The sequence below is a fragment of the Mercurialis annua genome, linkage group LG7, assembly GCF_937616625.2.
Source record: "Mercurialis annua linkage group LG7, ddMerAnnu1.2, whole genome shotgun sequence".
NCBI lineage: Eukaryota > Viridiplantae > Streptophyta > Magnoliopsida > Malpighiales > Euphorbiaceae > Mercurialis > Mercurialis annua.
This window is the reverse complement of record NC_065576.1, coordinates 48,050,085-48,187,702: the sequence shown is the minus strand read 5'-3', so window position 1 is coordinate 48,187,702 and position 137,618 is coordinate 48,050,085. Positions and strand designations below refer to the sequence as shown.

The 137,618-nt window shown below is 32.3% G+C and overlaps 21 protein-coding genes, 1 long non-coding RNA gene, 1 other non-coding gene and 1 pseudogene across 37 annotated transcripts in view; 9 read left to right on the top strand and 15 right to left on the bottom strand.

Annotated features, from left to right (window-relative positions):
- Positions 1–380: 380 nt before the first annotated feature.
- On the top strand, positions 381–2,952 carry LOC126655443 (uncharacterized). Of its 3 annotated transcripts, XM_050349636.2 has the most exons (8): positions 701–713; positions 808–881; positions 1,081–1,172; positions 1,579–1,687; positions 2,058–2,117; positions 2,212–2,325; positions 2,584–2,627; positions 2,780–2,952. In XM_050349636.2, exons 3-8 carry the CDS (start codon positions 1,108–1,110, stop codon positions 2,787–2,789), a joined length of 402 nt encoding a protein of 133 aa, XP_050205593.1. In that variant the 5' UTR covers positions 701–713; positions 808–881; positions 1,081–1,107; the 3' UTR covers positions 2,790–2,952. The 3 variants fall into 3 exon arrangements, 2 of the variants coding, with proteins under 2 accessions (XP_055959682.1, XP_050205593.1); XM_056103707.1 differs by lacking the exon at positions 1,081–1,172 and having other exon boundaries at positions 412–713; XR_008789503.1 differs by lacking the exons at positions 2,584–2,627; positions 2,780–2,952 and having other exon boundaries at positions 381–713; positions 1,444–2,117; positions 2,212–2,251.
- A 1,854-nt stretch (positions 2,953–4,806) lies between these two features.
- Positions 4,807–6,653, bottom strand: LOC126655440 (stemmadenine O-acetyltransferase-like). The gene has a single exon (XM_050349633.2). The coding sequence runs from the start codon at positions 6,155–6,157 to the stop codon at positions 4,847–4,849; it is 1,311 nt and encodes a 436-aa protein (XP_050205590.1). The 5' UTR covers positions 6,158–6,653; the 3' UTR covers positions 4,807–4,846.
- Positions 6,654–7,362: 709 nt separating this feature from the next.
- Positions 7,363–11,568, bottom strand: LOC126655438 (cyclin-dependent kinase G-2). 6 transcript variants are annotated; one of them, XR_007633025.2, is made up of 7 exons: positions 9,332–11,564; positions 8,762–8,897; positions 8,505–8,593; positions 8,206–8,317; positions 7,997–8,103; positions 7,634–7,905; positions 7,363–7,424 (listed from the first exon to the last, which is right to left on the bottom strand). XR_007633025.2 is itself a non-coding variant. In XM_050349626.2 (6 exons), the coding sequence occupies exons 1-6, from the start codon at positions 11,071–11,073 to the stop codon at positions 7,803–7,805; spliced, it is 2,289 nt and encodes a 762-aa protein (XP_050205583.1). In that variant the 5' UTR covers positions 11,074–11,564; the 3' UTR covers positions 7,526–7,802. The 6 variants fall into 6 exon arrangements, 5 of the variants coding, with proteins under 5 accessions (XP_050205583.1, XP_050205586.1, XP_055959818.1 ...); XM_050349626.2 differs by lacking the exon at positions 7,363–7,424 and having other exon boundaries at positions 7,526–7,905; XM_050349629.2 differs by lacking the exons at positions 7,363–7,424; positions 7,634–7,905; positions 8,762–8,897 and adding an exon at positions 8,405–8,425 and having other exon boundaries at positions 7,996–8,103; positions 9,332–11,568.
- A 1,538-nt stretch (positions 11,569–13,106) lies between these two features.
- Positions 13,107–16,145, bottom strand: LOC126655441 (uncharacterized protein At3g61260). The gene is made up of 3 exons (XM_050349634.2): positions 14,556–16,145; positions 14,395–14,476; positions 13,107–13,551 (listed from the first exon to the last, which is right to left on the bottom strand). The coding sequence occupies exons 1-3, from the start codon at positions 15,344–15,346 to the stop codon at positions 13,342–13,344; spliced, it is 1,083 nt and encodes a 360-aa protein (XP_050205591.1). The 5' UTR covers positions 15,347–16,145; the 3' UTR covers positions 13,107–13,341.
- A 3,223-nt stretch (positions 16,146–19,368) lies between these two features.
- Positions 19,369–24,117, top strand: LOC126655439 (uncharacterized). The gene is made up of 11 exons (XM_050349632.2): positions 19,369–19,656; positions 20,214–20,296; positions 20,386–20,521; positions 20,736–21,229; positions 21,320–21,367; positions 21,618–21,792; positions 22,083–22,195; positions 22,280–22,376; positions 22,577–22,796; positions 22,904–23,057; positions 23,343–24,117. Exons 1-11 carry the CDS (start codon positions 19,452–19,454, stop codon positions 23,739–23,741), a joined length of 2,124 nt encoding a protein of 707 aa, XP_050205589.1. The 5' UTR covers positions 19,369–19,451; the 3' UTR covers positions 23,742–24,117.
- Positions 24,118–24,236: 119 nt separating this feature from the next.
- LOC126655442 (uncharacterized) lies at positions 24,237–26,666 on the bottom strand. Its single transcript, XM_050349635.2, has 5 exons — positions 26,211–26,666; positions 25,212–25,368; positions 24,918–24,968; positions 24,707–24,799; positions 24,237–24,597 (listed from the first exon to the last, which is right to left on the bottom strand). Exons 1-5 carry the CDS (start codon positions 26,360–26,362, stop codon positions 24,517–24,519), a joined length of 534 nt encoding a protein of 177 aa, XP_050205592.1. The 5' UTR covers positions 26,363–26,666; the 3' UTR covers positions 24,237–24,516.
- A 1,548-nt stretch (positions 26,667–28,214) lies between these two features.
- On the bottom strand, positions 28,215–35,566 carry LOC126655436 (ATP-dependent DNA helicase Q-like 5). 3 transcript variants are annotated; one of them, XM_050349624.2, is made up of 19 exons: positions 34,459–35,566; positions 34,214–34,323; positions 33,889–34,101; positions 33,708–33,786; positions 33,265–33,318; positions 33,084–33,158; positions 32,938–32,991; positions 32,711–32,755; positions 32,530–32,624; positions 32,331–32,454; positions 32,115–32,213; positions 31,773–31,828; positions 31,589–31,691; positions 30,879–31,007; positions 30,417–30,586; positions 30,212–30,236; positions 30,016–30,131; positions 29,362–29,701; positions 28,215–28,631 (listed from the first exon to the last, which is right to left on the bottom strand). In XM_050349624.2, the coding sequence occupies exons 1-18, from the start codon at positions 35,530–35,532 to the stop codon at positions 29,614–29,616; spliced, it is 2,709 nt and encodes a 902-aa protein (XP_050205581.1). In that variant the 5' UTR covers positions 35,533–35,566; the 3' UTR covers positions 28,215–28,631; positions 29,362–29,613. The 3 variants fall into 3 exon arrangements, with proteins under 3 accessions (XP_050205581.1, XP_050205580.1, XP_050205582.1); XM_050349623.2 differs by having other exon boundaries at positions 29,387–29,701; XM_050349625.2 differs by lacking the exon at positions 28,215–28,631 and adding an exon at positions 29,863–29,929 and having other exon boundaries at positions 29,612–29,701.
- Positions 35,567–36,312: 746 nt separating this feature from the next.
- LOC126655232 (uncharacterized) lies at positions 36,313–42,797 on the bottom strand. Its single transcript, XM_050349301.2, has 6 exons — positions 41,883–42,797; positions 41,666–41,774; positions 41,392–41,512; positions 40,524–41,276; positions 37,751–39,596; positions 36,313–37,149 (listed from the first exon to the last, which is right to left on the bottom strand). The coding sequence occupies exons 1-6, from the start codon at positions 42,076–42,078 to the stop codon at positions 36,725–36,727; spliced, it is 3,450 nt and encodes a 1,149-aa protein (XP_050205258.1). The 5' UTR covers positions 42,079–42,797; the 3' UTR covers positions 36,313–36,724.
- A 16,152-nt stretch (positions 42,798–58,949) lies between these two features.
- LOC126654535 (protein Iojap-related, mitochondrial) lies at positions 58,950–61,491 on the top strand. Its single transcript, XM_050348430.2, has 4 exons — positions 58,950–59,256; positions 59,352–59,439; positions 60,304–60,401; positions 61,292–61,491. The coding sequence occupies exons 1-4, from the start codon at positions 58,978–58,980 to the stop codon at positions 61,361–61,363; spliced, it is 537 nt and encodes a 178-aa protein (XP_050204387.1). The 5' UTR covers positions 58,950–58,977; the 3' UTR covers positions 61,364–61,491.
- An 89-nt stretch (positions 61,492–61,580) lies between these two features.
- On the top strand, positions 61,581–62,554 carry LOC126654534 (putative F-box protein At1g67623). The gene has a single exon (XM_050348429.2). It carries the CDS (start codon positions 61,687–61,689, stop codon positions 62,479–62,481), a length of 795 nt encoding a protein of 264 aa, XP_050204386.1. The 5' UTR covers positions 61,581–61,686; the 3' UTR covers positions 62,482–62,554.
- Positions 62,555–63,496: 942 nt separating this feature from the next.
- LOC126656376 (3-oxoacyl-[acyl-carrier-protein] reductase 4) lies at positions 63,497–66,872 on the top strand. The gene is made up of 11 exons (XM_050350933.2): positions 63,497–63,846; positions 63,926–64,068; positions 64,179–64,232; positions 64,814–64,894; positions 64,989–65,034; positions 65,109–65,203; positions 65,289–65,321; positions 65,773–65,907; positions 65,990–66,083; positions 66,281–66,363; positions 66,648–66,872. Exons 1-11 carry the CDS (start codon positions 63,669–63,671, stop codon positions 66,678–66,680), a joined length of 975 nt encoding a protein of 324 aa, XP_050206890.1. The 5' UTR covers positions 63,497–63,668; the 3' UTR covers positions 66,681–66,872.
- Positions 66,873–67,327: 455 nt separating this feature from the next.
- On the top strand, positions 67,328–69,038 carry LOC126656377 (TLC domain-containing protein At5g14285). Its single transcript, XM_050350935.2, has one exon. The coding sequence runs from the start codon at positions 68,004–68,006 to the stop codon at positions 68,748–68,750; it is 747 nt and encodes a 248-aa protein (XP_050206892.1). The 5' UTR covers positions 67,328–68,003; the 3' UTR covers positions 68,751–69,038.
- Positions 69,039–69,167: 129 nt separating this feature from the next.
- On the bottom strand, positions 69,168–75,610 carry LOC126656912 (uncharacterized). 2 transcript variants are annotated; one of them, XM_050351535.2, is made up of 17 exons: positions 75,371–75,610; positions 75,202–75,277; positions 74,745–74,876; positions 74,229–74,589; positions 74,049–74,144; positions 73,616–73,695; positions 73,062–73,137; positions 72,819–72,992; positions 71,845–71,949; positions 71,657–71,752; positions 71,473–71,565; positions 71,280–71,318; positions 71,136–71,177; positions 70,630–70,760; positions 70,107–70,233; positions 69,840–70,000; positions 69,168–69,456 (listed from the first exon to the last, which is right to left on the bottom strand). In XM_050351535.2, exons 1-16 carry the CDS (start codon positions 75,450–75,452, stop codon positions 69,842–69,844), a joined length of 1,869 nt encoding a protein of 622 aa, XP_050207492.1. In that variant the 5' UTR covers positions 75,453–75,610; the 3' UTR covers positions 69,168–69,456; positions 69,840–69,841. The 2 variants fall into 2 exon arrangements, with proteins under 2 accessions (XP_050207492.1, XP_050207491.1); XM_050351534.2 differs by lacking the exon at positions 69,168–69,456 and having other exon boundaries at positions 69,590–70,000.
- A 4,372-nt stretch (positions 75,611–79,982) lies between these two features.
- On the bottom strand, positions 79,983–83,153 carry LOC130014863 (lysine histidine transporter 2-like; annotated as a pseudogene).
- Positions 83,154–84,001: 848 nt separating this feature from the next.
- Positions 84,002–87,362, bottom strand: LOC126656913 (lysine histidine transporter 2-like). The gene is made up of 7 exons (XM_050351537.2): positions 87,129–87,362; positions 86,619–87,002; positions 84,942–85,335; positions 84,723–84,828; positions 84,561–84,652; positions 84,376–84,444; positions 84,002–84,296 (listed from the first exon to the last, which is right to left on the bottom strand). Exons 1-7 carry the CDS (start codon positions 87,299–87,301, stop codon positions 84,198–84,200), a joined length of 1,317 nt encoding a protein of 438 aa, XP_050207494.1. The 5' UTR covers positions 87,302–87,362; the 3' UTR covers positions 84,002–84,197.
- Positions 87,363–89,563: 2,201 nt separating this feature from the next.
- LOC126656014 (ankyrin repeat-containing protein ITN1-like) lies at positions 89,564–92,938 on the bottom strand. Its single transcript, XM_050350451.2, has 2 exons — positions 91,789–92,938; positions 89,564–90,962 (listed from the first exon to the last, which is right to left on the bottom strand). The coding sequence occupies exons 1-2, from the start codon at positions 92,458–92,460 to the stop codon at positions 89,739–89,741; spliced, it is 1,896 nt and encodes a 631-aa protein (XP_050206408.1). The 5' UTR covers positions 92,461–92,938; the 3' UTR covers positions 89,564–89,738.
- A 3,084-nt stretch (positions 92,939–96,022) lies between these two features.
- LOC126657375 (pentatricopeptide repeat-containing protein At3g04130, mitochondrial) lies at positions 96,023–100,393 on the bottom strand. Of its 2 annotated transcripts, XR_007633311.2 has the most exons (3): positions 98,659–100,393; positions 98,127–98,486; positions 96,023–96,339 (listed from the first exon to the last, which is right to left on the bottom strand). XR_007633311.2 is itself a non-coding variant. In XM_050352049.2 (2 exons), exon 1 carries the CDS (start codon positions 100,253–100,255, stop codon positions 98,681–98,683), a length of 1,575 nt encoding a protein of 524 aa, XP_050208006.1. In that variant the 5' UTR covers positions 100,256–100,393; the 3' UTR covers positions 97,972–98,486; positions 98,659–98,680. The 2 variants fall into 2 exon arrangements, 1 of the variants encoding a protein (XP_050208006.1); XM_050352049.2 differs by lacking the exon at positions 96,023–96,339 and having other exon boundaries at positions 97,972–98,486.
- A 1,921-nt stretch (positions 100,394–102,314) lies between these two features.
- On the bottom strand, positions 102,315–106,108 carry LOC126656556 (glyceraldehyde-3-phosphate dehydrogenase, cytosolic-like). Its single transcript, XM_050351146.2, has 10 exons — positions 106,026–106,108; positions 105,907–105,939; positions 105,718–105,818; positions 105,092–105,207; positions 104,909–105,008; positions 103,788–103,934; positions 103,633–103,693; positions 103,426–103,523; positions 102,828–103,054; positions 102,315–102,641 (listed from the first exon to the last, which is right to left on the bottom strand). The coding sequence occupies exons 1-10, from the start codon at positions 106,027–106,029 to the stop codon at positions 102,503–102,505; spliced, it is 1,026 nt and encodes a 341-aa protein (XP_050207103.1). The 5' UTR covers positions 106,030–106,108; the 3' UTR covers positions 102,315–102,502.
- A 2,915-nt stretch (positions 106,109–109,023) lies between these two features.
- TRNAV-AAC (transfer RNA valine (anticodon AAC)) lies at positions 109,024–109,097 on the bottom strand. Its single transcript has one exon. It is a non-coding gene; the product is annotated as a tRNA-Val (tRNA).
- Positions 109,098–109,922: 825 nt separating this feature from the next.
- LOC126655608 (uncharacterized) lies at positions 109,923–110,856 on the top strand. The gene is made up of 3 exons (XM_050349845.2): positions 109,923–110,046; positions 110,327–110,415; positions 110,559–110,856. The coding sequence occupies exons 1-3, from the start codon at positions 110,017–110,019 to the stop codon at positions 110,719–110,721; spliced, it is 282 nt and encodes a 93-aa protein (XP_050205802.1). The 5' UTR covers positions 109,923–110,016; the 3' UTR covers positions 110,722–110,856.
- Positions 110,857–111,387: 531 nt separating this feature from the next.
- Positions 111,388–118,411, bottom strand: LOC126655606 (putative ABC transporter C family member 15). 3 transcript variants are annotated; one of them, XM_050349844.2, is made up of 10 exons: positions 117,302–118,295; positions 115,611–117,040; positions 115,432–115,518; positions 114,577–115,179; positions 114,116–114,280; positions 113,527–113,821; positions 112,896–113,416; positions 112,760–112,823; positions 112,005–112,244; positions 111,388–111,754 (listed from the first exon to the last, which is right to left on the bottom strand). In XM_050349844.2, the coding sequence occupies exons 1-10, from the start codon at positions 118,167–118,169 to the stop codon at positions 111,657–111,659; spliced, it is 4,371 nt and encodes a 1,456-aa protein (XP_050205801.1). In that variant the 5' UTR covers positions 118,170–118,295; the 3' UTR covers positions 111,388–111,656. The 3 variants fall into 3 exon arrangements, with proteins under 3 accessions (XP_050205801.1, XP_050205800.1, XP_050205799.1); XM_050349843.2 differs by lacking the exon at positions 111,388–111,754 and adding an exon at positions 118,312–118,411 and having other exon boundaries at positions 111,767–112,244; positions 117,302–118,198; XM_050349842.2 differs by lacking the exon at positions 111,388–111,754 and having other exon boundaries at positions 111,767–112,244; positions 117,302–118,296.
- Positions 118,412–127,236: 8,825 nt separating this feature from the next.
- Positions 127,237–128,064, top strand: LOC126656486 (uncharacterized). The gene is made up of 3 exons (XR_007633249.1): positions 127,237–127,527; positions 127,752–127,807; positions 127,892–128,064. It is a non-coding gene; the product is annotated as an uncharacterized LOC126656486 (long non-coding RNA).
- A 3,459-nt stretch (positions 128,065–131,523) lies between these two features.
- Positions 131,524–133,504, top strand: LOC126654684 (mitotic spindle checkpoint protein MAD2). The gene is made up of 7 exons (XM_050348619.2): positions 131,524–131,822; positions 131,923–131,938; positions 132,041–132,171; positions 132,307–132,427; positions 132,519–132,622; positions 133,079–133,200; positions 133,289–133,504. The coding sequence occupies exons 1-7, from the start codon at positions 131,750–131,752 to the stop codon at positions 133,343–133,345; spliced, it is 624 nt and encodes a 207-aa protein (XP_050204576.1). The 5' UTR covers positions 131,524–131,749; the 3' UTR covers positions 133,346–133,504.
- A 1,455-nt stretch (positions 133,505–134,959) lies between these two features.
- Positions 134,960–137,618, bottom strand: part of LOC126655969 (trihelix transcription factor GT-1-like) — a 5,007-nt gene continuing 2,348 nt past the window's right edge. For both annotated transcript variants that reach the window (XM_050350390.2, XM_050350391.2), the window contains 3 exons: positions 136,240–136,371; positions 135,626–135,850; positions 134,960–135,343 (listed from right to left, as the gene is read on the bottom strand). In XM_050350390.2, coding sequence (XP_050206347.1) covers positions 135,141–135,343; positions 135,626–135,850; positions 136,240–136,371 — 560 coding nt within the window. In that variant the 3' untranslated portion in view covers positions 134,960–135,140. The remainder of the gene's footprint in view (positions 135,344–135,625; positions 135,851–136,239; positions 136,372–137,618) is intronic.

Here is a 137,618-nt window from a genome sequence, read left to right as displayed (position 1 = left end):
CACTTTCAATACTATTGCAATAGTATATATAAGGCAACAGAAATGTTACAGTTAAAAACCGTTGCAAAGAAATTAACAAAATTCAGAAATTTACAACATAAGGCAACAGATATGGAAAACTGTTGCATTAGCTTAAGAAACTGCAACAGTTTGACTGAATCTAACAACACTTTTAAAATGTTGTCTTTTATTACCTAAAACCAAATTATATTTTTAACAATATTATAAGTCCTAATAAACAATAAACTACTCAATATTACAATAAAGTTTTTAAAACAGTAAATAACTTAGATTGAAGGCCCCTGGAGCCTTCAATCAAGATAAAATAAATATAATAAATCAAAATACACAAATATTTATACCAATGGACTTATAATATAATTATGTAAATATCAGAGATTGGTACAAATCAAAATACACAAACATTTTATCTCCGTTACGAGACAAATGGATATGTCTTTTTATTTGTTATGTAAATACCAATGGACTTTTTGATAAGAATTTGATAAAAGTAATTGAAGGCCTAAAATACCAGAGATTGGTGCAAAACTAATCACACGGTAATTAGCTTAAATTGAAGGCCTCTGAAGCCCATCACTTTATCAAGTTTGAGAATAAGCTAATTACTGATATGTTTTTCAATTTCATTTTCAGAGCTTTGAAAGTTTCTCTCAAATTTAATTTTCATAATCTCTCTTCTCCATCGATTAAAGGTAATCGCCATCTCTCTTCACCTTGATTATTTTCAATTTCTTTTTCATTTCTCTCATTTCCGTTGCTCTCTTCGCGTTTTTGTATTTATATTAGGGTTTACTGCCATCTCTTCAATTCCTAGGGTTTACTGAAAATTTAAAGGTCTCTTCGATGTCTTCACATGCTAAGTAAGTATAATTTCAATTATATTTTGTATATATGTTGGGATTTATTGTTTGTTCTGTTTGTAAAATGTTAGGTTTTATTTTTGTGTTGATCTTGTTTATATTTTGCATATATGTTAGGGCTGATTATATTTTGTTTATCTTCGTTATCACCTCATTGTGTTTTGTTTCTCACTTGTGTACTTTAAAAAATGTTAATCAGGTGTCGTTTTTTCTTGGAACTGTACCTATGTTTTCTGCTTGGATTTACCCTGAGTTCTTGGAGTATAACAAATATGTTGCTGCTTCTAAGGCGTAAGTTTTACATTATCACATGTTTTTTCATTGTTAATTGAATTATTAGGTTATGCTGCTTATTTTTGTATTGTTTTGATTAATCTGGTAATAGGCATTCTGATATTGGTTTAAGTAAATTGGGAAACAACACCGTTAATTATGGTCATAAGTGTACTTAGTTAATATTTTTGCCCATTGCTTCTGGTAGAGTCCCCACTCGTGTTGTACGAAATCTATTTTCTTTCTTTTTGCAATTCTATTTACTTAAATTGGAATTTTTGCTCTTCAGATGAGCAAATTGCTTTGTTGGGTGCTATTCACTCACTGTTTGAAGGTTTAATGTCTACCTTTGTGTTCCTTTGGACAACTACTTTGAGCTTGAGCTTACATGATGAGGAAATTCCTCATGGTTTTATATTTGCAGCATTTATGATGGCGTCAATGTTGGGAAGCTCCTTTGCACCTCGGTTGATGGCTCAGTCTTCAACTCGGGTGGAAAGCAACAAATGCAGATGATGGTGGTGACACAAGAGGTGAGCTGAAACTAGCCTTTTTGTGCATTTTTAATGTCTATTAACCCTGTTAATTAGCAAAATTATGCTAAATTAGCTACTTTCTATTTCTATCAGTATGGTACTGAAACTGTCTTCTTGGTATCTACACCAATGACCAAATTCCCAGCAGCCATGGCTTCTTTTTAGATTAAAGGTTCATTGTATAGCGATCGTACATGTATATAGACACTGCAGAACTGAAATCTTAATTCTGGTGTTTAATTGCTGAGATTGGGTATCTTTATATGCTACTATGTTCTGTTTATAGTGTGCGTTTGAGTCAACTGTAAATTACTATGCATAAAGACCATATAGTTTCTTTGATATCTTACTGAACTGGTGATCTCAGAAGCATTCTAAACGTTGCTATGTTTGCAAGTCAGGAAAAACGTGCTACCATTTCCTAAAGGTTAGCTGCTTCTTTATCATAAGCACAATTATTAATGTACTTGTTATCCATTGCCACATTAAAAGAGATTTTTGTCATTGTTCACTTTATTCAGGAGAGAGGTGTCTCAGATGCCAATTTCTCCTCCAGCATATACCTTGCTTACTTGATATATGCACCCCTCTATATTGCTGGGTCAATTACAAGCTTCAATGCCTATGCCCCGCAGGTTTGTGGTTTTTATGTGCATTATGTTTTTGTGGCTAAAGTTTGTTCTGCAATAATTTATATTAGAACATAGGATCAAATTTATTTATTTGATTAGATTTGAGATAGGAAACTAAATGAGACTTTCTGGTTAGTCTTCTGGAGTTGAAATTGCGGTTATATCTAGTGTTGACCATTGATTTCCTTAGTTTTACTGCCAAATATGTCAAGTCATTTGTGCTGCATATATGGAAATTTATCAAACTTTTACTTCTTGCAGTTAGAAAGGCCTCAGAAGAATTACAAAGTACAAAATATTACTTGGTATGGGCTACGTTGGATGTTTAGCTATTTTTTGATGGAACTTCTGACCCATCTTTTTCATTTTTGCCCCTCCTAATTTGGTATTTTATTTTTTTATCTTAATTGTGATTTTTTTTGCATATTCTGAATATATTTGTTTATGTGATTTGTAGGATTTCATGAAGATATTTGAGGAAAATGATTTCGCAGCAGAAAAGGCGCTCAATGTTTAGTAGTATAATCGTTATTTTTGATGAATATTTTGGTGAACATTTTCTATTTGTGATGTAATGGAGAATAGAAAATTTTTCGATTTTAAATTTTATGAATATTTTCCGTTTTCTAATGTTGGTGAATGTTTTATGTTGATCTCATTTTAGTGAATGTTTTTTGTTTCTAATTTAGCGAATAATTTTAATTTCCGCTTTTAATTTATGTTCCTCAAATATAAATTGTTGCGTTTTCTATATAAACCGTTGTTCAAAGTGTTGCCTAAAGTACTATTCAAATCGTTGCCTTACTAAAACAACTGTTGCCTAAAGTACTATCCAAATTGTTGTCTTATAAAAATAAATGTTGCCTAAAGTGCTATACAAATCGTTGCCTTATAAAAATAAATGTTGCCTAAAGTACTATATAAATCGTTGCCTTATAAAAATAAATGTTGCCTAAAATGTATTACAAAATTGTTACAATAGATGTTTAAAACCGTTGCCTTTGTTATTAATTGCAGCAATTTTATTTCTGTTACAACTGTATAAAACAACTGTTGCAATAGCTAAAAATACCTATTGCAGCGGCCGCAAATGTAGCCGATTGAAAAGCGTTGCAATAGACCTAAGGCAACAGTTTTTGTACATACAGCAACATTTGTCCGGTGTTGCTGAAAGTGACTTATGTGGTAGTGTATGTTTAGATTTTTTATAAAAATACATATTTTCAATTAAAAATTTACAAAAATACGCTCTCATTTTTTTTACAAAACTACATATTTTGTGGTAGATTATTGTAGATTATTAGTAGATAGCATTTTTTTTAAAAAAAAATATATATATATTTTTGTAACAACAAAAAACTAGAGCGTATTTTTTAAAAAAATTCAAAAAAGAATGTACCGGGTAATTTCATCAACATGTTTTTTGTCACCGAGATCACAAACAACAATGTCATCATCATCAAAATAAAGATAAAAACTGATATAAATCTGAAATATCCTTGTTAATGGAAGAAAAGTTTTCTCTCTACCTAAAAGTTAAAGAAAGTACAACATTTTTTCCTAATATCAATCAAGTTATTTTAGTGGGCTCAAAGTTTGTCCCTCTATCACAGTCATAGTATTTACAATATAGTATTTTTATTATTGTTGTTGTTGTTAGGCCAAATGTACTGATTGGACTCTGATATTTGATTCGGTTTAAAATTTGGACTTCAATAAACTTTTTTTAAGGTGGAAGTCTTTAACGTTATCATATATTCTTCTATTTGGACCCTCCGAATTTAAAATGCCACGTTGTATGTTAGTGATTGTCCACCTCATCCCCCGCCCCTCCATGAAGAATCACCCCTATGATGCTTGACATCCAGATCAATTTGATTTTTACGAGGAAAAGAATCAATTACGGAAGTTTAAATTAACGTTTGACAACAAATAAGGTTAATATATGATTAAGTCTACTAATCAGGTTTGTATATTTGACAACATCGCCTTGTCATATAAGAAAATGATTAAATCTGAACTTCTGCGTCTTTTATCGATTGCAACCAAATTTTCATAGTACTTTTTTTAGGAGTTAGACAATATTTTTAAAATTTGGTTGTACTTAATAAAAAATATAAAAGTTTGGATTTAAAAAATAAAATTCAAAATTTTAAAAACAATTGCAAAAAAAAAATTCAAATTGGACAAAATTAAAAAAATTAAAAAAATTCGTTCATAGTTGATGAAAAAGCAAACATTTCAATTTGGATGCATGGGTTTATAAGTCAAAATGTACATCTTCATTATAATTATTCATTGTTCAGTATTTCATCAAATATGTTTATAGGTTTGTAGTTTACATTGTAAATTCTTCTAAAATTTATCATTATTTATGACACAAATAATGTTTGAAATCCATGGACAGTAGTAATCAAATAAAATTCATATACAATAATCATTTGCCAAATATCTTATGGCCTTATTCTTGTACAATAGGAAACATTAACAAAAATGAAAATGTAATCAAAGTCAATATAATGGATCAATAATTGTATAGCAACACACTTGGATTAACACAAGCAAAATCAAGAAGCTCCTTATCATTCTCAAAAACATTCATTTCCTCTTCTTCCAAAGTCACATAAGCCTCAATCCCATCTCCTCCTTTTGTATCCATCAAAATCATAACATTCTTCACACCACAACTAGCAGGACTCACCCATCCTGCTTTTCCCCATCCGAAATCCGCATCGTAAAGCGGAAACCGGCAAAAGCTACTACACAAGTACACATCCTGAACTTTTCCGTGGCCGGATCTAAATCCTGTCGAAGCTTCCAAAACAAACGAGGAGAGATCTTTTGCGCTCAATTTCTCGCCGCACGAATTCCAATATTCGTTCTTTGCTTTCTTGATCTCACTCGCCAACTGAGCTAACCCTGTTAAGGATTCCCCTTCCGTTGATACCGGAAATGTTCCGCTGAAATTTCCTGACGAGCATTCTGACAAAGGCGGAGATACGCGCTTACGGAGATTCGCTGCATTATGCATAACAGTTGCTTTCAAGAATCCTGATTTCGACATTGCTGCAGATATTGCTGATTTATATAGAACCGCAGTCACTACTTCGACTCGCGTAGGATCTGCAACTTCTTCCTTCGCAACAATCGCCTTCAGGTTGTCTATCTTCGGTCCGTCAAAAACAAATCTTCTCGAAACACATTTTACCTTCTCAGGTTGATAAGTTTCCAAAACAGGTAAATCGACAGGCGGATACAAAAACCCTAAATTGAACTCAGGACACAATTTCTGCCCCGAGTTACGCGCCATTGCCGCCCAATCGTTGATAAAATAACACATACCAGCGATATCCAAGATCTTGTGAGATATACAGATAGCCAACGCCAATCCGCCGCAATCAAAGAAAGTAGCCTGAACAATCAACAAACTACTCAAAATTGGATCTTTAAACTGCAAATCATCAGGAAACAACAGTTTCAGAATTTCATCATCAGGATGCCTCAGAAACTCATCAGATAAATCACTTTTCATTCTAGCTTCAAGAAACACAACCCCTTCGTCGTTACGGTCTATTGTGAAATCGTCTTTGATTCTTCCTGCTAGTGGATGATAAACAGATAAAGTTGCAGACAGAGATTCTTTAAGAACAGTAGACTTACTGACGATAATTTCATCGTCACCGCTCGTATTCCAACGTTCGGGGTAGAAGAAGATCAATGGAACATAAATGTGAGAGCTAATCTGATCAAAGAAACAAAGTTTATGAACATTTGGATGATTTGGCGACGAACAAGATGGTTTAATGATCTCACTGGATAGTATTTCAGGTTTCATGATTGAAATAAATTAATTGGTATATGATTAATACAGAAGAATTGATCTTTATAGTGATATTAGTTGAAAAAGGAATCTTAATTCTGAGAATTGGAATCATTTTCATCGAACAAAAGACACAACTAAGGACGAAGAAATAAACAAATCGGCTACAGATGTTTGATCTTTGTTTTTAATTTTCTGACATTATTGGTTTTTACTAAAAAATGATAAATAAATAAAAAAAAAGTCAGACAATATGTCCACATCTTTATTTATTTATTTGATGTTAATTTTAAATTTGTAATCCATGTTCACTTGCATAAAGTATGTCAATTTGCAGCATCTCATCATATATAAAACACTTTAAACAATGTTATCAAGTAAGTGGAGCAAGTAAATCAACTCAGTTAAAATAAATTACTTCTGCATACTCCCATGGGCATAATAATGTTATTGGTATGGAAAAGAAAAAATAAGTAACGTTTTATTTTTTTGAAATAAAAAACATCTTTATTTTGTAATAATGCCAAAAGCTTATACCATCTTAGAACAAAAAATATCCACAAAGTAATACTTCTTCCCTTCCAAAATAATAATGTTATATTTAAGGCTTGTTTGTATTTATATTATATACTCTCCATATATCTATCGAAAAGCTAATCACTCAAAAAAAATATTATTTTCCCTATATATTATTGACTAATTAAAATAATTAAATTTAAAATTATTAATTTAGTTAAAAAAAAAGTAAAACTTAGCTAAATATTGTGAAGAAAAAAAATTAAACAAAAGAAAATTTGACCCTCAACTTACCCAACCAAAGCCTTAATTAATGACTCTTTTAAAATGCAACACTCTTAAATTTAAAAAAAAAATTGATGACTCTTTATAATTTAAATTTAAAATAAAAAGTGCAAAATCCTTTGTGGAAAGTCGAACTTTACTCTCAATTTCATATCTCATCAATAAATCTTAATTTTTAAAATAATTTAAATTGCTTCTCTTAAAAATATCTAATATTTTTTTATTGCCAACATAAAAAAAAAATTAACAAAGAACTAATTATCATCTAAAATTTATATAAAAAAAAAGTAAAATTAAAGAGTTACAAATCAGATAGGCCATTAAATTAAAAACAAAAATTTACTCTACATTTTTAAGATGCTTTTACTAAAAAAATCTTTATTATAACGACAATAATCGGCGATGCTCTAATATGTTTAATATACCTTGTTAAGATTAAATGATTCTCTCTAGACATGTATAATTTGCTCCCTTGATACCACTGCAAAATAAATAAAACTACAGCTATAAAAAAAAAGTGATCATATTTTAAAATGGACATAAATATCCTATAATTATGGTACTTAATGAGTAATAAAAGTATAAGAAGCAACACAAAACCAGAAGTGATTATAGCAGGTGACAGTCCTCACTGTGTAATAAAAATGCTTACAATTAAACAAAATATTATGTTACATAATTAAGTTTCACCTGAAACTGATCTTTCAAGATGAAAGGCAATTGATATCTCCCACTGCGGCGAATATTTTCTCCACCCAGGCGGTGGCTGTTAAAAAGATATGAATGATTGTATTGCACTTCAGTTCACTCAGCGACAGTAATTTGGAAACCGCAACATGAAATCAATAGACAAGACCTTTTAGCCAAATAAACCGCCGCCGGTCCCCAATTCCGCTTGTTTCAGCTCTTTTCTGCGCTGCTCCTCTAAAGGATCTGGACTCTTCATCATTCTCCGCAGACGCCTAAGTATCGCATTTAAAATGAATCCATTTTAGTATAAATTGAATAACTGACAATTCTAAGCTAATTTATCTCTAAGAGGTCAAGTTATACCTGTCTTGAGCATGCTGAGCAGGGAAAGTAGGCATAAAATCTTTAGACTTGGGAAGCGGAACTTCACGAAACCACTCATGATTAAGGGCAGCTTCAGCATTTATTCGCTGCAAGAATAAATAGTATGAACCTTGATGAGTCCCCTCATACAAACCTACTAATCCAATATCAAATGATTTCAAAAGAGCTAAATTTATTTATTCTATTACCTTCTCAGGGTCATAGGTTAAAAGTTTCTTCAACAAATCAAATCCAGAATCAGAAAGAACCGGCGAGCCAGTGAAAGAAGTTGCTGGGAATTTCTTACGCAGTAGGTTATACCTGAAACGAACAGGTCAAGCTGTTTAGTGGAAACATGAAATCAATTCGTAACTGAAAGTGTCACCAATGGAGGCCAGATAGCCAGACCAGAATCACCCAGCTGGAAGCCTGGGAAAACAGCAGCGAGAGAATAAGAAAAACCGACAAATTTGTTTATTGGAAGACATAAGAAACACTAGATACTTACTGGTGCTTAACAAAGTTGACCTTAACACCAGGCAATTTAGAGAAACCAGGCCAGATTGTCTCATTTGGTGTACCGAGTACTCGAAAAATCTGCATTTCAGAAAATGGAATAAAATATTAAAAAAAAAGTTAAAATAATGAACAAAACCAACCATATAGTAGCAACATATGGCTATCAATCAAAAGCAGCTATAAATCAACAAAGCAGGTTTAGTTGGCATACTTCTCACCTATCACTACAGCCAAGTATAGAATTACCTTATCAAGTTGGTCAAATTCTGTTTTCCCATTAAAAAGAGATTCCTTTGACAATAGTTCAGCCATAATACAACCTAGTGACCACATGTCAATTGCAGTTGAATACTGTTTAGCTCCCAAAAGTAGTTCAGGCGCCCTGTAATTTTTATTAAAATAATCAAACATTTGATTCTGACTGGCAGATGCATATATATCAAAATTATGCTACCGTCTATACAGTATAATACGATCAGGAATACTCAAAGACTGGGCCAAACAAATCAAACATCTAGGTTCTAGCTGAAAAAATAATATCCTCGTTAAATTTCTGCTTGAAAAACTATAGAAGAAACAACTATATGACAAAAAAACTTGCTTGATTATCACATGCCTAGAGCTAGCCAATCAAAATTTTCCACCCTACAATTAGTAAAGAACTCATGCAGAATTATTAGCTAACCAACAACAAAAATAGATACTTACATTTCATTTGACATCACAGTCCAGTCAAAATAATTAAAAAATTGTGTATAAACAATAAATTTAACTATTAAAAAAAATTGAAAGAGCAAGTGTGCAGTTGCAGCTTACCTGTACCAAAGAGTAACAACCAATTGAGTATATGGTTTCAACGGACTCCCATATTGACGAGCCAACCCGAAGTCACAGATCTTCAGCTCACCTCGATTATTCAAAAGCAAATTTGATGTCTTTAGATCTCGATGTAAGACCCAGTTATCATGCAAATACTTGACACCCTCCAATAACTGGAGCATTAAGCATTTAACTTCACTCTGACTAAATGGCTGCTTCATAGACTCCATTAGGCCTTTAAGATCATGTTCCATGTATTCCATGGCCATAAAAATGCTATCAAGATTACTCCCTACAACAACTTCTTTTACATCAACAACTGAAGGGTGATGAAATGAAAGAAGAATGTTTATTTCCCTAAGAGATGTCAGTGGAAAACCTTCTCGTTCTTTCTCCATTTTGACCTTCTTCAATGCTACAACTTCTCCAGTCTTTTTATCTCTTGCTCTATATACAACACCATAAGTGCCTTCATCTATTTTATTTAATCTCTCAAACTCGTCTACACTTCTACATCCCTGAAGCATGTTAATGCTTCTTTGAGGTGGACCTGCAGGTTCTGCTGTTCCCTGAGAATCATTCCTGTTCTCGGAATCTGTATCAGAATGGCTATTGCAAGCATTATTCTCATCATCAATTTCCATATAGTCATCCATGTCAGTATCATTACCAGGATAACCATCCCCACTTGACGACCTAGTATGAGCGCCTTGCTCATCAGATTCAACTGATTTCCCTTTAGCTCCTTCTGAACCTTCCCTTCTAAGCTCGCCAACATCAGGAGTCGATGATCTATTCTGTACTCTTAAATCCAAGGACTCCATATGAGACATCTTTTTCCTTCTTTTAGGCCTTTCCTGATCATCTACAATTTCACCTTCATCAACAGGAGAATTGTTACCACCTGCCCATCTGGAAGATGATATATTCCGTGTTGGTACATAATCATCATCTTCTGTCGGCTCAGTTTCACGGCCATTACCAAATTGTTGCTCCTCTAAAGGCAAGGCATCCAACTCGTGAAGAGGCTCGGATACAGTCAACCTAACAGCCCCTTCAGCCATGGTACCCTTTACCAGTGGAGATGAATGTAACTTCTGGCTATTGGTACTCTTAATGGGAGAAATCTCCAGTGCCCCATCCGGAACAACATTGGGGGATTTGCGGTATGCCTTAGGGAGAGGTGGTGGTGGAGGGAGAGCAGTAACCGACGGAGAAACCCTACTTTTGGAAAAATAAGTCGCTTCTTTATCATCTCTATCCCAAACTATAGGGGAGAACTTTCTCTTCTTCTCAGCAGGAGTCTGAATCCTATTCCCTATTACTTTGGAAACCCCATTATCTCTACCTTTATCTTTATCTTTGACCTGCAATTCAGACTCATTGCCATCATCAGACCCACTTTCACTAGACAATTCACCCGGCTCCCTATCTATATCAGCTACAGTAGTAAACTCACATCTCCTAGGTTCACTGCGCACACCACCGCCACTACCACTGCTACCACTACCCCCTGAATCAGTCCTGCTAGAAGAGGACCGATACCCACCATTAACAACTACTTCTCTCTCTTTAATATCCTTCTGTCTAACCTTACTTCTATCTCTTACATCACGAACTAGAACCCGCTCATTTTCGCCATTACCATTCCCAATAGTTTCATATTCCTCTTTAGAAAAAGCCATGTCCCTCTTCGAAAATTCATTATCACGATAACCTCCATGTCTCCCAGCCGCCATAATATAGAAACAAATTCTATTTATTAATCGAGTCGAATCAAAAACCTTTAATTCCCCCAATAAACCCTAATTTCAAATTAATTCACCAAAATTCCCAAATTTAGATCTAAGAAGAAAAGGGTTGAGTAATCAAATACAAACCCTTGTAATCTATCGACCTTATTGCATCATAATTAAGCTCGTAATTTTAGATTACGAGTTATTAAGAGAGATAGTGAAACCCTAGGAAATTGAAGAGGAATAAAATGGGGAGAAAAGGAAACCCTAGAAATTGAATTACTAAGAGGGATAAATACAAATCATAAGTTATTTGAAGAGGAGTTAGGGTTTGCCTACCGGTGCTGAAATAGGAAAACGACGGACGGCGGGCGGGCGAGCTGAGCGGTGGTTCTGGCGAGCGAGAGAATCTGAAACCTCTTCTTCGATTGAAAAGAGAGAGGAGCGTGAAAAGGAGTCAATACGTCACCGCTATCTACCGTTTAATGGCGACTCCACTTTGCTAAATTATGGGCCTTCTTCTTTTTTTATTATTTTTTTCATTTTTTTGTATGTACTAGTAAAATCAATTGATTTATAGTTTTAGAAATTTAATATTATTTAAATTTGTAAGCACACATATTTATAATTTAGTTTATTAAAAATAATAAAGAAATATAATCAACTCGCATTATACAATCAATGATACTATAAAGTATAAAAGATAATAGCTAAGGTTCAATTCGGTCCTTAAACTTATGACCGACCAATTTAAATGGCCGAACCTATGACTTTTGTCGATTTAGTTTAGTGAAAATATGTTTTCAATCGGTTCGGTTTTTTGTGAATTAAAAACTTGGTTTTCGGTTAACGGTTCGATTTGAGATTTGAATTCTTAAAATAACCAAACTGAACAAAATCGAATAAACCGAAAATTTGATTTTTTTTTTAGTATTTGTACTTTTTTACTTTTTATAATTATGTTCTTTTATTTTTTCTATTTTAACTAAATCGACCGAATTATCGACCTATTCTGTTCGGTTTTGAATTTGTTTAATTTTTTTGGTCGATTCAGTTTTGAGCATTCAGCCGATCCGTTAATTTGGTTTTAGAGATTTTAGTTTACTTTTTACCGAAACCGACATTATAGGCAATTTAATTTAAAATACAAATATTAGAAAAATAATTGTATCTAGACAATGTGAGTTAATTTGTAAGTCACTCTTATCCTTCTTTAATTTATAAAATATGTCACTATATAGAAAACTATTAAATTCTTATAATTCAGATAGTTAAAATGTACTATAATTTTTTTTGTTCTAGATTTAATTCTATTTTGGCCAAATGTCGTAAAAAGGCCAAACCTTTCATAAAAGTTTCACAAAAGTCCCGACCTTTCAATTTTGTCGATTTTGGCCAAAAACAAATTATTTGGTTTCAATTGTGGCCAACTCTCAATTTGATTTCAATTTGTCTATGTGACGCCTATGTGGCGCCTATGTGGCATGTCAAATATTGAAAGGTCAGGACTTTTGTGAAACCAAATAATTCATTTTTGGCCAAAATCAACAAAATTGAAAGGTCAAGACTTTTGTGAAACTAAATAATCAGTTTTTGGCCAAAATCGATAAAATTGAAAGGTCATGACTTTTGTGAAACTTTTGTGAAAGGTTTGGCCTTTTTACAACATTTGGCCTTCTATTTTTTATACTTCTTACTTTTTCATATTTCCTTAAAAGTTTTATAAAGAAAATTTATCTTATATTTCAGTAAAATCAAAAATAAACCGAACCGGACTAATTTTACCATTCTTCTTAAATTCAATTTTTATTTCATTCAAAAACCATTCCATTTTGGAAAAATTCACTTCAGAACCGAAAACCAATTACACATTGCTGACTATGGTGTAAAAATTACCCAAAGTTTTTGTTTAATTGGTCACCTTAGCATTTGAAGCTACAAAAATAGCATTTTGTATATAAAAACTTTGCAAAAGTATTAACAACAAGTTTACACCAACAAAGAAAAGGGTTTTGCATGTTATATATTAACTTCACTGCTCATAATTTACTCCATTAATCATATAAATATCAGATCAAGCCAGGATCATTCAATATGACAACTTATTCTGCACTTGTGAAGAATTCAAGAATATAACTTATCAAAACAATCCACAAGCTCGCAGATCGATCAAAATGAAGAAAATAATAAAAGAAAACAGAATAAGAATGGTTACTGATATATAGTATTGCTGCTATTGCATATAGATTTATAATGCATTAGCAATGCATACTACCAGCATAAGGAAGGTAATTTAAAGGAGAACGAAGAGGGCAAATGTCCGGTCCTCCGTATATAATCTGCCCTTTCGGCTGTTCTTACAGCTTGCTCATTCAGTTTGGCCTCTGCATTTGCTCGCTTCTCTTCAGCTATTCTCTTTGTTGAAGCGAGTTTGCTTGCCAGCTTTTCCTGGGCTCGAGCTTTCGTTCTCTCAGCCTTTACCTATATATGAATGCAATGCAAGTAATAAGAAAGTAGATTTCATCTTGTGAAAAATATTGTTTTTCCGTTTCAACATTTCCCGTTTTACTAATCCCGTGCAATATAGATGGATGGAAGCATAGATAGAGTGTAAATTTAGTATGCAGACTAAGCAAGGACTTTACTGAACTATAGTAGAGGTGAACTACTACTTTCATCTCATTGTAAAATAATAAAGTTGAAACTTTTGTTAATTCATTGTCTAGATCTTCGAAGCACTTGCTTTTTTTCAAGTACTAATGTACGATGCACTGATATACGGAAACTTCTTCTACAAAATTATGTTATAAACAAAAAGTTTCAGTTTTGAAAGTGTTATCGGAAGCGGAAATGAAATGTCAAAACATAAGATTTGATAAGTTTCAATGCAACATAGGTACTGACATTTTATATCCCAAGGGCATAGAAACATTCAGATGCTTCATTTACTAATTACTATCGTTACATACCTATAAGATTCTTAAGCTGCCAAGAGATGAGATTTTCTACGGTATGACAGGACAAACTTTCAGGTTAGTATTTTCTGGTTTTCGAAATCAAGGCTTAATGAATTATGTTTGCAATGATCAACAACATGTACTACTTTTTCTAACTTTTGGAGACCAAGATGTTCAAGAAAGTGTCAACAATGCTAAAGACATGCTGGTTTAGCAAGCATTATTATGAGAAAGCATTGCAACATATCTGGACCCTACTTTACGCAACAAATTGAAGAAAGCATTTGAGAAAAGGCAAGAGATCCAAACTAAAGTAAAGTATGTCACTTGTCAATCATTAACCATCAATCTAGATAGATATTTATACCTCAATTTTCTTCATTTCCATTTCTGCTTTCCTCTTTTCATGATTTTCCCAGGCCTGTATCTTCACATCTTCTCGCTTATACCTACAAATTCAGTGAATTTCCGATCTTAGCTTATCTGAAATGCAATCATATCACAAAAGAGTGAGTCTGTATATATCACCTTGCGGTATATTTGGCTCGCTCCGCTTCATCCCAAGCTATGGCTCTTGTTTCCAAGGAATTCACATTTCTTTCTTCATCTAGATTCTTATTCTCAGGAATCCTGCAGGAACTATTTGGGTCTTCTCCTCCGCGCCCTCTCACTGCAGAATTCAATTCACCTCTGCTTTCGGTAGTAAAGCCCGCATCAGGACACTGCAGCTCATGCTGAAACCTGACGGGAGTGGACGATCCTGAAGAAATCGGGCTCCTTTGAACTGGAGTTCCAGCTCTAATAGGAGTAGCTGTTCTTGAAGGCTCTTGGCTAGCAATAGGAGTCATCTCAGTCCCCATATCCCTAACACATATCGATCTAACAGCAGATGCAGCCGCACAATTTTTCACGGCCGGCTTATTGATTCTCCAAATCGACTCATCACAATCCATATTTTTGGTTTCCATCAAAGCAGGACATCCATTTTGTTCCACAGTGCCGTCAACGTCATCATCTCCACTCGAGTAGTCTTGTTCTTGCTGCGGAACAGGAGCTATCAATCTCCTATCATCAGCATTCGAGTTTCTTGGCTTGGATTGGTTTTTATCTCCTCCTCTTGAAAACCCGACAAGCCATTTTTGCGCATCATCCCATTTAGACGGCGTTGGCTTGCCTAATGCCGTTCTATGATGATGAGAAGGAGTAGTTCGGTTCGCTCCATTAACACCTTTATGAAACTCAAAACTCACTCCATTGCTAGTTGAAATCTCCTGAATTGGTCCATGATTATAACACCCTTTATCCTCTATAGATCTCATTCTCCTAAAAAAAAAGCTCAACTTCTCCTACTATGTGACCACTAAACTTAGAACCCACAACTTAACTTTTTGTGTCAGCAATGAAATGCCAATCCCAAGTGAAGAAAATGGTCCAAATTTCTTGAAAATTAACCCTATACAGCCCTATACTTCAGATCTCATCTATGTACAGTAACAAAACATCTATCTAGAAAAAAAGAAGTAGTGGACCAAACTCATTCCTCTAACCAAAAATTCACCCACTGTTACTGCACTATGATGCTTAGAAATTAGACCAAAAGATTGCCAAACTAACTAACTAAGCCAGTTAAATCTTCTATGGGGCATTATAACAAACACATAATACTCATTACAAAATTTGTCAACTTTCTTGGTTTTTATGTATCAAATTGCCCAAACAGGAACTTTTTATAATATCTCTATCTAAAACAATTACTTCATAATAATAATACAATGGACCCAATTCATGTGGAACACATAAAAACCATCAAGAAAAACAAGAAAATAATTAAAACCACCAACAATGGCTGAAGCTAATTAAAAAGCTGAAACCCTGAAAATATAAAAGTTTGGTTTTCAAAACTAAAAGAACATTGAAGCCAGAGAATAATACCTTAAAAACCATAAAAATATTTTGACACTATCTAACAAGGTGCAGCAAGGCAGTAACCATAGATGGAAAAGTTTAGATCCATTGTGCATTAAAAAACTAAAAGAATATAAAACAAAAACATTATATTATTATACTAGAGTTAAAAAATCATACACAAAAGTTAACAATATTCTTATATTAGTGCATTGAAACTTGTGTTTCTGCAAAGTTTCACTTGATAATAATATCACTTCCTTTTGTATTTTTTTTACGATTTAAGCACATTATTCAAAACGGGACATCCTGTATTTCGGTTCTTTTGAACTTTTCATCTTATGATCTAGTGTCGTTTTAGGTGTTTTTCCGTAAAAACAATATTGTTTAAGCGGTTTTGAATGAATAAAACGGCATTGAAGAAGGTACTTGAGCTATAAAATGCTAAAAAAATAAAAGGTTGAAACTTTTTATGCCAAAACTTACATAATGTTTTTAAATAATGAATAAAGACAATATAGTAGGAGTAAGAAAAAACCGGTCCGCTGAATTAACGGACCAAACCAATGATTTTCGGTCGGTTTGGTTTGGTTAAAAAAATTAGATTTGGCTGGTTCGGTTTCGACATAAAAAATTTAAGTTTTCGGTTATTGGTTTGATTAGAAATTTAAATTATCCAAATCAACCGAACCGAGTGAATTAACCAAAAATCTGAATGTTTTTAAATTTTTCAAGTATTATTTCATATTTTTGTCGATTTTAACAGAACCGGCCAAATTACTCGACTTATTTGGTCAGTTCGGTTTTGCAAAAAAATCCTCTCTTTTTGATCTTTCGGTTAAAAAATTCTGTCGATCAATTCGATTCTCGGTTATAATTTTTTATCCGGTCGATTCAGTTTTAACTATTCGGTTGAAGGGGATTTTCACCTAGAGGCGGGTGACATTTGAGGAGAGTTAATTTATTTTTAAAATACGGTTGTTTTATTCCTTTAACGGTAACTAGAAAGAAGGGTAGTACGTTGGATGGCAGACACGTGGAGAGTGTAGATTTGATTAGGGGTGTCAGTTGATAGGGTTTCTGACGTTCTCACGTGACAATTATGGGGCAATGTAGGGCACAATGTTTGCGTTTAATGAGATGATGGTGACCGTTTTAGTCTAATTTGTGGGATACTCTTTAACTGTTTTGACCAGTTTTGGGTCAGGCGAATCAACGGGGAGGATCTATCTATTTAGATTAAATGTACGTAATGGTCCCTCAAGTTAGATTCGAGTTTCAATTTGGATTTTTTTATCTTTTTTTTTCTCAAAAGGGACTTGTTTGATCTATAAGTTCAACGCAAAATATCCCTAAATCTTTTAAAGGGACCGAAATATAACGAAACACACTTATTTGATATATTTAAAAAATAATAGTATAAATACCAGAAAGGATATTACAAAAAATTCATACACTATATATATAATTTTTAAAAGATATTATCCTTTATTGAATCTAAAAAATATATGAAATAAATATATCATATTCAGTTATACCCTTTTAATTATATCAATGTCTTTTTACATTCAATAAGCTAAAAAAATACTTTAATCTTATGCTATATTTGTCCTCTTTATAATTTATGTTTCTTTCCAGTTTGAACAAATTGATACATAAACAAAATAAATGTTTATTCTCCTTTTCATTTATTTTTTCTTATTTTAATTAAATAATGGAACTCTGATTTATTTTATTATCCCATTTATTTTCCTTTTTCTAACTATAGTACACCTTTAAAAATGAAAGAATTTTTGAAAATGGAAATTGAAATTCCACCTTAAATATGTGACTATAGAGATATGATTACTAAGCCAAAGACCCATATAAAATAAAGCTATATCATATCCACTATAAAATCCATTTGTCCTCTTAAAATTTAGGAAAACAATTTTCAATTAACTTTAAAATTCATTTGTATTTCAACAGGAACAAAAACCATAAATCAAGAATGAATTTACAAAATTTGAAATGCAGTTGGAGAGTCCTAGCCGTTAGATTAGAATTCAATTATTATTATACTTTTTTCCTAATATAATCCAAATGAATCATATGAATATGATGGTGAATTGTGGCCCACAACTTAGAGAACATGATTAATTTTTTGGACCAATTTGATGAAAAATATCACATGGGGTTGGATTGGAACTTGGATGCATTGGCCACGATGATCCAGATTTCTGACAATGTTGATTTTTGTAAAGGATAAATGTTAAAAATGTTTGATATTTTTTGCATAATCATGCTGTTTGCTCAATCCAAGTTATTGTTTAGAACTAGAAAGAGATAAAGTAATACTTTTAGATCACCATGTCTATACACACTATATGATTAGGGAATAATTGCATGATTTACATTTTACAATATTTATGGTGAATTTAATTTAAATAAATTTTTAAATGAATATAATATTTATATTCAATAAAAAAATATAGTAATTCTATTTTTTAAAATTTTAAGAATTATATCCAAATGAAATATTAAATAAATTTATTTAAATATAAAATAAATTTTAGGGTAAAATAAACTAAATAAAAAATCAACTATTTTTTTTATTATAATAAGTGATGACATGATGAATTTTATGACCACTAATAATTAATTTACCTTTATTTATCACTGGGGTAGTTGATCTCACGGTCTTCATACAATATTATATCATTTGAATTATAATTTATTTATCTTTTCATATTCCTAACATTTTGGTATTTCCAAAAAAAATATTCATGTAGTTTAATATACAAACATATTATTTTCAAATTTTAAGCTCAAATCTTTCAATCATGAATTTTATGATAAAATCTAATATTTTTAAAATTTTAAATTTTAATTTTAATTTTTTTTTTCAAAATTTTAAATTCAAACCTTTCTACTATAATATATACAATATGTTAAAAATCTATTAAAATTTGAAAAACTGAGGATACAAAAAATTACTTTATAGATGAAGACATCATGGGTCTAACTTGTATTTTTTCTACAATGTACAAAATGCAATTTTTGTGTCGAGGGCTTAAAACACAAAATTGGTCATTGAAACTCAAGGTCCAATGGCCAATTTTTATTTTATTTTTCTTCTTCGACTTAAATAATAATTTAGCCTTTTTTTATTTTTGAACAATTAATATATAAAATAGTTTTAAAATTGGTGGTTATAATTAACTAACTTTATTTTTATAATTTTTTTCTTCAATTTGTAAATTAATTGCCCTTCCCAATTGACAAAATTTGTCTCTTTAATTTGTAAGCTAATTGCAAAAGTGGAATTAATCGATTATAATCACTAATTTCAAAACTAATATATCCACAAAGTTAATTTACATACTAATTATCTATTACATACAAATTGAAAGGCAAATTACTACTTAAGTCCTTCTTCTTCTTTCTTTGTTAAGGGGGTTATTTTAATGAATTGAATGTCTAAACTCAAAACACAGTTACAAAATTATACAAGCCTGAAGCTTTTCTATCTACTTTTTTATGGGTATTTCAGGGTTTATCAAAGGGTTTAGTATCCTCAACAAAGCTAAACCCAGAAAAATATTACACCCATACAATAATTACATTCAAAGCAGAAATTTTTCACATTTCCAAAACTTCAATTCTGATAATTCTGTACTCCCAGTTTTAATTGTTGGTGCTGGACCTGTTGGTTTAACTCTTTCAATACTTCTCACCAAACTCGGTATGGATCATCAGAAATTTAGTACATTGTTAGTTATCATTTGTTTTAGACTTGTAGTTCCAGGTGTTTGATGTTTGGTCTCTGAGAACAAAGTTTATCTCTTTACTTATGATTCGGGTATTAGCATATTAAATAGCAATCTAATTCTAAGGTTTAAAACGTTACATATCAAATTCTAACTTTTTGCGTAGCCCAAATCCCTTTTTTGGCAATTTTTGATCATACATGTATGCCACTTATGGGAAAAGTAGCTGAAAAGGGCATTTGGGCTACAAAATGTAAAAATGTGATAGGCTAGTATTTGATATCTAATGTTTTGAACATTAGAATCAGATCGCTGCAAACTTCGTACGTTGGGATTTAATATGCCAATATTCCGAACTATTTCCCAGAGTAACGATTAGGATGCAATTCAAGAAAAATTAATGATTATGTAACTGTGTCTCTTTACTGCTTTGATTTTTCTTTCTTGCTATTTTGTTTTGTGATGAAATTTATGTTGAGTAAAATTTTAGTTGGAACTATCGTTTAAGAAATGTGCGTAATGAAACATATAGGGGTAGAATGTGCCATTTTGGAGAAGAACAAGGTGTTTTCGAACCACCCACAAGCACACTTTATAAACAACCGGTCTATGGAGGTTGGTTTTCTCGCGTGGTATTAGCAAATGAATGGTTTTTGTGGCTTATTAGATTCAATACATTCGCTGTAATGTTTTGAATTTGGTAGATATTTCGCAAGCTGGATGGTCTGGCAGAGGAGATTGAAAGGTCACAACCACCTGTAGATTTATGGAGGAAGTTCATATATTGTACTTCATTAACTGGTCCAATTATTGGTTCAGTGGATCATATGCAGCCTCAAGGTTGGTTTAATTTTCAGAATGACACTATTGCCATGTAGAATACAGTTTGATCTTAGTGGTCTAACTCCATGTTCTAGATCATAAAATAAAGTATGTGCAGTATTCGGTGTGTCCTCAAATTATAGGAGTAATGAGGATAACAAGTCTTCTTCCATTAGATTTCGTGAATGTTTTTGAGTGTGTGGATAAATTTGTTTCTTCTTTCAATGGGCAGATTTTGAAAAAGTTGTCAGCCCAGTATCTGTTGCTCACTTCTCGCAGTATAAATTAAATAGGCTGTTACTCAAGAAGCTGCAAGAGCTGAACTTCTGTGTTTTTAAACCTGAAAGCCCAAAAAGCCATGAAAATGGCCCTCTCAGGAGAAGAGAATTATTAATGGGGCACGAATTTGTATCATTCAGTGCCAATGATCACTGTGTTACAGCAACTGCTTCTCATACTGTGGAAGGGAAGTACATAGAGAGAGATATCTGCTGCCGTATTCTTGTTGGTACTGACGGTGCTGGAAGTATTGTACGGAAGCTTGCAGGTATAGAACTGAGAGGTGAAAAAGACTTGCAAAAGCTTATTAGCATTCATTTTTTTAGCAGAGACCTTGGAAAATACTTGCTCAGTGAAAGACCTGGAATGTTGTTCTTTATTTTCAACACTGAAGCTATTGGAGTCCTTGTTGCTCATGATCTCAAGGAAGGAGAATTCATAATGCAGGTAATGTTGATAATACATTTGCATTCATCTCATGCTGCTCTGATGAGTGATGAGCATTATGAACTAACAGTACTAAGTATTGTTTCATAGGTGCCCTTCTATCCACCTCAGCAGGATGTCAAGGATTTTAGTAAAGAGGTATTATTCTTCATTGGGGATAGGCTTTCCGGATTGAGATAATCTACATCAAGCTTCCCCATATAGTTGCCATAGTTTGATTAAGCATGAAGGAGAGATTAGGTTTACAATAAAAACCACTTAGCTTTACGATGCTCTATATCTAAAAACATGGTCGGAAGTTAATGTGTAATGATATTATTTAGTGTGCAGATAGGAATTCTTGTCCTTGGTGAGTAATATTTTCTTCGAAGGGCTCAACTTCTTGTAGATATGCAGGGATTTAATTCTCAAATTGGCTGGTCGAGAGCTTTCAGACATTAATATGATTGAAGTAAAGCCATGGGTGATGCATGCTGAAGTTGCAGAAAAGTTTGTGAGCTGTAACGGTCGAATTGTACTTGCTGGTGATGCTGCTCATCGATTCCCTCCAGCTGGTGGCTTTGGTTAGTAACCTTATATTATACAGTTGAATCTATACAAAAATTCATGTTTCTTTTGAAGGCTGTAGCTTGTACAAATTTAATTCTACGAAATTAGGTTACAAATTATACAAAGTCATCAGCACTCCTCGGAATAGTTTGTTTTGTATTTCTCTTCTTCGATTCTTGCAACATTAAGTTGTAATAATTTCTGTGATGCATGTCTTGGCAAGACTGAGGGTCACTAAATATGAATTACATTTTGGCGTTTGGTAGAATTACTTGATTGACCTGAGTTATTTTGTTTTTTGCAGGAATGAATACTGGCATTCAGGATGTTCACAATCTTGCCTGGAAAATAGCTTCTTCTATGAGGGGCATTGCACCATCTTCAATAGTTCATACATATGAAATGGAACGTAAGCCGGTATTGCTTTTGTCTTTCCATCTCCACTCCTGGTAAATTTATTTTGAGTAATAAGGATCCATGACCCTCTGCATACTTTTTCAGATTGCTGTATTTAATACAGCTCTCAGCGTCAAAAACTTCAAAGCAGCCATATCAGTTCCTGCTGCCCTGGGTCTTGATCCATCCGTAGCACACTCAGGTAACCAGCATTTTCTGTTCATTTTCTTCTTTAATTTTTGAAATCATTTCAGAAAAAAATTGGTGAAAAAATAGAAATAGTTTATAATTTTCCTAATGGTAGCCATGGTTTCTTACATTTCTTAGCTTTCCTCTCCCTCTGTAGCAAAATGAAATTGGTAGTCCTTCCTCACATTAATTTTTTGCACCCTGTCTTCTCAGTTCATCAAGCTATTACTGATGGGATTGGTTCCATTTTACCATCTGGAGTACAGAAGGCAATGTTGGATGGGATTTTCATGATAGGCCGTGCACAGGTTTCAGAAGCTCTTTTAAATGAAAAGAACCCAATTGGGCATTCAAGGCTTGAACGAGTGAGGCGCATCTTTGAAGAAGGAAAGAGCCTTCAGCTCCAGTTTCCTGCTGAGGATCTTGGTTTCAGGTATTACACGCTAACCCTCTTCATTATGTGATCTTGTTCAAGTTTCAAAGGAGAACATGGAACTTTGGCTATTTTAAGGAATTTCATTTACTATTCTCTCATTTTAGGTACCTAACTGGAGCACTGGTTCCTGATAGTGATAGCAAGGAAGATGTTCCAAAACCACCCACTGGCCGTAGAAGGGACTATATTCCTTCTGCAGATCCAGGTTCAAGACTGCCCCATATGGATGTGCGGATATTATCAAACTTACCTTATGAGGTATGCAAATGTTATTCACAAGCTGTATTTTACACAATTGTTATAGGAGATTATCTTAGCTAAACATTTTTCTTATAAAGTTCTTCCATCCTTATATTTCGTCGATGGATGCATCAAATGGTAGTTCTCAAATGTGATTGCTTTCTGTTCTGACTTATTTTCTCAGCGAGCGTAAAGCCTCAGATCATCATTTTACAGTGCCAAGTTTCAACTTTCATATTCACATGCACATGTGGTTAATTTTGCCTTTTCATCAATATAACCATGCTGTAGTTGTCTCTCCAGGCGACTATTTCTACACTTGATCTTCTATCGGGGGACAAAGTTGAGTTCCTTCTCATTGTAGCACCACATGATAAGTCATACCAACTTGCCCATGCAGCATTCAAGGTTACTGAGGAATTTAAAGTTTCTACAAAAGTTTGTGTATTATGGCCTGCTGATAAATCTGAAGCATTATCCAGTGAGAAGGCATTGGCACCTTGGAAGAACTACATCGACGTTATGGAAGTTAAGAAATCGTCAAATCTGCCATCATGGTGGAGTATATGTAAGATGACTGACAAAGGAGCAATCTTAGTCAGGCCTGACGGGCACATTGCTTGGCGTGCAAAATCAAATGTCAACGATGATCCAGTTTCAGAGATGAGGAGAGTTTTTTCTGCTATATTGGGGGTCAAATAACCGAAATATGACATCATTTCTACAGTACAACAGTGTTAGTTACATGGAGAATTCATTGCAAATTAACATCACTATAGAAGATTCTTTGATACCACTGAAGAACAGTACTATAGAAGGCTATCGAAAGTATTTGTGGCGTAAATTATTGTGCCTTGTTGTTCATAACATTCATTGTAAATTGGAAATGGACATGTACAAAGCACTCTTGAACATTTTGTCTGTTGCTATTGTCTACTTCCATCAACTGGGCATAACACATGCCAAGTGATGGTTATAGCACATGTATGGTCGAACACGAGTCACATTATTGTAGGTTAAATGCTTAATCCTTCGCGATTGAAAGATGGAAAATAGTGTGAATTTTAGAATCTTTTAATCATTGTATAGTTATTATAAAAAAAAAATCCAATATCTACATATTTTATAGGTTTGTTGTACGGATGACATGGCACAACGGATGTATACGAAAGATTTTTCACACCATAAGAAGATAAGTTAGCCTAATTCCTGTAATTTTCATTGCATTTTCCTAGAATTGTATGCTTGTCGGGGTTTGGTATATGCAACAGACATGAACATTACAGCATATACTGCAATCAACCAGATTACATGTCTAAAATATTACCAATAGAATGAACATATGGTAAGTTCACTTGAAGAATATGCCAAGTTATAGAAGAACAAACTCGGCATTCAAACTTCAAGTCTTTCTTTTTGTGTGAGCAGAACTTTCACTATCAAATGCGCTGCAAGACGGGTGTGACTTTCTTATGCATCAACTTTGACTGCTCGCCGTTCTAGCGACAAAATGGCCAATAATAGCTGTTGTAATTCCCAGCAAACCACCGGCAATAACCTAAAATAAAGAGTAAATTAGATCGTGGAATGATGTAACTATAACAATTTGATATTGCATTCATATAAAAGGTGATTCAAAAACAAAATGGGGAAATAAATGTAGAGACCTGAGTAGGGGTGTGACCAAGAAGTTCTCTCAGAGGTAATCTCTCAGCCAGAGGATGCTCAGCAGGTAGCTCATATACAATTTGATTCAACACCTAAATAGTGCCATTTTAATATATGAAACCAGGTGAACAAGTCAATGTCACCTATCGTAGAGAGAAACAAAGGAAAAAAGTTGTAGGAGCAGGACAAAGAGTAGGCGAAACGTCAAACCTCTGCTTGCCGTCCAGCTTGTAGTCTTACACCAGTCGCGTCATACATCACCTGCCCACAAAATTCTCCACATAAAAAGATAGTTCTAACATATATATTTACTGCTTAGTTACTATACATCTATATTGCATGGAAACAATGGAAGTTGAAATGCCAAAGCGGGAAACGACAAAATGATATCTTTTACTATGTTATATATATAAGTTTCAGACTTTCAAAAGTACTTCCAGAAATAAAACGCGGAAATTTTCCGTGCAACATGGATGTAAATTTAGAGTCATGAAAGTTTCTTACAACACAAGCTAAGATCAATGCAGTGGCAAATAATGATCCGCCAAAGCCTTCTTGGAACCCGACTGATATGGCAAGTGCAGTAACAGTGGCGGAATGAGAAGATGGCATTCCACCGGATCCGATAAGTTGCTTGAAATCCCATCGCTTTTCCTTATACCTGCCAATCTAGGGAAGGTTAAGACATTATACAGTAATAAAACTAATAAAAAAAATCAGTAATCGGAAACATTTCTTCACGAATATTAAGAAAGATATCAAAGCAAACTGGAGGCAAAGGCTTCTTCACTAGACCAAAGCCATTGAACAAAAGCAAACAATTAAGTTGGTATCTATATAGCCCAGAAATGGAAAATGCCGATACAGGAAACAACCACATTTTTTTACGATAGGTTATAACATATAGATATAAAGTTTTGAAGTTTTAGAAGCATTTCTGAAAACGGAAATAAAACTCAAGAAGTTTCCGTGTAGCATTGAGTTGCATCCATAACATCAATAGGTTCTCATGAAAGGTTGCTTTACCAAGAGTTTACTGAGATTCTACATTGTGATTCAGATTATGATCAAAGTTGCTGGAAACAAGTGCTTAAAGACTGAAAAGTTGGGCCAATGACTTAACATCTAGGTAGCACGGACATTTCATTCAATCAACGTTTCTTGTTTCAGAAACGTGTCGGGAACTCGGCATTTTGGACACAACTTCATTTTTAACATAGGAAACCTTAAAATAACACCATTTCTCCGTATCCTAGTCCGTGCTACCTAACTTAACATTAGTGTATGTGTATCATCTCATTATATAGTTTAGCGGTCAAGAAGACACCCCTGAATGATAAAAAAAGCATAATTCCAGGAATCTCAAATCACCACCAGAATTAAATCAATTTATTTAATCAAGAAACCCAGATCCCAAAAGATCCTACATTTCTTAAAAATGCAAGAAATGATTGAAATTTTCAATAAAAATGGAAATAAAAGAAGAAAAGTGCATTGAATTACCAAGAAGTGAAGAGTTTGATGGATTGGGCAAGAGCAAAGGCAACAAGAGCAGCAACCAGAGGATAATTGGTGAAAATGAACGACCCAGATGAAGAAACCGGGTCATTCAAAGACGATGAAGACGACCCAGATTCTGTATCAACATCCCCCATCTCTGTAATTCAATACCCAATACCAAAATGAAGATTATTCTTCCAATTTTTCCTTTTCACAAAAGAAATTCAAGAAAATCTTGTAGAAAATTAAAGAATGGATTAAGGATTGGTTTAAATAGAGGAAGAATGTTGTTGTTATTTAAGGAATAATTGGTTTGATTAATTTTGTTGATTTGTAGTATTTGGAATTGGAAATGTTTTGAGCTAACGGTCTTTGCTATACTTTCTCTTGCACTCAAACAAATGAATGTGCCTTCTATTTCTTTAAAATGATGTCTCGAATATACCCCTCAACCCATTCTCAGGATTCGGATCTCTCAACTCTTCTCAATAATATTACATAAGTGCTCGGCAGTAAACCGTTAAAGTCAGTGGTTTAAATTTTTCCGCAAATGCATTCCTTTTCAATTATCAAAAGAAAAATTAATTTTGAATTTTAGTTCTTAATTTACCATCAGATACCGACAATCGTCTTCTAAAATAACATTGAATTTTGGCTTATCTCCTTAAAAAACCCTCACCTTTTACCCCCAATTCGTTTGTACCCTCACGTTGCAAAACCACCAAATATACCCAAATTACGACCTTTCACTTTCAATTGCACCCTCAAGCATTAAATTGATCTCTTTTCACTTGAAAAAATAGGTTTATTTTTATTTTAAATAAAATATTATGTCCTATTTTAAAATATATGCTAAAATATAAAGTATTGATTTGAACATTTTTTAAGTGAAAAGAGGTCAATTTAATGCTTGAGGGTGCAATTGAAAGTGAAAGGTCGTAATTTGGGTATATTTGGTGGTTTTACAACGTAAGACTGCAAATGAATTGAGGGTAAAAGGTGGGGGGATTTTAAGGGGATAAGTCTTGAATTTTTGATACAGACGCTAAAAGTATATTAGAAACTTTTATTTTCTGGTGTCCATATTGACCAAAATATGTTTGTTTTAAATTGTCAAAAATTACAAATTAGCATGTTAAAATTAAAACTTAATATTATAATGATAATTATAAAAAACAATAAATTTTGTGACTTAATTTAGGGTTAATTCCATTAAAAATCACGAACTTTCATTTTAATCACGACTTTTAAAAGCTGCCATATAAATGACCTTTTATTTTTTTTTCAAATCTATCACCGATTTTTTTCGGCGTATTTTTTACCTTCCATTTTTTTTCAAATCTGCCGGATTCCGGTTGCCACATCAGCAAAAATATAATGAAAATTAATTTGGTGATAGATTTGAAAAAAATAAAAGTTTATGGTTTTATGTAACAACTTTTAAAAATCGCGATTAAAATAAAACTTCGTGTAAAGATCATGATTTTTTTATAAAATTAATCCTTTAATTTACAATCAATTCTTATAATAATGCTATTTATTTTTCTTTTTCTCATAATAGTCTAATTCTCTAATTGTTGGCGTAAGCTGATTTGCCTAGCAGAGGCTAAAAATGCCACAAACCAAATGAACTTGAAGGTAAGAATTGGTCAATCGTCCCTTTAATCCATTTTCCAAAACAGTTTATTCACTTTTGCTCCTTCACCAAAGATAGTGTCCAATTTTTAAAATGTTTTGGACACTTAACATTTCAGACATAAAACTTCTCTTTTTATATAGAAAATCTTAAAACAATACCTTCTAAATGGCTCTTAAAAAGCTGTGAGACCGAGCACTTTTAACATCCCATTTGGCATATATATTCTGAAAATAACTTTTTAAGATGAGTTTCATTTCATAGTTTTTTTTTCTTCTAATTTTCTTTTATATTATTGTATAAAATTTAATGTACAAACTTTCTTTTTTAAAACAAAAGGAAAAGCTGTGCTAAATACCCATAATAAAGAATAAAATTTTAAGGTTTGACTAGCTATTTTTCCATTTGATATTGAGAAATAAAAGAATCTCTCATAAGTTTCAAGTTTTTTCACAAGTCACGACATCACCTTGCGTACGGTACAGAGCAATTAAACAAGTTGAATTCAGTCTCTATTGAGTTATTTTTGACCTAATTTTATAAGATATGATTTACTAAATAAAAGAAACCTAAGCATAATCCAGATTCCTTCAGCTTCACGTCATTATCAACTTACCCAACCAATAAACTAATCATACCACTAATACGACAATAAATACACTAATCTTACTATCGAAAACCTTAATTGCTTGATTTTTCAATCAAGAACTTGATGTTTCAAAAATCATTAACCTGTCGGTCTTTGCAGCTTCCTCCATGATCACTTGAAAATCCAAATGAGCATAACTCTGCAATTATATGTAACGAATTTCATTAAAATTCATTCAACAAATGTTCATTTCACCAATCCAATATGACACAAAACAACAAAAATGTCTAAGTTGGTGGTTTTGGACAAATAAACACACAACTTCGTAAAATTAGATTATTTTACCCCAAAATTTCTAAAAATGACCCAACATATATTAACAATATCCATTTTTTGGCAAGTTTTGAGTAAAATGACACATCTTGGCCAAATTGTGGGTTTATTTGTCCAAAACCACCAATTTGAACATTTTTTATATCATGCGCCAAATTAAAAGGGTAAAAATGAAACAGCAAAGGGTCAACGCGCCCCCTAAACTTGTGACACGGGGTCATCTAACCCAATTTATACTTTTTTGAGCAACTAACCCCAAAACTCTTCAATTTTGGGTCAAATAACCCATAATTATATTTTTAAAATGTGTAAAATATAAATCGGAGGCGAAGGATGCAAAAAAGTAATTAGATATTTCTCTAATTGTTGCGATATAATTATTTTAAATCTATTTTTTAAAATAAAAATATAAATTATGGGGTTATTTGACCCAAAAATGAAGAGTTTTGGGGTTAGTTGCTAAAAAAAGTATAAATTGGGTTAGATGACCCTATGTCACAAGTTCAGGGGGCGCGTTTACCCTTTGTTCAAAAATGAAATGTTGTTGAATATTCATGAAACCTCACAAAACAAAAATAGGACTTATAGCAACCCACCTGCAATAATTTAAAGCATGCTTACTTGATTTATTCTCCTTCTGTAAATTGCAATTCTAATCACCAATTCACCGTCAATAAAGCTCTGCATGGAAACAAATTAAGTTCTGCTTCTCATAATCTAAAAGAAATCTGCTCAGCAAGAGCAAGAGCAATGCCTTTGATTAACCAATGAGAGTTCCAATTATGACACGCCCTTCAATTATTATGCCTCCTATAGTTTTATACGACAGCATATCGAGAATTCAAACGTTAGGTTGCTTCTTTTCCAGCAGATTTCATTAATTCCATCTGTGCAGCTTCTATAAGGACTTGGAAGTCTACCTCACTATACCTTCCCCTGCAATGATACAAATCAGAAAAGATTCAGCTCAACGATACGGTGAGTTAGGAGTCATCAGCTCAAAGTATTATGTTGCTAATAAACAAATCCAAAGGACTATAATGCTACATTTATAACACGGAAAAAAGGACTAACTAAGCCGGGATTGCTAACTATACCAATTGAATACTAATAGAAGAAAAATATTGTCTTTTATGTATAATTTCCCGGTTCTAATGTGTCTTCCTGAGATAAATGACATCAAACATCACAGGATTAAGTGAAATTATCGAGATGACAGAGAAGAATAGGTAGTTAAATTTCCAAAATACCAGAAATGAGTTTTTGACCAAGTTGCAGATGGATAGGCTGGGCTAGGAATGCCATGCATTATCCTTGCTATGGATCTGGGGGTAAATTTAACATGTGAGTTGCTCTGCAGAAAAACCTGTATACCAAAAAAACAAAGGCTTTCAACACACTCTGAGTTTATTTTAGTAATATGAATCAATTTGAGCAAATTCATACCTTTATATCTGCTCGCAAATATGGGCTGCAAAAAGTTTAATTTTATAAGCAGTGTTATGATACAAAAATACTCCAATAATAGGAAAAATCATATTATATGAATAAACAAGGCTAAATGTTTGATTTTAATCTTAGTATATAAGAACCCTGCTATTCATTTCTGATTTGCTCTTGGTTGGTGTAGGCAAAAAGGGTCTTAGCTTACCTACTTTGACGCATCTTATTTGAGATATCACATCCACTATCATCTTTGAAGTAATCCAAAATCTTTCTCTGCAAACAAGGTGTATGGTCGGCATCACTGCAACCTTGCATCTTGTCACACTTGTTTATAGAAAAAACTGCAGCATTGTACATTGCATCTAACTTTCTGACCTGATTTTATAAAACCAACTATAAATTATTTATAGATTAAGAAGAAACAGAACACTTCCCACTCAACATTAAAAAAAAAAAAAGGACAGTGTCTAATTTTTTATTAACTCAGACAGTGATGAAATGATCTAATGGCTATTATTGAAAGATGATTTGAAAACTAGTGACTCTGTTTCTGGTGGCCATAATGAGTTTTAAGTTCATCACCAACTTACACTAGTATCAATTAATCGTGTTGTCAGCTTGTCACAGAGAAATATATTCCAAAGCCAAAAGCGTAAGAGCCAATTACCTTAAGACATTCAATCTCTGATAACCATCTTGTAAGATGGGATGAGAGAGAGCAAAAATCCCCAGGAACTTCCACAATTGAATAACAAAAAGCCGGATCCTTAGCCTCGTACGTTACTTCTCCCTTCAACTGAAAAAATCACAGGAACAAGTTAAAAGAAGAGTTTTATAGCTACCACTCTATACAAACAATAAATTTAGTTTTATCTGTAATAACCAATCTGAAGATTACAGTGGCATGTTAGGAATTTTTTTCTGAAAAGGTGATAATTTCAAATTAAAAATCCAAGAAAGGTAAAAAATTACAGGAATTGCTAAGGTGAATGCTCAGTTGCTCACTGTGGTGTAAATTCTGTTTGTTGACTTTGTTCCAATTAAAGAACACTATTTTCAGAAATTACCAGTAAAAGATAATGATATTCTACCAATAAAGGACACCGTGAGTATGATCATTTCAGTTTCAGACCATCGTCAGGATTGATTCATAAGATTTGACCTTAGAAGGCAATTTTCCAAGTACATCCAACTGTCAGACTTCTTGCAAAATTGACATCAGATTCAGGATAGTAGTCATTTTCTTCTCTCAGGTGACTAAAGCAATTCTACTAACTTTCTATTAGTAGATTGATGGTCAATTTCTGGTAGCTACATTACAGTATCATAGCACTGACAAGAGGAAATGAAAGCATGGGTTGCATTCATAACTAAAACCTTTAGATTCTGCAAGTGATTTGATAGTTCAGCAGTTGTAACCCCGATACTGTTCGCAACAGTAGGTATGTCGAACACATATTGCCCTTGCTTTGATTCAGACCTATAACATTATTAAAAAAAATTATCTTAGACTTGGAAATAATGTAATCTTACCATTTAGTCACAAATCATAACTACTTACTTCTTCAGAATTGCTGAAACAACTATATCCTTGTCAGCCAGCAGCCCTGGGGCAGTCTGCATTTACATATCTGATGGGTAAATAAATGAATACCATGAATGATAACAAACAAATAATTTTGCGAGTTAAAGACCACAATCTACTAGGACGACTTAGAATAAATCAATCATAAAAGACTGAAATATCTTGACACTATAGTAGACAGAGAACCCTTTGAAGCTAATAATTATCAGATTCAAGAGGCTTGTATGTTTTTAAATAGACTAATTATGCTGTCAAAGCACAATAAAGGAGTCGATTACATACCAAATGTGATAATTTCAAACTGCAATTTCAACCAACCTTATAGAAATTCAAAGTGCAAGTTACATTTAGCTCTGGCAGTAGACGCAAGTACTGCACTTCACCTAACTCCAACTGTGTTAAAAGTGTAACCATTACCTGCCAAAATAAAATAAATGTGGCTCTTTAACTAAAAAAAAAGCCAGAGAAATTCTTATATTAATTAAGGTGGCTACACCTCAAATTTATTAGAGTAGGCATGTACATGGTATGTACCTCTTCTTTCATATCAAATGTTCGAGATGCAGAATCTTTAATTATTGAACAAATAGTCCCACATGTGCAGTTGGTAAACACTGCAGTTAGAAACTTGCTTACAGTATATTCATCTATCCCATCACTAAGAATACAAAATCATAAATCAGCTCCAGATATTTATATTATAGAACCTGTAAACAAAAGAAAATTTCTGCACCTGTGCATAAGACTTCGAAGCTTGTAGTAAGTGGAATCATCAAAAAAGAGATGGCAGTAGGACAATTTTCCATTCCGTCCAGCACGTCCGGTCTCCTAAAAAGCAAGAGATTAATTTCATTGAGTGAAACATCATGCAGAACATATCTTCTAGCAAATACTGTGAAGGAACAGACTTTGACCTGAACATACTCTTCCAAGCTTTCTGGCAGACTATAATGAATTACCTAAAACATAATTCCAAAAATCACTGCTCTATAATGATGAATTCAGAGAAAGGCATACATATGGTAGTTGCAAAGATGCTCCTCAGAGGGCAGCTAAACATGTAGCCATTTAATCTCAATTAGGAAATGCTATAGTAATTGTAGAGAAACCACAAAAATGAGAGTACAGCTTATGTTCTTACAGCTCCAACATCTCTTTTGTCAAGCCCCATGCCAAATGCTACTGTTGCGACAACCTTTATTTACACATTCAAGTCAGAAATTATAGAAATGACAGTCACTACATCGAATTATGAGTAAATGTAAAGAAATGAACAAAACTTCTCACCACGCTAATCTTGTTAGAGCAGAATAATTCCTGTGTACGAGCACGTTCCCTAGAAGGAATAGCACTGTGGTAGCTCTAGATATATATAGAAACATAGTAAAATTACAAATTATCAGTTCTTTTTTGACAACAATGATATGAAGCAATTATAAAATATGCGATTTATGTTTATAGAACTAACCTTTGCACATATATTGTTATCACATAAATATCTGCTTACTATATCAGTTTCAAACTGCAAAAGGCGAACATGCAATGTTAAACATCACTGACTGCTATTAAATTTTCAATAGTTTTTAACAGAAAGGCCCATGCTAGTAAATTTACATTCGTGTGCAATTATTTGGAAATGTATCATGATACCCATATATAGTAGATACAAGTCTACTGCAAGTAAAATTTACGTTCTAGGCAATGCATTGTTATTAAAATAAACGCGTGCCAGGTGAGACAGCCCTTTTCATCTAATAAAGTTATAATCGAGTCAAAAACCTCAGCCATTTAATGAGATAACCTTGTTTGGATAAAGACTAAGACAATCTAATTTGATGCAGTAGGAATTACAAAATGACTTTGAACAAACCATTAGGAACGAACAAGAAATAAGTGTTTATAATAGATTACCTGAAATTTGCAATACACAATGATACTCTTGACCTCCTTAAACTGTGAAGACTTGATCAACATCAGCAAATCTTTCATTCTATTAAATATAGGACATTAGTCAATGACATGGTATAAGTTCACTTAAATTAATCAATCTAAAAAGAAAAATCAAAGCTTAGAAAGAACCATGTAAATATACCTATTTCCACTCAAAGAAACAGATAATTTTAGGTTATCCCTCAACTGAGAGTTTTGAACAAGATTGGAGGAAGGAATATCTAATGAAGACATGACAAAATTTAAAGTTGTGGTAGTGGCAGTTGCAGTCATTGCTAGAATGCATCCAACTTTGAGACTAGAACAAAGTAAAGATGCCCTGAGCCGCATGTATGAGGGCCGGAAATTATGAGACCTATTGACATGTTAACCATTCGAATAAGTTAGTGCATGACCAGATGACTGAAATGAATACAAGAGGATTAGCTAAATAAACAAAACGAAAAGATACAACATAAAAGGCTAACCATTCTGAAATACAATGAGCTTCATCTACAACAAGAAGTGATACACAAGTGGCAGAAAGAAACGACAAGAATTCAGTATTTAAAAACCTCTCCGGTGAAACAAAAAGCACCTGATAAGCAATAAAAACAGCATATCATAACAAAACACCTGATAAGCAATAAAAAACAATGCATTAACATACAATATAAATGTATTAAGCAATTGGCAATTCAGAAACATGCCATGATGCCTTACAAAAACTCACCTTTATGGTGCCTTCTTGGACTAACCTGAGGGTCTCAGCAGCCTCTTCGGCAGTCTGACTACTGCACAAAAGACCACCACGTATGGCGCTAGGCAGATGTTTAAACTGATCAATCATTAAAGCTACTAATGGACTCACAACCAACGTAATCCCCTCCAAAATAACAGCCGGTATCTGATAACAAAGAGATTTACCAGCACCCGTCGGTAAAACCAACATGGTAGACTTCCCATCAAGTACCATTCTAATAGCTTCCAATTGCCCCTCTCTAAACGAATCATAACCATACATCACATTCAACAATTTCACCAAATTCTCATCCGAACCCTCATTTCTCACAGCAGAAACCGACTCATCAACCGCCTTATCGCCCTCCTTCACCGCCTCCTGTTCTCCACGTATAATTCTCGAGACCAATTCGCCCTCCTCATCATCACCGCCGCCATTTTTATCATTCCTTTTTTTATAACTTTTTCTTCTATAAGATGACCTAGTTGTGGTTCTCTTCTTGTTCATAAACTTACGGTTATTAAAATTTCGATTGATGTTAAGTTTGACGAAATTACCTTCACTGCCGTTACTGCATTTCCGCAGCTTTGCCGGCGGCGGTAACGGCGCGCTACCTCCGATTAAATTGAGATGATGCTTCTTCTTTAAGAGACTGCTGGCTTTAACTTCTTGATTAACACAATCGGAAGACGATGAACGGCCAGGATTGTTTTCGATTGGCTCGAAATTGAGAGACGATTTTTTTAATTTTGTGAACGAGGCTGATTTTGAGAAGTAACCGGCGGGTAGGGTTTCAATGGAAAGCGGAGAAGAACTATGGTTTTGAACGAAACGGTGACGGATTTGGAACGGGAAGGTGGAGACCGGTGAAATGTATGGTTCGGGTTCCGGTTCTGGTACAGGTTCCGGTTTAGGAGGTGGTTTTTTTGAAGTGGAGTTGGATTTGAGTTTGGTTTTGGATTTGTGAGAAGAAGGTAAAGGTCGTGGTGGAGGTGGCGGTGGAGGAGAAGGCGGAGGTGGAGTGGCGGAGATGTGAGAACCGTCGGAGTCGGTGTCGGAATCCATTTTGGAGGGAAAATTATAAATTCGACTAAACCCTACTACATATATGATCGACATTTTCCCGCCAAGATGTTAGAAAGAATGTCTGATATGCCCTTGTTTAGATTTTTATGTGGGGCTGGGCCAAGCCCGTTCATGCTTAGACAAGCCAGGGAGGATCAGATTAAATATAAATTTACCACTTGAAAATTATATGTAATGAGAAAATGATATCAATTTGCCCCCTTAATTTATTAATTTTTATTGTTTAATATAAATTTTTAGATATTAGCCCCTTATTATTATTTTTAAAATTAATGCATCTATAGAGCGTTTGGTTCAAATGAATATAATTGTGTATGAATTATTCAAAAATTCATTTAGTAACTCTATATTTTAAGTTTTATAGAATCGATCATGTTAATGTCAAATTAATTACCAAATTAATTCTACACTAAAATTGAACAATACAAAGGGTTATTCTAATTGATAAAATTTAAATAGTTCAAAGGACTAATTAACAAAAAAGTTAATTTTGATGTTAATTATCCATCATGTACAAGTTGGAATCAAATTAATATTTATATCGTTGGTGAATGGTTATAATTTAGTTCTCTCGTATCTTTTTCCTATGAAATGACTTGTCTAGTCAGAGTTTAAATATTTTTTTGAAATAAGTAATCCTCAAATTTTAATTTTTTAATATAGTAGTAATCTTAAATTATTTTTATATATTTTAGCAAGTTATGGTACAATAACAAAATATATTTTTAATCTTGAAATTCTAGAAGACATAATATGAAGTTAAAGCAAAAATGGAAATTTTAATAATACTAATAAATAAGAATGATTTGATTTGATTCACACTCTCTCTAACCAAGGACTTGAATCAAAGTTGAGGAATACCTAACAAGAATGTGGCAAAATGGAGCAGGAACAAACACAAACTCTCCACTGCCTTTTCACTAATATCAACCTACTAAACAAATTTCAAAAAGTAAAAAAACTTTACAATTATGTCACCAACATATTGGTGGTGATTCTTACAAATAAATTTGTAACCAGCCCTTCAAACACATCAAAACAATAAAAGTATCTAATAACATACATTCACTCAGTTAATTTCTTCTCCATGTGGGCTGGTAGTGAGTAGCAAAGTTCCGTGGAGGACCATGTCAGCGCCCGGGGGCGGATATGAATAGTAAAAAAACACTTGTCACATTATTGTGCAATTACACTTGGATTCCAGCTTTGGAGGCTTTGTACAGTCCATGTTATTAGGAAGGCCGACGTTTCGTACCATTGCTCCATTGACATTTTCGTCATTCTCGGTTTTCTTAGATGGCGACTTTATACCCAACTCCATATGTTTCTGTTTCACTTTCGGGGATTTTGATGGTGTACGTTTTCCAGCAGTTCTGCTTCGTGAATCCTTTCTATCAGCCGTGGACTTCCCGAGAATCGTAACAGTTGGTCTAGAACCTTCTAGAGGTCCCGAGTCTTGTTTCTCAATGGCTATCGTTGCAGCCTTGTAGGCCAGATCGTGGACAATGGAGCTACAAAATAGTATTGTATCGGTTGCTTCTTCCAGGGTTAAGCTTCTTGCCTTGCTTCCTCTATGAATCATTATAGTTGAATCATCTGTCACAAGCAAAGAATTTGTCAGAGAATCAAACTGGATTTCCCACGTTAAAATTGGAGTTAGCATAAGATTTGCTACACCCACATGGCAACTGCAAAACATCATTCTATAGATACTAGTACAAGAGACTAACATGTGATTGCAGAATCTATCTTTGAAAGTGCAAAAATAGTCATATGCGATACTAGGCGCCTAAGTTTGGTGTTTCGAACACGACACTTCAATATTAACATAGGAAACATTAACTTAACACTGTTTCTCCGTGTTCATGTCCACGTGTCTCGTTTTCGTGTATCCATATCCGTGCTACATAGCAATGGGTATGCTAAAACCAAACCAAACCAAAAAACATCAATTCAGTTTTTCGGTTCGGTTTTTGGAGTAAAAAACATCAATTTAATTTTACTGCAAACCGAACTGACTGGTGATTCAGTTCAGTTTAAAAAAATTAAAATTTTGGTGCAGTTCAGGTCGATTTGAACAAAATGCACTCCTGTAAATATATGCAGAATAATCACATTCACCAGCGATTTGTGTTCAAGTCAATTTAGCTACACATAACATGGATAAATTTGGTTGAAAATGCAATAATAAACATACCCGATATGCCATGCCCATGATCCGAGATGTTATTCTCCAGGATAGATGCAGAGTCATCCTTGTCTGATGGTAGAGGGACTGAGATGTCCTGAATTTCTTTTACTGTTCTTTTTAAATTTTCAGAGACATCGTCGTTTTCTGAGCCAGGACTGCTTTGACCATAGTTCTCGGTCTCTATTTCTGATATTGAGGCTAAAGAACTATGTGTGGGAATCCCCGCGTTGTTTAGTCCATCAAGACTAGTGTTCAACATGGTATGGTCGATTTCTACATGAGGATCTGGAGGAATAATCGATGTTTCTATGTCTGAACTGCTTATATTGTTTGGCAAATCATCTTCCTCTTCTTCATGATTTCGGAATGAAGATACAAAATTTCCTTCTAATTGGATATTATCTGCCTGGCACAATTCATCTGATGTAGAAGCATCCGTTATTCTATAATTCTCAATCTCTTTATGAGAACCTTCCTCGGCTACTATTTCGTCAATTTCTGTGTTTTCTGAAGGCACCAAATTTCCACGAGAAGCTGCAGTCTCTGCTTCTATTCGATCATGTGTAATATCACCAACAAAAGCCTCACTGTTCTCGTCATGAGTACTTGTTGCAAGACCTAAAGCATGATAAGCTGGGTTCGAAGTTCCAGAAAAAGATGACCCAGCACTTTGAGGTCTGTCATATTTGTAGTTTTCCATCTCAGATTTCTTGCCACTTAACTGCCGCAGAACACGAGTTTCTACTTGCTTAGCTGAACCGAAATCAATAGAAGATGAAGCAGAATTACTGCCATGTCCAATGGAGCTTCTCAAACTGTTTACACTCTCTTTAGTGTAAGAGAAATCATCACATGAAATGGTAGAGGCAATAAAAGTCCTGGCCTGGACAACAGGACCTTTGCTACTGCTTGACCTCTTAAGCAGTACAGATATGCCAGCACCTTCCGAGACATCCATTTTAAGTCTTCTGTGGTCATTAGGTTGCGTCAATTCATGAGCACCAGAGTTACTATCAGATCGTCTATGGCTATTGATCCTCTGCTCATCTCCCTCCACCAGTGACCTAGCAAGAGAACTTTCTTGGGAGGAACTCTGGCTTTGCTCTTGATTTGAAGTTCGCCCATGCTTGGCATTTTGTTCTTGTCGGGTAATTCTTTCCTCTAACTCATCAAAAACGTGTGACAGGGAGCCGTGCACGGCCAGCTGTGTTGGAGGCTCATCAAATGATTTGCATTCTTCAGAAATACTAGCAGACAACATGTGGAAGTTCTCTGTAGCTACTAAAGATGTTTCTGAATTCGTGACAGCCATGAGATTGTCTTGTCTACAGCAATCTGGACAAAGATCTAAGTCATTTTTCACCATTTCAATGAAGCGATATCTGCTTCCACATTCAGTGCAAATTTTTGTGTTCTCGTGACTATCGACTTCTGAAAAATCAGCTGTGTGTAAATTCTCAGATTCATAACTGACTTCCATTTCAATCCCCTGGTGCCTAAACTCTTCAGAGTCATTACCAACCCGAAAGTGAAGTGGACCGTCATCAGTCTCATGCCTAACATCCCTATTTAAAGCATCCACCTTATCAAAGGAAAACACTTCTTCCTGAGCATTAAAATATGTTGCTTTCCTACTATCAATAGCCACATCTTCCTGGTGGTGATCACTCCCTTCAGTATCATGCGCAAAATTGATACCTTGATCAGAACTTGTGTTGCTACTTGTGGTAACTGACGAATTCCTGGATATCAAAGGACGATGTACGGAATTCCCTTTTCCAACATAGAATGTTGAACTGGGCACACTAGATAAGAGTGGTCTGAACATGTTCTGAGGACTCTTCCGATGATCCTAATTATAATCAAGCAAAAGGATCAATATACTAACACTTCATAACTGTAAATTAACAGGCAAAGAAAGTACAGAAAATCTTAATTTCTCTATCTAAATGGGACCTCAAAAGTATGACTGTTTTGAGTTTCTGATAAACTGCATAACCTCTCTAAACTCCAGATAAAATTTCAATAGGACAAAAAAAAAGGACAGCTTAATTATTCTGATTCTTTCTTATTATAATGAATCCATTTCTTATTTATTTTTCCTCAGTTACAAAGAGGCTGATTTTGTTCAATATTCAAAAAAAAGTTCCACCCTTTTCTTTTCTTTAAAAAAAGGTGGAGATTTTTCGAATAATCTCAGATAGGGAGAGCTTGAACTTACAAAGGCCTCACAGTCTCGCATTTTCTTTAAAATTAGAGTTGGCTTTCTTATGACTTAACTTTTAAATTCTTAATAGTAGGAGTTGCTTACAAGGAACACTAGTTTACACATTTTGGTTTTAGATTTAAGTAATAGGATGACAAAGGCGGAATCCATTTGATGTTGCTTTAGATTTTGGCAACATTGCTTATAAGGGAAAGGTTGTGAAAATAAGCTTGAGTATGGAATCATTGCTACACAAGCTATCTAAATTTTTGTGCAGTTACTCTAGTACTGAAGAAACTACCATAAGATTTCAGTATTAATATCATGCTAGAGAAGCTAATTGCTACTAATCCTAAGAACATATTTTGTGACGTTAATGTCGAGCAACATAAAACAGGATAATGAACAGCTTAAATTATCATTTCTAGGAAACACAACTTAAGTTGCAGTTAACCACCAAACCAAAGGCACATTTTTAAAACTTTTATACTAGTTAGACATTTCAAAAAGAAGATGTCTTCTAAAGTTCAATCATAAAGGACACGGTTCAACTAAAATGGAGCAAAAAAATACCATTTGACGAAGTGCAGAGTCAAAGGATCTCTTTGGAGCAGAACTTGGTGATGATATTCTCGTTGACTTCTTAGAAATTGCCATAGTTCTATTATTTGTAAATGTACTTGTCTTCCTTGCAGCTAAACGATCTAAGCTGCCCACATGAATGGATTGCATCGAGTCCACATCATCATCACCAGATGAGGCAACAGATCCACGACTATGTGAGCTAACCCGATCTCGATCTTGGCTATGCGATGAACTAACACTTCTAGTAGCAGTTGGAGACATTGATTGCCTACCAAATTTTGAAGCTGACTCCTTGCCATTTCTGGATGCTGGTGAGGAACCCCTTACGTATGACGCCGGTCGATCTGCCAGGGAAGTGCGAAGATTAGGTGGTACTTCAGAAGGAAAACCAGGGATATTTGATTGCCACGCGCTTATCTTTGGCGATGCAGAGTTCCCTCGGCTTGTTCTTACAGGGGAAACTCCCCTTGTTCCTACAGGGGAAACCCCCCTTGTTCCAGAGCCAGTGCTTGTCCTTCTAGGAGTTGGAGTCGAAGACCTTGTAGCAGGTGTTGATGCTTTACTCGGTGGAGGGGAAGGTCTGCGTGATGGAGTGACAGGCCGTTGACTATGAGTTGGGCTAGAATGAGGTCCCAATGACTGCCTTCCCCTGGATTGAAGAGAACTGTTACCAGACCGAGGTGATGGACTTAAGCGATTTGGACTTGCACTGCCTCTACTGCTCCTATAACTCTTCTCCATCTGCATATGCATTTACTCTCATAAGCAGTTAAATTGAGAAGATAAAACTTTTTTCTATAGAACATTTAGTAAAATTCCATTAAACATAATTGCAATCTGTTCTACAATGACCTACCGTAGATGATCTTGATATGGTAATAGGCTGGCTCCTAGTTCTACCCCTGGATGGGACATTAACTGGTGGCGGTTCATCATCCAACGAAGGAAAAAGAGGAGTCTCGGGAGGAGTTAATAACCTTAAAAATCAATAGCACCGGGAAATTCATCATCAGCAAGAATTATGAAAAGCATGTATAAAACCAAAAATGCTTGATGCAAGTATAAATTCATCATCAGCAATAATAAATTGAAAGTTCAGAAAGTATTAGAATAAGAAAATCACAACCCACCAATCATAGTCATTCTTCTCCCCATCGGCATTAAGCATTTCACTACTCTCTCCCCTCGCAGGAACTGAAATTCCAAGCTTGAAATCCGAAAAGTGTCTCAACTTCGACGCTGTACACAATAGTTTCCAAGTCAAGAAACCAAAAACAAAGCAACACCATCAGCCAAAAGAAACAGACATATATAGATTATTGGTCAGACTCAGTAACAGAAGCTTACAAAATGTATCTTCAAAATCATCAGAAGATTGCAGCAAAAAATCCTCCCTTTCTCTAGACTGCATTTCATTGAACAAAGCCAAATCATCATCCTTCCCCTTAAAAACCAAACCGCCTTCGAGACTCCGACCCCGCTTATGATTATCCCCTCTAGGATCCCTCCCCGGAGAATATCTCAATGCTGGAGAAGGAGGCATATCTCCACTACAAACTAAAACTTCCCAATCAATACTTTTCACTTCTTAACCTAAAATCACCCATTTCACAAACCAAATTTCTCAACTTTTTGGGGGAAAAAACAGAAAAACCTAACCTTGAACTCAAAATTTCAGCTTCACTAACTAAATTAACTTCCAAAAAGACTCAAACTTTACAGTAATTCAACCAACATGGTAACCAAAATTAATCACTTCTCACAACAATCTCCACAAACCCTAATGATCCCATGGTACCAAAAACCATGAAATTTCACAACTTTTCAACCTCCACCCCATACCCACAAATTCATACTCAAAATTTCAACTTCCACCAACCATAAAAACTGAAATTACTACCCACCAATTCAAGCTCAGTTAAACTAAACCAGCTTGACTTGAAGTCAAATTAGCTTCAAAACAAGTTGAAAACTTGTTGAAATTAATATAAGATCTTAAATTAAACAAAAGAAACAAACTTTAAATGGTAATTACAATGCCAAGAATGTTTAGTAGTAAAGTTGGATCTAATGGGTGGTTTTAGTATGCAGATCGGAGCAGAATATTAATTACAAAAACTAGGAAAAATTAAAAAAGTTTCTAGCTTTCTCTCTCCTCCGAGAAAATGAGAGAAAATTATACTAGAAAATTTTGTAGTGTATTATACTAATAACTAACCTCTCACTATGCTCTCTTTTTTTTTTCTATTCTGTGTTGTTTTTGGTGCTGGATTTTGCTTGTTTCCTCCTTTAACAAGCTTTCATTTATTTATTTATTTCTAATTTTTTGCTTTTTCTTTTTCTTTTTCTCTTAGATTTTTTTTCCTTATTATAGTTTGTACTTTTTTGAAAAGATTAATTATATTAATAGCAGTTTAGTATAATATTTATAGTGTGATTAGATAAAATTAATTGATTTTGATGAAGCATAGAGAATATTTATTTTAAGTATTTTTAATATTTTTGTCCGAAGAGTTTAACTATAATAATAAGGCTTAACTGTCTAAAAAATCACAAATTTTAGTTTAATAGGAATTTTCAATTTTGAAAAATTTAGACATTAATTTTTTATTTTTTATAATTTTATACATTGAGCAATTTTTCTTCAAAAGAATTCTGATGTGAACACCGAGACAGTGGATATTTCGGTATACATATCGGCTTTTTTCTAACGGGAAATTACTCGGTATTTAAAATTGTAAAAAAATAATAGTTCATAATTTGTCAAAATTAAAATTTCGTATTATATTTTGAACACGCACTAACCAAGCCTAATAGTAATGGTAAGGGATTAGTAGATTCTAATATTATAGTTGTATTATATTCTGCTGACTAGATATAATTGGCTTATCCATTTCTTCTAAAATTTAGTCAATAGGGAATAAAATATAATTAATTAAAAATTTGATTATACAAAAGCTAAAACATAAATAAGGACTTATCATTAGTAATGTCCACTAATAGAAAGAAATAAGAAATGATGTCGTTTTAATTGGTAGGTGATAAAGAAAACTTAAAAGGTTACTTCTAACATAATGATAACATCTCTTTAAAATTAAGGTTTTGGTTTCCAAAGCATTAATAATATTATAAATAAAATATTAAATAAGATGGAACAAAAAGCAATTAAAACCACAAGAAGTGCATATTAATGTTTTTTTCACACTAAAATTATAGAAATAATACTATATTTTGTCTTATTTTATTCTATTTTAACAGTAAATTAGTGTGGCTCCATTCATTTTAGGGGTTTAACATTTGATAATAAATTTATTAATTTTTGCTTATGTTGTGCATGGTAGCACATAGCTTGAAAATGGTGAATCTTAGGTTATGGAGTCAATGTCAAAATTTATTGGAAGATAACACCCTCAATTTACAACATCAGTTTACTCTTTTAGAAAAATTATACAATACCCTTAACACATAAAAATATATAAATAAGTTTTCAAAATCATGTCATTCCATTTTAGAAGTTCTCTTTATATTCTATACACCTTTAAAAATTGTATAAATTTATAGTATTTATTTTTATCCTTATTAATAATTGTGGTATATTGTATTGTTGTGAGATTAGTACTCGCAGGAAAATAACATAAAATTATTTGAAAAATTAAGTTTATGTTAAAATATACTAAGACAAACACAAATTTACGTGATTTGTCAAAGACTACTCCACATGTGAAGGAATGAGTTTTTATTCACTAAAAAGATCAAAATTACAAAAGAACGGTATAGAGTTTTTCTACTATCTAAACCCAATATTCAAATAATGCTTTATTCGTACTAAGCTACCTCGACAATCTTAAATTCTACAAGCCATAAAACTTGTATATTTATAGAGTTAAATTAGGTTTAAAAAATAAGAAGTTAAGACTTCCTTTTACTATATAAAAATCAATAATATGTAGGCTTAAATGCACAAAAAATCACCAACGTTCGCGTGTTTTTGGTATTTGACACGAACTTTTACTTTTGGCATATAAATACACAAACTATCAATATTTTACGTATATGACCAAGTTTCCATTTTAGGTAAATGAAAACGGTGTCGTTTTAGGTCAAAAACGGTGCCCGTGCTATACATGAAAAAAATTGATAGTTCATGTATTTATATGCCAAAATTAAAAGTTTGTGTCAAATATCAAAAACACGCAAAAGTTAGTGATTTAATTTGGAGCACTTAAGCCTAATATGTATAATTAATAATTAACATATATTAGGACAAATTAAAATAATAAACTAATTAGAATTCTAAAAATAATAAGTAATTATATTTAAAATATTAATAATTTATTTGAATACTATTTTGGCACCGTTTGGATTGAGGGTTTTTAAAATCCATGGATTTTAGCAAAATCGATGGATTTTAAATCAATGGAATTTAAATCCATAGATTTTAAAATTCCATCGTTTGGATTGAATATAAAATCAATGGATTTTTAATATTATTTATGGAAAATAATAAATAGTATAACAATCCACCATCTATAAAAAATGGTGGATTTGGACTTTCCCACCTAGTAGGTGGGAAATCAAAACCCTCAAAAATGATGGATTGTAGAAAATGAGGGAATTTATAAATCCATGGATTCTATTAATTTTTTTTCTAGGCAAACGATAGATTTTGTCCAAATCCATGGATTGTTTAAAATCCATCGTTTAGAATCCATCAATCCAAACGGTGCCTTTAAGGTAAAGGACAACTTTTACATAAAATAGTACTCCATCCTCAATAAATATAAAATTTAGATATTTTTTTTATTTACATATGAATTAAGAAATGTCATTAATGTTATATACTTTTTATGATATTTTTATAATAATTCTAAGTATATTTTAATTAGTTAATTATAATTGGCTAAAATAAAAAAGTATCTTCAAAATATTATTCCATAATTGGTAATATCCATACAAATAAATTATAATATTATTGCCAAAAACTTAAATGAAATTATTTAAAATACAAGTAAAATATATTTTTATATATTTCACTACTAGAAATCTGGCCCTTTGCGACGGACATTTGCGACGGATTCAAAATCCGTCGCAATTTGAACACGTTTGCGACGGAATCAGCGACGGAAGACAAATCCGTCGCTGATTCCAATGAAAATGATGGCGGGAAAGCTCCCGCCACATTTGCGACGGAAAAGCCGTCGCAGATCCGTCGCTTTTGTGGCGGGACAACTCCCGCCATTTTAAATTCCTAATCTTTAGCGACGGATTAACAATATCCGTCGCTAAAATGCATTGTTGAATGAAACGGACCGTTTCATTCAACATATTTGCGACGGACGAAGGAGTCCGTCGCAAAACAGGTTAAGAAATTTGCGACGGACTCCTTTAGTCCGTCGCAAAACGTGCTGAATGAAACACACCGTTTCATTAAGCACGATTTGCGACGGACTAAAGGAGTCCGTCGCAAATTTCTTAACCTAATTAATAAACGTGCTTTTCTCCCTTCTTCTTCTATTTTGCTTTTTTCCAAAAACTGCTCCCTTCTCTCCCCGCCGGTGCTGCTCCCCGCCGTTCGCTGCTCCCCGCCGTTCGCTGCTCCCCGCCGTTCGCTGCTCCCCGCCGTTCGCTGCTCCCCGTTCACTGCCTGCCGTGCCGCTGTCCTTCTCCTCCTCTCCGCCGTTCGCCGTTCACTGCCGTGTGCCGCTCGCCGCCGTCCTTCTCCTCCTCTCCGCCGCCGTCCTCTGCCGATCACTGCTGCTCGCTTCCGTTCGTAGGTTAGTTTTTTTTTATTAAATCAGTTAATATATTTATTAATTTGATTATGTTAATTTAATTAGTATATATAGATTAATTACTTAATTTAGGTTAATTAATCTAATTTAATATATATAGATTAATTAATTAATTTAGGTTTAATTAGGTTAGTTTATGTTAAATTTGATTATGTTAGGTTTAATTAGGTTAGTTTATGTTAAATTTGATTATGTTAGTTTAAATTAGGTTAGTTTATGTTAAATTTATTATGTTAGTTTAAATTAAATTGTAGTATATTTTATATTTAATTTTCTGTTTTTAAATTATTTAATAATTAATTTATTTTTCTGTTTTTAAATTATTTAATAATTAGGCTAATTTAATGCAAATTATGTTGAATTCATTTTTAGTATTATCAAATTATTAAGTCACTCATTTGGCCAAGTATAATTGGATTAAATCAAATTGAGTAAAATTTAATAAAATTAGGTTAAATAATGTTTAAGTTAATATTAATTATAGGTTGATTATAAATTAAATTATATTAGAAATAAGTTGAATTGTTATAATAAAATATATTAATTTTAATAAAACTATGTTGTTTTTTAAAAAATTGTTTAATAAAGTTGCTTGTTAATATTTTTGTTATTGTTAGTTGACTAAATTAAGTTAATTTGACGATTATATTATAAGTTGTTTAATTGTTAACAATTTATTAGTTTGTTGTTTAATTTAATTAGTTAATTAGATTAGATAATAATTTAAGCTAATCAATTACTCTCTCAATTATTTGCGATAAGTTTAGTGGTTTTGTGTATTGTTATTTTCTTGCAGGACTTCCCTGAAAAATGGGTGATGCTCATTTTTAGGGGAAGTGCTGCCGATTTTTTATTAACTTTTTTTGTATTAACTTTTTTTATTAATACGTGTTTTTATTTACCATGATAGGTCTGACAGTCGCTGATAGCCCTTGATAGCCCGCGCACCGTGGTTCCGATTGATCCGGACGTTTCACCTTCTCTTTGCGGTTCTGCCCTTCAACAAGTAGGTTTTATCGCTCAATTAATTTGTTTTATTTTAGTTGGAATAGATTTTATTTACGATAATCAACCTTAATAAACCTCGATTTTATTCCCACCGAATAAAATCGTAAACCTAGCCGTAGAGTTCCCGTCCCGTGTGTTCAAGAGATTGAACGACACGGGATTGTACAGTTTGTACAGTTCGCAAAACTTGTGCTTCCGTAACTCGATCACGAAAAACCATATATGACTAGTAGCGGTAGAAAAATATTCGGTTGTTTTCCAGCGTTTGTTCTCCGGGTGGATGTTTAGTATATGTTTTGTAACGCTTATTCCTCAAGGAATATATAATTAGCGTTACAACGCATATAATAAATATCGCACTAAAGGAGAACGACGCCGGAAGGCTGCCGAATATTTTTCTCCGTTGCTAGGCATATATCGTGGCCGAGTTACGGGGCGCCTGTTTTGCGAATGGGATAGGGCCCTACCTTTTCAGCTGTCAATTACATTGACTTTGCTTATCTCGAGTGAAAACCCCACCTCTAATTATCCGCGCTACAGAAATGGAGACAGACCGCAGTTGGATGTACAAGAGCCACACAAACGGGCTGTTAACCACAGGGTATAAGGAGCATGTGAAGGAGTTTGTCCGGTTTGCATTACGGCATCCGGCTTGTATGAGTGGGGTACAGATAAAATGCCCCTGCCCTAAGAGAGGTTGTCGAAATACAAGCTATCGGGATGTCGATGAGGTGGAATTCCATCTATTGAAGAATGGGTTCGTGAAAGGTTACCAAGTATGGGTTTTTCATGGCGAGGGGAGCGTTTTGAACCCCCCTCCCCTTGCACAGTTACCAGAGCAAGATGTTGAGTTCGACTATGAAGATGAGGGGCCAGGTGAGTTCAGTTCCGCTCAAAGAATGATTCTTGATGCGGCCGGTCCAGAAATAACGTTTCCTGAAGATGAGCTCCCGAATGCTGAAGCTCAAAAATTTTATGATATGATGCGTGCGGCTGAAGAAGACATATGGCCTGGGAATAGCAGACATTCTCCATTTTCTGCATCTGCTAAAGTGATGGAGATCAAGTGTCGACATAAGGGTTCGGTAGCTTTAGTTGACGACGTATGCGGATTGATACAGGAGCTGCTCCCGGAGGACAACAAGATGCCAACGAATTTTGCTAAGATTAAGAAGCTGGTCAAAGGTTTGGGGTTGCCGGTTGAGGTTATTGATTGTTGTTTCTATAACTGTATGATTTATTGGGGGGAGGACGCGGATCTAACGCACTGCAAAGTTTGTAATTATGCGCGGTGGAAACCTGTGACCCAAGGAAAATCCACAAAAAGAAAGGCTAACGTGCCATATAGTAAAATGTTCTATTTTCCAATAACTCCGAGGCTACAGAGGTTGTACGCTTCGAAAGCCACTGCTCGGCATATGACCTGGCACGCAGACCACGAGATGGAGGGTGATAAGATGTGCCACCCGTCCGACTCTCCGGCTTGGAAACGTTTTAGTGAACTGCATTCTGAGTTTGCCGATGAAGGGAGAAATATCAGATTAGGCTTATGCTCCGATGGGTTTCAGCCATTTACCAATTTTGGGCAGCAGTATTCCTCGTGGCCGGTCATTTTGACGCCGTACAATCTCCCCCCAGGCATGTGCATGAAGGATGAGTTTATGTTTTTAACGGTTTTGGTACCAGGGCCTAGAAACCCGAAACACCTAATGGATATCTTCCTACAGCCGCTGATTGCAGAGTTGAACCAACTGTGGGAATGTGGAGTCCAGACATATGACGTTCATAAGCGAACTGAGGAGGAGATCGAGCGGCGTGTGCGGGCGGGGATCCAGGACGGACTGCGCCAGATTACCACTGAGGTGGAGGATCTCCGTGCGCAGCAGGCGAGAGCCAATGAGAGGATGGCCGAGATTATACAGGCTGAGATGGCGAAGATGATGCAGACTCTTCCTCCGCAGTATCGCCCACCTCCACCCCCAGGTCCTTCAGACGATGACGACACTCCGAATTTATAGTGTCATGTTTGCGTTTCTGACATTTTGTATTTTGTCACTTTATACATTTTCTATTTTTTTGCTTTATACATTTTGTTGCGTTATGTAAAATATAATATGTTTTTATATGAAAGCGTTCTTTTCCTGAAATTGAGTTTTATTAAGAATTGTAAATAGTAGATTTTACTGGTTATAATCGTCGTTAATAAAACAGGGAAACGGACGAGAAAACGGAAATTTTCCGCGCAAATTGTTTGTGATTTGCGACGGATTGGATCCGTCGCAGAGTTTGTAATTTGCGACGGACCCAAGCCGTCGCAAATGAATGAGATTTGCGACGGAATTGCTCCGTCGCAAATGAATGTGATTTGCGACGGATTTGATCCGTCGCAAATCCCTGTCGCAAAGTAAAATAAAGTTTGCGACGGCATATATTCCGTCGCAAACTTAATTATCCGTCGCCAAATTCGTCTCCCTTTTCATTTTTTGGGAGACGAAATTGGCGACGGTTTGTTGGATATGGCGACGGGTGTTCCGTCGCCATTTTTGCGACCCTTTGGTCGCTAAAAATTTAGCGACCAGACAATTTGCGACGGACATATTCCGTCGCAAATCCGTCGCAAAGTGCTATTTGCGACGGATTTGGCATAGTTTGCGACGGAATAGTCCGTCGCAAATTGCCTGCTGTACAGTAGTGTTTGCAGGACAAATGCGGTATTAAAAAATAAAATAATATATTTGACTTTAAATATTTTTAAAAGGTAATATGTGTAAACCATACCATAACAGGTAAATAACGCGGGATCTATCGGTCACTCTGTAATAGATTATCGCCATTTCTCCAAAATTGTCTCCCCTGTCATAATTTTTTAAAAAATTATTAAAAAGTATTGCTATTGTTTAATATAATTTTAAATTTTTGTTAACTAATTTATATTAGAAATAAGTTGAAGAGTTAATTTTGTATATATTAATTTTCTTTTATGATATCAACATTCATACCGAAGGAGAATTAGTTAAATAATTTATAAACTGGAGGCCAATGTTTTTTTCAAAGACATATATTTATTATGACATAACCTTATAGGGGATATTAACCAAACTAAAAAAAGCTTGATGTATCTTTTGACCCCTTAATTTGCATTCATTCACGAATTTAATTTTTTGTTTTTCAGTTTAACCTATTTTACACCTCTACTTTTGAATTTGTTTATATTTAACCTTTTAAATTGAGAGCGGGATATAAATACACTAATGTGGCAAAAATAAATACCAATTGCATTACCACATGGTCAAATGTGCCAAATTAAAAAGTAAAGATGTCATATGAATGGAATGGTACTAAAAATTTAAAATAATTATATAATAAGTGTTATATAATATATAAGGATATGGGTCATATATATTTATGACGTTCGAGTTCATAATCATTTATATTCGCATGGTTCAAAGAGGTTTATTGTCTTTAATAGTTTAAAATCGGCTCATTTAAGCTTTCATTCACAGTTAACACAGTCAGGGGCATATATATTTTAAAAAACGTCTATGGATTAAATGAGTCAATTTAAAAATATCTGGGGCATATATACATCTTTTTAAACTATAATGGAATCGAGGATCCTGTACCCAAATATTGAGGGTAAATATGAGCCCATTTTTTTGTCTTTTCTTTCTCTTGAAATTTTAGCCTTAATGTTTAAACTACTCTTCATGTCTAGCTCGCGTTTTTATATACATTTCTGTTTATTTTTTATTGTTTTTAAGGAGAGATTCTTAGGTAGATCACGTCATCCGTGAATTAAACCAATCCCGTTATAACATCTCATTAAAATGATGGCAAAATCGTAATATCATCATTCAAATCTGAACACATTTATTACATATTTATTACGATTTTGCCGTCATTTTAATGAGATGTTATAACATGATTGGGTTAGTTTACAAATGACGTGGTAGACTTGGTCTACCTAAAAATTTATTGTTTTTAAGACGTTATAATCATTTTGAAAATTGGAAAAATAAGAAATACTTACAAAAATTATTGGGCTATTCACTAGTGTTATTTTTGTGCATTCTCCATATCAATAATAACACGAGGCGGAGAAAGAAGCACATACATTCTCTCTTCTGTTTCTCTTCTCCAACTTAACCGGACTGTCCTTCACCTTTAACAACAGTATCAGATGTCCAAGAAAAGGTTAAAATCACCTCCCCACCATCCATTTTCTCTAATATTTTCTAAATAAATGTTGTTTTTATCATATATTAGTAGTTATAAATTTTTTTGTCTTGTTGGTTTTAACTATCTTTTATGGATTTCCTTCCTCTTCAATGTGATAATAATGCAAGATATTCTACTTCGATGTTTCGCGATTTTGAGACACTTGATGGTATTTCGTCTAAAAACTTATCAAAACATGTGTGTCGTTGAAACTTGAAATTTCTTGCATCTCTTTATAAAAAATTATTTATATTTAATCTTTATACTTCAAATGGTGTTTTCTTAAACTTCTTTTATCATTTTTTGTTGTAATTTTTATATTTTTTAATTGTGCCCTAGATTTATTTTAGATCTAGTTTGTGGTTTGAGTGACACATTATGTTGTCAAGTTGTTTTATTGTTTTAAAAAAATGCTATTTAACGCATTATTTTGTAATTTTCAAGGCAGTATTTCATTCGTTAAATTTCCTTTTAAAAGTGTATATTATAAAAAAAAAATTAAATATTTTTTTTTTTATTGTCACGTCACGCGAGTTAAAAATAAAAGTTATATAAAATTTAATCATATAATTAAAAGTGAGACTCTTGTAGTCGTATTTTTATCGATTAATGAAACCATATTTTTGGTAAAATTAAAAATAGCACGAGGCAGTTCAATGTATTTGACCTATTTTTACTTTTAACTTTTTGGCAAAAGTGCACGTGAGGCTCGTGTGTTTCCGTTTTGGTTAATATAAAGTAGAAAAATTACAGGATTAAATGATGATTGAGACAAATGTATGTATATTTGCCAAATTTGTCTACATGACACGTGGTATATGATCTGTGCAATCTGGGGGATCCAACGGTTAAACTCATCATATTTCCACTTTTAACATTTCCAAGGGTTTTTGACGGATTTGTGCCTTCAAAATCTAAAAAATTCCAATTTAATGCCTCTTTTTAAGATAATTCCGATTTAGTGCCTGTGTCCCACCAATCCGCGATTTTGAATCGCGGATTGCGTCGCAATCCGCGATTCAAAATCGCGGATTGCACTTAATTACTTCAAAGAGTAATTAAGATGCATTAATACACATTAAAGGCAATTGTCTTTGACCTTTCCCACGCAAGGAATTATTATGGGGATCCCAATTATTACTCAAATGAATGGGATTCCCAATTATGGCAAAAATATATTATTAAGATTATTATATTATATCTTAGTTATTAATTTGTAAATTTTATTAATTTATACATTATGGATAATATTTTTTCTTTCTAAATATAATTTGTAACTTTTTTTTTTTGCCAAATAATATGTAACTTGTTAACATAGTGTTTATGGTTTTTATTGTAAACATATTAATAGTTTATAGTATTTTATATATTAATAATAAAATGTATTTTATATATTTTAAACATGTAACTTGGAAATACAGTAATATAGTATTTTATATATTAATAATAAAAAAAATATAGACTAATAAATAAAATAATAACATAAAATTAATGATGCACGTATATAATAGTTGCTACTAATGTTAATTTGGTATATACCCTAATTCATATGGTTGATTAAGACTAATTTGGTATATAAAATAATTAATATATTTGCCATAATAGGGGATCCCATTCATTGGAGTAATGATTGGGATCCCCATAATAATTCCTTGCATGGGAATACATTTTCCCATGCAGGAATGTTAAAGGCAATCCGCAATATTAGATTGCGGATTGCCTTTGATCCATATTAATGCATCTTAATTACTCTCTGGAGTAATTAAGTGCAATCCGCGATCTTGAATCGCGGATTGCCATGCAATCCGCGATTCAAGATCGCGGATTGGTGGGACACAGGCACTAAACCGGAATTATTTTTAAAAGAGGCATTAAATTGGAATTTTTTAAGTTTATGAGGCACAAATCCGTCAAAAACCCCATTTCCAACACTCTTCGTTAGATTTTGTCTGATAATTTACAAATTTTGGAAGATCTTACTGGTCAAACTTCTACGCTGTACGACCCAACAAACACTGGATTCTCTCCTTTAATCTATTAACTCATTTCTTATTTTTTTTCGGGCTTAATCATTTTTAAAATTTAAAATTTAAAATTTATATTTTTTTATTAATTACTATCAAATTTTTTTAATTTTTTTAATTGTATCTATTTTGATAGCTTATTTGCAATTATAATCAAAAAAATTGAATTTTGTTTTTTAAAATTTAAATCTTTACATCTTTTATCAATTACGATCAAATTCTAAAAATTGTCTAATTTCTAAAAGGAGTTAATATAAATTTTGGTCGTAATTGATAAAAATTGAAAGGCTTGATAAAAATTCTTTTGGATATAATAATAAAAAACTTTCAAATTGGACGTAATTGTAAAAATTAAAATATTAGATCGCAATTGATAAAAAAAACAAAGATTTGTATTTAAAAGATGGTTAGTCCCTTTTTATTATATATGTTAATATTTTTATAATTAATTAACAAAAATTTAATACATATTAATCATTTATATATATTTTAAATACGACAAATATTTATGCGGCATAAAAGTCTACATAAATATATAAAAAAAGTTATTTATAATATTTTTATATTATAGTGTCATGTTTAATTGAAATTTATAGTTATATATACATCAAAACTATAATTTTGTAACAATAAAATATCTCATGTTGATAAATTTATATTATTATCAAAATAAAATGACATACTAGTAATGCAATCGACATATGAAAAATATTATGGCATACTAAGCGAGTATTAAATTACCGTATAGGAGGCAGATGGAGTGCCATCTGCACTCATAGCGGATCTTACATTGTGCTATGACAATTTTTCATATAATATGTATTTAATAAAATTAAAAAGATATAATATATTAAATAATTTATAAACTGGAGGCCAATGTTTTTTTCAAAGACATATATTTATTATGACATAACCTTATAGGGGATATTAACCAAACTAAAAAAAGCTTGATGTATCTTTTGACCCCTTAATTTGCATTCATTCACGAATTTAATTTTTTGTTTTTCAGTTTAACCTATTTTACACCTCTACTTTTGAATTTGTTTATATTTAACCTTTTAAATTGAGAGCGGGATATAAATACACTAATGTGGCAAAAATAAATACCAATTGCATTACCACATGGTCAAATGTGCCAAATTAAAAAGTAAAGATGTCATATGAATGGAATGGTACTAAAAATTTAAAATAATTATATAATAAGTGTTATATAATATATAAGGATATGGGTCATATATATTTATGACGTTCGAGTTCATAATCATTTATATTCGCATGGTTCAAAGAGGTTTATTGTCTTTAATAGTTTAAAATCGGCTCATTTAAGCTTTCATTCACAGTTAACACAGTCAGGGGCATATATATTTTAAAAAACGTCTATGGATTAAATGAGTCAATTTAAAAATATCTGGGGCATATATACATCTTTTTAAACTATAATGGAATCGAGGATCCTGTACCCAAATATTGAGGGTAAATATGAGCCCATTTTTTTGTCTTTTCTTTCTCTTGAAATTTTAGCCTTAATGTTTAAACTACTCTTCATGTCTAGCTCGCGTTTTTATATACATTTCTGTTTATTTTTTATTGTTTTTAAGGAGAGATTCTTAGGTAGATCACGTCATCCGTGAATTAAACCAATCCCGTTATAACATCTCATTAAAATGATGGCAAAATCGTAATATCATCATTCAAATCTGAACACATTTATTACATATTTATTACGATTTTGCCGTCATTTTAATGAGATGTTATAACATGATTGGGTTAGTTTACAAATGACGTGGTAGACTTGGTCTACCTAAAAATTTATTGTTTTTAAGACGTTATAATCATTTTGAAAATTGGAAAAATAAGAAATACTTACAAAAATTATTGGGCTATTCACTAGTGTTATTTTTGTGCATTCTCCATATCAATAATAACACGAGGCGGAGAAAGAAGCACATACATTCTCTCTTCTGTTTCTCTTCTCCAACTTAACCGGACTGTCCTTCACCTTTAACAACAGTATCAGATGCCCAAGAAAAGGTTAAAATCACCTCCCCACCATCCATTTTCTCTAATATTTTCTAAATAAATGTTGTTTTTATCATATATTAGTAGTTATAAATTTTTTTGTCTTGTTGGTTTTAACTATCTTTTATGGATTTCCTTCCTCTTCAATGTGATAATAATGCAAGATATTCTACTTCGATGTTTCGCGATTTTGAGACACTTGATGGTATTTCGTCTAAAAACTTATCAAAACATGTGTGTCGTTGAAACTTGAAATTTCTTGCATCTCTTTATAAAAAAATTATTTATATTTAATCTTTATACTTCAAATGGTGTTTTCTTAAACTTCTTTTATCATTTTTTGTTGTAATTTTTATATTTTTTAATTGTGCCCTAGATTTATTTTAGATCTAGTTTGTGGTTTGAGTGACACATTATGTTGTCAAGTTGTTTTATTGTTTTAAAAAAATGCTATTTAACGCATTATTTTGTAATTTTCAAGGCAGTATTTCATTCGTTAAATTTCCTTTTAAAAGTGTATATTATAAAAAAAAAATTAAATATATTTTTTTTTATTGTCACGTCACGCGAGTTAAAAATAAAAGTTATATAAAATTTAATCATATAATTAAAAGTGAGACTCTTGTAGTCGTATTTTTATCGATTAATAAAACCATATTTTTGGTAAAATTAAAAATAGCACGAGGCAGTTCAATGTATTTGACCTATTTTTACTTTTAACTTTTTGGCAAAAGTGCACGTGAGGCTCGTGTGTTTCCGTTTTGGTTAATATAAAGTAGAAAAATTACAGGATTAAATGATGATTGAGACAAATGTATGTATATTTGCCAAATTTGTCTACATGACACGTGGTATATGATCTGTGCAATCTGGGGGATCCAACGGTTAAACTCATCATATTTCCACTTTTAACATTTCCAACACTCTTCGTTAGATTTTGTCTGATAATTTACAAATTTTGGAAGATCTTACTGGTCAAACTTCTACGCTGTACGACCCAACAAACACTGGATTCTCTCCTTTAATCTATTAACTCATTTCTTATTTTTTTTCGGGCTTAATCATTTTTAAAATTTAAAATTTAAAATTTATATTTTTTTATTAATTACTATCAAATTTTTTTAATTTTTTTAATTGTATCTATTTTGATAGCTTATTTGCAATTATAATCAAAAAAATTGAATTTTGTTTTTTAAAATTTAAATCTTTACATCTTTTATCAATTACGATCAAATTCTAAAAATTGTCTAATTTCTAAAAGGAGTTAATATAAATTTTGGTCGTAATTGATAAAAATTGAAAGGCTTGATAAAAATTCTTTTGGATATAATAATAAAAAACTTTCAAATTGGACGTAATTGTAAAAATTAAAATATTAGATCGCAATTGATAAAAAAAACAAAGATTTGTATTTAAAAGATGGTTAGTCCCTTTTTATTATATATGTTAATATTTTTATAATTAATTAACAAAAATTTAATACATATTAATCATTTATATATATTTTAAATACGACAAATATTTATGCGGCATAAAAGTCTACATAAATATATAAAAAAAGTTATTTATAATATTTTTATATTATAGTGTCATGTTTAATTGAAATTTATAGTTATATATACATCAAAACTATAATTTTGTAACAATAAAATATCTCATGTTGATAAATTTATATTATTATCAAAATAAAATGACATACTAGTAATGCAATCGACATATGAAAAATATTATGGCATACTAAGCGAGTATTAAATTACCGTATAGGAGGCAGATGGAGTGCCATCTGCACTCATAGCGGATCTTACATTGTGCTATGACAATTTTTCATATAATATGTATTTAATAAAATTAAAAAGATATAATATATCATTTTATGGTTATTAAACATCTATGTGACAAATAAGTCAATCAATTTAAATAAAAATAAAATTTTATTAACAAATATAAAATATATATAAAATTGTAATTTATATTTTTAATTAGAAATTATAATTTACATATTTATATTATGAGAGAATAAGATTTTGAATATCATCAATGAAATTATGTACAATTCTGTTTTGTGAAAAGTTACTTCCATCAATTGTTTTTTTTTTTGAATGTCATGCATAAACAATGCCAATGAAAATACAATTATGGTATATGATTACTTATCCTACCATGAATAGGCCTAGCTATAAGGGCACAAATGTAGCTTTGAAGTTCTAGTGAATTGTCTAATTAGGTAGAATTTGAAGTTAATCTATTTTGATAACTACTAAATGATGATTAGTGGAAGTTTAGCATGATAATCAATAACTAATGATAACATTAGAATTTACTTACCAATAGTCTAAGTGGTAGTTAGCAATTTGTGGTGGATGGTGATTGTAAAACAATGACCACTTAGCTATATTCATAATTACATTGGTTATAGTGATTGATTTATGATTGAATTTTTTTGTTTCTTTTGAACAATGTTTATGATTTAGAGTTTAAACTTACATATAAAAATGGTGCCTAGTATTTTTCACGTGCACCTATGAATTTCATAGATGTTTCTAAATTAATCTTAAGGATGCAATACCTATTTTACAAAAGCTATTGTCCAATTCACCTATTTCACATGCTAAATTGTATTTCCAATTCTTCAATTGCCCAATTTTACAAATATTGAAAGGGTATTTTTTAATTATAAATATTGTAAATAATTATAAAATTAGTGAAATTATAATATTAAGCTTGAGGAATTTAATAAAATATTCTATAATTGTATAAAAAAATCATTTGTGAAGTTTATTTCAATAACATAGTTTACATATCTATACAATTGAGAGGATCAAATGAATATTCTAATGAGTTTTCAATGTAAATAATTTATTTTCAAATAAAATTTATTGTTATTTGATATTTTTATTAGTTTTTAACTTATATAAATTATTAATAATAAGCTAATCGATTAATATTATTTTAGATTAATTAAATTAAAATTAAAGTTTATATAATATAAAGTATTATAGTAATTTTGATTATGAATATATGACAAGTTAATGAATAATCAACAAGAAACCAATATTTCTCTTGCTTATACGTGTCTCTAATAATTATTTTTTTTTAAAAAATTATCTTATTTTTTATAAAATAACTTTTATTCCATTCACTTCACCATTGAATAAATTATTATTATTTGTAATTTTGTATCCAATAATCAAATTAATAAACTACACGAAAAAAGTATATAAAAATCCTTAAGTTAAACCAAAATCCCACTAATTTCAGAAACTTTTTAAAAAAAAAAAAAACAAATTAAGCTAACAGAACATAAACGACGTAGTTTAGAAACTCACCGTCGCAGCTAGCTATTGCTCAGCAATCAGTCTACAGCTTCTTCCATAACTAAAGATGTTCGCGGCGCTGCGATCCCGGTCTCTCAACATCTCTCAATCATGGAACCAATTAGGGTTTACCGGTTTCCGCCACGTGTCCTCTTCGTCAACAACCCCAAACAACACCGGCTTACTTGACCTAAACGAGGTAGAAAAAGTCCTCACCGACGTGAAAGCCGACGACGTGAAAGTAATACCGGTTGGAAAACAATGCGACTGGGCTGATTACATGGTGGTAGCTACCGGTCGGTCTACGTGGCACGTTAAAAACATAGCTCAAGCCCTAATTTACAAGGCAGGTTCAGTCAAGTTCTTAATTTTTTATATTTTTTAATGTTTTTTGAGAATTGTGAAGAAATTAAAATTTTGTGTGTGAATTGAATGTTATAGTCTAAGCAAAAACAGAAGGGAGCTGAGAGGATGATGCTTCCTAGCGTTCAAGGACAGGAGGGAGGAACATGGATTGTGATTGATTCTGGTTTGTTATGTTACTTTGTAAATTGATTACAGTTGTTTGTAGGGGTGTAACTGAGTCGAGCCAACTCGCGAGCTACTCGGGATTGACTCTATCGAAATATACGCAGAAATCAACTCAACTCATGTCGAGTTCGAGCTATTTGAGTTAATTATTGGGTCGAGTTTGAGCTCCAAAATACTTGACGCTATGAGCTCGCAATGAGCTAGCTTAATGAGTTTTAGTTAATTTACCTTTTTTATCCTTTATATTTATATTTATTTACAGTAATACCTTTATTTTGATATTAAAATTTAATTTTTAAATATTTATATAGATAATCGAGTCGAGTCGAGGTCGCGTCTCAATATTCTATCGAGATCGAGCTCGAACTCCTAAAATGAAGGTCGATCGATTTTGATTTGAGTTTCGAGCATCAGATTTTAGAGTCGAGTTGAGCTTGAGCTTGGCAGTGTGTTGACTCGGCTCGACTCGGTTACACCCCTAGTTATTTGCATATTACATCCCAATGTTCCTCTTTGTAGCGAGTTTATTTCATTCTTTTTTTTTTTTTTGCCGAAAGTTTATTTCATTCTTCAAAATGTCTAATCGCGTATTTCCGTTTTGTCACACCGTTGCTGTTTTCGTACATATTTTGTAGCTTTTTATTTGGTGAAAAACGACTATACACAATGCAAAAGCGTGAAAGGTTGGGAGATGTGAGGCAATGTTTCAAAGAATAGGATTAAATTGCTTTAAAAGTGAAACGTTGGGATTTAATATTCAAATGACCCTTTTTTTATTTCATAACTATGTTAAGTATCTTAAGTTTATTAAGATTGATGATAAAGTTTGGTTCTTTCGTTTTCTGTGTGTGTAATTTTTAAGGTAAGGTGATTGTTCATGCTCTTGATGAGAAGGCCAGAGCTTATTACAATCTTGAAAATCTTTGGATCTCTAATACCTCTAGAAAAGAAGTAGTTCAGGTACGATTATAAGTGTCCATCCAATCTTTTTTCTATATGTTAATTAGGTTAAATTTAGCTTCCTTATCCTTTAGATAATCGAGTTTTTTGCTCTTATTGTGCTGTTTGCTGAAAGATTGCATGTGCATTCGAGGATTAATTTTGTTATTTTACTGTTCACTTTCATGTTTAAATACACTCCGTAGTTTTTTGATTATGATCCACGGAAACTTACTCTGAGCAACGTGATTACATCCGGAGGCATTTTGTAACTAAACTTCTTGTAGAACTTGAAAACATTCGAGAGTGCTATTTCGCAGTATCCATTTTGAGGTTTAAGCATTCTGGTATAGTACATTGCTTCTTGAATGCTTATGGAGTGAAGCGGAGTGAGAAAGTTGTTTTGATTATCCCGTATTAGGAAGAACAGAATCTTCTAAGGTGCTATTTACATGTAGACACATTATCATCGCCTTGATTTAAGATGGAGTTATGTATGCTTGTGATAGAGTTGGCAGTCCGTGTTGAACTGTTTTGCTTGTTTAAATGACTCACTCTTTTAGCTAGAGAGTCTAATTCTACGTCTGATGTCGCTTATTGGGGCCCGGAATTCCGGAGTTCTTTGTACTCTGTTGCTTTTGCTTAACACAAAGTTCTACTTTGAAAAAAAAGACTTGCCCTTATGTCTCCAGAGCTTTGGATATTTTAATTTTGCAACAATTGGGTTTTTGACAAATTATTAATTAATGAACGTATGTGTTCTTTTATTATAAGGAGAATGGGTTTATTTCTGTCTTATGTTGGTGTCAAAATGATGTGGCAGGGACATAATTCTCGTTCCCTAAATTTAAACGTCCTGTGTCTTCGGGCGAACAAGGGAATTAACGTATCGTTTTCTCTTCTTTGTTCAGGATTTAGATCAAGCTTTTGTGAAGATTCGTCCAAAGAATAATTCTAAGCGACCACCAGAAAAACGCTCGTGAGCCTCCATGTTAGTTACATGAACAGCCCTATAAATTCATGCTGTTTTTGTTTTCACATCATGAAATTGTTTCTATCGTTTTGTATAAACTGTATAAATTGTTAGTGGGAATGTTTCTTCTTGATTTTAGTATTTATTACAAATGAAATTTCCTAATCCGAATTAGAAAAGCAATGCAAGATAATGCTGACCTTAAACCAAATGGGTAAAAGGATTAGAAAGAACTAAAATCCACATCCCTGTAGGAGAAGGATAAACCAGATTGCTAGTATAAATAGAGCCAAACCGTACTATCATAACTCATAAATAATCAATAATAAATCAATGGCTAATGTAAAGATCTCGAAACGCAGAATTCATTCTACTGCAAATCGGTTTAACAAATTTCCTACAGAAATTTTAACCGAAATTCTTGCAAAAGTGGCTTCTACATCAGCCATTGATCTCGTCAAAGCGAAAATAAGCTGCAACGAGTTTCTTCAAGCAGCATCAGACGATTACGTCTTCCAGAACCTCAACATTGAGTCTTTTCCCGTCATACCTTGGACAACAACAACAAATGGCGCCTCAAATTTACTAGAAAACTGCAAGAAGTGCGGAAATCCAGAATCGTTATTCCGGCAAGGAATTATCAAATATTTCAGCAATAACTTAGATATTGATTCTGGACTTGAATGCTTAAAAAAAGCAGCTACCAAAGGACATACAGTTGCTACGTACGTATACGGTATAATTCTCGTATGCTACGGCGGCGAACGGAGAAACGAAGGATTAAAGTTACTTTTCGAGTCGGGCTCGAACTTGATTGTGGACGAATGCAGAGAAAAGGTAAGAAAAACTATAAATGGGATGTGGGTGGATAATTTTATAGTTGGATTTGGACCAGCTCAAGAAGAAGAATTTAAGAGGAAATTGGAAAATTGTAACTGTAAAAATAATTTACCGCTATGCTCTTCGACTACTAGACCTCGTAAGAAATTATCAATTTGGGAATTATCGAATGACCAAGAATTTGAAGATGACAAATTTTCTTGCCAAGCTTGTTTATGGGATCTTGAAGCAATTAGGTTTTGTAATTTCTTAAGAACAAAATGTTTCACTACTCCTTTTAAGTTTTAGTTTCTTGATTGTATTCAATTCTTTTAGGGTTTGATTAAATTAGTAATTCAATTTATTCAATTTTAATTTTAAATTTCATTATCAAATCAAATCAATTCACAAATAATTAAAAATTCGTTGAAAAAGTATTTAAAATTAATTTGATATTAACAGCGTCCAACATGAGTCATCTCAAATCGAGTTGGGAGATTGGCCGATGGCAGACCTGATCAAATTCGCTTGAGTCGAACTTGGTCAGTTAATTTGTGTTTTGAGTCAATCGAGCCCGAACTTATAGAAAACCTTTTTCATAAATGGATTTGATCATTTATTATTGTATATTTTTTCATACAAATCCGAATAAACTCAGCTCAAACCTATATAAATTTAATATAAAGACCGACTTAAATAATAAATATAACATCCGAGTCGGATTCAAACAAAAATTAAACCTACATTAAAAATAATAAATTTTGGTTGAATCTAATTCGAACCGCCCAAACAGATCTAGCCGAAGAAAATTGGCATTATGGGCGTGTAAATTAGTTGAGCGGAATTACCTAACTAATTAATGAAACTCCATAAATACCCACAAATAGACTAAGATATTACGATATCACCATTCACATATATTTGTCATTTCAACTCAATTGGTTGCATGGTAAATAATTCAAAACCAGTACCTAATTTTGGAACAACAATAAATATTGAACAAAAAATCATTCCGATCCGCAAACTTGTATCTCAAAACTAAATAAGTTATTTTAAACATTTTTAATTAATTATATCCCCAAATTTATATTTCGAGATCAAACAGATTACATTAGTCAATTAGATTTTCAGAATCATATCTTAAGAATCACATAAGTATGCATTTGAGATGTACAAATTAAAGATTACATGGCATAGATTATAGAAATTTAAAAATTTAATTAATTAAAAATGTCAAAAGCGACTTATTTAATCTCGAGACACAAATTTAAAAACCGAGTTAACCTTTCGTTAAAAATGAAATACTAGTATTAGAGTGGGTATTATCACACAGACCTCGTTTTCATCGTCACTACTACACAGCAGTTTCCGAAGCTACCAAAGCTTAAAAACGCCATTTTTGCTCCTTTTTATATATAAATCAGCTCACCGTTTCTTAATTCTCTCTGGCTAATTCCTCTCTGTTTCGCTTATCCAGACCTTGTAAATCTCTCGCCATGGCCACCGCTTCTATTACCGGCGGATCCAATGTCATGACAGCGGCGTTCAAATCCACCGGAAACTCATCTACTACAAGAATTGGCCGCTTTCAGCAATGGTCTCCGGTTCCTACCGGAGTTTCTCAGCTTCAGTCTTCGCGCATTAGCCTCTCACGACGCTCGTTTGCTTCTTCTGGTATTAATTTTGTTTAATTAACTGTTACTGTAAAGTAATTTTGAGAAGTGATTTGATAATATTTAATTGTATTATACAGGAATTAGAGCACAGGTAGCTACTGCCGAGCAAACAAGCGTTGAATCGGCGCAGAAGGTGGAATCTCCGGTGGTGATAGTAACAGGTGCTTCTAGAGGTATTGGTAAAGCTGTTGCCCTAGCTTTGGGTAAATCTGGTTGTAAGGTTGGTTAATATTGTCATTTTGTTCTTAATTAATATCTTAGACAGTAATGTAATACTTCATCTATTCACATATTTTGTGATTATGTTAATTTCTGATAGTTTTGTTACAGGTATTGGTAAATTATGCCAGATCATCCAAAGAGGCTGAGGAAGTTTCCAAAGAGGTAAAAAAATTGATTGATTAGTTTGTCTTAAGTTTATGAAATTAGTTGTTTTTACATTATATAGCATCCTGTTTGTTAATTTATAAGCCTGATAGTGTGAATGTGACTCCGGTTTTCGAAATCTTAATGGCAGCTGTTCTTGATATGTTTGTATTGTTGCAATCCCTGTTTTGTAGTTAGTATGCCTGAGATTTTGATTGCGATGTGTTTATCATTACAATGCAAGATTCTCTGATTTTTATTGTTTTGTTGCATAAATTGAGCTGTTACTGCAATTATTTGTATATGCACCAGCCGGGTTTATAGTTACTCTGTCATCCAACCTTTTCAAGTTCTGACCTGTATCACGACTTATTCCGGAAAAATAAGAAGTTGGACAATTAGAAAAAGAGAAAGACAAAAGCAACTATAGCACTGATCTTAGATTGGAAGTTTATACTATATATTGTTGTTCTTCCAAAAGATATGTAATTTTTTTACAGATTTATGTGTTATTACATCTTTGGCGATGACAATGTTGCTGATTCTTATTGTGTGATTGAAATTGCCGTTGAGTTTTCATATATGGGTCTATGCTGCAGATTGAAGCTTCTGGTGGTCAGGCTCTAACTTTTGGGGGTGATGTTTCCAAAGAAGCTGATGTAGAAGCAATGATAAAAACTGTGAGGAAAAATTGTTTTTTTGTTTCAAGTCTAGTTTAATGGCATTTGTTTGGTGTTCTATATTTTGACTTGTTACATTATTAAATCTACACAGGCTGTCGATGCATGGGGAACGGTGGACATACTAGTGAATAATGCAGGTGAACATCGACTTACATTCTTTGGTCATAATTTATAGTGTTTTAGGCCCCCTAAATTTTTACAATGGTTTCAGGAATTACACGTGATACATTGTTGATGAGAATGAAGAAATCTCAGTGGCAAGAGGTTATTGATCTCAATCTTACAGGCGTATTTCTTTGCACCCAGGTATATTCATCAAGAACCAACTAAATGGTCTATTGGATACATATATTTCTCTGACTCAAACTGAGTTAGTATATACCGTTTGCAGGCAGCTTCCAAAATCATGATGAAGAAGAGAAAGGTAAGATTTCATGGCTTTCTTATGCTTAGTTGTCTTCCTTGTTTTTCATCCATTTGCAACTGATTTGTTCCCCTAAAGTCAAGAAAGTTGCTCTATGGACCCTTATTCTTTTCATTGTTTAAGTTTCTTTCAATATCCACTGTTTTCTCGTTATTGACTATGATTAATAACTAGTGTTGGATGGATAGGGTAGATTGATATTTTGAATTCTATTTCAAAGGAAGTTAAGAAACTTATACTTCAGATCCGTAGTGTTTTCAATGTGTACAACACATTAAGCTGTCCAAAAGCTGGTAGTTCACAGAAATTAAAGGGAAAAGAAGAAAGAAAAGATAAAATGAGAACATTCTTGAAGTGCAACTGAGATTGAAATGTCAAAATTTGTTTTTTTTACCTCTCCCTCTTGTTTCACTTACAATATAATTTTCTCACTGTTATTTGGATTCCACAGGGAAGGATCATCAACATAGCATCAGTTGTGGGTTTGGTTGGCAATGCTGGGCAAGCCAACTACAGTGCTGCAAAGGCAGGAGTTATTGGATTCACAAAGACTGTTGCAAAGGAATATGCAAGCCGAAAAATTAATGTGAGATTTAAGAGTTATTATCTATATTCATATTTTTATTTCAGCCATGAAAATTATATCTCATGAAGGTATGTGTTTCTAGGTAAATGCAATTGCTCCTGGATTCATTGCATCTGATATGACTGCCAAACTCGGGGATGATATTGAAAAGAAAATATTGGAGACCATCCCCTTAGGTGAGTGACAAAATATTAAATTTTCAAATGCCTCAATTCTTCTATTTCTTTTATTCAAATACTGACTTAATTATTCTCAACATGCATTTTGCTTGTTTTCAAAGGTTTTTATTGGAAATTCACATTAATGTTTTTATTAGTTGACAAAAGTAGATGATGTTTGCTAAACTTGTTATGATGTGAATTTGCCAATTCAGGAAGGTATGGCCAACCAGAAGAGGTTGCGGGATTGGTGGAATTCCTAGCTTTAAGTCCTGCTGCCAGCTACATTACCGGACAGGTTCAGAATCTATTTTGTTTTGATTAATAACTATTTTTGTTTGTCATTGTCATACCCGGCATCTCTTGCTTAGGCATTACACATGATTGCTCTGATATGGCCGAGACCTTCGAATATCACTGAGTTGGTTGTTGTTTTACCAATTTTTTTCCATGGCTATTACATATATAGCTATCGGAGATATTTGTTTGAGTGATAAATCCCGCCTTCTCTTGACCATAGTTGACACTGCCTTGAGTAAGCAAGTTTCATGGTTGCTGAGTTTGATGTTCTCATTTTTGCAGGTATTAACCATTGATGGAGGAATGGTTATGTAAATTAACCAGGTGTCACGTTTGCAGCATTCAGATCGGTAGGTAGTGTCGAGCAAGTTTTCGAGTTTATATAGAGTTGTAATAAAGAAATGTCTGAAACAACTTTTGATAGAATCTCAGTTAATTATGTTGCTGAATCCCAACAAAGTGTTTTTAAGACTTCCTTAACAAATGAAGAAGGTAGTTTTTGTGTTATTCTCATAGTGTCTAAATTGATAGTGTCAAGCTACATTAAAATTGCTGTTAAAACCCTCTTTACTTGCATTGGTTATCATGTCATTTCATTCAACATCTTTATTTGTACCAACTACTAGCTACTAGTATATTATATTAAGCAAACAATTTCAAAGATGGGATTAAGTGATCATTCAAAACTAGTCTTTGTTTATTTTTGTAATAAAATATAGGTTAGTTTGAGTGCTCAGCTCTTGTCTGATTATTGCCATTCTTTATTGCGGGGAATAAAATTTGGCTAACAAATCCTGACGTGTCAAATGAAAAATAAAAAGTTGGCAGGAATCCACAAGAAATTGGATTAGGATTCTTCCAAGTTCACTCAAACATCATAAATTTTTACAAAATAAAAAGTATCAATAAATTTAAGTTAATTTAGATTTTTTGATTCACATATTTTGTGGAATGATGTAGATTTATCAAGTGGATTTATTGATAAGAAATTATAACTAAGTTTTAGACTTTGTATTGCATGCTAAGAGAATTTTATAATTATCTTCATGCAATCCATTCGATTTAAGAATTTCAAAATGACCCTTTCAGTATATCCATTTTAAGAAAAATTATTGCATCCAACCGTTGCGTCATGCCATCCCTGCAACAAACCAGTGATGCGTTAGCCATATAAAAAAGTTTATAATAAAAAATTAAACAACAATTAAAAAATTCTTATCGCAAATGCTCATTTTTTTTGTTATAAATATGACATGGCATAACCAATGCATGGAATAAACACTCTTATTTTAGACTCACTCTTTTATACGTCATGATAATGTAGTAATGGATAAACACAAAAAGTTGAGGATCTTTTCTTTTCCATTATTTTAGTAGTATCTTTTTTATCTTTCTCATGTTGAAAATACTTCTAAACTAAACTTTTTCATAAGAAAGACAAGGCGTTCAAATATAGAAGATATTATTTTTTGAGTGATCCATTAGAAAAATATAAGAAAAAAAGGAATATTATTATTCGTTGTAGCATAAAGTCTTCAGCATGTTAATATTTATATATGGCATCAACTCCGATCTAATATTTTTTCCTCCTTTATTTTCTCCTCTCCATCTCTATTAAAATTCAACAGCTAGTTTGAAATGGATATTGAAAATGTTTACACATCAACATTAGCATCATCTTTAATTTTCTTTCTTTCAAATTACTTGATTGCTTACTTCATAATTTTCAAAAAATGGGATATAAACCTTAGAAAAGAAGCTTCAAGTTCATTCATGTCCTTAACTCATGGCACTCCTGTTGTCATCCTTGCCATGCATTCTCTTCTTCAAATCCAAACCGCCCATTCTTTCGCTTCTCCGAACACCACCTTCCATAACTCAGTTCTTGAGTTCAGCATGGCTTATTTCTTAGCAGACCTCTTACACTACCTACTCTTCTTCCCTAACGACATTCTCTTTATTCTTCATCACGCAGCGACACTCTACGTCTTCGTTACTTGTCGATACGTGGTTCGTTATGGAGGTTACGAGATTCTTGTTCTGCTTATACTTGCTGAAGTTACTAATCCTTTGCAGAATGTTTGGAGCATTGCCGGTCTGCGGCAAGCTGATGATCCTTATGCTGCTAGATTGTTTCAAGTGCTGTCTACTCCTTTTTTGGTTTTCTACTCTGTGGTTAGAGGTGTTCTTGGTCCCTTGTTTGTTGTGAAGATGGGAGTGTTTTATTTTGGTGGAGAAGGTGATGGTTTAATTCCGAGATGGGCATGGATTTCTTGGATGGTTGTGATTGTAACTGCAATCTTGGTTAGTATATTATGGGTTTCGAATCGCTGGGGTTACTGGTTCAGAGAAAGGAATCGCATGGATCGAAAAAAGGCAAGTTAGAAAGAACTATCTTGTTTGTAGCAGTGTTTTAAAAACCGAACTGGCGGCGAAACCAGTGGGGCCACAACCAATCGAGTAAAATCATAATATAGCGAAACTGAACCTAGTTCGTATGGGTCATGGCCCAACCACAGGTTCAGTCTAGTTCAAGCTTGACCTAACTCGCTCTAAGCTCGATTTGTTTATAATTCATTTAAAATTTAATTTTATTAATTACATTAAAATGATGTATAATAATTTAGTCATGAGTTGACCCCTTCAAAAATCTATATCTAAAGTCGACATTGTTTAGAGGTTTTTTTTTTTTTTTTTCAAATTAAGCATAATTTAGAAAACATCTTACCTTACATCTGAATGTTTTTGAACTTTTTTATCTTATAATCCAGTCTGCATTTTATGCGTTATTTTCCGGAAAAATAATGTAATTTTTGGCTGCATGACCAAAACAATGTCGTATAAAGCAATTAGACTATACATGATACAAAACAAAAGATTGAGATATATGGTATCACGTTTTATATATCGTGCTCCCGTCTACGTCTTCGTCAATATGTTGTTCGTTACAGAGGTTATGAGATTCTTGCAGTGCTTATACTTGCTGAAGTTACTAATCCTTGCCAGAATGTATGGAGCAAAAACCAGCCAATCGGTTTTTAGCAGTTGAACCAAAAACCAGCCAATCCGATCCCTTTCTTTAATCGCTGGTCTGCAGATAGATTACTCTTTTGGTAAAGAAATCCTTTTCATGATACATATCCTTTATATTTGACAGAAATCACTGATTACTGATAATTCAGACACCACCTTCAAGGAGTGTGCATTCGGTTTGAATCAATACCGAACTAAACTAGTCGGTTCAATAGACCTTTTTGGTTTCGTTCGGTTTATACTAAAACTGAACTGAATTTCTTTTACGTTCAAAATCGAACAGAATCAAAAAAAAAATATTTTGTTTATATTGTCAAACCAAACCGAAATGTGAATTCAGTTTGGCAGTTTTTGGCCTAACTATGCACTTAACTAAAGTATAATGCAGCAACTCAATGAATTATGAACTGGCCAATTCATTTAACGAGTTAAGCCAGCTACCTTTAAATGCCCGTGATTGAAGCATTCATCTTATCGGGACTACCGCGGTAGTTAATCTCTGCGAAAGTGCCGCCGCCTTCTCCCTTAGCCAGTCTTCCTGGGTTTATGCATATGCACTTCTTTTGCTCCTCTCCTTCAGTTTTTCCTCCCAAGGACAGTACCTATGTATGAGATCACATGTCAGCCGAGTAAACGGATTTCCATCAGAATAACACTTTCATTTAAGTTTCAGAATTTTCTGTTTTGCATCTTAGTGAGAGTGTATACCTTTATAAAATACTTCATATCTGAAGGTAAGATGAGAATATCAGGTACTGAGGGAATATGAAGAGCTTCTGGTGCTAATGAAAAATCCAACGGAACGTCTTCTGCTGGTGGATATAGCGGATAAAAGCTGATCCAGTAATTAATATATAAAAAGTGTTAAATACTTCAAAACTTTGATCTTCTCAACCATCTGAATTATCAAGGTCTCACAAAAGATTAGGGGCATGCATTCAGTTCAAACCAAACCAAACTGAAACTTTTTTTTTTCTTTCAAAACCAAACCAAACATAATTTACAAGGATTTAAATTTTTTCAAATCAAACCAAAACAAACCAGTTAGTCTAATTCGGTTTTTTTTGGTTTGATTTGTATCAAAAGTTAGCTCTAATTTTTTTGCTTGCAAACTTCGAACCGAGAAATCAATATTTTTTTATGATTCAAACCGAATATATCAATTCTGTTTGGTTATTCGGTATGATTCGGTTTTTGCACACCCCTATAAAGGACAGGGTTTAGAGCATGCCTCCGCTGACTAAGTAGATGATTTGCAAGTCTACTCATTCGATCGCTGGCTGATCCATCAGTCGGATTTCGTGACATCTCCTCTCCACTAAGCTGTTTTATAACATCCACAGAACAGCAACCAATTCTGACCTGAAATTAGAATCACTAGCACGATAAATGCCTCCTGTTTTCATAAATTTTGAGACTGAGAGAGGAAAAATAACCTACAATCTGATGTTAATTGACTTGGCTAAAGGGAAACACAAAGTTTTAAGTGATTTTATAAATGAATTCGTGAAATGTATTTGATATGTTACCACTCTTAAGGGGGAAAATATGAAATAGAAAATGCGGAATGATATTTTTTATTCTTATAAGAATAGAGAATAAAATTTCAGAGTTTTAGAAGCACTTTTCGGAAATGAAAAAGAAACGCTGAAATGTAGCACTTGATAAATTTCCATGCAATATAGCATATATGTAACTAGAAACTTTTACTTATTGGAAATTTTATCATCAAATTACCTGGTTTGCTTCAAAGAAGCTAGGATTTGTGAGATTTGTTATCTGTTACAGGGAAAAAAACAATTCAACTTATGTAAACTGCATGAAGTAAACATTTAAAAACACTTAGTAAGAGATAAAAGCCTCAAATGGCTATTAATTTACCTGATATTTAAGATCGGGTCTATGAATATCGAAAGCAGGCTGCACAACAAGAAAACTAAGTAGTTTAAATTTCAATGATGAAAATAATGCATGCTTGCTTTCTTAAAAGAAAAAAGAAAATGAAAATGCAACTTGTATGCAACCACAGAAAAATAAGTATTTTATGTCTATAATCATTCAAGCAGCAGATCACCTGTGGAAAAACAAAATCATGGGTCGCGTCCCGTGTCGATGGAACAATTAATACATGCACATTAGATCCCATATATTCAACATAGTCTTGCACCTGCAACAATAAACAGAATAAAATTAAACAAGATGATGATTTTGCTTAGGATGCTCCCCTAAAGAAAAGACACCACTCTTTCGGCATATACCCGTCTCATGATCTCCTGCCGAAATATATCATCGAAGGTCCTGTCTCCAGTCCCTTTCTTAATCTCTGGATGTTCAGAATCAACAAATGGCCCCAGCTGAGAAAATTGTCTATAGAAGTCAATAATACAGCACTTTCCAGTTTACGGTCCACAAGGATGTTCGATATACAAAACATTGGATTTATTACCAGAATAAGCAATTGAGGCAGCTTTCTGCTTGCATATGCCAGCAGTTCTGTTAGAGGCTCGAACATTAAATTGTCTATTGTAGTAAAAGGTCCTGAAGCAATAATCTGTATATACAACGAGTTAGCAATAGGTGCCAAGCAGTGTCTTCTAGAAGGAAACCACAATACACACTTTGACATAGACATATAAGCTATTATGCAAGACATTGCCAAAAGAGTAAATGGTGTTGCAAAGTTCAAGTTCTGAGAATCATGAGCAGCAAAGGAAATCCTCTGTCTTTCATTTGTAACATTTCCCCCTCTTAGAATGCGAAAATTTATGTCCATAATGAATCTTTCTGTAAATATTCCCTAGTCCCCATGTGTCATTGATAAACATTTGATTACCTACTAAAAAATAGGGGTGTTGAAAAATTGAATCAAACCGACCAATTTGGTCTGCTGTAGTTTGATATCATAAAAAGATCACTGTTTTGGTTTGATTCAGTTTGAAAGCAATACAAATAAGTCCATTTATAAACATAACCAAAAAACCGAACTGACAAATTTGGTTTGGTTTGACATTTATCTTTTTTGGTTTTTTAGTTCGATTCAGTTTATAGTTGACGTGAACAGAGCCCAAAAACATACCAAATCAAAAAAACTAACCAAACTGACTAGTTTGGATTGGTTTAATTGAAATAATTTAATTTTTTATAAATGTTAAAAAAATTTAAAATTTCAGTTCCGTTCGGTTTGAACCGAATGGACACTCCAACTAAAACATGTTTGGACTTTTGGCTACCAAATTACAACCAAATGTTGCAGTATTGGATTCTTCAATTGCTTGGAGCAATGGACTTTTAATCTCAACTATCCTACCTTGCCACATCCGTGGTCTCTATGAGGCATACCATTATGGTGTATGGCCAGGGACGCCAAACAGTACTATATATCATAAGTGTTCATGTGATGCTGAAGACATGCTTCCATACCATTGATATCTCTTTTATGGAGGACGAGTCAGCTGATTGAATCTCCTGATCTAATGCTTGCTTCTTAGCAGGAGGCAAATCCCCATCTGGAGTAGCAGATATAGGAACAGAATCTATCAGTTTTGATGCAATCAAACAGTGCCCACTGGGATTTTGACCTTCAACACCTACAACCTGCAGAAGCAATCCTTCTTAATTAAGTTTGATTTTTCTTTCATGATCAAATATCTAAAATCTCATTACCTGTCCAGGGAAAATGGAGAACTGGCTCAAGTTATGTAAGTCTAAACGAACACACTGTCCTCCAGAATGCTCAACACTGTTTAAGATTTTGAAAAATTTAAAATCCATATATAACAGTAAAAGTAAAGATACAAATACAAACATTATCAAAACATGCATTCTGACAGCCCCATCCTTATGATTCCCCATAATAACATATCAATAAATCCTTGACCATCTTATATTTTCATTACAAAAGAATATGAAAAAGCTTGACAATCTAATCCCAGTTTCGGCTTAAATGCAACTACTTGATGTCCTGACTTGGCCAAGCAGTTACTTCAAAATTTCCAAGACTTCATTTGACTAAATTGTATGGTAAATGAATTCGCTTTAAGTAGAGGCCATTTACCTGGCTATTGAATTTTAGCTTCTTTATTGTGTGAAATAAAAGTGCATAATAGCAACTTAACCTCCCCAATGAAAATACTGATACGTTTGTCAAACCATAAAAGAATACAAGTGACTTTCTTCATTAGCATACAGGGGTTGTATTACATGAAATTCTATCTTACCTGCTTTGCAATAAGACTGACTTCTCATTCAAACGACCTTCTCCATCACAGCATATCAATCCAACAGCAAACATATTTCTCTGAAATGATAGCTTCTATCAGATCCATACATGATACATATCTATAACAGTTTATAAGTTCATAAAATAAAGAAGAAGGAAAGTGTAATGAGCAACTGGATAATTATTAAATGCGTTCTACCATTTTAAATAAAAAATCAAAACAATGCCAAATAAACCATAAAGTAAACATGGGAATCCTGGTACTGGAAAAGATTTAAATGATAAACAGTACAGCCGGGGGTCCACAAGATAATAAGCTATATGCAGTAAAAATGAAGGAGAACATAATAAACATGGCATGGCATTCTGGATTGGAATTACAGCAAATACAGAATATATGTAGGAAGATGCTCATGAAGCAACCAAATTACCTGTGAGGCAACACTAGGATCCGTTGGTTCCTCGTGGAGTCCAGATGCAACAAGTGAAGCTGCATGCCTTCTGATGCGGTTGTCCAGTGCATTAAACTAAACGAAAACAGTAATGTTAGGAAATCATAGAGCTAGAAGTCACATATAACCACTTTTATGCTAACAAGAAGCATCACGTACCTTATTCTCAGTCCTGTCATACATGAACCGGCAACCTGGCTTTGGACCAGATCCGTGGACTACCAAAGAACATTTTTTCTGGGGTTGCACCCTCTTGATAATATCATCCTCCATATTCTCATGAACATGCTCATTGTCACCGTTCTCCATATCAAGCAAATTATTGATGCTAAATTTCCCCACAAACTTATCAGTTCGTCGTCCAAATGGAGTTACATGCTTCGATAGTTTTCCAGAAGAATAACCATTTCCAGCAGATTTCATAGCTAAATCAAATGGTTCTGAATTTAGTTTAAAAGATTCATCTGTCGGAGTGCCAGGAACTTCCTCATTTTTTTCTTCTCCGTCATCATTCAAAATCCTATATAAGTAAGAGTGGTGAAAGTTTATCAGTAACATGAACTTGAATACTTTCATCCCAACCAATCAAATGAACTTCAATATGCAATCATAATAAACAATATCAATAGACAATACGCAAACTGAGGGAAGGGAAAATACTAAACAAAATCTTACATGTCGACATCTTTGCTAGAGTAAATATGCAAATTAGGTTCTTCTTTGATAATAGCTTCTCTCTGTTCATTCTGCAGGTGCAATAAAAAGCCATCCATTTCATCATTTTGTACTGTTGATTCATATAGTTGCCTGTTCCAAATCATACAACATTAAAATTTTAAGGGTTAACCACAAAATTACCCCAAAAAATCACCCCAAAAAATCACTTAATTTTCAAAAATAAGCTCTAAATCAAAAAAATTCAATTTCATCTAACAAATGAAAATCTTTTCACATTTTATGTCCTTATTTCTGACTATAAAAAATACTACAATTTTCTCAAATTTTAAACCAAAATTCTCCACATTCAAGTACATCCAGAATTCAAATTTAAACAAAACTGAAACCCTAAATTTAACACAATAAAAATAAACCCTAATCTCAAATCCAAATTGTAATTAGAAAATTACAGTACCTATTAAGATAGTAAACTTCCCAGCTCGAAACAATATCGGATGGCTTCAGATTGTAATTAATACAAACAGTAAGACCTACAAAGTAAATAAGAATAGTTGGATAATATCAACAAAAAACATATCTCCATTAACTAATTTAAATAAGATCAAAAATTATAAAAAAATTACATTTCTTTAGAATTTCTTCTTCTTCTTCATGCTCAATTGCAAAACCACTTTTGTTGAACTCCGCTTTAATTTCATCTTCCATTGTTTTTCGCTCTCCTGGTTTCTTCTAGGGTTTCTTGTGAACTGCAGAGAATTGAGAATGAGCGGGAAAATTGTTGGTTTTAATAGTGAACAAAATTAGGGATTTTGGCGGGTTTTTGTTTTTCTAATCATACCCCTATGTTTTACTATTACTACGGAAATGCCATCGCGATCGGTAGAAGTTGGGGATGTAGCCCAGCCCACTTATAAAATATGCAAATGAGACCTGGTCCGTTTTCACTGAGAATAGACGACGAACTCCGACCAGCGGATGTCGTTTTTTGTTGAGAAAATAACAAAACTATACAAAAAGAGAAAGAAAATAACAACAATGCTAAATTTGCTGAAATATTACATGAGCACCAAAAAAAAATGAAACTTTACATTTAATACCTTTCCAATGAGAATGCAACACATGGCACACACAAAACAAATAAAAAAAGGTCAAAAACGCGTCAGAAAAAGTCAAAAACGCGTCAGAAACGTGTCTGACATGCGTCTGACACGCGCGTCTAACACGCGTCACTCCCGCGTCAGTTTATCAAACTATTCACACATGTACCATTTATGTATCCGTTATGTATCAGATATGTATCAAGGACATATCTGATTATTATTTTTTTATATTTATAAAACAAAAATAAATAAATAAATAAATATATATATTAATTATTAATATGTATTATTTATGTGTCTCTAAGGTGCATGTATAATATATTTTAAATTAAAAGATATATGTATCACGTGCTTTAATTAAAATTTACGCATCAAATAATATCAATAGCATTTTAATAATGTTATTATTCACTAAAAATTGAAGCATAAAAATAATACTATGTTATAAGGTGTATATATAATATCAAAATGTTATTGACATTATTTGATATATTATTGTCTTTGAGGTGTATATATAATATATTTTAAATTAAAGATACATGTATCACATACTTTAATTGAAATTCACACATCAATAACATCTTTATATGTTACTCGATATAAATATATTTAGTATACATGATATATACACACAAAAAAAGAACTAATAACAATATTATCCACTTCATAGCATTAAAATATATTTTTCTTTTTATTATTTGCAACAATTTCTCATTATGCGTCTAAACTATTTCTGATATGTATAAAAGATGTATCGTATATGTATAGTGTTTTTATTTAAGTGTGTATATTGAAATGTATTTATGACATATATTAAAATAAAAATATGACACATGCTCTGCAAATTGCATAAAATATTTATCAATGATACGTATTAAGGATATATTTATCATGTTTTGATTGTATATAAAAGATGTATCTAACAAATACATCTACCAACGAGCTGTAGCTCAAATGGTATAAGCGCTGGACAGCAAACTGTAAAGGTTGTGGGTTCAATTCCTCCCACAAGCGCTCCCCCCTCCCCCAATTATCAAAAAAAAAAAAAATACATCTAAAAGACATATATTAATGATGTATATATCATGTATAAATTATATATCAACGATTTATCTGTTTAATACATTTTAAAAATATATCTATCATATATATAAATTATTTGGCAGAGATATATCAAATATGTATACAAAATATATATGTAATACATGTAATAAAATTTTCGATAAGTTTTGAGATGTATAAAAATATTAGTAATAAAACTTAAAAAAGGACAATAAGAAAAAAGTTCTGAACAACGAATATGTATCAGATATGTATTGGATATGAATTTGAGGTGTATCGTATATGTATCGTAGATGTATCAAATAATGTTTTTCAAATATTTATATCTATCAAATATTCATCGGTTGATTCAATTAAATCGATAAAAATAACAAATTAAAATTAAATTAATTAAATTAATTCAATTAATTAAACATCAATTTACTACATCTAGTTCACTTTTCGATCAAATATTTTTTTTAAAAAGATTAACTCATCTATGCGTCGATTAACTATTTTTCTTAAATAATAAATTTATAATTATCTAAAATATCTGAGATGTGTCGAAAATGTATTAGAGATATATCAAAAATGTATCCGTTATATAAAATTTGACAATATTTTATTTTAATTTATCTTTCAAGTGGCTTTTTGTATGTTTGATTATTTTTAATGTTTTTTACATAATTAATTTTTCTAATATAAATTAATTTTTTTTGTTCAATCTATTTTATTTTAACTACAATAAATGTATTATATATGTATCATACGTGTATCCACTGTTAAATTACAACAATTGTACTAAATATATATCAAAATTCCAATCCAAATTCTATAATTTGCAAACTAAAGCAAAAAACTAAAGCAACATTTATAATTAGGTCCTCCATTTTATAAATTAACTCAAATTGATTTAAATTATCTACCTAGACTGCTGAATCATCTTTGGACTTATTTTCACATTCACAATCTTCGGCACTTTCTCCATGAAATGTCGTACCTGAACTTTTCCTTTTTGTCATTTCATCCCTCTAATTGAAACCAGCTCCATAACTTGTATTACACCTTCATCACCAACCCCTTTGCACCTACCAACCCCTCTAATTGAAACCAGCTCCACAAATTATCGCTTAAAAAGTTTACTTTGCAAAAACAAAATGGAGATGCAAATAATTTCCACAACTTGTATTACACCTTCAACACCAACTCCGTTGCACCTTAAAACCTACAAAATTTCTCTTTTAGACCAACTTATGCCATCTAAATGCTATCCCACCATTTTTTACTATCCCTTTCCTCAAATAAAAAACAATGAACCCATAATTGAATTTTCAGGTAACCTTTAATGACCAACAATATCTCATTTTTAACCACCTTAAGCTCCTCCTCGTCCGTATAAGCATCCACCACAAACACAATCCCCGGCCTCACCTCCCCACACCCACCGCCTCCATTTCTCGAAGTAAACCCAACCATGGAAGACAATAAAAGAAGTACTGGACGAGTACAACCCATTTACCGATCCGAACCCGACCTCAAGCTCATTCTATATATACTCTTAATAAAGATGAAAACTTTAAATTTGTGAAGAGATATGAATCAATTTAGATTAATGGGTGTTGTTTATTTTTTTCTGTTTTGCACTACACCATTGATTAAGAGAAAAATGAAGATATGAGCAGAGGAATGAGATGAGAGAGTAGGGTGAGTAGAGGAAAAAGAGAAATAAAAATAAAAATGACAGATGAAGGGTAGGGATGTTCCACGTAAAACATGTAATATTTTGTCCTTTTTAGCTCATAAAAGTAAAGAAAAAAATAGCAATGATGAAAGAATATAGGACACTTAGCATTTTTGAAATAAAAGCCCGTGTTTAGCCCAGTTGTGTAATTTTCTCTTTTTTGTTTCTTTAATTTGTTTAATTAAAAAGGAAAAAATGTCAATCCGGCGTTCCAACTGTCATTTGTTCCGTGAGGGTCGGATGATGGTGGTTCAGTTTTTAAATTAAAATATAATTAGGTTTTAATTAGAATTAATTTGTTAATTAGATTTTAATTAGTTTAGTTATATTTAATTGGTTTAATTAGATTTATTTGAGTTTTTGATTTATTTAATTAGATTTAATTGAGTTTTGATAGATTTAATTGAATTTTGATATTATTAGTTGAGTTTTCATTGGTTAGGTTTAATTGGTTGATTGGTTTAATTATGTTTTAATTGATTTTAGTAAAAATAAAAAATTAATTATAGTTAATTAGAAAGGGGTGAAATAATGCTAAAAAAATTATAAATATAGAATTGGTAAGTATTTATATAGTAAGATTATTTTTGAATTTTTTTCTCTATAAATTTACGAGTGTCACATCAATAATTAACAATGGTTTCTATTTTAGATATGGAGAATTTTTTTTGTTCAATTTAAAAATCACAAGAATTGAATTGTGCCCAAAGAAATTAAGGGATGATCTTTACTTTTGTGATACGATGATTTTTTTGTATCTTTTACCATAGATGTATTGTTTGAAGTTCTAATCAGTCATCCCCTTTAGTAAGAAATTCATTGTTTTGATGGTAAAAGATGCAGGGGTGTACATTGATTTCCAAAATCGAACAAAATCGAAATTACAAAGATGTAAAAGGTTCGACTCGAATCAATAAGTTCACTCAATTTGTTGGGTTAGTTCAGTTTTTCTTTTATTTGGTTTGTATTAAAATTTTAACTAAATTTTTTATGTTTAAATCAATCGAACCAAAAACCCGAATTGTTTATAGCATCAAATCCCACCGAATTGAATTTGTCGATTTGGTGTGATTCTCATACTCCTACAAAAATGTATAAAGTGTATAGGTTTATGCATATGGGAAAAACATAGTTTTTTTAATAAATGAACTATATTTTCTAATAATATTTAAACATATACATTTTAGAAGAGAAACAGAGTTATTTTTTTGCATTTCATGGAGATAAAATTTGCAATAATTTATTGCAGCATGCTGAAAACAAAAAAAAAAGAGAAAAAATTACAAATAAAATATTTACAATTAGAACCAATGATCTATTTGGTGAATTTTAAAAAATCTAAACCAAAATAGATCATGAGAAAAATTCATAGTCCTTGGCTTCAAATTTTCAATGATGATATGCCTTAAGCCTCCAATGGGTGCTAATATTGTTAAGGGAAAAGGGTCATTCATGCCCCTAAGGTTTGGGGTTTGGATCAAGTAAACCCTCAACGTCTGGAAAGGTTCATCCATGCCCCCAACGTTTGTAAAAATGAACAATCAGGCCCCTCGGTTTAATGCCGTTTCACTGCTCCTAAGACTCTGTTAGTGCGATACTACGTGGCAGAGATAAAAGGATCGTTTATGCCCTTAAGGGTTGGGTCTGGGATCAAATGAGCCCTCAACGTTTGAAAAAGGTTCACTTATGCCCCGAATGTTTGAAAAGGTTCACTTATGCCCCCAACGTAAAAAAAATGGACAGTTATGCCCTCAGTTTAACACTGTCTAATTGCTTCCCAGACTCCATTAGCGTGATCCTACATGACTAATTTTTACTGTCAAATTTTTCTTTACAGTGACGGTCTTTCTCTCAGCAACAATAGTCCGTCATTGCAAAGTCATTTTATTACAAGACCGAGCTAAACCGATATATTGTCCTTCTCTAACAATGGAATAATGAATTCTCATCATTAATCGGTATCTTATTTGATGAAACTAGACGGAAACGCAAAATAAAAAGAAATACAATTTTTTATCCTTTTAGTTAATTTTTTTATATAACTGTTAGGTTTCTAATTTTTGGAGGAATCTTAGGGGCATAAATGATCCTTTTATCTCTGCCACATAGGATCACCCTAACGGAATCTTAGGAGCAGTGAAACGGTGTTAAACCGAGGGGTCTGATTGTTCATTTTTACAAACGTTGGGGGTATGAATGAACCTTTCCGGACGTTGAGGGCTTGCTTGATCCAAACCCCAAACCTTAAGGGCATGAATGACCCTTTTCCCTATTGTTAACAATGCACCAAGCACAATGCAATTCTGCATCACACTAATAAATTACCCATGTTAGCGGTCTGATCGATATTATAATTTAGTTATTTTATCAAGGCCTAATGTCTTAAAAAAACTCCAACCTTTCACCCCCTTTTTAATTCTACCATGACGTTGCAAATCAGTCAATTTTACCCTACTTTATATTTTTTCATTTCAATTATACCCTGAAGCATAAAATTGAACTTTTTTTATTTGATAAAAGTTCAAAAAAAAATCTATAAATAGAATGCAAATTAGGTAAAATTGACAAATTTTCAACGTCAGGGTAGGATTGAAAAGGGGACGAAAGGTCGGGAGTTTTTAAGGCATTAGGCGTTTTATCAAATAGAATGAGACAAATTGAGTATTAATCAAACTAATCCGAGTTTACATACCCAATTTATAGTTCAAGATAAACCGAACTTCTTGGGTTTGCGAACCGCAAGCCAAATAATGCAAGAATTAGATACAATAGGTACGATATTTATGAACAGTTATGAGAATTTTACGTTCGAATGTTTTACTTTCGGAAGTGTATGAAAATGCGTATGGTATAGTACTTATATAGTATGTAGTCGGGGCAAACGCGAATCCTCCGAAAAATCCAAGCAATCCTCCGAAGAAAGGAATGCATATAGCAATAAACATTGTGAATGCTGCAAGTTTTAAAGAAAATAAAAATGTACAAACAATTAAAATCTATTCGGCATTCGAGCAATTTATAGCAAAGTTATCGGAGTTTAGCTCGAAATAGCAACAACATACCGACATAGAGAGTTTCGAGTAACGAATTGAAGCTTCCAACAAGGTCTGAAACTCAATTTCTTCACTAAAACAGTCTCTAACATGTGAATACCGGCATAACATAAATCTGCATTTCTCCACAATTTAAACAATAACAATGTCACTAATCTGCATTTCTCTACTATTTAAAGTTGGTGATTAAATTGAGAAAACAGTTAACTTGATAACTTCCAATAACATGATAGCGACAAACAAAACTGGTTTTTCGAGGGAGATGAGAATGTTGTCTACCACAGTGTTACCGAAATACCAATATCCGATCAAAGCGACCGGAAAATAGCAAATCGCGACCATAATATAGGCGATGATGACGCCTTTCCACATCGGTTTCTTGGAAGGCACTTCAGGAGTAGAAGGAATTGTTACTTGAATCTCTAAAAGTACATTATGACCAGCATATGCAAAAGCTACTTCACCTAATGCACTAAGGAAATGAAAATATTTTCCTACTGGAGTGCTTGCTTTTTAAGTGTAATCTATATTCGGAATAATTCCCCTATGCAAAGTAGATGCCCAAGCAATTGTTGAGTAACTGTAATTATCATAATATCAAAAAGAAAAGGGTATTAGTAAGGGCGGATTTTCTAATCCCGCTGATGTTGCACGAAAACTTGTTAAGTCGGACATTTCATTTTAAAAACGCTTTTAAAACTTTATATTTGTTCTTGGATTAAAAAAGGGTTAAATGCAAATTCATACACCAACTTTGACCTAATTTACAATTACAACATAAACTTTTAAACTTGGCAATGTCAGTAACCAACTTTACACTTTTGGCAAATCGATACACCAAACTCAAAAAACACTAACGTGGACATTGTAATAAACCGCCATTTGTCGTTTTATGATTGGTCTGTGTACCAATTTGCCAAGAAATGAAAGTTGCTTACCGACATTGCCAAGTTTAAAAGTTTATGTTGTAATTGCAAATTAGGTCAAAGTTGGTGTATGAATTTGCATTTAACCCTTAAAAAAATTTATGCTTATCAAAAGATGAATAATTACTTGCATAGCAGGCGGAAAAAGTACATATCTCTCTGATTTTGCATATCATTTAACAGTTTTAAAATACAGTATATAGTTTGACAACCATAAAAAAATAAAATATAGAGATTACTTATACTTTTATTGTTCATGTAAACATAAATACATCGGAAATCATTTAGTGATAAAATTTAAATCTAGTTATCAAAATATAAGACTTTAAAAGTGTATATATAACTGTTTTGTAAAAATACTATAATTTGATAACCGTCGAAATATTTTGACCCTTTGTTCTTATAAGAATTGTTTTTCCGTTTCCGTTTCCGTTTCCGTGCATTTCGATCATTTGCCAAAGACTGTAGAGAGTGATGATCCATGACAAAACTAGTATGACTACACCAGGATCCCTGCCAACAAACCAAAAACAAGAAATGTTCATATTCGAAAGGCGACAAAAGGCGTCCGTGCTACTTATAAGTCATTTCTCGAGTCTTTTCTAAGATAAAAGAAGCGAAAAGAAGCATAAACATTTGTATATATACTATCTTAATAGGTATAATCTCAAATTCCAAACTGTATTTAGAAAATTGCAGTAAAAATTTGATTTGTACCTATTAAGATAGTAAACTTCCCAGCTCGAAACAAGATCTGATGGCTTGAGATTGTAATTAATACAAACAGTAAGACCTAAAAAATAAAATAAAGAATAGTTGGATAATCTTTGTATCTAAAAAGGCAAAAATATTTGCAAATTAACCCAAAACTATAACTACAGTGCGTTTCACACTTTATTTTGTTACGCGCATCGATTTTCTGCTCCAAATACTGTTCCAGCGTGTTATGTTGCAAACAGTTTCTAAAAATACATTTGCAACCGCTTTTTAAACAAACTTTTTAAAAATTCAAACAGTTTCAAACGGTTTTTAGAAGCACATTGTGCAACCGTCTTTAAAAAGTTTCTAAGGAATTTTAAAATATAAGTAAAACATAGTATTTTTATAAATTTAGAGAGTACGAACAAAAATATTGGAAAAGAGAGCAAAAAAACACACTTAACCTGATAGCTTTCAAATTTTCATTTTATTAAAAAATTTCTAATGAATTTTAATTTTGTTTCAAGTTCCAATCTCCCTTCAGTAAAATTAATAATAATTGTTTTGATGATACAACAATGTATAATGGGAATACTCAATTTTTAACTAATAAACTTTTATGCATATTAGTAGAAAAAACACAGTTTTTTTTATTAAAATAAACTGTGTATTCTAATATATTTAAACACATACATTTTGGGGGAAACAGAGTTAACTTTTACATTTCATAAACAAAAAATTTGCAATAATTTATTGCAACATGCTGGAAAATAAAACTAACAATGGAATATTTACAATTGGATCATCAATGGTCTACTTGGTGAATTTAAAAAAAAATCTAAGCCAAATAGATTGCCCATTCTAACATGATGAGAGACTTGAAATTGGTATCATGAGAAGAATTCATAGTCCTTGGCTTCAATGATGATCTGCCTTAGGCCGCCGATGGGCGCTAATATTGTCAACGCAGCGCCAAACACAATGCATATCTGCATCGCGTTAATAAAACATATGTCAGTGGTCTGATTGGTATTCTCATATTAATTAAATTGGTCGGAGTTTACATACCCAGTTTATAGTCCAAGATAAGCCGAATTTCTTAGGTTTGCGAATCGCAAGCCAAATAATACAAGGAAGCTGATCAAGAATTATTAATTAGATATATGATGTTTACTAACAAGCAATATTATATAGTGATAAGAACGTTTTGCGAATTTTGGAAGTGTGAGAATGCGTATGTTATTAGTACTTACATAGTATGTAGTCGGGGCGAAAGCAAATCCTCCGAAAAATCCAAGCAATCCTCCGAAGAAAGGAATGCATATCGCAACAAACATTGTGAATGCTGCAATTTTCGGAACAATTAAAATCTATTCGGCATTGCTAATGGTAGCAAAGTTATAGCAGGAACATACCAACATAGAGAGTTCGAGTAATGAATCGAAGCATCCTAGAAGGCGCAAAATTCAATTTCTTCACCAAAACAGTCTCCAGCATGTCGAATACCGGCATAGCGTAAATCTGCATATTTCTCCACAATTTAAACAATAACAATGTCACTAAATCCATTGCATTGCAAATAACTCGAAAATAATAAGTGAAAACCGAGCTTGGAATTTTAATAAAAGCGTAACCTGATAGCTTCCAATGACATGAATTACAACAAACATGTTAGCAATAGCTACAAGCCAGACTGGTTTTTCCAATGAGATGAGAATGTTATCTTCCACCGTGTTACCGAGGTACCAATACCCGATCATCGCGACCGGAAAATAGCAAACCGCGACGATGATATAGGCGACAACGACGCCTTTCCACATCGGTTTCTTGGAAGGTACTTCAGGAGTAGAAGGAATTGTTGCCTGAATCTCTAAGACCACATTATGACCGGCATATGCAAAAGCTACCTCACCTAATGCACTCAGGAAATGAAAAAATTTGCCTACTGGAGTGCTTGCTTTGTAACTGTAATCTACATTCGGAATAACTCCCTTATGCAGAGTAGATGCCCAAGCAATTGTTGAGTAACTGTAATTTATATTCAATTAAAAACGAAAAAAACGAAAAGCGTATTGTCATAATCAATTTTTTAATGATGAAAATGTGAAACGGACAGGGCGGATTTTCTAATTCCACCAATGTTGCACGGAAACTTGTTAAGTCGTGCAATTTTAGGCGATTTGTTTTGAAAACGCTTTTAAAATTTTATATATACTCTTGGATTAAAATAATTTATGCTTATCAAACTACAACGGCATGTCGCCAAGAGATTATTGACGGAGAAATATATATCTCTGATTTTTTTATACCGTTTAAAAGTCAATATTCGTTTTCAAATAAGAGCATAGTTTAATAATCATAAAGTAAATAAAATAGGCTTAATTACTTAAAAACCACTCACCTTGAACTTTTTTTTCATTTATATCCTGACCTAGGAAAAAATTCATTTATACCCTCACGTATGTATTTATGTTTCACCTCTACCCGAGGCACTAAATTAACCTCTTTTCATTAAAAAATAGTTTAAAATAGTTCTTCATTTTTAACCTAAGCTAATTAGAATTTAATTAGAAATGAATTTTTCTCTAAATGAAGGACTATTTTAAACCTTTTTTTTAAATAAAAAGAGTTAATTTAGTGTTTCGGGGTAGAGGTGAAACATAAACACATACGTCAGGATATAAATGAATTTTTTCCTAGATCAGGGTATAAACGAAAAAAAAGTTCAAGGTGGGTGGTTTTTAAGTAATTAAGCCAATAAAATATAACAATTGTTAAATCTCCATCTGTGTAAATATAAATTTATCAAAAATCATTTAGCGACCTGCCGTTGCTAAAAAAATTAAACTATAGTTATCAAAATATAAAAATTTGAAAGCGAGTAATGGTTTTGTAAATAAAAAAACAATATAATTTGATAATCTTTGAAATATTTTGACTCATATATTCTTATAAAAAAGTACTGTTTTTTATTTCAGAGTTTTCTGTTTTCGTGCAACATAGATATTATCGTTACTAATGAGGGTATTAAATTAGGGAAGACATTGAACAATGTGAAAGTTTCAAAATGAATAATTTTTCATTACAAAATTGATACTGAGTTTAGCAAAATATTTTAAAAGGAGGACTCCCAACCATTTAACATGTGGCTGGAAGTTTCTCTTTTGTAACGTTTCGCTGATTGATCGGTATCTATTTTGCAGTTTCCGTATAGTTAAGTACCCTCGTAATTAAATCTAATACTTAATTTTTTATAAATAAATGGCGAACGGATTTCGACGAGGGAATGGTTCTTCGTACTAATGACTTACCTCAAGGACATGACAGCGGCTGCAAGGGAGACCACAGTAATGGAGTTGAAATTTGGAAGATGGGCGAGAAGAAAGTGAACAGAAGCAAAGATCATGATAAAATAGGTAGTTTTTATTGGTGTGCAATTAGGGCAAACCAAATCATGGAATTTCTTCAATGATTTGCCTCCAGTAACCATGTAAACAATGTTCACACCAACTTCTACAACCAGTTGCTGCGGAACCACAATCCATAACCCTAACTTCTTTCCGAAGGCATGTTGCCCTAATTCATGGTATCGATCGAACCGCTTACCGGGCACCATTTCGTGCATTTCGACCATTTGCCAAAGAGTGTAGAGAGTGATGATCCATGACAAAACTAGTATAACTACACCGGGACCCCTGCCAACAAACCAAAAACAAGAAATGTTCATATTCGAAGGGGTCTGCGCTACTTATAAGTCATTTTTCGAGTTTTCTTTAAGATAAAAGAAGCGAAGACATTTATATATATATATATATATATACCATCCGAGCGCAGCCATGGCGTACGGTAGGCTAAGAACACCAGCACCAACCATGGCAGTGACATTGTGAAAAGCCGAATACCACCATTTCGCATTCCTCGAAGAAGTGATCGGAAGCCAATCATCGATCGCCTTCTGTTTGGCCGCAGCATCGACGTCTTCACCATTCGTCATACTTAAATATAAGTAGTATAATTACTTTCTTGTTTTACAAGCAAGCAAGAAGATTTGGTAAAGACTAGTAATAAATTAGATATATTTATAGATAAAGATTCAAATGGATCATAACATTACATAATTACTATTTCGATTCAATTAAGGACGGTAATTAGACAGGTGGTGGTTTTTACTAATATTTCTCAAGTGAGTTTGAAACTATCTTAGATCTGTTTTAACTAGGTTTAAATATAATCTATGAAATTACAGATTTGTCATAATAATGATTGGTATGTAGGGCATTGTAAGGTGGCTAAGGATGGGTATTTTTGGTAATAAATTGTGTAAAATTAAACTAAAACTAACTGGATCAGTTGTTGGAGATTCTGTAGGAGGTTGAATCTTTCATTATTGATTCTCATTCACTAATTCATTGAAATCTTCTGAAATGTAAGACATCTGTAAAACAAGGTTAAACATTGTTTCAACAAATTTCATTAAGAAAAATAAAATTCCCGCCGCCATTTCTGCAAACTTTTATGTGGCAGAATTTCAACCCAAATTATTTAGTAATTAACCAATATTATATATTATTTATAATTTTATCAATATGAATTTGAATATGAACAATGTTTGTATTATATAAAAAAATTTAGATTTTATGTATACCTTTTTTTACATGTTAACTTATATTTATTATTCTATTTTACTTACAATAATATTATGTAAAATTTATACTTTATTTTTAATTAATACTTAATTATTAAATATTATATTTTCAATCTATATGAAAAAATGCCATCTATAGTATTTTTTTAATATTTCAAAGAGTTAGATAAGTTTTATTGTTTAAAATTAAATAATAAGTACTAATAAAAATATTACTTTTATACTATTAAGTAAAACTGAATATTTTTTTATTTTGAATAAAGTACAGTAAAATAATTAAGCATAAGTTAAAATAAACAAAATTTATTTATTTTTAATTTAGTCTAACATAAAAAATTTGTATTTAAATTGATACGAAAATTACAAATATAAATTAAATTAATTAATTAATTAGTATTGACCTCATTAATTAATCAAATAATTGAAAAAGAAATTAGTGGGGCAACCAGTTTGCTAGAATCTCCCACTGCAAAGACATCAAATTGTTTTTTATCCTAAATGGATCTTCCGCTTCCCACGGATCTATATTATTCTTTATAAACCAAATGGTATAAATTAATTTAACTAAAATTGATTTTTTTATTTACATTATTCATTTTATAAAAAAATATAGTGTAAATCCATTGAAGTTAACCTCTCAAATTGAAATGAATTTGAAAAAAAATCTAATTTCTTGTGTTTTTCATACCAGTAGAAATATTCATTTGTTTCAAACCGAGCCAAAGCAAAATATATAGATTAAATTTTTATTTCTTCAATCAACATTTTTCTAACGTCGACTAATATTTTTAAAGAAAGCAAATATTTTTTATTGTGATGAATTCTAACCAAAACATTCAAAGCGCCAATTTTAATAAGTTTTGCATTTTAACTTTTAATTATAGCAATTTATTCAATTTAAAGATATGTTCGTTTAAAGAAAAAGTCAATTTTTTTGAGATTTCTTCAGTTTTAACCAAAACTAATCTCTTTTCAATCGAAATATACTCATTAAAATTAGGATACAATTAATGAAATTAACGACTTAAGTTGAAATATATATATCGCTAAATTACTAATTTCAAAAGCTTTGGTTAAATTAATCGCACCTGCAAAAAGTATAATTAATCATATGAAAGACGATTCAGATTGGGTTGAATACAAATGTGGTTTGTCTTTTCAAAACAAATCAATATCAAGTTCGTTTTGATGAAGATGAACACGCGGACTAAAAGGCGGTGTCGGAGTTGGGGGAGAGCGGCGGAAAAATGGGAGGCGTTCAACTATCGAAATGAATATGAAAATATTAATACTATTAATTTATATTAAATAAAAAAATTATTATATATTTTTATTTTTTAAATTTACAAGGAAGAAGGTTTTTTTGTACTATTTATAGTATTAAAATCTATTTAGAATATATGCTAAACATGAAGGATTTATTTAAAAGAATTCCGAATGAAAAAGAGGTCAATTTAATGCTCAAATGTACAATTAAACTTCAAAGGTGTACATTTAGGTACAATTGACGATTTTACAAGATTAAGATGTAATTGAAAATATGCTAAAAGGTAGATGTCCTTTGAGACATTAAGCCTTTTTTTATTATTAGATTTGCATCACCAATACTACTGATAATAAATGTATTTACAGTTATCTAATATTGATCTCCAAGTATAAAGTATACTCTTTAAGTAGCTAATTACTACAAGCAAAATACTACATAAAACAAAAAAAGAAAAGTTGACTTACTTGAAGAAAAAAAAAACTGCTATTAAATTCAGGCCACCATAATGATCAAAAAAATTCATGCCACCATAGAAGCAGAATGCTTATAACTTTGATTTTGATGTGCATAGCTCATAGAATTATGATCCACAGGCAGTCCTTGTGCACCAAAACATAAATACTTGTTCATCATTTTCTTGTTAAAAGAAAATTGTCTGTCCCTCTTCTTCTCAATTGATGCAGGGGAAGCCAGGGAAGATACTGATAACGGACTAGAAGTCGAAGGCGATTCGCCTGACCGTGCCCGAATCACACCGTGTGTTAGTCCTGCTGTAAATTTCTTCCTGGTCAATGGACTTGGAAGACTACTCCTGAAAGAAAACATTCTTTTATTGTTCGAAACACGCGATTCTGGTGATAGTTCTGAAAATCTCTGCCTGAGAGGTATCGGACGATCTTCCAAGTTTCGAGATAGTTGAAATGAGGTCAAAGAATCATCATCTGTCATCTCAGATTTCTTCTCTTTATTCTTCCGTGGCCATTGCAGAAACGACTTTAGCCGCGTTCCTGCGTTGTTTACGGAACCTGAGTATTTACCATTCACAGAACTTGGTGTTGTGTTGTAATCTACACTTGTTATCTCACAGCTGACATCAGTTTCATTTTCCACTCCAGTGTACAAGAATATTTCAGAATCAGAAACTCGAAACGAAGTTCCGGGGCTCATACCTATGCCCTGCCCTCTTAAATGTAAAGCATTACCATTTCTAGCCATATTATTTTGATCCTGATCCTGACAATTGCAGACTCCTCCTGCAGAAATCAACTGTTTGATCAAAATTTCAGAAGTTGCTGATCTCGGCCGTTGCTTTAGCAGATCCAACGGGGTCATTCCGTAAACATCAGAAATGTTTAGATCGATTGTCGGAACTTTCATGAGAAGTTCCGCAAGATTATAAGATTGAACAGTCTCAATTACAGCCATGTGAAGAGCTGTTCTTCCATTTTTGTTCCTGACATTGATGATTTCTTGGATGTTAACAATTTTTCCACTTACCAATTGCTTCACAAGCTCAATCTGCTTATCTACTCGTCGAAAACCGGGGGCTCGGAAACCTGATAATGCCATGTGAAGAAAAGTGTCTCCATAGTTGTTGGTTTGAGAGGCTAATGATGGAGCTGCTTCTATCAGAATTTCTGCAACAGCTAAATAGCCTCTGTAAGCAGCTATATGCAATGCTGTGTTTCCCTGATAATCAGTGGAGGTGACCAAATCAAGGGATGCTATTAGATCCTTTACTACCTGAAAATGATAGCATCAATCAGCAGAGCTTTATTCCCTTCCATACACATGTCATGAAATCTATAATCAAAGAAGTTTAACACGGAAAAGGAAATGCGGAAATGGAAAACTGTGGAGTGATCTTTTTACAAGAATAGGTTTTAAATATAGAGTTTTGGAGTTCATAAGATTTTCTTCTTGAAACGTAAGACTCGAGAAGTTTCTGTGCATAAGTTTCAAGAGACTGCCATCGATCTATTACTAGCAATATAAGAACTATATGGGTTCACCCGCTGCACGAAATGCTCCGGGCTATTGCTGGGATAGCGGGAAGGGGGCACATTGGTATGCAGCCTTCCCCTGCATTTTGCCTAGAGGCTATTTTCACGGCTCGAATCCATGATCTACAAGGTCACTGCAAGGAGCAATTTTACAGCCACACCTAGGCTCAACCTCTAAGCTATGTTGCACGGAAAGTTATCAAATCCTATATATTTCGGACGTTTCATTTTCCTTACCATAAACGCTTTGAAAACCCTGAAACTCCAGATTTTATAGCCTATTCTTGTAAAAAGTTATCATTTCACCATTTTTGGTATCCACAATTTACAGCCATGTCAAGGCTCGCCCTCTAAGCAATGTTGCACGAAAACTTCTCAAATCCGACATTATAGTATTTCATTTCCGTTTCCATAAACATTTCTATAAACTCCGAAACTCTACATTTACAACCTGTTTTTATAAAGAAAACCTCATTTCAAACGTTTCCGTTTCCGAGCTACATAGTCTCTAAGACTAATAAAAAGAGCTGAAACTTCATATATAAAAGATAAGATAAGCCCCATACCTGAACCTGTCCTCTTCCAGCAGCACTATGCAAAACAGTAGAGCCTTGAGCATCTCTATACTCCAACATATCACCACAATTCCCTCTCAACTCCTTCAAAATCTCCAAATTCCCACCTCTAGCAGCACCATGAACACCTCTACTCATCATCTCCTTCCTAAAACCCAAATCACCCTCAAAACCGCCCCTAACAATAGCCAAATTAAGCAGCACCCGAAAAACCTCACAGTTCTTACTTCTAGCAGCAGCATATAACACATCAGTAACACCATACTCCCCTTCTCCAAACACCAGATTCGCATCTCTCTCCAGCAATGACTTAACAAACTCCAAATCCCCAGCTGATGCAGCAGTGTACAGCAACCAACCGCCGTAACCAGCTCTGATCAGAGTATTATAACCCTTCTTTGTCTCACATTCTGAGAGCAGTTTCTTAGCCACTAGAGCACGGCAGTTTGCCACATCATTGAGCTGTTCTTCGTCGTCCCAGACTGTTTCGAGGCGGCGGATACGACGGAGGGAAGTGAGCTTGATGAGAAGATTTGTGTCGAGGTGAAGAAGCTCTCGGACTAGGTCATAGTGACCGTTAGCCGCTGCGAAATCGATCGGGGAAGCGTACCACCACTGGTCTCCTGTACTCTCCCATCTCAGAGGAAAATATGAAGGTGCCATTCAAGAATTAGTACAGTTTAATCAAGAAAAGACACTGAAGAATTCAAGAATAGGTTACTTGAAGAGAAAGTTACTAAAAAAAGGTCAAAATGAATGTATTTATCATGAGAAAGTTCTTGGAAATTCATAGGATTTTTTAAGGTGGAAAATTTGGATGATGATTGGGGGATTAAAATGATAACATTCTTGCAAAACAGTTGTGATTGAAGATGATGAAAATGACAAGGACCACTTGATTTTTGTGGATTTTGATTTTGTTCTGGTCAGGTTTTTATGGTGGAGAAAAAATAAATTATGAACAAATATAACTCAAGAAAATTTGGATTTAAATGGTTTAGATTATATTATATGGTTTGGCTGGTGAAAGTTACATATACAGACAGAGAGATAGAGAAAGAAAAGGATATGGCAATAATGTAAGTGGTGACTGTAGAAAAAAAAGATTCCACCTTTTGTTTTTAATTATTTTTACTTGGGTTGGGATGTACATTAAGATAAATTTAAATAATAAATTATATTTTTAATTTTTGTTGACTAGTAGTACTATAAAATATTAATGAGGAAATTTAGTAAAGTGTTGAGTGTTGGTTGCATTTGAGTTTATTTTTTTACTATTTTAATGGTAAGGAAGAATTGAATCTGAAACTCTTTTATAGAATTAAATATTGTTATCATTAGATTTTGTGTATATGGACAAATTAATAAATATGACGGAACGGAATTGGATTGAAGATGGACGGTTCTAAATGATTTGATGAAGCTATAAGTAAGATTTTTGGGGAATAATTGTATATATGGAAAATGTAATATTTGAAAGGTTTGATCGTTCAAAAATATCCCATCATTCCAACTTTTTTATTTATGACTCAAATTTTTAAAAATTAATTTTAGTCAATTTCTCAACTTTCAGTTTCAATTAGAGTGAAAAGAAATTGAATATGCCTTTCATATTATTTTATATTCTTTTTACCATCAAAAATTGCAAACATAAAGACATATTTGAAATTCTTTTCTACTCTAATTTAAATAAATGGCTATAACAGAAACTAAAATAATGGTTAAAACTTAAAATTGACGATTTTCAAAATTTGAACCATAACAAAAAAAAATGAAAAGATGAAGTATTGTGTAATTTTGGCAAAAACAAAATGGCAATTAGATAGACAATAAATAATTTCCTTATTTAGCTAGTTGAAAACTAACAGAAAAGTGAGTATTTGTTATCATAAAAACAAAATGTTAGGCAGAGTATCACAATTTACAAATTCACAACATTCAGTTGATTGGTAGAAGTGACATAAGAGGTTGATATTTAAGAAATTAAGACATGAGTTTATTAAATTGTTATTCATTAATCACAAGATTAAGTTTCAAGTTATCTCTCTTTGGCATGACATGACTGTTTGGTCTGCAATTAATTAACACCTAATGGGGTTAAACTTCTTAACTAATTGCTTTAGTAGGTAAAAAAATGAGTTTAATTGGTATTCTCACTTTGTTAATAGTTTAAAATTGAGGTCTCCAAAATGTTAAAAAGGAGAATTTGTTAGGGTGAAAGTGGTCGGTTAGGTTAAAACCAAAATAAATGATCAACTGAATGTTGAAAATCAAAGCGGTCAAATGTGAAACTCTAAACGACACCGAACTGGCAGAATAAATAAATCAAAGTTAAACCAAATCAGATGAAGCAGGTCGATACTTAGGCCGGTTCAGTTAAAACTTAAAATTGACAAATTTATAAGGTAAAATTTTAAAAATATAATTAAATTTTCAATTTATTTGGTCGGTTCGACTAATTTGGATAATTCAAATTTCAAATCAGACTAATAACTAAATTTTTGTTTATCAAAACCGAATTGACCAAACTCAAATTTATAACAAAAATAGAACCGGCCAAAAAACATCGGTTAGGCCGGTTAATTTGGTCACCAATAGAATTTTGGTATTAGCTCTGAAAATTAAACTATTTAGTGAAAAACCATGAGAATCTAAAGCATGTGGGTAGCTAGTTATCATTTAAATCAGCCATGGCAGCTACTGGTTGGCTGATTAATGCATGAATGCTTACTTGAATTTTATATTTACGGATCATCCAATCTCAAAATATAAAATATTAATCTTGTAAAATATTTAGAGACAGATATCACTCATTTAACAATGCATTATTATATACCGAATATATGGCAAAAATTAGCCGATTGAGAAAATACAGTCCCAATAAAGGGGCAGCATGTATCAACAAAAGTGAGCAATTCTTTAGCTTGAACGTTGGGGTGTAATCGAGTCGAAACTCTACCAAGTTCAATAGAATAATAATTCGAATTCGAGCACTCAACTAGACTATCGGTAAAAATATTTAAAAATAAGAGTATGATTGTAGATATGTATATAATTGTAAAAGATACAAAAAATAATAATAATTAAAATTTGACTAAACTCGTGAGCTTATCCATCCACGTATTTTAATGTATGAATTTAGTTTGATAATTAACTTGAGTATCGAATACGAGCTCGACTCGATCCCATTTCAAGTACTTATCACGTCAATACCGAGCAACTTGCGAGTTAGTTCGTCTCGGTTGAACCCTTTCTCGAAAGCAAGAATGATGACAGACAACATTTGAGATTTGAAATTCAATGAGACAAGTGGGACGGAGTATCACCAATGCTTGTCTATTAGGTGAATGATTACTGATGAGACAAGCACTTATGATTATACTAAACAGTCCAATCCTCCTTGTAATAATCTCCACTCTCTTAATCTTTTCTCCTTAATCTCTCATTACTTAATTGTTAATCACAACAGGCTTCTAAGCATACATAAATTAAGTATAAACACTGGTGCAATTTTTTCCTAGAAACCGAAAACAACCTCTTTAAACCGGAAAAAACCATAAAAACCAAAAATTTATCGAACCGCTAGTCACGCCAATAACGATGCAGGAGTTGGTCATAAAAATAAGGGTTAATTACATATAAAATCATCACCTTTACACGATTTTTCAAAAATAACACGACCTTTAAAACGTGTCAATTCAGAGCATCACCTTTCATTTATTTTCAAAAATAACATGAGTACGTTTTTAGATAAAATTTTGTTGACTTGGACACCCAATGTGAGTGCCACATGTCATGCCACGTCAGCAAAAATGTCACTAAAAATGTGCTCATGTTGTTTTTGAAAAGAAATGAAAGGTGGTGCCCTGAATTGCCACGTTTTAAAGATCGTGTTATTTTTGCAATTTCGTGTAAAGATAGTGATTTTATATGTAATTAACCCTAAAAATAATAATCAAACCAATCTTGCACATGGTTCGCTTTCAAGGTTTGAGATTCAAGAGAACCATATTGCATCCCCAGTGCTTGGAGTTAAGAGTGTGTGTTGTTGTTTTTATTGCAACTTTTAATCACAAACCAATAAAACATTGGATCACGAGTCACTTCTTTATGGTAATCAGACCACACAGACAAGAACATGTGATGTCTGCATCTCCAATGTCCACCCAATTATCAAAAGCACATACTTAAAGATTGCAAAATGTTAAAATGAAAAAACAAAACATCTTTCTAACTTGACTTACTCTTATATTTAAAGGGGGTGTGCATCCGGTTCTGACCAAACCAAATCGAACCGAGTTTATAAGAAATATGTTTTTCTAAGCTGAACCGAATCAGACTAGTCGGTTCAGTTTGATTTTCTGGTATGATTTGGTCTGTACCAAAAATTAACTAAAACTTTGTTACTCTCAAAACCGAACCAAGAAGTTGAAAAAAAATCATATCAACAAACGAAACATAACCAAATTTACCGGTTTGATTCGGTGCGACCATTCGGCATTCGGTTTTTGCAGACCCTTGCTTTTAATATCTACTTTCCAACTGCATAAACCCCATATATATCCATATCAAGTTCAGTCTTTACTGTTAAATGATTTTTTTCACTATTATTATCATCAAATGTATTCAGCATATAAAGCCAACTGCAGATTAAAGAAAATATAAACACAAACAGCAGATCAGAAAAGACTTCTTGGACACAGACAACTACTGAATCCTAATAAATGGAGTCTGAAATGGCTGGCTGACAGCTTTTATTGACATGAATATGTTCAGAATTTTAAACAATGAGATCTTCTAAGTTCTAACTATTCCATTTCACTAGAAAGCATAGAGAAGAATCTTATAGACTTGGGCCACGAACTCATGGATGCACATTCGAAAACTGTATATGAATCTGCAGAAATGCTATCTTTTATTTTCAAATTTTCCTTACCAAGTCACCTAAGTGGCACGGACACTTCATTCCATCAACATTTTCTGTTTCTAAAATATATCGAAACTTGAAGTTTTGAAAATGTGACGGAAACTTAGTGTTTCAGACACAAATTTTTATTTTTTTAACATAGAAAACCTTAAAAAGACATTGTTTCGCCATGTCCGTGTCAAAATATCTCGTTTCCCATATCCATGCCCGATTGCCCGTGCTACGCAGCAAATCACTTTAGCTCACCTTATGTAGGGCCAGGGGTGTGCGTTCAATTCAAACTACACTGAACCGATTTTTTAAACGGTTTAAATATTTACATACTTCAAACCAAATCAAATCAGTCACTTCAGTTTACTTTTTATGTTCGATTTACACCAAAATAAGCTGAACTTTTTTACTTAAAAAATTAAACCGAAAACCGATTTTTTTGAAAAATATTAAACCGAAGCGAATTTGTCCACTCATTCCATTTTAGTTCAATTTTTGCACACCTCTACATAAGGCACAGTGCCTCAAACTACACATGCATATCATCTCCCTGTTAAGTAAATGTATACCAAGTCTTAAATCTACTATAGGCCCTTTGTGAATAAACATCAATTTTCATACTAGAATAAGATGTCTCAAATTAGTATTGGTAAAATTATTTAGTCCTTAATCTTCATGCTAGAAGCTGCACCAAATTACCCTTATTACCTAAGAGGACACATAGTGGAATAGAGTAAAACTGCAGCAGGAGGATATTCTGTATCATTTATGTCATATATAGTAAAAAAGATAAAGAATGATTTTCATTAAGAACAAGTTAGATACACAGGAACTAAAAGAATCTTTTCAACTAATGATGCTTCATAAGTTAAATAAAAGAACAAAGGGTCAACGCGCCCCCTGAACTTGTGACACGAGGTCATCTAGCCCAATTTATACTTTTTTGAGCAACTAACCCCAAAACTCTTCATTTTTGGGTAAAAAACCCCATAATTTATATTTTTATTTTGAAAAACAGATTTAGGATAATTTTATCGCAACAATTAGGGAAGTATCTAACTACTTTTTTGCATCCCTCACCTCCGATTTGTATTTTACGCGTTTTAAAAATACAATTATGGGGTTACTTGACCCGAAAATGAAGTGTTTTGGGTTATTTGCTCAAAAAAGTATAAATTGAGTTAGATGATCCCGTGACACAAGTTTAGGGGGCGCGTTGACCCTTTGTTCTTAAATAAAATGTGCAGACAGCTCTATTATCAAATTTGGTACATTGCTTCAGCAATTGAAAAGCAACTAACCGTACTGTAAAATGTCAAGCAGTACAAAAGAATTGAAATGAAAAAAAAACAAGGGCAAACATTATTGCTAAAAAGAATCATGTTTTGACTGATTAAGCGAAGAAGAGTACCTCTTCAGTGACTGTTTAGCAATATCGAAAACCGAACAAAGATACATTGACAAATGATGTATCAAATGTAACTGCATCAATCACATAGTAGCATAACTCTCGAAGCACTGTAGCAAGTTTTTTTTCTGCACATATTGGTCATTTTGGTTTCTTACTTAGCTACCGGTCCATGCAGGTTGCTAACCACGCAGGTGATCTTGGAAAGACATCCAGGATTCAAGTCATAATTCAGGATTTTCATTCGTAAATAATATCCCCTGTTGATCTCAATTCTCAAGACCTTGGCACGGCCCCAAGCACTTTGACAGGTTTTACATCCAGTTTACCAATTGCTTGGTCAGCAGTGATTTGCACATGCATCTGCAATGCAGGGTTAGAAGTTCTGTTAATTTCACTCGGTAGAGAAAATCAAACATTTAGAATTTACATTCTAGCCAACAATTGTCAATACATGGACGATTGCATATTCTTCCCAAAATAAGTACTGCTTGGCTAGAAGTACAAGTTATTTAAGAATCAAAGGATAAATTACCAGGGCATTCTTCCGTTTTGGATTATATTTTCTGCATGGCAATTTCAATTCTCTGAGCAGCATCATACATATGCTTTAATTTGACTTCATCCAGAAGCAAACGGCAAGTCTGATATTTTGGTGTCATATCTTTACCAAGCATTTCCTCAAACAGGCGGTAAGCCCACTCACATCTGTTTGCTCGACAAAGCCCGTGAACTAAAAGAGTGTAGGCTGAGATATCAAGACTTAGGTGATGCTTCTTAACCATATCATCCAATAGTTGACTCAACAAACAATCTATCTTTCCAGTTCTAAAACACGACTTAAGCAATGGGTAGTAAGTCTGAACATCAGGCTTACATATCATCGAAGTTTCCATCTTCTTAAGAAGATTCAAGGCCCGTCGTTCTTGTGCATCATAACATAACATAGCAATCATTGTATTATAAGTAGATGTATTTGGGGAAACACCAGCATTTGGCATCTCTACCTCAAATACGCGAACAGCCTCCTCCGGTTTGCCAGCTCGCCCTAGTGTATGTATCAAAGAATTGTAAAAAAGTGCGTCGGGTTTGCATCCGACTGATTTCATCCTATGTGCTATTTGTAACGCCTCTCCATACTCCTCCGACTTTGCTAGCGCACTCATGACAGTGGTGTAAGTGACAACATTCGGTATTAGCCCTTGGGCTTCCATTTCATCAAGGATTTCATAGACCTTGCTAAACTTGCATCTATGACAATAGAATTGGATGATGGTTGAATAACTTATGACACAAGGAACACAGCCATGTCCTTTCATTTCCTGGATTGTCCAATCCGCTTCTTCAACCCGATTAACTTTGCACCAACCATGAATAAAAATATTAAACGTGTTTGCATCCGGAGAAATGTGCGACTTGAGTTTCAAAAAGATCTCACGGGCTTGCTCAACCTTACGTTCTTTACAAAGAGTGTCGAGCAATAAGTTCATCGACTCAGTATTCTTCTCCAATCCAAAACTTTCTAATTTATCAAACATCCTCACCGCATTTTCCCACTGTCCCGCCCCACTAAACCTTCTCATAGCCTTGCCAACCGTCTTAAGCGTAACAACCCGACTTCTCTCCATTTCCTCCAACAACACCCTCATCTGATCCATTTGTTTCATCTTCCCCAATATATCAACCATCGTATCATAATTCTCCGCCTTATGCTTATACCCCGCGCGCAATTCCACCCATCTAAACACGCCCAACGCCGATTTCCAATCATCCTTAAACCGAAACAACAACTTCTCAACAAGTTCATGAGACAAATGTACACTATCACACAACTCATCATCCACAAGTGATTCAAGAATCTCATCAGGGCTACTCCCAACCCGAAATTTCGACACAAGAATGTCGATATTATATTGCCTAGGTGAGTCCAAAGATTGTTCCTTTTTATCAAATTTACCATCAACTGAAGGGAAAGATTCTAACTTTTCTTCAATTGGGGGAGATGGAGCAAATAAAGTTGAGAAATTTGGAGAACAATGATGAAATGAAGCATGGTAAAATACACATGAAAATGATGGGTCAATAAGTTTAGCACTAGTAGTTCTAAGAGAGTTTCTAATGAGTGATGCCATTACTGAAAAAAATAAAGAAAATTTTGTTGGGTTGTTCTAAGTTTTTATAATTTTAATTTTAATTCCTTTAACTACTATCAAAAATCAAGATCAGTATTTATTTATTATGGGATGATAAAATAGAGAAAAAAGGTGAGAAAAAGAGTGTACCTGATAAAGTTGAAACCTTTGAGAAAGTGAAATGGTGGCTTTGGAAGCTAAAACCTCAGTTTGGTGAGTTCATAAGATCAGCAGAGAAGCCAACGAGAAGAAGAAGAAGAAGAAGAAGACTGAACTTCAGCCCAATGGCTGTACCCAGCCCATTTAAAATGTTATTAAAAAAAAGATAAAAAAATGGCTTAACAGCGTAAAAAATTACGAAATTTAGCGAGTTTGGAAATTTCACACGAACTTTTAATTTGAAAAATTAATACACTAATTTTTTATTATTTTTGTAATTTTAGCACCGAGCAATTTTCCGTTAAAAAGTTACTGGTGTGGACGCCGGAATAGCGGCTATTTCGGTGTACACATGAGCATTTTTCTGACGGAAAATGGACCATTAACATAAAACTGATAGTTCATGTTTAATTTTTAAAAAAATTAAAAATTCGTGTTAAATTGGCCACATTAAATTTCATGATTTTTTACGCTACTAAGCCTAAAAAAACAACACTATTATAAGAATCAAAGTTAACTATAATTGATTTATAATTTTTTTACAAAAAAAAAAAGTTAACTATAATTGATTTATAACAACATTACTAAATTGTCCTTTTAATTTTTTGAAATAAACCATAATGAATTAATGATTTGCAAAATTTAAAATGTACATTCAGGGCATTGTAATAATTTTGGCTTAATGGCGTAAAAAATCACAAATTTTAGCGTGTTTTGCATATTTAACATAAATTTTTAATTTTGACAAATTAATACACAAACTTTTAATTTTTTGTAATTTTAGCACCGATCAATTTTCCATGAAAAAAATGATGACGTGGACGCCAGAACAGTGGTTATTCTGATGTACACATCAACATTTTTCTCTATTTGTTTGAAGGAAAATTGATCGGTGCCAAAATTGCAAAAAATCAAAAGTTTGTATATTAATTTGCCAAAATTAAAAGTTTATGTTAAATTTGCAAAACACATTAAAATTTGTGTTTTTTATGCAATTAAACCAATAATTTTATATTTTACTAATATTATTATTTTATTTAGGGTTAATTTCTAAAAAAATCACGAACTTTACACGAAGTGTCATTTTAATTATGAACTTTAAAAGTTGTCATTTAAAGGCACGAACTTTCATTTTGTTTCAAATCTATCGCCAAAGTAAAATCCGGTGTATTTTATCGAACCAAAAATTCCTAATCCTATATACTCTAACTAAAAGATAATAAGATTTAATGTCGATTTATAATTTGGGTCTTTCATTAATGGTTTATTGAAGAATTTAGTCAACAAAAATACACTTAAATGATAGATTTGAAACAAAATAAAAAGTTCATGCATTTAAATGGCAACTTTTAAAGGTCATGATTAAAATGAAACTTCGTGTAAAGTTCGTGATTTTTTTAGGAATTAACCCTTTTATTTTTATAAAACATAGAAAGTGAAATTGTTTTTGTCTTTACGAGACGGAGTGAGTATTTTTGATAAGATGACATAATAGCTAAAGATGAATGATCATTAGATAAAATCTTTTGATACTGTGGAGATGCAATGCTATGAAAAAAAGAGAGGAGAATTTCATCATGTATTAGCTATGTTTCTAGCTTATTTAGAAGATTTATATTCCATACCTTATCATTAAAAACCAAAAAAGTAGAAGAGAAATAAATTTTATTGTAGAAAGAAAAAAGAGATTCCCAATTTCACCAAGTATTTACATTTTATTACAATGATGTACAAATTTGAACTAAACATCACAAACAAATATTTTAGCTCAATTAGAGCTTTTTTTTCTCCTTAAATGCTTGATAAGCATGGAGTGTTTCATAAAATGTTTTTAATCTTACTCTAATCAACAACAATGCTTAAAAAACAGTAGAAAATGGAAAAAAGAGACAAAATGAAGTACTGTAAACAGTCATCTAATAACTTTGTATTAAAGTATGGTTAAAACCCATAACAGTTTATAAATAAAAACCAACAAAAACATAAAAAACCTCAACTCAGTTTTTATTAAACACAACTCAGAAATCTGCATCTAAACCTTTGACTGATTACATCAAAAAAGGAATCGTCCATCGACAGTTGAGTTCTTCAATTTGTGGACGCAGCAATGTGAGCAACCAAGTCGAGAACACGTGAACTGTAGCCCCATTCGTTGTCATACCAAGACACGACTTTGACAAAGTTGTCGTTCAAAGCAATTCCAGCCTTGGCATCAAAAATACTTGACCTGCACAATTTAAACATATCATATCAATAAACTATATTGCACGGAAAAACTTCTAAGTAATATGTTTTGACATCTCATTTCTGTTTCCGAACATTTTGTTATTTAATATTTCAGCATTTCTGATTCTATAACAGCATGGCAACAGTACATGAAATTAAACCAACATTAGGAGTATTTTTATTTTACCTGCTGTCGCCAACAAAGTCGGAAGATACAACATCCTCATCAGTGTATCCTAAGATTCCCTTAAGCTTGCCCTCAGATTCCTCCTTGATAGCAGCTTTGATGTCCTCGTATGTGGCCTTCTTTTCAAGCCTGACAGTCAGGTCGACAACAGACACATCCACAGTAGGAACGCGGAAGGACATTCCGGTTAATTTTCCGTTAAGTTCTGGCAAAACCTTTCCAACAGCCTGTGAAATTGCAACAGCAAGAATGAACACATACATCAGTCCGATGTATAAGATTGCAAAAAAAGGCGTATGCAAATATCATTAAAGGCTTTTAAAATGCATATAAAATCATAAACTATAGCGCATTTTGTAATTTCATAGGAGCTTGTAGTATTTACAATTTGAAACACCGATTTCAATCACCAGAAACAACAGGCATGGGAAGATGAAGTCCGACATCCACATTATCACCAAATACAAATTGTTCAAATTTAAAATCGAATGATTCAAATTGCAATAAAATTGGAACTCTAGTTTCAAATTACAAAACTAAAAATTTGTATTGAAATTACAAAACACGCTAATAATAATTTTAACTTTATTTATTTTACCTTGGCAGCTCCAGTGCTGCTAGGAATGATGTTGAAGGATGCAGCTCTTCCACCTCTCCAGTCCTTCATTGATGGACCATCAACAGTTTTTTGAGTGGCTAGAACAAAGAGAAAATTAAAGTTATCATCAGTTATCAGTTATCAGTCTAAACCTCAGAAATGATGAGAAAAAAAACTCAAATTACAATGCACGAAGAGTTTAAATACCGGTAATGGAGTGGACAGTGGTCATGAGACCCTCAACGATTCCAAACCTGTCATTAAGAACCTTTGAGAAAGGGGAATAAAAGATCAGTGAACAATCCAAAGAAATATTCCAACTGAAGGTTTAGAAGAAAAAAACAAAAGGAAATAAAGAATACCTTGGCCAAGGGGGCAAGACAGTTGGTAGTGCAACTAGCATTGGAAACAATGTCAAATTCCGGCTTGTACTCCTTCTCGTTGACACCCACAACAAACATTGGTGCATCTTTGCTTGGAGCAGAGATGACAACTTTCTTGGCACCACCCTGAACAATATTTAAATCAAGATCATATCATTTATATTATTATATGATACCAATCAGATCCAAAAATTCTACAATAACAGGACATTAACTATATATCTGCTGGTTAAAACTTCTCTTCAGTATTTAAGCAAAACGATAAACCGCATAGATCAGGAAAAAGAACATGTAATTCGCTAATAGCATGAAAGTTTTGAATTCACATACAAAGATGGCTAAACTACAACTAAAATAAAGCCTAATCACATACCAGATCTATTCTGACTGTTATTACTTATACCCCTACCTTGCAAAAGGGTTAATTTTGGCCTAATTTTGACATATACATCTAAATCGTAGTCAACCAAGCATATTTATCTGAAAAAGAAAAAAAGCCAACATTTTTTTTTTTATAATTGGGGAGGGGGAGCGCTTGTGGGAGAAAATGAACCCACGACCTTGACAGTTTGCTGGCAAGTGCTTATACTATTTGAGCTACGGCTCGTTGGTAAAAAGGTTTGATAAGGCAACAATTAATACATTTAAAAGGTTTGATTAAGAACAAAAAAAAATGATTTTTCAAAAGAAATTGAATAATTGGCTTCAATTAAAATACATTTATCAAAGTTAACATTTACAAAATGTTCGACACTTTCGAAATCTTGACGTTTGTTGCACAAAAATTCCTCAGACTTCCACAATTAGGCATTACGTTTCCGTTTCCATTTCCGGAATATCCAAAGAAACTCTAAAACTCTATATTTATAGTATTATTCTTTAAAAATATCATTTTCCTTCACTATTTGGGGCGTTTTCCATTTAAGCATTTAGAAACATGCTACATAGATCTTAACAATGAAGAAAACAACTGAGCTTATTTAAGAAATGTTACATCTTTGTACACATACAAGCACATAGAAACACAATTAAACTAATGATTTAAAACCACAAAACCCTAATTAATACATCGAAATATAAATTATATCAAAGAAACAGACCTTCAAATGAGCAGCAGCCTTATCCTTGTCAGTGAAAACACCAGTAGATTCAACAACAAACTCGGCACCAGTCTGACCCCATGGGATCTCCTCTGGGTTTCTGCAACAATAAAATAAACAAGACATTAACAAAATTTCAAAAACCCAAATTTTAACCAATCATAAAATAGCCATTTTTCTTACCTGAATCCAAAAACAGTAACAGGCTTCTCACCGAAGAGAAGAGTTTTATCATCCTTAACCTTCAAATCACTGTGTTTCCATTGACCATGAACTGTATCATACTTAAACATATATGTCTGCATTCCATATCAAATACCAGTGAGCAATCATATCATATTTCACAAATAAATATTGTTAACTTTTAATTAGGTATTGCGGACACTTCATTCGATCAACGCAGCCCGTTTGGGAAACATATCAGACACTTAGACATTTCCCACATGAAACTTCACTTCTTACATTGGGAACTTAAAAACTTAAAATAACACAGTTTTGCTCCATTTCGAGAACATTTCCGACACTTAACGTTTCCGACATGCAACATCACTTTTTTACATATAAACCATAAAATAATACCGCTTCGCTATTTACGTATCCCTTTTCGAAAAGGTTTCAACTATTAACGTTTCCGACACTTTTTTAACATGTAAACCTTAAAGCAACATTGTTTCACAGTTTCCGTGTTCCGTTTTGAAAACGTTTTCGACACGACACATAACTTTTTTACAAAATAGCAGTCCCGTGTCCGTGTCCGTGCTACCTAGCTTTTAATCACTTAAAATTAGAATTAGAATTTAATTAATTACCATGTACTCAGTGGAAATGAATGGATCATTAACAGCAACAAGTTCAATATCATTCCTGGAAAGTGCAACTCTTGCAACCAAACGTCCAATTCTTCCAAATCCTAATAAAAATAACCCATTACATTCCATCAAAAACCCAATTCAATTAACTAAAAAAGATCAAAACTTTGATTAGTAGCAGATAATTACCGTTAATCCCAATCTTAATCTTCTTGTCACTGGCTGTAAAAACACAATTAACAGATCAATAACAATACAATAAAACAAAACATGATTAATTAAAATTAACTTAAATTAAAAAGCATTACCCATTGCTAAATTAGGGTTTTAGAAACTGAGATTTAATCAAATAGACAAATTTAAGAGATTGATAATACTATGAGTGAAGAAGACAACTGCTAATTAATCAGTATTTATAGGGAGAAAAATGTAATTAACATTTTTACTAATCACGTGACGTGGATTATTATTTTTGTTAAAAAATTAAAATTAATTTCTTGTGGAAAAAGAAACAATCTTAGCCGTTGATTGAGCTCAGGCAGCACGTTGTATCAGCCGCTGCTTTTTTAACTGTGGGTTCTAGAATGGTAAATAATTAAATACACGCGCTTTCAGTGGCTGTGGAGTTATTCTCGGTGGGATTAATAAGGGAAATGTTGTTCAGTTGAAGCAATGAGAGTGGGGATTGAGTATGTTATGTAAATGGAATATTCGGAAAGTGTTCGTTATGTTCGAGGTTGGTGAACTTTGTGGTGGGACCTACTTCAGATGGTAAGATTGGTTTTATTGTTTTACTGTGGTAATAAAAATAGAAGTGATTTTTAAGAGTTTCTGGAATGTTCTATGATTTTCCAAAAATTGTCAATTTAATAATCTACAAGTAATCAAATTTTATTAGAACAACTCTTATTGACAAGTAAAACTATTTCCTTCTAGACAATTAAATTGTCAATTTAATTATCTATTTTTTATAAAATATATTTTTAATAAATTTAAAAAAATATATATTGTTAGTATGTTATTTTGTTTAAATATGTTGTTTTGATGTTTGGATTTTTTTATATTAATTTATTTAATCTTTTTAGATATGTAAATTATCCTTTTTTTTATCACTAATGTACTAAAGATAAAAAAAAGTATTCTTATTTGAATTATTACCTCATAACATGATATTGTGTCAGCAATTATATATTTGTATATGTGAAAATAATCATATCAGTAAATTTAAAATTATTTTTAGTCTCGTTAAATTTATCCAAATTTTTTAAAATTTATAAATTTATCTCAATTAACAATTTTGTTGTAATTCTATCTAAAAAAAATATTTAATTTAATTGTTTCAATTTTTCACTTCATATATACATGTTTGATTTTTTATGTCTATTTTCAGTTTCGAACTGGCTTTTCTTTTGCTTTGATCACTAGAATTAGGCTTTGACTTTATTTCTACTTTTTTGCTAAAAATTAAATCTTACAAGTATGAAAAAAATGGATTTGCTAACTAAGAAATTAACATAGAAATATAATTTAAAATTGAGACAATTGAATTGATAAAATCATAACGAATTTATCAGGATAGATTTATAAAATTATTAATTTTCTATAACTTTGTAAAAATCCAAAAAGAATAAACTTTTGGTATCATTAAATCTATATCTCTATACTCAGTTCATATATTCGAAAATTATTTTTTAAATGTTACTTCTTCATTTTGTCTACATTATTTTCATTAATCAAACACAACCTAATGTATTTTACATTGAAACTTAAATGATTGAGCATGAAGATTTACATCATCGCTTCCATTTGATCATGCTTGAAACTGAGATCCAATCATGCTGACAACAACTGGAATCAAATACAAATGCATGTATGTTTAATATTTTCTGAAAATAATAATATATTTAAGTCAATCCCAACCTTATGCACATATATACATATTAAAATGGATTAATTTATAAATTAATTAAATTTTGCTTCTAATTGATGGGAAAACTGATTGAATAAGTAAATTTAGAGTGGACTTTGAAAAATAAAATAATAAGCAGTTGCAGGCAGGCAGGCATGGCATGCAGCTTGAAAGCATCTATGATCTAATCACTTATTAATCTATAAATATAAAAAAGAAGCACGAAATAAGGATGTAACTGTCTGGTCTGAGTCTGAATTAGGACAAGTTTGAACTCGAACTTGAATGTGTTTTAAATTTTTTAAATCAAGCTCGAACTTGGACGATATTCAGACTACTTGAATTTGAGTTCGAGAACTTGAATGCAATTAATCTTTTATCATATTTGACGTATTTTAGTTTGTTCATTATTAAAATATGCAATTTAATATCAATGGGGTTAGTTCAAGTGGTAAGCGGCTTAATATCGTTTAAGCAAAATCTCGGGTTCGAACTTTTTGAATGCAGGAAATTTCCGCTGGCAGACTCCCCACCATATCAGATGTACGACGCGGGTCGGATCCGGATTAGTGAGGACGAAGTTTTAAAAATCAGATGGACAACAAAAAAAATATCATTTTAATCAACTAATATGACATTTATCTAAATTTAGTGATATAATAAATTAATACAATAAATATATGAATTATTATTTTATATATGAAAAATTTAACTAGACTCATGAGTCGCATGAGCATTTTTAGACCTCACTTGATTCAAAAGTTTATAATTCTTGAAAAGTATACTTCTCAGAAAGTTAATTACTGGAAAAAAAATTATTACTTGGTTCACTTAATAATTTTTGAGAAATTATATTCTATTTTTAATTAATTTAAATTTAAAGCTAATATTATTCTCAATAATTAAATATAAAGATATAATTATATTTTATTTAATTTAACTAGATAGGAAAGTAGAACTTACTTAGATTTTGTTAGGAAAGTCATTTCCCTAGTTAAAGGGAAGTTAATCCCTCAATTTGACGGAAAGTAGATTGACAAAAATGAAACAAATAAAAAAAAATGCTATTTTTCAGAAAATTAGACTTGCCTAATTAATTTACCTCCAACCACGTGACACCGTTCTTAAAATCTTTTTAAAAATTATTCAAATCCAACTTGAGTTTGATATGAATTTGAATTTTTAAGTCGATTTTAAAATATTTTTGAATGTATTTCGAATAACTTAGCAGCAACTCAACTCGTTAACGTTCCTAACATGAACATGGTGGTCATCCAACAATATATTTTAAAAAAATTGCTTTATTTCCTCAGTCATTTAAAAGAAAAAAAAATTGAAGGATAAAAATATTAAAAATTGGAAAAATGACTAGATTCAGAATACAAAAAAGTAGAAGATGGCGTCGCCCGGGTTCGAACCGGAGACCTTCAGTGTGTTAGACTGACGTGATAACCAACTACACCACAACACCATTTTGTGTTAAAATTTTAAGACATTGTTATATAACTAATTTCTACAATTAAAAGCACCAAAAAAGCAGACTATTCTTGTTGGGCACTTCTACAATTTCAACTATAATTGTTCTTTGAAAATGAAAATCAATCCGAACATACTAGAACTTACATTATTCAACAATATTTAGGATGTCTTTATGGCATTGCTTATAAAAATAATTTACATTAAGTTATATCGTTCATAAATTTTAAGTTGAAGGACTTGTTTGTATTTTTTAAAATAAAAAAATATAATATAACTCTCAATTTATTTGTTTTTAAAGATTTCATCCTTTAATCAATTAAATTGTCAATGATATTCTTGTGTTGGGTAGGGATGAAAACGAAAAAAACTCAAAATTGGGTACAAATGGTTATTTTACGAGGTAAAGGTATAAACGAAAAAAAAAGTTCAAGGTGAGATTTTTTTACATAATTAGGCCGTAAATATAATATTCACTTAAATATAAAAAAATAAATCATAAATTAATTTACTACTAGAGTTTTTTAAAAAAAATATAGAATAAAAATTAATTTCTGATTAATTAAATATAGAATACATACCATATTACCACATTTAACATAAGTTGGTGGATTTGATTTGAGTAGAGAATGCAAATCAAAGTACGGTTAACCAAAAAAAAGAAAACAGACTGTCAAAGATTGGCGGCGGTTGGTCTTTGCTGACTTTATTTCCTTTAAATTTGTTCACATTCCTTTTAAATATTTTGACAATTATAGAAGTTTGTTTTAAAACAATCCCTAAATATCAGCCTACCCCTCCATAAAATTTAATACTTCTAATTTTATTCCTTATAAAAAAAGAAATTAGTTTTCTTGGAGAAGGGTTTTTCTTTTGCTCTGCATTAATTCTTGATTCCTATTCTCTGTCTTTTCATGGCTGCTTCACGATGGATCAGACCTGAGGTACATTTATATGTTCTTTAATATGTTCATTTTTCTTTATTGTATTTACACTTATCGTAAAAATAAAATCGTTCCGGTCTTTGAACTTGTTAAATTGGTTCACATAAATCAAACTCGACCTATTTTGATAATGTGATCCATATATAATTAAATGAGTTCGGTATTTTAATGGCACGTAAAAATATAACGTATATAAAATATTAAATTTAAAATATGAATATGAATATTTTGAGATTAGCAAGATTTAATTTAAAATGTTTGAATTGGATATTATTATTAGGTATTTCCTCTGTTTGCATCTGTTGGTGTGGCTGTTGGCATCTGTGGGATGCAATTAATCAGAAATATCTGCTCCAATCCTGATGTCAGGTATATATTTAAATCCGCGTAATCGATTTATATTAGCGTTTATATATATCTAGTCGTGTGTTCGGTTCAGATGAATTTATTTATATATGAAATAAATTTTAGACTATAGTAATAATTAAATGAAATGAAAATGTGGAGTGCAGGGTGACAAAGGAGAATAGGGCAGCAGGAATTCTTGACAATTTTGCAGAGGGTGAGAAATATAAAGAACATGGCTTAAGGAAATTTGTTCGTAATAAGTCTCCTCAGATCATGCCATCTGTCAATGGCTTTTTTTCTGATCCTAATCTGCCAACTTCTAATTAAGAGAGAACAAAAAAAATTAAATATTTTTGTTGTTTTTTTTCATTTGAATTGTATTATGATTCAATTGCACATTTGCAAGTTATTTGAAACAGTATTGATTTGATTCAGTAATAATATTCAAAATCAATTTATGTCCTTTTTTATTGTCATTTACGTCAAGTGCTCTCCGATCATCACTGTTTGTCGACGGTTTAATCGTGTTTAAAAGGGTTAAACGTTTAAATATGAATTTAATCGTGTCATAAATGAATTGTTTATAATACAAACTTGTTTAGTTTCGTGGCATGTCTGAAATTGTAGATTTATGTTACTGCCATTACTGTAAATGCTCTCTAATCTTCACTGAAATGCTTAGAATTGCTTTGTACAATTAGAGCTATAAATGAATCGAGCTGCTCATAAGCAGCTCGGCTTTCAATTTGATAAGAACTCGGTTCGTGTTCATTTGTGTTTTAGACGAACCAAGGTTAAGCTTAATTTACACTCATTTATGTTGGTAGGAGTCATATGAGTTTGATCAATACATTTGCAAATTGTAATTGAGCTCTGCTTGTGTTCATTAGCTAACACGGGCTTGGCTTGTTTAGCATCAACACGAGCCGACATGAACATTATAAACTTCAAATGAACCAAACATGAACACCTTAGTAAAAACTCGAATAAATATGAATCGAACATGAACACCTTAAAACTCGGCTCATTTACAGCTCTATGTACAATCTCACAATATCTGCAATTTCTTATTTAAGAATAGTTTCATCAATTACATCTCGGAAAAGCTATGGCTCATGGTTAGCAATGCTAAGTTCTACCTATTCTATGTGTTTTCTAACTCTCTAGCTTCACTATACATGGTATCGGTTATGTATGCTGATTAGTTTAAGACCTTTGTTAACGAACCGCCACGCTTAAACTTCCCTTTTGGCGAGGTTTTATTAGGACGATCTCCTCAAGAATTCCGAAACCAGTTTAGAAAATGATGAAGAGTTGTCTTTTAGCAACTCCTGAGGAGAGTCAAACTCTATTACCTTGCCTGCATAAGTAAATAATCATATTAGCATATACCCCAAACCTAAGTAGAGCGAGTAATGCATTAAATCAACATTTTATGTTTCGGAAACATGTGAGAAACTTGGCATTTCGGACACAAAACTTTATTTTTAATGTAGAAAATCTTAAAAAAAACATTGTTTCACCATGTTTGTGTCTAAGTGTCCCGCTTTTCTGTATCTGTGTCCGTGCTATATAGCCTGAAACTCTATGAATGCGATTTAAAAGATTACCTTGATCAAGAACCAAAACAAGGTCATTGTCGATGACGGTGGGTATTCGATGTGCGACGGTTATGACTGTGCATCTACTTGTTTCTTCCCTTATCGTTCCCTGAATTAAATTGTCTGTTGCTGTATCAATAGAAGCTGTGGCTTCATCTAATACCAAAATTCTCCTCTTCTTTAGAAGCACTCTTGCCAGACAAACAAGCTGCCTCTGCCCCACACTCCAGTTTTCTCCATCTTCTGCAACTGTTTCATCACCAGGATTCAGTATATATTGCTACACCACTTATCAGAATATTGAACCTAGCAAACTCTAAATTCAGAATCATAGCATAAAAGAATAGAGCAAAGAGTCATTCCGGTCCTTAAATTTTTGCGAAAGACTCATATAAGCCCAACGTCGTCTATTTTGTCAATTTAGTCCACAATTCTCCAAAATAAGGTTAATTGCACCCACTCTGGCATTTTCAGAGCACGTGAAACGCAACTGCAAAGCTATTTATGCTTATCTTATTCAATATACAAGCATTAATTTTAAATCCGGAGGTTCATCGTATTCGAGCAACTTTTTATTTAATATCTTATTCAACATATTTGTGTTTAATATCTTCACGGTTACTTTTCGTAAGCTCTAGTAACACAGGAGTGGTTCTGATTGAACTTATTCTGGAGAGTTATGAGCTGAACTAAGTTTGACTTATGTGAGGCCGGTCCAAGAGTTCAAGGACCGGATGCCCCCTTTTCTCTGAAAAAAAATGTACCTGGTGCATCAAGAAGCCTTGAATCCTGCCTAACTATATCAGCAAGGCGACACTTTTTAAGAACCTGAAAGATATTTTCTGTTTCATTAATATGACTTTAAATCTTGGTATGAAGAGAACATAGTATGATTCTTACCTCCCAGATTTCTTGATCTGTGTGTTGCTGCAAAGGGTCCAGATTAGCTCTAACCGTTCCTTGAAACAATGTAGGGTCTTGAGGTATTATTCCTAGCCTAGATCTCAAATCTTGGAGACCAATCTTGGAAATGTCCTGTCCATCAATAAGAATCTGTCCTTCTGATGGCTCAATCACCCTAAAAAGTGCTTGAATTAAAGTTGATTTTCCACTTCCTGTTCTTCCTACTACGCCAATTTTCTTTCCTCCAGGAAATGTGCAAGTTATCGATTTGAGAACCATTGGAAGAGAAGGACTATATTGAACACAAAGATTCACCAGTTCAATTTTTCCATCTACTGGCCATTCAGGATTTGGCCTACTGTCTTGGATCACCAAGGGAGCTTCACTGGTTATATTGGTGAACTGTAGAATTCTTTCAACTGATATCATTTTGTTCTCTACATTGCATAAGTTCCATATAACCCAAGCCTGAAGAACATTCAGGTTCAGACCATAGGTAGCTGCCAGCCCAGCCAAGCCTGATTTTCAGTTTTAGCAGAATTATTAGTATCTCATTGACAGTTGAAGGGTTTCAGAATTTTTTCTACGCAAGAATTTCGATTATAGGAGACAAGAGGAGGGAACTTACTGGGATCTATAGCTGACACAGGAAGGTTCACCAAAATGATCAGAACTAGGAAGAATACGAGATTGAAGAGAAAGTTGATCCGAACGCATAGCCATTCCATCGTTCCTGTGTTGTGGAAGACAATGCGAGAATAATCATCAATTAGGCTCAAATTTCTGTCCATAAAGCGATCTTCCTGATTAAAACAATGAATTGTTGCTGCCCCTGCTACGGATTCTGAAAAGTGATGCAAAATAGGAGCTTTTCTAATTCCAACCATCCTTGCTAATTCTCTTGCAGTGGTAATGTAATATGCCTGCAGGAAATTTGATCAAGTTTTAGGAACCAAAAATCTTACACATGAGTTAGACAGCAAAATAAATAGTCCATAAAGTGTAGTGGTTGACTTTTGTGCTATGTAACGAGAAAACTTCTCAAGTTCAAGGTTTTGGCGTATCATTTTTGTTTTTAGAAACGCTATGTAACACGGAAACTTATAGAGTTAAAATGCAGTTTGAAATACTTTGTTGTATATCGTCGGTCTAGTGTGTAATATAGAAAAACTAAAATGAGATGTGGAAATGCAAATAATGAAGCATTTTGTTCTTGCCTGATACCACATGGAGATTCCAAGGATGATGAGAAAGAGAAGAAAGATCTGCCAAGCCACCTGAGACATTAAGATAATGATGCTTAACAACTGAATCAGTGCAAATGCCAATCCAGCTAATCTGTAGGGAATGTCTGTGTCTACTGTGCTTTGATCCATCGACGACTGCAAGACAAAGAAAAAATAGAATGGAAAAAGTATTATTTATTTGAGTTAACATGAATAAGTGATGGTACGCGGAAATAGAAGCGCTGAAAAAGGAAACACTGGAAATAGTGAAAGCATATTTTTTTAATTAAAATAGGTTGTTTATATAAAATGTCAGGATTTTTAGAATTGTTTTCGGAAACAAAATTGTACCACCAAAATTTAGGACTCGATAACTTTTCGTGTAATATTTGTGAATAACTAAGACAAAAACAAAGCTTTTTGACTTGAATATATAAAATTAAAAGGCTTACCCTATTGAGTATTCTACTTGAAGGGGTGGAATCAAAGAATGAAATAGGAGCTCGAAAAACTGATGTGATCATTCCAAGGAAGAGCCGCTGAGCAGTTTCAACAGCTATAGTTGCCAGGAAAACTGCTCTTCCTAATATAAAGATGGAGCTTCCACCAGACAATAGAGCAAATATTCCAATCAACTTCTCTCTGCTGATTTTATGACTGTCTTCTGATGCCCAAGCAATCCAATAATTGCTTCCTATTTGTAGCCCTTGAAACAGGATTTGACATAGAAGGATGACTGGAACTAGAGCTCCTTTATAAGCTGCAGTAACAAAAGTTGAGTAAACACTCCATTTTACTCTACCAGTTTCACTTTCTTCTTCTTGAGTTCGATCTGATAATCCGCTGTTAATGAATGGCACCTCCATTCTTTCTTCTATGACTTCTGTCTGGCATAACTGAGATGCTCTGCTAGTTAAGCTTTTAACTTGGGGCAGCGGAGTCACTTGGTTTAGTGACCTCTTATGAGCAGCCATTTGTCTAACAAGCTCACTGGTTGGATCTGCAATTAAATCCTCATATTTTCCTGACTGGATAATCATACCATCTTTCATCACCTATAAGAATGCATTTATGAGTCAACGTAACAGATTCTAGAGGGCATATTTCCATGACATGCAGTATTTATCATGCACTTCTGGATCACGAGATTTAAGTTTGTCGGATTCTTACCGGATCAAAATAATAATTTATTTAAATTATGTTAGTCAGAATTATTAACTAGCGCATTTCGGAACAGAATTATTGCCTTTCATTATGTTTGTAGAAAAAACTATCATATTAAGGACGGAAAATTTCTAGTTATTTACCAGAACAAGGTCTGCAGCATCTAGAAATTCTAGCTGATGTGTAGCATATATTACAGTCTTCTGAGACAAGAGCTGTGCAAGACATTTCTGCAGAAAAAAATATCAAAATTCAAGGGATTGATAATGGAGAATTAATTAATTGTAGTGCCGAGTAATAACAATGACAGGAAGGTGCATACCTTGAACAAATGTGTTCCTGTATGCGCATCGACAGCACTGAAAGGATCATCCAAGATGTAAACATCTGAACCACTATAAACAGCTCTAGCAAGTTGAATTCTCTGCTTCTGTCCTCCACTCAAGTTCATCCCTCTCTCTCCCACCACAGTCAAATCTCCATGAATCCATATCCCTATATCTTGATTCAAAGCACATCCTTCCAAAACATCCTCATAAAAGGCCTTATCAAAATCCTTGCCAAACAGCACATTTTGTTTCACTGTCCCTGTCTGAATCCAAGCACTCTGAGGAACATAAGCTTTTTTCCCATGAACTTTGATCCCCGATCCAGAAATTCTGGGGATCTCGCCAAGTATACTGCAGAGCAGACTTGATTTTCCTGAGCCTACTGATCCACAAACAGCAACTTTATAACCCTTCATTATTTTCATTTTCTCTGTAATCCTAATAGTAGGTTTCCTTATGTTCGGATTACTTGTTTCCCAAGCATACTCTCCAGGCTCAATTTCAACTGCAATGTCAGATGCTTGTGAGTTATGATAACATATCTGTTTTCTTTGACCCTCTTCCTTTATAAACTTTTGGATCCGATAAATCGAAATCTTAGTTTGAGCAATCATGGAAATGAGCTCAGGAAGATTGTAAATGGGCTCTTGCAGTATCCGGAATGTCGCTAAAGCTGAGAGGACTGAACCAGTTGTCAATGGTGTTTTTAGTAAAATGCAGACTCCAAAGGTTATGACAGACACTAAAGTTGGTGAAGCCCAAAAGAGAAAGGCAATTGCTGAGCTTGTGTAGAGATAGCTTCTCAGCTTATTTCTCTCATCATTTCTAAGTTGAAGAAGCTTATTCAAAAATGTTGATTCCCATGAATACAATTTTAAAACTCTCATGCTCTTGAGAGTTTCTGAAGTTGCTCTAATTCTTGAGTCCTTAGCTTCCATGATATCTGAGTGAAGCTCTTCTTGCTTATTAGCCAATGGTGTGTTGCTTACCATAATCAAAATTGTTGAAGCAAGAGCAGCAACTGAAGGAGCAGCACCCAGATTCATATATAGAATAACAAGTGCTAAAAATATCTGAACTGGCAGCAACCATATTCTATGAATATTCCAACAGAAATCTCCAATTCTTTCAACATCAACATTGATCATATTTATAATAGTACCATTACTAGGACCAGAAAATTGAACTGAAAGAGACTTTTCGTAAATCAACACCATAAGAGCTGACCTTACTCGTATACCGATCCGCTGAGCACCGAAGTACCATTGCCTTTGAGTTAATGACTCAACTGTCTTTGAGATAAAGAAGATAAATGCAAGAATCATCCCATATTGGTAGCTTGAACTTTTCTTTTTCTCAGATAAGAAATTCACAAAGCTTGTGATCAGAAAAGGACCCATATATGAGGCAAATGTGTTAATTCCTGCAAATTAATAAACAAAAGATGATCATAAATCATTAGAATACAAAGTGAACATAAAGTAAGTAGCACGAACACTTCATTCAATCAATGTTTCATGTTCCGGAAACATGTCGGAAACTTGACGTTTTGGACACGAAATTTCATTTTAACATACAACCGTAAAATAACACCGTGTCCAAGTGCTCCGTTTCTCTGTATCCGTGTTCGTGCTACGTAGATGAATAGAATTCAGAAAAAGTGATACAAAGAACAAAACAATACCTGCAAAAATTCCATTTACAGTCAAGGATTTCAACACAGAATACACTATGGCCTTAGGCAAGTTATAGCTTTCACCTTTCCTTTTACCAAGTGATTCCTCAAGCAACAAAGAAGCAAATTTTGCAGTTTCTGATAGAGGAACTGAAGGTATATGAGACAATTCCAGCTTCTGAACCCGTCCCCTACTAAAAAGTGGATTCAACCACCGAAAAGTAATTTGACTCCAAATTCCACAATTACTAAAACCACCTAAATCAGTTAAAACTCTCTTTTCTAATCCCTCAAGCAAAGGCTGTTGTAAACCACTTCCTAATTTTCTACTACTACACCTAAATCTCATAGCAAGAACACAAATCAAAAACGGCAAAGAAACAAACTCAACAATGGTGGGTTCAGGCAAAGGATTAACAAACTGGAAGAACTCAAAACTATGGATAAGGACATAAATAGAGACAGAAAATAAACAGTAAATACAAGAAAAAACCCACCAAAGTATAAGGACTAGAGGCCACCTTTTACCATCTTCTCCAACACTTCTATAACAAGAATACAAAACAACCACCATAGCTAAAATCCAAGAAACTGAATTATACTTAAAAACTCCATTATTACCCAAATTATATTCATAAAACCCATAGCCAAAATTCAACCCTGAAATTATTACATTACACAGAACAGTTAATCTCGTTATTACAAGGGTTTGTGCTTCTTCAACAACTGATTTATTTTGCTTGTTTAAATCACTCCCATGTCTCATTTTTTTCAAGAAATCTATCAAAAACCATCCAATAAACAATACCCAGAAAGCCACATTGGAAATTTCCACGTAAAAATCCGAGTTCATGTAAATTCTGAACCAATCCGCCATTGAAGCTAAACCAAGAAATAATGAAGAACCTGCAGGAGAAGAAAAAACACAGAAAAACAGTGAGAGCCCATTCAAGACAAACAGAAATAAAATCAAAACAATGTATATTATTGGACAATCATTATTCAGTAGACGAACAGACCTGCAAATTAAAACAGTGCAGTTTTGTTTGAGGAAGAACACGTGATGTATTTATAAAGCTTGAAAAAGAATTTTTATTATGAATTGTATAATAATTTGGAATTGATTTAATTTAACAATCAACATCTTGGTGTATCTTAATTTATTTAATTTTATTTTTTTTGGGTTTGAATGGATTATTATGTCGTTGTCGTGAAGGAAAAAACGAGGATTGCATTTATCTACTAAGGATTCAAGATTATGTAATGGCATGTTGTCATTTTGAGGACATTATATTTGTGAATTTCATGCATTAGTATTACTATAACTTTACAATGCAAAAGCGTTCCCTCTTTTCAATTATATAAAAAAATATAATTTTTAAATTAAAAAATAAATTAGTTTAGAAGAAAAAATAATATATATATTAAATTCAAAATCAAATGAGCCTTTAACGTTTGAAAAGATTCACTTATGCACTTAACATTTGAAAATGAACAGTTAGACCCTCTAATTTAACATCGTCTAATTGCTTTTCAGACTTCGTTAGTGTGATTCTACGTGGTTAAATTTTACTGTTGACAATTTAATCAAACCATAGGCGACCAGTGCAAAATAATTAGTCGGTAATAATTGTTCGCATCATTTAAGAGAACTAAATGTAATTAATAATGAAATATAAATTATAAAAATTAGTTTCTTCATTTTTTTCATGTGTTGCAATTCGACAATCACATCCCTCCAAAAACTTAAAATTCAACAATTATAGAAAAAAACAATCCAAATAATAAAGATGTATCCCTTTCCATCTCTCATTCCCTCTCATAGACCACCGCCTTCCATCTCGCCAAACGCTTCTTCTTCTCTGTCTCCGTCTCTACATGTTTCATCAAATAAGATACCGATTAATGAAGAGAATTTCTCATTCAATTGTTAGAGAAGGGCGGTCTACTGATTCAGTTCGGTCATGTAATAAAATGACTTTGCAACGACGAATTATTATTACTGAGGGAAAGACCGTCGCCGTAGAGGAAATATTTGACGGTAAAAATTAGTCGTGTGAGATCACACTAACGAAATTTGTGAAGCAATGGGACGCTGTTAAACTGTGGGGGTCTAATTGCTCATTTTTTAAGAAGTTGGGGCATAAATGAATTTTTTTCAGACGTTGATAGCTCACTTGATCCTAGATTCAAATCTTAGGATATAGATGACCCTTCTCCTTTAACCACGTAGAATCACACTAACGAAGTGTTGGAAAAAAATGAGACGGTGTCAAACTGAGGGGCCTGATTCTCAGACTTTGGGAGCATAGCTGAACTTTTTTGAACGTTGAAGGCTCACTTAATCCAGACTCTAAATTTTACGGGCATAAATGAGCTTTTTCCGATTAATTTATTTTGTCTCTTCATATCTGTCTCTCATTAACCGGTCCATCAATTATCATTATCCGGAAGAAAAACATTAGCATTTGGTTTAAAATTCAAATGTATAGCTTCTTAAATCCCACTATATAAAAAAATACAACTCAATATGGCATGTACTTTTATGTTATGTAGCTTTGTACCCACCATATATATTTTTAATCTTACAATTATTGAGTTGGTGTCACTAAAAAATATAAATGTAGTATAAGGTATTTTTTTCATTCTAATATTTTACTATTATCATATATTTTTTAAAAGAAATACAATAAATATATTGTAATTTTTTTACAATTTCTACATTTTTTTTTCTAATTTATATATTATATTCCTATTTAATGTTCACTAATTTTTATTTATTTTTATTTTTAATAGATAATAATACAATAATAGTTCATTAGCTTGTATTAAATAAGGTATTATAGAATAAATATTTTTAAAATTTGTTATTTATTAGGAATGGATAAAAAATTTAAGATAAAAAATAAAAAAAAATAGACAACTCTATTTGGACGGAAAAAAAAGTATCACAACTAGAAGAACAAATTCAACAAACACATCATTTTTTAACACGAAAAAAAAGTTCAATAAATTAAATTATTATTTATTTTCAATATATTATGTATTTTGAAAGAAGATATTATTATTTATAGATTATAAAGTTAATTTTTTTTATTATATCTTATATTAAATAGATTGATCTGTTTATGAGTTCAATCAGTATAAATTTCACTTAAATTTATTTAATTTTATATTGTGCCGTATTATTCAAACGGATCGTGTCGAAAACTATCGAACAATAAATTTGATCTTTTTGTATTTATATGTTTTCTTTCAATTAGAATCGGTTGATGAAGATTAATACACAGGAAAAGTCATATAACATGATTAATATATGAGTTTCAACTGTTGAACGAAAAAAATACAACAAACATCGCAAGATATAAGTAATAAGAAAATTGGAGGAACAAATCTAGACTAGATTATGCATAAGTTGATCGAACAAGAAGCAAAAGTTCTGTTGGAGCGGGTACTTCAATTTGTCTTTATTTCTGATTAATCGGCCACACATTCGACCCGTTTGATCCGGTGAAATAGTATTTCCAATCATTTTTGTCAATGGAGTTCATAGAAATTAGATAAAAAAAACTTTCAAAATTTTAGATTTATAAGAAATTGACTATGATGATTGAACGATCACTAAAAATTTGAGAGATTTAAGAAAACAAATCACATAAAACCATAAATATTGTTCAAGAAAACGCTAGGACTTATACCGAAAAAATTACATAACGGAGGTGTTTTATTTAAAATTATTAAATATTAAGTATTTATGCAACAATAAATTAAACCTTTTGTATTTGTATGGTATGTGCCTGCAAATGATTCAAATTACATGTGCAATTGAGAATCTTTGATGTGATAAGTCCATTATCCTTAACAGGTGGAATATTTGCTTTATACATCCTGCTTTGTCGTTTTGGCCCACCAACCCACAATTCCATAAAACTTGGTATTTTATTATTAAATCCTGACCGCCCCTTCAGTGGGGGGCCACTTTAGATTAACATTAATCAACCTTTAAAATGTCTGCTAATGAAGAATTTTATTACTAATCAAAAGCACACGTAGGCAAGGAGTCGACTTGTGGAAGACTCCTATAAGAGTGTGCTCTTCTTGTGGATCCATATTGCAGATTTAGGTTAGATTGTGTCTTGATTTTTTTTTTAAAAAAATAGACCTATCCTAATTGTTAGCAAAAATTAACGGAAATTAATTATAAATATTAGACATTTTTAATCAGACGATGTGTCTGAAAGAATTGGGGGTCGAACCCCCAACTAAAAATATATAATAGATGAACAACATATAAAATATTCAACTAACTCAGTTAACTAAATTTAATTTTTTTAACTATAACTGAACTAAATTATTTTATTGATCAAACTTGTTAAATTAATTGAATTCATTAAATTTATTTGTATTTAACCAGCTTATTTCAGTCTGAGTTATTTAAATGATAATCAAAATTCTCATAAAATTAAAATAAATACGATAAATCAATTATTTCAGTTTAATTGATCATCTGCTCACATTAATTATCATACAACTTTACAAGTATATTATATTCAGAAGGAGAATTTATCCTAAAAATAAAAAAATAGACTATGTAAAATTCTTATTTAAAAAATTGAAAAAACTAATAAAAATATTTATTGAGATATATAAAATAACCATATGGATATTCTTTTAGGAAGCATATATGATATTCTTTATATTTTTCTATCATTGAAAAAACAAAAAATAATAATTTCACAATCTTAACAGAATAATGCCTTACTATTCAAATGGCTCCTCTTAATCATGGTCTCGTCAAGTTTTGTTTTATAATTAAAGTAAAGACACCTAATCCATAAAGATTAATCAATAAAGATACTTGAAGTTTTGTCTTCTAATAATAATAATAATTAGTAAATGATTTTCACATGCCCCCCAATTGTCTTCAATTTTGATGGGCTATTTACTAATTACTTCTCTAATATCATCTCTTTGTTCCTTTTTGCCATACATGCATCTTGCTTTAATGTCTTCTCATCCTAATCTTACCCTTTTGGCATAGTCTTTGACGTAAGGAGAGTGTGCAATGTATAAAATATCAATAATAATTAAAGGCTAAATATACATATTGGACCAAACATTGGTGGTTTTAAATTTATTATTTTCTATTAATCAGACTCTTAAAACCTAAAATACCACATGTTTTTTTAGTCACTGTGAGCTGTTAAACCTAATACATAAGCTCTGAGTTGCCCAGTCACTTAAGGATAATGTGACATTTTAACTTTGGAGGGTCCGATGTTAATTTTTTATAACGTTAAGTATCTCCATAAAAAAATTCATTAGAATCTAAATTTGGCCATAATTAAAGTAATTTGCTGTTATATTAAAATTAAACTTTTATTTTATTTTTCGCCGTCTATACACTTTTTAGAGATAATATTATATAGGTTCGCCAATTACATATAATTTTTTTTATTTAATTATAATTCATAAAATATTATATACTGGTTTGCTAAAATGACATCCACCTCAGCACGAATGAGTATCGCCTTAGAAAATTATATCTTATTATGAGCTGATATATCAATTTGAAACAACACAGTTAGTGTATATACTTGAGATAAATTTAAAAATATGTATAGTGGGTAAATTTATATGACATTTAATAAAAAAAATAGATACAATTAAAATTGAAACTAAAAATAGAATGAAATTCGAGATGTAGAAAAAAGAAATCAAAAAAATTGAATTTTTAAATTGTTAACCTAGACTCATTACATTCTAATTGTCTGTTCTATTATTGAGTATATTTACGGAGAATCTGATTAGCATATACTAATATATAAGAATTTCTCATCAATCATTCTTTTATTTCACACTCTCTCCCATTTTTTTTGGTATTTTCAAATAAGGGATACCAAATTATGATAAATGCAAGAGGCCTTAAAATAATTTGCTCTTTTAATAATGTTGAACCAAATGAATCTTAAATAATTTGCTCGTTGTAAGGTTGAGATGGAAACCTGCTGTCATATGCTGAGGGACTGTGCTTTTTCTCGTTGGATTTGGTTTAAGTATGTCATCCCTGAGAGAAGAAACATGTTCTTTGCAATGAACTATTATAGCCGGCTTGAGCAGAATTTTTTGGGGAAGTTCAATGGCAACGACAATCCTGATTGGAGCCGTGTTTTTGGAACTGTGCTTTGGGTCATTTGGAAATGGATAAATCGGTTTATTTTTTATGGGAATAATATCTCTATGGTGGCTGCGATAAAGGAAGTTGATAAGATGCTTCACTACATTACTCTGGCTAATGAGCATAGCAAAACCCAGATGAGTCATTTACACAATTACAAAATCATCTCTATTTGCTGGTCTAAACTGAATATTGGGTGGATTAAAATCAATACTGATGGTTCTTATAACTCTACGACTCATATAGCGAAAGCAGGTGGTCTAGCGCGTGATGGTTCTGATAATTGGTTGGGCAGCTTCATGACTGGAATTGGCAATGATTCAGTCATTGGAGCGTAGTTCGGGGGAGTTTATTATGGTCTGCTGCTTGGTCTTCGTTTGAATGCGACGAAAGTCTTCATTGAAATTGATAATTATCTGGTGGTTGAAAAGATCAAAGGGAACACTTAAGCAGCGGGTTACTCGAATTTGCTTGCTGCTATTCACGGGCTTATGAAGCAGGACTGGGAAGTTCACATCTCGCATGTCTATAGGGAGGCTAATATGGCTGCTGACTGTCTCGCTTTGTTGATTCCAGACAATATTTTGGATATTCAGTAGCATGAGTCCTCTCCGAATAGTCTTATTTTATGGTTAATCCATAATATTCAAGGGGTTACCTATGAGCATAGTGATCCTTGCTGGTGTGTTCTAGACTTTTGCCTCTTTGTTTGTAACAAAAAAAAAAAGGGTGAAACAAATAAATATTATGAGATCTAATCTCCATATTTGATAATGGTGAATGTGGCCAGATGACACCTAAAAGGCAAAGCGTTCATGTTACTATGTTGTGTTTGACTCTCTCTTTTTTTTTTTTTGAATGAAGTTTGACTCTCCTTTTGTTTTATGGGATGCCTCTAATCTAATATGGTGGCTCATTTAAAGCATGCAAAATATTATATATTCATGGTTTTCCAATTACAAATAACATACTATATGTTAACAAAAACTTAGTACGATCAACAAAATGGGCACCGGGTATCTTCGAATTAAAAATCAAACAAAAACTGGATAAATATCACGGATGAACTAGAATTCAAATAGTAAAAACGTTTGAAAGTAATTTGTTCAATTCTCCAAAAGAAAACATTTATGATGTACAAACTTTTTTAAGAGACTATTTCAATATGTCAATTCTTGTAACTATTTTATATTAGTTTTTTTTTAAATATAGCAACCGATAGTTTTTAACCGTTTTTTATCATAAGTGTACTGAAAAGATAAAGAATAGTTTTTATTTAAATTTCTCTATATATGCAAACTATACACTTATAATCAAAATTGCAAATTGTATTTGTAAATTTAAAATTTATTATCTTCCTTGTGAGTGGTCTCGTGATCAAAAATAAATATAATCACTAATTTGATATGCTTTTTAAAAACTAAATATTAGTTTGAAAATAAAAATTCATGCACAAAATTAAGACATTTATAAAATTTAAATATTGTTCGTATTACTTTATATGAATAAATTGGGTTTGCTCCGGTTATAATACTGTGCTATTCCTAGTTTTAAAGTTAAGAAAGCTTCATTTACGAAAGTAAACTATAATAACATTTTTTCGTAGATAAAGTATTATAATTTGATGCATAAATTTTTGGTTCGATTCTTCCTTCTCATTGAATTATATAAGATATTTATATTATCAAAGAAAATTCTCATTGAATTATAAAAATATTTATATTATCAAAGAAAATAAGTGAAGTTGATGGTAGCATGATTCTAAAGGAAATTGACATCAAAGTGTTAAAAATATGAGGAAATGGATGAAGCAATATGACAACACTAATAGCGCTACAAGAAATAATTAGAAGACTTTGGAAGTTTTCATTCATACATTTTGTTAAACCTTTGTAGTGTATATATGTAAAGGACCACATTTACTCTATTCTCTTATGCATCCTCCCACACTTCAATAATATTAAAATTAAGGCTATTCATAAAAAAAAACATATTGAGGTTTTAGAGAAACTATCCATTTATATAAATTTTTAAAACAATTATAACGGAGAGAATAATTGAAAATAGATTTTTTTTAAGTTTGAATAACACATCTCTACATTTAGTAAAATAAATGTGAATATATTATAAAGGGTTAATTTCTAAAAAAATCACGAATTTTACACGAAGTTTCATTTTAATCATGAACTTTAAAAATTGTCATTTAAAGGCACGAACTTTCATTTTGTTTCAAATCTATCGCCAAAGTAAAATCCGATGTATTTTAACGAACCAAAAATTCCTAATCCTATATACTATAACTAAAAGATAATACGATTGAATGTCGATTTATAATTTGGGTCTTTCATTAATGATTTATTGAAGAATTTAGTAAACAAAAATACATTGAAATGATAGATTTGAAACAAAATGAAAGTTCGTGCCTTTAAATGGCAACTTTTAAAGGTCATGATTAAAATGAAAGTTCGTGTAAAGTTCGTGATTTTTTTAGGAATTAACCCTATTATAAACTCATAAGTTGATAATGATATAGATAAGTATTTTTCATTTAAGTTTAAAATAGTTATAAGTCAAATGTTGTTTGTATCTCGACTCGCCTCGCATTATTTACGCTTAAAAAATATATTAAATATTCTTTCTGAAAACGTTATCATTTTTATCATTTGAAAATATGTAGATATTATATTGAGTTTAAGTATATAATGGTTGGAGGAATGATAAAGGATAAGATTGAGGACCACTATGCAAAATTGTCCAATAACCACTACCTACTTACCTTCTTTGATGGTTCCTTGAGTTGCCACAAATGTATCAAATGGCTGCACAATAAGTCCATAGAAGACCAAACAATTAAAAAGACAAGTGCACATTCACCGTCTCAAAAATACACTTTTAGGGTTTCAAAATGAATACAAACATTGATCCATTTCAATAATACTTTTCAAATCAATACGAACATAACCCATTTAATTAATAACCGTGTTAATGCAAATATTATATAAAAAGTGAATGAATAATATGTGTTGATTTGCGTGATCCACTTAATTTGGTAGATTAATTATGAGCCATAACAATACAATTCATATAATTTTCTTAAATCCTTTATTATAAATAGGTTAAATATACGTTATATTAAAACAACACTTTTAATTTATTTATTTAAATGGATAAAATATAGATCATATTAATATGATATGCTTAACTTATTTATTTGAATAGTTGAATATAAGTAAAACAATCACGACACATTTGACGCATTTATGGATAATTTATTTTTCCGGTTGCTATAGAGTCCATAAGGTCTCTTGAAGAGACTCAACTGTGAGATGACACCTTTAAATTGTTTCCACATTCACATTGATTCCTACTCGAACTGTGTAAATCTCTTGCAGGAGATAAACTCTGACTCTAAATTTTAAACAGTTGTATACATGAGTACGGTTCGAAACCCGCATCAGAAAAGGGCCTTATAAGACATGATATTTTAAATCATGTTAGAAATGGATTCACATAGGGGTGAGCAATAACCGAACCAAACCAAAAAACCGAGTCAAACCGAACCAAAAAACCCGAACCGAGAAAATATATGGTTAAAATGGTTTGATTTGGTTTAAAATTTCTAAAAATTGCGGTTTTCGGTTTCGGTTTGGTAATAAGGTTCGGTCACCGAACCGAACCGAAAAAACCGAAATAAATAAAAAAGGCTATTTTAGTCATTTATACACTACACTATATAAATATTCTTTACAATCAAAAACCCTAATTTTCACATTACTGCCGCCTCCACTCTCCTCTCCTGCCAAATCCTTTACCCATTTCCCCTTTTTCTTATTTCCTTTCCTCATCTCCTCCATCTATCTTCTTTATCTAATCTAAATCAAATAAAAAACCTTAAAATTCTCCTCTATCCCTCATCAAATTATATAGAAAAACCCACAAACACTACCACCGTAAATTGTCTCTGCTTCTACGGCCACAACCGTCTACCACGCTTGCTTCCATCAACGGCCACGAGCGTCTCCACCGTGTGGTAACCAAACCCTAATTATATTTCAAGGTAATTATATGGAGATCTAACATTTTAATTCATCTTCGATTATTTCTTTATTTTTTACCTAATATTTGTTTTTTTATTATTCTGATATTTTATTAATGTCCTAGATCTTGAGTTGAATTTTTGTTTTATTTTCTGGAATTTTAAAGGCTATTTTCATCACAATCTGGTTAATTTATTGTTATTTTTCGTTTTTATTTCTGATTTTCTGATTTTAATTTTTTCAGGACAATCAGCTTACTATATTTTGGCTTTTGAACAGATCTTTGTTCATGATAATAAGGTTTGTTTGGTTTATTCCCTTATTGTCAATACAAAAATTTATGTTAAGATACTGACTATGTTTATGTAATTCTTAATTTTTCAGGTCTACTATACATGGATAGGATAAAGATGAGCCAAAGTGAAGAACATTTTTTATTTTTATTTGTTTTTACGTTTTAATTTAAGATACATTGATGATAATGTAAATGAATAAATGAAAAACAGTTGATGTAATTTTATCATATCTATATTTAAAGTTTTAAATTTCTTTGTTTAGATCTGATACTGAAAATTATTGTGTTTTGTTTTTGAATCGGTGAACCGACCGAACCAAACCGAAAAAAACCGATATTTCAGTTCACCGAACCGAAAGTACCGCAAACCGAATCATTGAAATTTGGTTTTCATATCTATAGGGGTGGTTCGATTTGGTTCAGGGGGTGTGCACACCGAACCGAACCGAACCGAACCGTGCTCACCCCTAGATTCACATGTCAATCTGATATGACCGATTAAGTTGTATCATAAATGAATTGACTCTTTTATGATATGAATATGGTTAACCTCAATTTTAATTCATAATTTTTTTGTATTAATCGAATCGAATTTGTCTTCACTTTTTATAAATTAATTTAATATATATATAACTAAAGACTAATTTATTTTGTTTTTTTTGTAACTTTTTTAATGTTTCTTTACTGAGAAAACATAGGAAATATCTGGTTGAATTGTTACTTCTAATTACAAAATTAATCAAAATAGAAAAATAGAAATTAAATATATTAAATTAGTCGGTTAGTTTAGTCAGACTAATAAAAATTAAATATATTAGTTAAAATTAAATAAAACATATAAAATAGTTGGTTAACTTATTTAAAAAAAAATCATAACCGAATTGATTTTTTTATTGGCATAATCGAATTAACTGTAGTAATTGGATTAATAAAAAATTTGCGAACAAAGGATCATTTTCCCCCCAACTTTACACAAAGTATCAAAAACGTTCAAAATAGAAAAACCGGATCACTTTTACTCTAAATTTGACAAAACCGGTACAAAAACAACCCTATGCTGACGTGGCACTTTAAATGGAAAGTGAGTTTCTAATTAATCATCATTTACTCTAATTAATCTTAATAAAATATTAATTAATCACAATTAAACCCTAAATAATTTAAGGGCTTTTTTAAAACTTTTTTATAAATATTTTAAATTTTTTTTTAGCTTTGGCGAGGAGCAGGAGGAACCTCCTCGTCACAGAAGGGAGCTGTTGCTCCTCTTCTCAGAGGAGGAGCAGCAGCTCCGCTCCTCTTTTTGACGAGGAGCGGATCCGCTCCTCTTTTTGACGAGGAGCGCGATGAACAGACCCACCTGGGTCTGTTCATCAAGACCCATGGATCTGTTTAGACTTTAAAAAAATAATTTTTTTTGTTAAAAAATTAAAATTTTAATATTTTTGTTAAAAATTTAATTTGGAAGTTAATTTTTTATATATATAAAATATGAAGGTTAATTTGTCATATATATAAAATCTGGGGGTTAAGTTATTACATAAAATTATAAATTAAAGAGATTAAATTGTTTTTTTTTAATTATTAGGTATTAATTTAAAATGTTTTAAAAAAATGAGGACCATTTTAAACCTTTTTCTATTAAAAAATCACTTTAAAAAACAGAAGATTGTATCTCACTTTCTTAGGTGAGAGTGGGGAGGAGGGTTTTAGTACCGATTTTGCCAAGTTCAGAGTAAAAGTGATCCCATTTTATTAATTTTGACGTTTTAAATATATTTTTACTAAGTTGAGGGGGTAAAATGATTCTTTGTTCAAAATATGCTAACAAGGAAAGAAATGTACAAAAAGGAAAGCAAGAAGTGTACAGTATAGTGAGAAGACCACAATAACACCAAATCTCTACCAATCATTGTACTGTTTGCAGCTTTAAGATTCATGCTCATGCATGCCAATTTCTTGATTTCTGAAAGAAAAAAAAGTGCTTCGGTTCAATTTAAATTTTTTTTTCTTCATAAATTCAGTTCGACTCGGTTTGAAATAAATAAAATTTTAATTTGTATTAGTCGATTTGAACCAAATGTGTATTCTCGCCGCCTCTGACCTTTAATCACCGATTATTTTCAATTATTTTTGTATTTTTTTAAAATCATTTTCCTGTCTTTTATGTTATCTGATTCTATTGTACATTTTATAATTTATGAATTTTCTAATCTTTAGTAAATTGAAATTAGAATGAAAAAAAAAATAAGGATATCAATTTTCAACCACAATAGTCCTGAAAATAAATAGTGAGTCGGCTCACTGTCATATTTACAGCCCATCGCTTGAAAAGTTCGAAGCCCAGCCTTTATTTCACCAAAACTAAAAGTTCAAAACCATATTTTATGGAATTTTTCCAAAAATATATATATTTGTAGTGTTTATAAAAGTATAGTTTTTATTTATGAAAAAAATGCTTTTGAATGGGATAAAAACATATATAAAAAAATTGTATTCATAGAAAAAAAAACATATGAATTGTAAATTCCTCTATTTTTATACTTGCATTGGATGGGATTGCATGAAGTGAGTGATGCAATTGCAACATTTTATATACCAAAATATAGTATATATTATTTCCATCTGAAATTGATAAGCTTGTTTAATTATAATATTCTCATGGTCTAATCACTCAAAAACCCCTCATCTTTAAACTTTTTTTCAATTCCACCCCGACGTTGAAAATTGGTCAATTTTACCCATTTTTGAATTTTTCGTTTTCAATTGTACCCCAATATTTTAATTTTTGTTAATTTTTTTACTTAAATGATGAAATCATTCAATTAATTAAGTCTAAACATGAAATTAAATTCTTTTTTATTCAAAAAAGTACAAATAAGTTCTTTATTTTTAAAAACTAACTAAAAACCATAATCAAATTAACAGTAATTTAAATTCTTAATTAATTTAACTAAATTTAAATAAATTTTAAAAATATACAATTAATATATGCGAGACATGGAGAATGTTTTAAACAAATTTCCAAACGCAAAAGATGTTAATTTAATTTTTCAGGGTACAATTGAAACACAGAAATGCAAAATAGGGTAAAATTGACAAATTTTCAACGTCAGGGTATGATTGCAAAAGGGGCTAAAAGGTCGGGGGTTTTTAAGACATTAGACCTATTCTTATTTAGTAGGTGATTTATATTCAATATTCTATGATACATTCATTAAATTTATGATTTTAAATAACTCTTGAGATATATGTAAAATTAATTTAATATTGATATTATCAAAATCAATGATTAATGTTATTATTAAATTTTAAAATTTGATGTAATTGACTATCAATAATTCAGTTAAGAATAATATTTCTCTATATAAACTTCTAAATGTAAGAATCAGACTACCAATTAAGAATAAAAAAAGTACTATATATATTCACATTTTATTAATGACGATATATTGCAATATTGCATTCCAAGTATACAATGATATTGCAATATAATTTTAAATTAAAATATAATATAATTCTTTATTAATTTAACCAAACATATTATTTATAAATTAAAAAAAAACTCATTTACTTATTTCCATTCTAATTTTTCAGTAGAGTCCAACTTGGTTATAAAACGACACCCGTCTAAGAGCCAAACGGCAGCCCAAAGCCAGTCGGTCCCATTTCCACATAACCGTTAGAACCGCAATTCAAACAACATATTACCGTTGGCCACCAGAGCCACACTACAAAAACTAGCCGTTGCAAATTTTGCCCTCCCAAGAGTTCATCATTACAAACCCTAAAAAGTAATATTTCTTTCCCAAATTGCTCCAATTAAATCCCAAATCCGGATAAATCCATTTCATTTTTTTCCCTCACTGTGTTAACAATTTAATCCCCATCAAAATCAATTCCAATTGCCTAATATTTTACATTAGGGTTTACGATTAAAAAAAATTGTAATGGCATCTAAAACCGTTGCTAAAGACATCATCACTCTACGTGGTTCTGCAGCTATTGTCAGTGAATTTTTCGGTATGCCGAGTTACAATTCTTTTAATTCGGTTCTTGATTTTTTTTAGGGTTTTGGTGAAAAAATTGAGTTTTAATGATTCTTTTTTCTGTTTTTTAACAGGTTATGCAGCAAACAGGTAAAATTCTATGTTGGGTTTTTGATTTAATGATCAATTTTGCTGCTTTGTAAAAAAAGATTGTATTTTTGCTATTAATGATGAATTGTTGGTGGTTTTTAGTATATTATACAATCGCGGGGTTTATCCGGAAGAGAGTTTTGTGAAGGTGAAGAAATATGGGTTACCAATGTTGCTTACTCAAGATGAAGGTGTTAAATCCTTTATCGCTAACTTGAATGCGCAGTTATCGGGTAAGTTATAATCCGGTCTTTTATTAGGATTGTTTGGTTAGCGAGAATTTTTTATGAATGAACGGGAAAAAATCACTCTCAATTGTTATTTTGAACAAAGAAACTGAAATTTGCATGCTTGAATTTTGTTAAAAGAGTGGCTAGAAGCTGGAAAATTGCAAAGAATTGTTCTCGTGATAATGAGCAAGGCCACTGAAGAGGTTCTGGAGAGATGGAACTTCAGCATTGAAACTGATAATGAGGTCGTGGAGAAAGGGTAATAGTTACATTTTTTGAGTGATTTGAGGGTGTTTTTGTATTGTTTGATTTAATTTTTGGGGTTTAATTATTGGATGTTGTGATTTCAGGGTGTCCAGAGAAAAGAGTGATAAGGAAATAATGAGGGAAATACAGGCAATTATGCGTCAGATCGCTTCTAGTATTACTTACTTGCCATGTCTCGATGAACCTTGTAAGCTATAGCTATCTGACGTTTCTTTCATGACTACCTATGTTGCACGAAAGTTTGTTAAAGTTAAACGTTTCGGCATTTCATTTTTGTTTTCCTTAATGTTAAATGTTCCACAAGCTGCCGTTTAACATAAATATTATACTTAGTAGCTATGTTGCACAACTAATTTGTGGAGTGCTACATTTTAGCGTTTCATTTTCATTTTCAGACAATGTTGAAAATCTGCTAACTTTATACTTTACTTAGTACCTATGTTGCACTGAAATATGTGGAGTTCTGCATTTTGCCGTTCATTTTCAGACAGTGTTGAAACTCTGTCAAACTTGTATTTATATTCTTTTATTGTAAAAAAAGTGTTTCGCCATTTTCTGTTCCAACATTTCTATTAAAACTCCGCCAAACTGTCGTGGTTTGATAATTTCTTGATAATGTTCCTTTCTGCCGTATGATTTTCAGGTGTATTTGATGTGTTAGCGTACACGGATACAGATGTAGCAGTTCCGTTCACTTGGATTGAGAGTGATCCAAAACTAATTAACAATCCACAAATGGTGAAATTGCATTCCTTTGATACCAAGGTAATTACTTAAATAAAAATGTACACAAACCATTTATTCGAAGTAAGATGAGAACCATTAATCAGTATGGTTTAATTTGTGACTGCAGATACACAAGGTTGACACTCTGGTTTCATACAAGAATGATGAATGGGACGAGCAGTAGAAAAGCTAGAGCTCGACTCTGGTCACGTGTTGTTGTTGTGAATCTTTTATTCACATTTTATTTGTTGTATGGATGTAAAAAAGGATCAAAAATCAGTGTGTTTTTGTGGTGTGTAATCCTCATGTTTTGCTTAAATGGGAATGAAGATTTGCAGATTCATGTGTAGCTTTGCTTGTTTTGTACTTAAATTTGGATTCGAGAACTCCCTTTACAGTGAAAGTATTTAAATATAAGGCCTAAATCATCTAAAAAAACCTTATCAACTCTAATCCAATATTTTAATATCGTCAATTTTAACATTTTTATATTGCTAATAACGTTTCAATTAAAACCAAATACCATAAAACGGACTGATATTCATCGAAATGCAGATCAAAGTAAAGCAGATCAAATTAAAATGTAGATCAACTTTTTTTTCATTAATAGATCACCTGTTCAAAAAGGTCAATTTTAATTTATTAATTCAATTGTAGCCAAAAGTCTATTTATTAAAAAAGGTTGGCTTAATTACTTAAAAAACCTCCACCTTATAATATTTTTTCGTTTATACCATGACCTAGGAAAAAATTCATTTGTACCCTTTTTTTGATTTTTTGTTTTCAACTCTACCCTAAAGCACTAAATTGAACTTTTTTTTATCTAGAAAAAGCTTAAAATAATCCTTCATTTTTTAACTTATTTGTATTTTTTCAAATAGAAAAAAGATGATATAACCCTTCTATTTAATTATTTTTAATATTTTCATCCTATAATTAATTAAATTGTCAAAAAATAAAATTTTGGGGTACAATTGAAAACGAAAAATCAAAAAAAAGGTACAAATGAACTTTTTCCTAGGTCATGGTATAAACGAAAAATTATTTCAAGGTGGGGGTTTTTTAAGTAATTAGGCCAAAAAAGTTAAACTATTTTACTTTTTTATTTAGGCTAATCCCCTGAAAAGCCCCCCATCTTTCAACCCCTCTTCGTTTGCACCCTCACCTTTCAAAATCTCCAATTTTATCCAAATTCTCACCTTTCATTTTCAATTGCACCCTAAAAATATTAAATTAACCCTTTTTCACTATAAAAAAGTTCAAATCGATAATTTATATTTTAATTCATATTCTAAATAGTCCTCAATGTTTAAATTTCAACAATAAAACCATATTTCTTAAAAATTTAAAAGTTAATTTTTTTTAAATAAAATAAAAATCAATTAAAAATATTATTAAATATGGTTTTGTTGTTGAAATTTAAACATTAAGAACTATTTAGAACATGAATTAAATATAAAGTATCGATTTCAACTTTTTTCTAATGACAAAAGGCCAATTTAATACTTCTAGGGTGCAATTGAAAATGAAAGGTGATAATTTGGATAAAATTGGAGATTTTGAAAGGTGAGGGTGCAAATGAAGGGGGATTGAAAGGTGGGGGGTTTTTCAAGAGTTAAGCCTTTTATTTACTACCAAATTCAACATTTTTTCCGTTTGAAATATTTTTATCAAAATTAATTACAATTAGTAAAATTAAAATATTTGGTTCACAAATAATAATAAAAAGGGACCGAAAAGATACTTAGTATAATTAATTTTCAAACCATTGAAAAAAAGAAGGCATATATACAATCTATTTAAGCAGTGAAAGTTGTAGTTCATTTCTATCATTCCACATATTACACCATCCTATATACACTTGTGTGATAATATCATTCCAAATTATGTGCCATTTGAATGATGAACCATAAATATCATTCCCTTTTGGAGGAGAACCAGAGGCAATGAAAATGTCAATATAGTCTGTGCGGTACCATTCAAGTCCCACCGCGGTATATAGCACCTGGTCGAAGATCATCCATGCTATCGATGTTTCTATACCCATCAAACTCCCTTAAGCAAGTCCAAGCTCGGCGAGTCAGAAAATCACGGTAGTCATCTTCTGTGTAGAAAACTTTTTCCTCTGTATGTACTGGTATGTGGTCCGACTCATCATATACACATACTTTGATAGCTAATCCTGATAAAACGAGGGTTGATTCAGCAATTAAATTTCAAGTTCATTTACATTGAAGCAATATAAACCCTCATTCTAAAATATCAAGACTGATCCATGAGCATGTTAGATTAATGATACTTTGCTTATGAGTTATAACCTTTTCCATTTATGCATTATATGATCAAGATTATTGGTATGCACGAGCTACGATGATAATTCCCGGTCTAAATGAATTAGCAGTTCATCGATTTCATGTGTAACGTAGATAATGCATTATATGGAAGTACAGATCCATCAATTTACCTTCATCGAGGTGAAGAGTGTAATTCCCCAAAGGCATGTCCCGGTCAAGACTACGGATTATCTGGTCTTCATCTTCCAACCAGAATGCACGTCTAGTCCGTAATCTGAAAGCTGATTTTATTGCTTCCCTGATGGCTTCTGCAGTGCCATCGATACCAATTCTTCGTGTATAGTCTCCATACTTTACTGTTATCACTCTCCCACCAAACGACTGACCCTCAACACCTGCCAAATGGATAAGTCAAAACGGTAAAAGAAGACATCAAAATAATATTTCCCAGTAGATATTAAAGCAATATCTCCATATGAGGATTGAGAAAGAGTAACTCAGGATCACAAAGGTTAGCTTAATGTAGCAATGACACAGATACCAGGGAACATGACACTTGCACACGGACACATAGAAACAGTGTTAATTTAAAGGTTTCCTATGTTAATAGTGAAGTTTCGTGCCGAAACTCTAAGTCTCCGACACGTTTCCGCAACAATAAACTTTGATTGAATGAAGTGCCCATGCTAGTAATTAGAACTGAAACGTGAAACCTCTTTACAAGTAAATTCAGAACAAATCAAATTCTGGACAAAATAAGTTAGATTCCAGATCATAAGCTTACCACTTCCAGGGGTTTCCCTCCAATTCCAAGGAGGAACTCCGCTTGCTGCAACTGCATCAGCTGCAGTAATGGCAAGAGGATGTCCATCGTGGTCTAGACGTCTTTCTAGGTTGAGAATTGGCCTGCCACTGGCTGCACATCAAGAAACTTCAACGAAGGAAATGTATCTCTTTAAACTAAAATATTTACAAAAAGGTAGGTAAAACATGAATTATATGTGGTCAAATGATTCTGAAAGAGTGCACAAAGCCACTCTTCAGCAGCATCATACTGATGTGATGAGATTGAGAATGCATTACAGGAATGAAAAGTAAATATTCACAGAAGAAAAAAAGGTTCTGTATAATATTTTCTGAGGACATGCAGTAAACAGCATACACCCATGAACACATAAGTTTGAAGAGGAAAAAGAAAAAAGAACAACACCTACTTAATGTGATAAGTTTTTTTTGACAAATTATAGCCAAAGCAATCGTTAAATTTCTCTACTGACATGAAGTAGATGAAGTATACTAAAATAGTTTTTCAATTTATCCATTCACAAACTGCATTACATGTCTCAGAATGAGTTGCAATAAATTTTAAAGCATTGATTATCATTGATAGAATATGGCTAAGCATATGGTTGCATAAAATACTTAATAACACATCAAGTAACAATCGATGGTGGGAATGATGATATGATGGTTAAAGTTTATGATGGGCAAGGAATAAAATTAAAAATGTTTGAATGCACTTTCTGATTATTATTTTTGCTACTGTAAATTTACTTTTGTGAATTTTGAATTTTTTTAGCGGTTTTGAAAAAACACTTTTGGAAGAAGCTGGAATTTCTTAATGATATAATCTATAAGTTGGTTTGGAGAAGATGAGCCAAACTGGCTCTTAGTAGCTTCAATTTAAGTGGAAATGAAATGAAAGACACACTCCTAAATCCTAATTACCATTATATTAAATTACCTAAAAATGCATAGATGCTAATCTTTAGGTAAAGCATTATAAATTTATAAGTTGTTGCTCTCAAAATTTGGATAATGTATTATTCATCATATTCCAATACTTGAATCATTGAATGAGTTTATGCACGATTAGCCATACAGCTATACAGCCAAAATAATTGTAAAGGTAAAAAATTGCTTAAATGCCAATGCCATTTTCGTTCCACCAAAAGAAAGAGTGTAAAGGCATTTGAAGGCATAAAAAGGGGCGACGAAGCTGGTGGTTCTCAATACCTAAATGTTATATAGGAAAGTTCCCACAATTACTTTCCTGAACAAATATAGTAATGACTTTTGAAAGATTGAATATTGTTAGCATCTGATGGGTTATTTTTTGATCGGTAAACTTTATGGACCGTTATTCTTTTGACTGCTAGTTAT

Excerpts from the sequence above, each read along its gene's own strand:
- LOC126655606 (XM_050349843.2), bottom strand. The coding sequence starts at position 118,169 with ATGGCGGATTGGTTCAGAATTTACATGAACTCGGATTTTTACGTGGAA. Across the intron at positions 117,041-117,301 it reads TGTAAATGGAATTTTTGCAG|GAATTAACACATTTGCCTCA; the intron begins GTATTGTTTTGT and ends ATTAATTTGCAG. Across the intron at positions 113,822-114,115 it reads GAATCTCCATGTGGTATCAG|GCATATTACATTACCACTGC; the intron begins GCAAGAACAAAA and ends AATTTCCTGCAG.
- LOC126655438 (XM_050349626.2), bottom strand. The coding sequence starts at position 11,073 with ATGGCGGCTGGGAGACATGGAGGTTATCGTGATAATGAATTTTCGAAG. Across the intron at positions 8,318-8,504 it reads GTCAACTTTGTTAAGCACCA|GTATAACCTACTGCGTAAGA; the intron begins GTAAGTATCTAG and ends TGTTCGTTTCAG. Across the intron at positions 7,906-7,996 it reads GCTCAGCATGCTCAAGACAG|GCGTCTGCGGAGAATGATGA; the intron begins GTATAACTTGAC and ends TGCGATACTTAG.
- LOC126655436 (XM_050349624.2), bottom strand. The coding sequence starts at position 35,532 with ATGGATTCCGACACCGACTCCGACGGTTCTCACATCTCCGCCACTCCA. Across the intron at positions 31,692-31,772 it reads GTTTCAGCAATTCTGAAGAA|GTCTGAATCAAAGCAAGGGC; the intron begins GTAAGTAGTTAT and ends ATAATGTTATAG. Across the intron at positions 30,587-30,878 it reads CAGAGATTGAATGTCTTAAG|GTCAGAAAGTTAGATGCAAT; the intron begins GTAATTGGCTCT and ends TTATAAAATCAG.
- LOC126654684 (XM_050348619.2), top strand. The coding sequence starts at position 131,750 with ATGGCATCTAAAACCGTTGCTAAAGACATCATCACTCTACGTGGTTCT. Across the intron at positions 132,172-132,306 it reads CTTGAATGCGCAGTTATCGG|AGTGGCTAGAAGCTGGAAAA; the intron begins GTAAGTTATAAT and ends TTTTGTTAAAAG. Across the intron at positions 133,201-133,288 it reads TGCATTCCTTTGATACCAAG|ATACACAAGGTTGACACTCT; the intron begins GTAATTACTTAA and ends TTGTGACTGCAG.
- LOC126655608 (XM_050349845.2), top strand. The coding sequence starts at position 110,017 with ATGGCTGCTTCACGATGGATCAGACCTGAG. Across the intron at positions 110,047-110,326 it reads CACGATGGATCAGACCTGAG|GTATTTCCTCTGTTTGCATC; the intron begins GTACATTTATAT and ends TATTATTATTAG. Across the intron at positions 110,416-110,558 it reads TGCTCCAATCCTGATGTCAG|GGTGACAAAGGAGAATAGGG; the intron begins GTATATATTTAA and ends TGTGGAGTGCAG.
- LOC126655441 (XM_050349634.2), bottom strand. The coding sequence starts at position 15,346 with ATGAGATCTATAGAGGATAAAGGGTGTTATAATCATGGACCAATTCAG. Across the intron at positions 14,477-14,555 it reads CGAGCCAAATATACCGCAAG|GTATAAGCGAGAAGATGTGA; the intron begins GTGATATATACA and ends CTGAATTTGTAG. Across the intron at positions 13,552-14,394 it reads TGGAAATGAAGAAAATTGAG|GTAAAGGCTGAGAGAACGAA; the intron begins GTATAAATATCT and ends ATTCATATATAG.
- LOC126655440 (XM_050349633.2), bottom strand. The coding sequence starts at position 6,157 with ATGAAACCTGAAATACTATCCAGTGAGATCATTAAACCATCTTGTTCG.
- LOC126655439 (XM_050349632.2), top strand. The coding sequence starts at position 19,452 with ATGGGTATTTCAGGGTTTATCAAAGGGTTTAGTATCCTCAACAAAGCT. Across the intron at positions 20,522-20,735 it reads GGATCATATGCAGCCTCAAG|ATTTTGAAAAAGTTGTCAGC; the intron begins GTTGGTTTAATT and ends TTCAATGGGCAG. Across the intron at positions 21,230-21,319 it reads AAGGAGAATTCATAATGCAG|GTGCCCTTCTATCCACCTCA; the intron begins GTAATGTTGATA and ends ATTGTTTCATAG.
- LOC126656377 (XM_050350935.2), top strand. The coding sequence starts at position 68,004 with ATGGATATTGAAAATGTTTACACATCAACATTAGCATCATCTTTAATT.
- LOC126656556 (XM_050351146.2), bottom strand. Across the intron at positions 103,935-104,908 it reads AGGCTGCTGCTCATTTGAAG|GGTGGTGCCAAGAAAGTTGT; the intron begins GTCTGTTTCTTT and ends AATATTGTTCAG. Across the intron at positions 103,055-103,425 it reads GCAGCACTGGAGCTGCCAAG|GCTGTTGGAAAGGTTTTGCC; the intron begins GTAAAATAAATA and ends GCAATTTCACAG.
- LOC126656913 (XM_050351537.2), bottom strand. The coding sequence starts at position 87,301 with ATGACGAATGGTGAAGACGTCGATGCTGCGGCCAAACAGAAGGCGATC. Across the intron at positions 84,829-84,941 it reads ATGTCATTGGAAGCTATCAG|ATTTACGCTATGCCGGTATT; the intron begins GTTACGCTTTTA and ends AGAAATATGCAG. Across the intron at positions 84,445-84,560 it reads TCGCCCCGACTACATACTAT|CTTCCTTGTATTATTTGGCT; the intron begins GTAAGTACTAAT and ends ATTCTTGATCAG.
- LOC126655442 (XM_050349635.2), bottom strand. The coding sequence starts at position 26,362 with ATGGGGGATGTTGATACAGAATCTGGGTCGTCTTCATCGTCTTTGAAT. Across the intron at positions 24,969-25,211 it reads CATTGATCTTAGCTTGTGTT|GTGATGTATGACGCGACTGG; the intron begins GTAAGAAACTTT and ends TTTTGTGGGCAG. Across the intron at positions 24,800-24,917 it reads AAGCTGGACGGCAAGCAGAG|GTGTTGAATCAAATTGTATA; the intron begins GTTTGACGTTTC and ends GGCACTATTTAG.
- LOC126656912 (XM_050351535.2), bottom strand. The coding sequence starts at position 75,452 with ATGGAAGATGAAATTAAAGCGGAGTTCAACAAAAGTGGTTTTGCAATT. Across the intron at positions 74,877-75,201 it reads GAAGTTTACTATCTTAATAG|GCAACTATATGAATCAACAG; the intron begins GTACTGTAATTT and ends GATTTGGAACAG. Across the intron at positions 74,145-74,228 it reads ATGACAGGACTGAGAATAAG|TTTAATGCACTGGACAACCG; the intron begins GTACGTGATGCT and ends GTTTTCGTTTAG.
- LOC126657375 (XM_050352049.2), bottom strand. The coding sequence starts at position 100,255 with ATGGCATCACTCATTAGAAACTCTCTTAGAACTACTAGTGCTAAACTT.
- LOC126656376 (XM_050350933.2), top strand. The coding sequence starts at position 63,669 with ATGGCCACCGCTTCTATTACCGGCGGATCCAATGTCATGACAGCGGCG. Across the intron at positions 65,035-65,108 it reads CATACTAGTGAATAATGCAG|GAATTACACGTGATACATTG; the intron begins GTGAACATCGAC and ends CAATGGTTTCAG. Across the intron at positions 66,084-66,280 it reads ATTGGAGACCATCCCCTTAG|GAAGGTATGGCCAACCAGAA; the intron begins GTGAGTGACAAA and ends TTGCCAATTCAG.
- LOC126656014 (XM_050350451.2), bottom strand. The coding sequence starts at position 92,460 with ATGGCACCTTCATATTTTCCTCTGAGATGGGAGAGTACAGGAGACCAG. Across the intron at positions 90,963-91,788 it reads CTGGAAGAGGACAGGTTCAG|GTAGTAAAGGATCTAATAGC; the intron begins GTATGGGGCTTA and ends TATCATTTTCAG.
- LOC126655443 (XM_050349636.2), top strand. The coding sequence starts at position 1,108 with ATGTTTTCTGCTTGGATTTACCCTGAGTTCTTGGAGTATAACAAATAT. Across the intron at positions 1,173-1,578 it reads TATGTTGCTGCTTCTAAGGC|CATTTATGATGGCGTCAATG; the intron begins GTAAGTTTTACA and ends TTATATTTGCAG. Across the intron at positions 2,326-2,583 it reads TCAATGCCTATGCCCCGCAG|TTAGAAAGGCCTCAGAAGAA; the intron begins GTTTGTGGTTTT and ends TACTTCTTGCAG.
- LOC126654535 (XM_050348430.2), top strand. The coding sequence starts at position 58,978 with ATGTTCGCGGCGCTGCGATCCCGGTCTCTCAACATCTCTCAATCATGG. Across the intron at positions 59,257-59,351 it reads CTCAAGCCCTAATTTACAAG|TCTAAGCAAAAACAGAAGGG; the intron begins GCAGGTTCAGTC and ends TGAATGTTATAG. Across the intron at positions 59,440-60,303 it reads ATGGATTGTGATTGATTCTG|GTAAGGTGATTGTTCATGCT; the intron begins GTTTGTTATGTT and ends GTAATTTTTAAG.
- LOC126655232 (XM_050349301.2), bottom strand. The coding sequence starts at position 42,078 with ATGCCTCCTTCTCCAGCATTGAGATATTCTCCGGGGAGGGATCCTAGA. Across the intron at positions 41,277-41,391 it reads CCATATCAAGATCATCTACG|ATGGAGAAGAGTTATAGGAG; the intron begins GTAGGTCATTGT and ends ATGCATATGCAG. Across the intron at positions 39,597-40,523 it reads ACTCTGCACTTCGTCAAATG|GATCATCGGAAGAGTCCTCA; the intron begins GTATTTTTTTGC and ends GATTATAATTAG.
- LOC126654534 (XM_050348429.2), top strand. The coding sequence starts at position 61,687 with ATGGCTAATGTAAAGATCTCGAAACGCAGAATTCATTCTACTGCAAAT.